General features: G+C 37.9%; 12 protein-coding genes and 1 pseudogene across 26 annotated transcripts; 4 read left to right on the forward strand and 9 right to left on the reverse strand.

Moving 5' to 3' along the window:
• Positions 1–9,446: 9,446 nt before the first annotated feature.
• LOC103421433 (uncharacterized) lies at positions 9,447–20,405 on the reverse strand. 2 transcript variants are annotated; one of them, XM_029107462.2, is made up of 16 exons: positions 19,532–20,405; positions 19,265–19,398; positions 19,116–19,173; positions 18,232–18,447; positions 17,433–17,708; positions 16,309–16,443; positions 16,094–16,219; positions 15,105–15,146; positions 14,897–15,004; positions 14,223–14,365; positions 13,995–14,118; positions 12,942–13,016; positions 11,771–12,124; positions 11,596–11,688; positions 10,656–10,785; positions 9,447–9,943 (listed from the first exon to the last, which is right to left on the reverse strand). In XM_029107462.2, the coding sequence occupies exons 1-16, from the start codon at positions 19,751–19,753 to the stop codon at positions 9,702–9,704; spliced, it is 2,478 nt and encodes an 825-aa protein (XP_028963295.2). In that variant the 5' UTR covers positions 19,754–20,405; the 3' UTR covers positions 9,447–9,701. The 2 variants fall into 2 exon arrangements, with proteins under 2 accessions (XP_028963295.2, XP_028963297.2); XM_029107464.2 differs by having other exon boundaries at positions 10,656–10,760; positions 19,532–19,921.
• On the forward strand, positions 19,823–20,779 carry LOC103442050 (peptide-N4-(N-acetyl-beta-glucosaminyl)asparagine amidase A-like; annotated as a pseudogene).
• Positions 20,780–28,580: 7,801 nt separating this feature from the next.
• Positions 28,581–29,466, reverse strand: LOC103411069 (18.1 kDa class I heat shock protein-like). The gene has a single exon (XM_008349724.4). It carries the CDS (start codon positions 29,333–29,335, stop codon positions 28,718–28,720), a length of 618 nt encoding a protein of 205 aa, XP_008347946.3. The 5' UTR covers positions 29,336–29,466; the 3' UTR covers positions 28,581–28,717.
• Positions 29,467–30,801: 1,335 nt separating this feature from the next.
• Positions 30,802–37,834, reverse strand: LOC103411068 (methionine S-methyltransferase-like). Its single transcript, XM_008349723.4, has 12 exons — positions 37,390–37,834; positions 36,910–37,103; positions 36,591–36,797; positions 36,351–36,446; positions 35,935–36,123; positions 35,669–35,857; positions 35,343–35,579; positions 34,227–34,361; positions 33,475–33,795; positions 33,117–33,296; positions 31,460–32,425; positions 30,802–31,339 (listed from the first exon to the last, which is right to left on the reverse strand). Exons 1-12 carry the CDS (start codon positions 37,634–37,636, stop codon positions 31,073–31,075), a joined length of 3,228 nt encoding a protein of 1,075 aa, XP_008347945.3. The 5' UTR covers positions 37,637–37,834; the 3' UTR covers positions 30,802–31,072.
• A 2,679-nt stretch (positions 37,835–40,513) lies between these two features.
• Positions 40,514–50,608, reverse strand: LOC103442001 (NADH dehydrogenase [ubiquinone] 1 beta subcomplex subunit 3-A). 2 transcript variants are annotated; one of them, XR_011583414.1, is made up of 3 exons: positions 50,239–50,605; positions 49,331–49,433; positions 40,514–40,631 (listed from the first exon to the last, which is right to left on the reverse strand). XR_011583414.1 is itself a non-coding variant. In XM_017334030.3 (2 exons), exon 1 carries the CDS (start codon positions 50,521–50,523, stop codon positions 50,260–50,262), a length of 264 nt encoding a protein of 87 aa, XP_017189519.3. In that variant the 5' UTR covers positions 50,524–50,608; the 3' UTR covers positions 49,615–50,148; positions 50,239–50,259. The 2 variants fall into 2 exon arrangements, 1 of the variants encoding a protein (XP_017189519.3); XM_017334030.3 differs by lacking the exons at positions 40,514–40,631; positions 49,331–49,433 and adding an exon at positions 49,615–50,148 and having other exon boundaries at positions 50,239–50,608.
• A 151-nt stretch (positions 50,609–50,759) lies between these two features.
• LOC103442054 (2-C-methyl-D-erythritol 4-phosphate cytidylyltransferase, chloroplastic) lies at positions 50,760–55,729 on the forward strand. 2 transcript variants are annotated; one of them, XM_070826180.1, is made up of 12 exons: positions 50,760–51,087; positions 51,230–51,305; positions 51,405–51,485; positions 51,687–51,742; positions 52,162–52,241; positions 52,368–52,450; positions 53,162–53,239; positions 53,813–53,881; positions 54,541–54,609; positions 54,686–54,732; positions 55,195–55,285; positions 55,466–55,729. In XM_070826180.1, exons 3-12 carry the CDS (start codon positions 51,480–51,482, stop codon positions 55,538–55,540), a joined length of 654 nt encoding a protein of 217 aa, XP_070682281.1. In that variant the 5' UTR covers positions 50,760–51,087; positions 51,230–51,305; positions 51,405–51,479; the 3' UTR covers positions 55,541–55,729. The 2 variants fall into 2 exon arrangements, with proteins under 2 accessions (XP_070682281.1, XP_028963298.2); XM_029107465.2 differs by having other exon boundaries at positions 50,770–51,087; positions 51,217–51,305.
• A 608-nt stretch (positions 55,730–56,337) lies between these two features.
• LOC103442003 (protein STICHEL) lies at positions 56,338–63,956 on the reverse strand. Its single transcript, XM_008380734.4, has 6 exons — positions 60,949–63,956; positions 60,532–60,748; positions 59,372–59,920; positions 57,734–58,439; positions 57,027–57,111; positions 56,338–56,921 (listed from the first exon to the last, which is right to left on the reverse strand). The coding sequence occupies exons 1-6, from the start codon at positions 63,109–63,111 to the stop codon at positions 56,814–56,816; spliced, it is 3,828 nt and encodes a 1,275-aa protein (XP_008378956.3). The 5' UTR covers positions 63,112–63,956; the 3' UTR covers positions 56,338–56,813.
• Positions 63,957–65,313: 1,357 nt separating this feature from the next.
• LOC103442055 (pentatricopeptide repeat-containing protein At1g14470) lies at positions 65,314–68,703 on the forward strand. 2 transcript variants are annotated; one of them, XM_070826181.1, is made up of 3 exons: positions 65,314–65,418; positions 65,503–67,929; positions 68,363–68,703. In XM_070826181.1, the coding sequence occupies exon 2, from the start codon at positions 65,715–65,717 to the stop codon at positions 67,800–67,802; it is 2,088 nt and encodes a 695-aa protein (XP_070682282.1). In that variant the 5' UTR covers positions 65,314–65,418; positions 65,503–65,714; the 3' UTR covers positions 67,803–67,929; positions 68,363–68,703. The 2 variants fall into 2 exon arrangements, with proteins under 2 accessions (XP_070682282.1, XP_008379015.4); XM_008380793.4 differs by lacking the exon at positions 65,314–65,418 and having other exon boundaries at positions 65,429–67,929.
• On the forward strand, positions 68,363–72,654 carry LOC103442005 (heptahelical transmembrane protein 2-like). The gene is made up of 4 exons (XM_008380736.4): positions 68,363–69,211; positions 69,367–69,453; positions 69,561–69,648; positions 71,756–72,654. The coding sequence occupies exons 1-4, from the start codon at positions 68,985–68,987 to the stop codon at positions 72,443–72,445; spliced, it is 1,092 nt and encodes a 363-aa protein (XP_008378958.3). The 5' UTR covers positions 68,363–68,984; the 3' UTR covers positions 72,446–72,654.
• LOC103442006 (uncharacterized) lies at positions 72,606–75,438 on the reverse strand. Of its 9 annotated transcripts, none has more exons than XM_029107471.2 (8): positions 75,211–75,438; positions 74,987–75,084; positions 74,742–74,800; positions 74,576–74,670; positions 73,688–73,796; positions 73,403–73,416; positions 73,189–73,290; positions 72,606–73,088 (listed from the first exon to the last, which is right to left on the reverse strand). In XM_029107471.2, exons 1-8 carry the CDS (start codon positions 75,295–75,297, stop codon positions 72,948–72,950), a joined length of 705 nt encoding a protein of 234 aa, XP_028963304.2. In that variant the 5' UTR covers positions 75,298–75,438; the 3' UTR covers positions 72,606–72,947. The 9 variants fall into 9 exon arrangements, with proteins under 9 accessions (XP_028963304.2, XP_070682288.1, XP_070682284.1 ...); XM_070826187.1 differs by having other exon boundaries at positions 73,260–73,290; positions 74,987–75,096; positions 75,211–75,373; XM_070826183.1 differs by having other exon boundaries at positions 74,987–75,081; positions 75,211–75,370.
• Positions 75,439–76,397: 959 nt separating this feature from the next.
• LOC103442007 (PHD finger protein ALFIN-LIKE 7) lies at positions 76,398–82,196 on the reverse strand. The gene is made up of 5 exons (XM_008380743.4): positions 81,680–82,196; positions 81,528–81,560; positions 79,421–79,649; positions 77,040–77,163; positions 76,398–76,907 (listed from the first exon to the last, which is right to left on the reverse strand). Exons 1-5 carry the CDS (start codon positions 81,774–81,776, stop codon positions 76,632–76,634), a joined length of 759 nt encoding a protein of 252 aa, XP_008378965.3. The 5' UTR covers positions 81,777–82,196; the 3' UTR covers positions 76,398–76,631.
• Positions 82,197–105,363: 23,167 nt separating this feature from the next.
• Positions 105,364–108,234, reverse strand: LOC103442008 (NAC domain-containing protein 35). Of its 3 annotated transcripts, none has more exons than XM_029107474.2 (4): positions 107,955–108,234; positions 107,589–107,843; positions 107,131–107,399; positions 105,364–106,539 (listed from the first exon to the last, which is right to left on the reverse strand). In XM_029107474.2, exons 1-4 carry the CDS (start codon positions 107,965–107,967, stop codon positions 105,643–105,645), a joined length of 1,434 nt encoding a protein of 477 aa, XP_028963307.2. In that variant the 5' UTR covers positions 107,968–108,234; the 3' UTR covers positions 105,364–105,642. The 3 variants fall into 3 exon arrangements, with proteins under 3 accessions (XP_028963307.2, XP_028963306.2, XP_070682280.1); XM_029107473.2 differs by having other exon boundaries at positions 107,589–107,849; positions 107,955–108,177; XM_070826179.1 differs by lacking the exon at positions 107,955–108,234 and having other exon boundaries at positions 107,589–107,947.
• A 1,546-nt stretch (positions 108,235–109,780) lies between these two features.
• On the reverse strand, positions 109,781–111,514 carry LOC139198178 (uncharacterized). The gene is made up of 2 exons (XM_070826447.1): positions 111,090–111,514; positions 109,781–109,850 (listed from the first exon to the last, which is right to left on the reverse strand). Exons 1-2 carry the CDS (start codon positions 111,512–111,514, stop codon positions 109,781–109,783), a joined length of 495 nt encoding a protein of 164 aa, XP_070682548.1.
• Between the last annotated feature and the right edge of the window lie 30,938 nt (positions 111,515–142,452).

Consider the following 142,452-nt stretch of genomic DNA (forward strand, 5'->3'; position numbering starts at 1 on the left):
GGTTGAGCATTTTTGCAGGTCTGCCTGTCCGTTGAGGATGGAGGTCGACATATATAGGAGTCTCCCTAACAAGGAGTAATACTATTCTTTTACCCTGCTTGGTCATAGCACAGTAGTGGGAGCTGCCAGCTTCACGTGTTTTAACTCTGTCAGAGCACTTTGAAAAAGTGGTCTGTAGTATCTGGAAAGCTGATGTTACGTGTGAAGATTACATACAAGCTTTATCCAATGAGATCTGGCTTTCGAAGTTGAGAAAGCGGTGTGAGGATTACAGACAAGCTTTATCTAAGGGGCTCTCGAAGTTGAGAAAACGGTGCCTCTTCGGTTTTCGAATAAGCAATCATGTCGGGGATCTGTCTCTCGAGATTCGGGGAACGGTGCCTCTTCGATTTTTGAGAAAGCAATCCTGCTAGGAGTCTGGCTCTCGAGATTCGGCGCGGTGTCTCGTCGCTTTTTGAGAAAGTAATCATGTTGGGAGTCTGGCTCTCGAGATTTGGAGGACGGTGCCTCTTCGATCTTAAAGCAAGCAATCTTGTTGGGAATGTTTTCTCGAATGTGAGTAAAGGTTAGGCCTGTTTGCTAGTCTACCTTGCCACGGAGCACAGAGGTTGACCCACATGGACTTTCCAATTATCCAGCAATGGTCCTGTTCCTTTACCCTTGTGAGTAATAATATGGTAGCTAGACCTTCAAATTTATGAGTCTAAACTTTGTTAGTGCTGTTTCTTTGCTATTCTTTTACCCTTCTTGGTCATAGCGATGTAATGGGAGCTACAAGCTTCACGTGTCTAAACTTTGTCAGAGATTTTTGGCAAAGTTATCTGTGGTACCCGTGAGCTGATGTTGAGTGTGGAAAGTGAATGATTGAACAGTAACATTCATGTGCTTTCTACTTCACTAGAAATCTTCGACAGAATGCCCGTAATTTCTGCAAAGTTGAGTGTGCATGTGACAGGTGCTGACAAGGCTGAAAAAGCAGGTGCCTCTTCGATTTCTAAGATCGGCCATCGTGGTCTCTGAGCAGCCCAGCTTTTGAGAAAGCAAGCGCCTCTTCGATTTCTGCGATCGACCTTCGTGGTCTTTGAGCAGCCCAGCTTTTGAGAAAGCAAACGCCTCTTCGATTCCTGAGATCGGCCTTCGTGGTGTTTGAGCAGCCCAGCTTTTAAGAAAGCAAATGCCTTTTCGATTTCTGAGCAGGCGCCTCTTCGATTTCTGAAGCTCCATCGAGTGCGGATTTTTATAGAGGCTGGTATTAAGTTCCAAAGCACACTTGAATCTCCACCAGTAGAAGCTCCCTTCTTGCATTTCTAAGATCTTGATTTGTCCGACCTCTTTTCTCTTCAACACCTTTGAAAATGTCTGGCCCCTCCGACCGTCGTTTTGACTTGAACCTTGTTGAAGAGGCAGCCACGCCTTCTCCAGACAACATATGGCGCCCATCCTTCTTATCCCCTACTGGTCCTCTTACCGTTGGGGATTCCGTGATGAAGAATGATATGACCGCTGCGGTGGTGGCCAGGAACCTTTTCACTCCCAAAGATAACAGACTACTTTCCAAACGGTCTGATGAGTTGGCTGTTAAGGATTCTCTGGCTCTCAGTGTTCAGTGTGCAGGTTCTGTGTCTAATATGGCCCAACGCCTATTTGCTTGAACCCGCCAAGTTGAATCATTGGCGGCTGAAGTGATGAGTCTCAAACAGGAGATTAGAGAGCTCAAGCATGAGAATAAACAGTTGCACCGGCTCACTCATGACTATGCTACAAACATGAAGAGGAAGCTTGACCAGATGAAGGAATCTGATGGTCAGATTTTACATGATCATCAGAGGTTTGTGGGTTTGTTCCAAAGGCATTTATTGCCTTCGTCTTCTGGGGTTGTACCGCGTAATGAAGCTCCAAATGATCAACCTCCGATGCCTCCTCCTTCTAGGGTGCTGTCCAGTACTGAGGCTCCGAATGATCCCCCTCTGGTGCCTTCTCTTTCTGGGGCTCTGCCGACTGCTGAGACTTCTCCTAAGCAACCTTTGTGAAGGCTCCCTCTTGTTTGTTTATTTTGACTCGTGTATATGTACATATTTGTAACTTCTTAGAGATATGAATAAATAAGCTTTGTTTCATTTCAACGTATTGTGTTAAATACACCAAAGCCTTATTCACTAAGTTCTTTGAATTTTTCTTTTGTTAAAGCTTGTATGTTGAAACTTTGTGAGTGGAGCATGTAGGTTGAGGTAGTGTTCCCTTAATTTCCTGAGTGGGGAAAACTTCTCGATTGGAGACTTGAAAAATCCAAGTCACTGAGTCGGGTCGGCTATATGAATCTTAGAACGCCATTGTGCTCGATCCTGTGTCATGTCCTCCGTTAGATCCAAGTACTCTAAGTCTTTTCTTAAAGTCTCTTCCAAAGTTTTCCTAGGTCTTTCTCTACCCCTTCGGCCCTGAACCTCTGTCCCGTAGTCGCATCTTCTAACCGGAGCGTCAGTAGGCCTTCTTTGCACATGTCCAAACCACCGTAACCGATTTTCTCTCAGTTTTCCTTTAATTTCGGCTACTCCTACTTTACCTCGGATATCCTTATTCCTAATCTTATCATTTCTCGTGTGCCCACACATCCAACGAAGCATCCTCATCTCCGCTACACCCATTTTGTGTACGTGTTGGTGCTTCACCGCCCAACATTCTGTGCCATACAGCATCGCCGGCCTTATTGCCGTCCTATAAAATTTTCCCTTAAGCTTCAGTGGCATACAACGATCACACAACACGCCGGATGCACTCTTCCACTTCATCCATCCAGCTTGTATTCTATGGTTGAGATCTCCATCTAATTCTCCGTTCTTTTGCAAGATAGATCCTAGGTAGCGAAAACAGTCGCTCTTTGGTATTTCCTGATCTCCGATCCTCACCACTAACTCATTTTGGCCTCCATTTGCACTGAACTTGCACTCCATATATTCTGTCTTTGATCGGCTTAAGCGAAGACGTTTAGATTCCAACACTTCTCTCCAAAGGTTAAGCTTCGCATTTACCCCTTCCTGAGTTTCATCTATCAACACTATATCGTCTGCGAAAAGCATACACCAAGGAATATCATCTTGAATATGTCATGTTAACTCATCCATTACCAACGCAAAAAGGTAAGGACTTAAGGATGAACCTTGATGTAATCCTACAGTTATGGGGAAGTTTTCGGTTTGTCCTTCATGAGTTCTTACGGCAGTCTTTGCTCCTTCATACATATCCTTTATAGCTTGGATATATGCTACTCGTACTCCTTTCTTCTCTAAAATCCTCCAAAGAATGTCTCTTGGGACCCTATCATACGTTTTTTCCAAATCTATAAAGACCATGTGTAAATCATTTTTCCCATCTCTATATCTTTCCATCAATCTTCGTAAGAGATAGATTGCCTCCATGGTTGAGCGCCCTTACATGAACCCGAATTGGTTGTCCGAAACCCGTGTCTCTTGCCTCAATCTATGCTCAATGACTCTTTCCCAGAGCTTCATTGTATGACTCATTAGCTTAATACCCCTATAGTTCATGCAATTTTGTACGTCGCCCTTATTCTTGTAAATAGGCACCAAGGTGTTCTTTCGCCACTTGTTTGGCATCTTCTTCGTTTTCAAAATCCTATTGAAAAGGTCAGTGAGCCATGCTATACCTGTCTCTCCCAAGGCTTTCCACACTTCAATCGGTATATCGTCTGGGCCCACTGCTTTTCTATGCTTCATCTTCTTCAAAGCTACAACCACTTCTTCCTTCCTGATTCGACGATAAAAGAAGTAGTTTATACACTCTTCTGAGTTACTCAACTCCCCTAAAGGAGTACTCCTTTCATGTCCTTCATTGAAAAGATTATGAAAATAACCTCTCCATCTGTCTTTGACCGCGTTCTCTGTAGCAAGAACATTTCCATCCTCATCCTTGATGCACCTTACTTGGTTTAGGTCCCTTGTCTTCTTTTCCTTTGCTCTAGCTAGTTTATAGATATCCAACTCTCATTCTTTGGTATCTAGTCGCTTATACATATCGTCATAAGCCGCTAACTTAGCTTCTCTCACAGCTTTCTTCGCCTCTTGCTTCGCTCTTCTATACCTTTCACCATTTTCATCGGTCCTATCCTTGTATAAGGCTTTACAACATTCCTTCTTAGCCTTCACCTTTGTTTGTACCTCCTCATTCCACCACCAAGATTCCTTTTGGTGTGGAGCAAAACCCTTGGACTCTCCTAATACCTCTTTTGCTACTTTTCGGATACAGCTAGCCATGAAATCCCACATTTGGCTAGCTTCCCCCTCTCTATCCCACACACACTGGGTGATTACTTGCTCTTTGAAAATTACTTGTTTTTCTCCTTTTAGATTCCACCATCTAGTCTTTGGGCACTTCCAAGTCTTGTTCTTTTTTCTCACTCTTTTGATATGTACATCCATCACCAACAAGCGATGTTGATTAGCCAAGCTCTCCCCCGGTATAACTTTGCAATCCTTACAAGTTATACGATCCCCTTTCCTCATTAGAAGAAAATCTATTTGTGTTTTTTACGACCCACTCTTGTAGGTGATCACATGTTCTTCTCTCTTCTTAAAGAAGGTGTTGGCTAAGAAGAGATCATATGCCATTGCAAAATCCAAGATAGCTTCCCCATCCTCATTTCTCTCCCCAAAACCATGGCCACCATGAAAACCTCCATAGTTGCCTGTCTCCCTACCTACGTGTCCATTTAAATCTCCTCCTATAAATAACTTCTCCGTCTGAGCAATTCCTTGCACCAAGTCTCCAAGGTCTTCCCAAAATTTCTCCTTCGAACTCGTATCCAACCCTACTTGAGGTGCGTATGCACTAATCACATTGATGAGTTCTTGTCCTATTACAATCTTGATTGCCGTGATTCTATCTCTTACCCTCTTGACATCTACAACATCTTGTGTCAAGGTCTTGTCCACAATGATGCCAACACCGTTTCTCGTTCTATTTGTGCCCGAATACCAAAGCTTAAACCCTGAGTTTTCTAGATCCTTTGCCTTAAGACCAACCCACTTAGTTTCTTGTAGGCACATAATATTTATCTTTCTCCTCACCATAACTTCCACTACTTCCATAGATTTTCCCGTTAAGGTTCCTATATTCCACGTTCCTAAACGCATTCTACTCTCTTGAACTCTACCCTTCTGTCCTAGCTTCTTCACCATCCCCCGTCTAATAGGATCAAAGTACTTCTTTTGTGTGTCCTGTGTAAAGTTGATAGGAGCATATGCTCCCAAACAACTTTGAGTGGAGTCGTTCGAAAAGAAGTTTTTATGGCCCCCTTGCTCATTTAACACTGCATCCGGGTGCCGATGGAGATACAGCGACCCTTGCTCACTTATCACTGTGCTCGGGCCACACAGCGCGCCACTTACGGGTGACGTCCTAGCTTTGGCGCGATTTCGTTCTGGATTCATTGTCATAAGGATTCGACGTAACTGTGGAGTGCCGGTTGTCGACTACCTGACGCCCTCCCCCTCCTCCTTTATCCGGGCTTAGGACCGGCAATGTAAGATAAACTTACATAGGCAGAGTTGGCCTATAAGAAGTGACAATTGATAGAAATCAATCTACTCTCAAAAGCATTTTCTGAATGGCAGAGCAGGTAAATTACTGATGAGTCATTACCCCTCAGTTGCTTTCGAGCAAGAACAAAGCTGCAACCAGTCGGGTTGATTTGCCTATAAAAGGATAAAAAGGGCCTAGAGACAAAGACACTTAACCAAACAAACAAACAAATATACAACTTGCCTCTCAATCAAGCAAATACCCAGAAAGTTGCGCTTTGTCCAGATTCTGCGCCCCTTTTAGCCTTAGATTTCCCGTAGAAAGACATCTTTTTTCTATGTAAAAGCTCTGCTACCTTATCCAAATACTGTAGTATCGATTCTCTTGTGTAAACTTGTTTACCATCCATCCTTCCTTAAATCCCCTAATTCTTGTAGTTGCAAAGAAGGGAAACTGCAAGAGGTTCAGCCTTACTCGACAAGGTTAAATCTTATCTGACTCTCTTTGTTTTGTCTTTCAGTTAATAGATCTGGTGTTGTAATGCATTCCTCAATCTGTATTCAAGTCATTTCAGGTCTTTTAATGATCCAAAGTTCCACTTACCTTCAGATCTGGTTTAATTAGGGGTTTCACCATCTTAAAATTGATTAACTTAATAACTTGATCAGATCTGGACCTCCGCCCTTTTACCATACAAGATAAATAAAAGTCCTTGATCTCAAGGCATAGAAAAAAATCTAATGTGGACTTAACCCATCCACGACAATCCTTTGATAATAAGAAGTCAGAATAACTTGGGGCGCAAGTAATCAGATTAAATCTACTTATTCTACATTTGCCATATAGAGATGGCAGTGGCATGCCTCTGCACTTAAGTTAGTTTTAATTACGAGCCTCACGGCCTATACCTAAGGCCCGACAAAGGCACATTTCAGAACTAACTCTATCATCTCCTCTACAAGCCCGACGAACAGGCGAGAGCTCGACAGTCAACCAAAGTGCCAACTCTGCGGGGAGCTGTGTGCTCGAGCCAGGAACGCCTACCAGCGATATTCCTGCCCAAACAATGCGTTTACTAACAATTTTTCTCTGAAAATCATATTTTTTTTTCATTGGAATTGATATGATTATTATAATTAATGGTAAGGGAAATGGGATGGTTTGAATCCCATATTTATTTCGTTGAAGAGAAAATCCTACAACTTGGATTGTAACAACCCGTCCAGATTTTATCGGAACGAAGGGGGTATTTTCGTGAATATGCACATTGGGCTAAATATTTTTCTTTTAAAAATTGTTTTGGGTCTTAATGGGTGTGCCAAGGGGCCCACCCCTGAGTGTTGTCCCCTGATGTCCAAGCCTTTTATCTCTCTCTCTTCCCTGCAACTCTCGCTCTCTCTATTTCCCAAGCACGAACCACCTACATCAACACCCTTTCCCGGTGAAATCTAGATCAACCCCACCAGAGTTGAGTGTAACTTGATCATGGGAGTCGATTTATGGGCTTGCATGGACAGTCAGACAGCAGGAAGAAACTGGACTTGATGAACTGTGAGTTCTAAATCTCTTTGTCGAGCTCCGGCGTGATTAGTGTTCAAATTTTTGTAAATTTGGAAGAAGGTAAGCTTTATTAGATGTTTTTTATGAGTTGGGGTTGAGATTTGGTCTATCTATTCATGCTTGTGCGTGCTCTTCAAATTTCCAGTTTTTCCAACAAAACCTGAGACTTATTGGTTGTTTTTTGGCCGACTCCGGCCACCACTCGTCGTGAAAAAGGTATGGATCTCTTCCCTTCATCCTAAAGTTTATTTTGGTACTTAGATCGTACTCTAGGGTTGTAAATCGAGCTCGAACGGAGCTCAGAGGAACTTTCCAGCCAGAATCTGGCCTTCTCATTCGATTGGGTCAAGCGACCCGCGATTTGAACTCGAGCCGGGCTTTCAAGCCTAAAGCCCTTTCGAACTAGGGCTTTGGGCACTGCCAATCCAGGGCATTCGGCCCGTTGAACCCCCAAAACCCTTAACCCAAATGACTTCAGGCCTGTAGGCCATAGAACCGGCCTAACCCAATGGCCTCGGCCTACTAACCCAATAGCCCTAAACCTTTATAACCCAGGCCCTTCGGGCCTTGACCAGCATCGGGCCTTTGGCACAATAAACCCTCAGCCCAAGCCCACTTTCTTTTTATTTAGTTAAAACCCCAAAACCCTTTACCTTAGGCTGGGCTTTCAAGCCCAAGGCCGGTAGAACCCAAACCCACAGAAAGATAGGCCATTGGGCCATCCAACCTAGGCCTTCAGCCCGGTAGCCTCAAGCCCAAAACCCTTAGCCCTGGCCCAGCCTATTGGACCGGTCCGACCCAAACCCTAAGCCGGTTGACAAACCTGTGACCCGGTTGATCGTTGACTTTCCGGTCAACACTGATCGTTGATCGTTGACTTTCCGGTCAACATTGATCGCTGATCGTTGACTTTTTCGAGTTTCGGTTGTGACCCCTCCTAGGCTAATTTTGATGTCCTGAATCTTTTTTTGACTTCCGTTTTCCCAAATTCAATTGTTTGAATAAAACTGTATTAATTGGACCCTTTATGTGCTTAGGGGCAATTGTTTGTGGTGTTTCCATCTTCGCTAGTTTGCGTGGTTCTTCAGCAGTGAAGTATCTATGAGTGGACCCCTTCTAAAATGCATGTTTTAATAGTATAAATGCATACATGAAAAACATGATTTAATGGTTACGTTTTATGAAACGTTTTGTGAGTAAATTAGATTTACACTTATGACATATCATGCTTTACTGTAAATATTTTGGAATACCATATTTTATCGAACTTATGTTCTTTGTAGTATATATGATGGATGACTATATACTATTTATGAACATGTTTTCCTTACACTTCTTTATAGTATATATGATGAATGACTATATGTTATGAAGATGATTTTGAGATATATGTATTATGTTTGGAAAGAGTATATTCAATGTTTTGTACGTATATAGTGGTCACTGTTCTTCCTACGGGCGATGATACTTATATTGACCAACGGGTTGGGTGTTGTAGGAGCCTGCGGGCGATGATACTTATATTGACCTACGGGTTAGGTGTTGTAGGAGCCTATGAGCGATTGATACTAGTGAAGGAAGTGTTCTGAAGGAAGAGTTCTATATGCCTTCGAGCGATACTGATACCACTAGTTAGCACACTATACGATATATGTTTTATGAAAGTTTTTATGGCATTCTAGGGTTCTGGAAAACCTATCACATATTATACTATTAGTTTTCATAAAATTTTGGGGGTTAGTATGTTAATAACTGTTTCAATATATATATATCAACTTGATCCACTCATGTTTGTTTTGCGCACCCTCATGACTTAGAATCGAGGCGTACGATCCCGATGTCAAGACACTTCCGCTTCGGCATCTTCAAGTCCTGTCGGTATAGGACCTTTCTCTTTATTCATTCAATTTTGTATTATTTCTTTTTAGTATTTAAGATTAGTTGTATGCTCTGAACACGTTCCTCATTTGCATATTCATTATATTTACATTCATAACTTTTATTTGTTTTCATTATTTCTCATGCATCCTAACATGGCTCCGTCACCTTCAGGTGTCGACCAGCACGTACCTATTTTGGTATTTGGGAAAATATCAGGGTCGGGCGTGTCATGGATAATCTTCCATTACACTTGCATCTAAATCATAGCTTGTCCTCAAAATAATGGACTCTTATTAAGGCTTGTACACATAATCCACCATTAAGTGCGATGCTATTTTTCTAGCGGTATTTTGATTTATATTCAGTCAACTCACCATATTTAAAAAAAAAATCCCCAAATTATAATAAGTATCAAGGGAAATGCTACTCATTTACCAGTCGGACATAGACAGCCAAATAAAGACGGGGAATAAAACAAATGGCTGGAATTACCGGCAATCATCTCATGAACAGATGCATTAGGAAAATTAAACCTCAATTACGTTCTGTAACAGGTAACAGATTCAATTTATACCTACTTCAGCAAAAGAGGGCTGTCAACCCAAAGCATGGCCGAGGTTGGCGATTCTGAATACAGGTATTTGATTTGCCATATTTGTGTTGTGTCCAAATAAAGAAAGTTGCTAGTACTTTGCAGTAAAGTTACAGAACCCAGTAAGAAGGCCCTAACCTTTGCGGAACATGTTTCTGAACTCATCATTGGATTTTGGCTTTTCATCATCCTGTTCCTCAGTTTTTGGTTTATTCGTACTATGACCAAGTGCAAGGATATTCCTGGGAGTTGCAAATGTGTTCTTACCCCTCAGCTGTACATTATTGCTTCCTCGGTTATAGGTAGACTGCTGTGCTTGACGTGCCCTAGGCGCATTGGAGGCCTCAGCAGAATTATTAGACTCGGCTCCCCTGGCTGCACCAGTTAGAGTGAAAGTATTCAGCATCAGATAAAAGAAATTTTTTAATTCAGACAAAATTTCAAAGAACATATATGCCCAATACAAAGGGCTTGTGTATATTGAAGTGCAGAAATTTGGAAAACCATTTCTTGAATGCAGAAAGATCCATCTCTAGTAATATAATATCCACGTTCAAAAGGAGGGGATATTGTCTTTAAGTCTTCCTTTTTTCCCTCCATGAGAGCCTTTTTACCTCCGTTAGGTTTTAGACTTCAACTTATTTTTACGCTCTGTTGAATATTTCTTGTCTATGTACTGGTTTTCAGTTTGCACCCGGTTTTGAACAAGTTTCACTTATCCACCGATTCACTCCTTGAGCCAGGTTCTAGACTTCTAGTAGATAAGCAAACAATAAATAAAATCAAAAGCAACACATTTGATATTCTCAGTTTTTCAGCAAGGTTTTAGACTTCAATTCTCCTTCCAACAGAGTATGGTGCAAATTTAGATTTGAGACTTGGTCACAAAATCAGTGGGAGCTGGTACATTCAAACCGTGCCAGATTTGATGATAACTAGAATAATAGTACATAATAAAATTTGAGCACATACCTAATTTTATTATACACCATTGGATCATACATGGTATATTCCATATGGTATCAATTTGATTTAGATTCCGCATGTGAACACAAAATTAATTTAAAACAAACCCAATTTGGCGTACCATGTTCCTTCTTCCCATGCTTTGGATCTGATCGTGCAATGCTCAGCTTCTTCCCAAGGAGCACCTGCTTATTTTTTGCAACAGCTGCAACGAGGTGGCCATCATCTGAGAAATCCACATATGCCAGTCCCTTCACAAGTTAACAGGATGAGAAACAAAGTATAATAAAGTCCGCTACTTGATGTAAAAAAAGGTATAGATACATGTAATTTTTACTTCTGATTTATGCACTATTTCCGATAAATTAACTCTTATACTGACAGAGAAGATCAAATTCATTTCATATACATGTATGATAACTCCAGGATTTATAGATAAAAAATCTGGATGCTTTTCACAATGGTCTCAGTGACAGATAACTTTTACATTCAGCTAATGATGATACATCATTGATTTTTAAACAAGAAACTTCTAAACCTGCCACCAGGCATAAATTATACCAGTATTCCCCCTTATATATTGAGTTGCAACATTCAGATTAGATAAACAGCACAACTGTAGCACAAAAGACATAATTTGGTCTTTTTATTCTAGAGTCAAACTAGTTCCATCATCAATAAAAAAGAACAGAAACTTTCTTCGGATACAGCACATAATTTTGTGCCAGTAGTATTTTATCTCAGTCTTACTTTCTGTACTGAGGAAATTATGACTCTAAAGTGTCCCAAATACCCCTAAATCATCAAAGAGAGTTGCCAGAATTTCCAGCAACATGGCTTCAACTTCAAGATCTATCTTTTATGCCTCTAAACCATTAACATAGTCAAGCTTCAACCTATGTACGAGTACTAAAATCCCACCTAGAACCAAACCATTAACATCTGGACATTAGCCAATCCTAAAAGACAACGTGCAATATCAGACAGATTGTTAAACTAAAAAGGTTTGCACACAATATAAAGAAACACCGGTAAACTGAGAGAGAGAGAGAGAGAGAGACCCTTGACTTTCCAGTGAACTTGTCATGTAGTATTCTTATTGCAACCACTCCCCCAACATCACTGAAGAATTGACGCAAATGTTCATCATTTGCCTGCAAAACACGAACAGTTTATAAGATCACGGCTGTGCATAAAAGAAGAGAATGAGAAGGGATTTAGGGGTTGCGTACTTGCCTTAAGGTTAATATTTGAAACAAAAACAGTGCACTGGTCGGCATATACTTTTCTTTTCTCTGGACCACGCTTTTTGATCTGTTGCTCATTTTCTATATCTGGTTGGTCACCCGTGGCCTTGGTCTTTTCCACTTTAGTTTGTTCAACTGAGTTCATCACCTCAGAATCCTTCCCATGTGCTTTCTTAGGCTTTTGAGCTGCATCTTTTTGCCTCTTTGCTGGATGTTGTTCATTAGGTACGTCAGAAACTTGCTTTCTCTTGTCACGAGCATTCTTCTTCAAAGGATTCTCTTCTGTCAATTTGGATTCTTGTTGTGACTTAAATAATTCTAGCTCTTCCAGACGAGGAGTGACCTAAAAAGCAAGCAGAAGTCAACAAGCGAACTTCAATCTGTTGGAGTGATGAGCACTTTTTTTTTTGCAGGCTATAGAATGAATACACAAGCTGATACAACAAGGTTTAGCAGAAAATCTGTGCAGGTGCCATAGTATTACCAACTTCTTCAGAATATAGATTGACAAAAGAAAAATGACTTAGCCTAGATGATCAAGGCAAAGCATACCTATACTTAAAGTCTTAAACTGAGCAAATTAGGATAACTTTTAACACTTAAAACTGGCTCCCCCGGGTCTATATAAGATATTGTAAAACTAGTACTAGTACACTTGGTTTCCAGATTTTAAAATGATGAGTACTTTGATATTCATTAAGTGATAAAACTTCATTACCGTACCTAAACTGACAACATCACGCCAACCTTATAAGCACAACTATAGGTGGCTTTCGTATTACAGTTTTCTTTTGACAAACTTTCTGACTTTACGTTATTGTAAACTGCAATGTACCTAGAAATAAAGGCCAATACCTTCACATTCACATATTCTAAATGATTTCATATTCAATTCTGTCATTTTCATATGACGAGTAATTTATTATTTGTCAGGTGAATCTTCATTCACATTACCTACGCTGAGAACATTAGACAAATCTTATGAAGCACAATTCTCAGCATGGTGATACACTTTTTATTTTGACTGTTAATTTTTCTGTAACCCAGAAATGAAGGAACATGAAGTAGAAAAGTAGAAACTACCTTCACATTCACATATTCTAATGATTTCAAATTTCATACAACGTTCAATTGGTAAGTGCAAAAGAGAGGAAATGTACCTTCTGTACTGCATGGTCAAAATCATCCAACGAACCAAACTCCCTCTCAAAACGTAACCACGAGTGGCAGATGTCCTGAATTATTCTGTATTTTAGGAAAGGAAGGCACCATCTAATCCCCAATGTATTATGTAGTATGTACAAGCGAATAAACTACTATTAATAAGAAACAAACCAAATTTTCGCAAGAAACTACAAGTACACTATATGGGTCAGTATGAACACAGAATGAAAACGGCTACTATCAAATTTCAAGACACGAGGCCTTTTAGGAAAAAAGGCAAGTTTCCCGCAGTGATATGGTTTATAATTTGTTGAAAAGAAAGCTAGATAATACGCCAAATTACTGAAGAAAGCTTTACTTCAAATAATTTTTACAACTAAGTTTTTAACTTTTTAATTCCTATAAGTAACTTTCAACTTTGTCATTTAATTGTTGCTGTTATATCCTTTTTCAGAAACATAAGTGCTGATCACATCAAAATTGAAACCGTAACATCAAAATTCACCTGGGTTTTAAAACCCCAAGAGGCTTCTGATAATTTCTATAGCACATTGTGGCTAGGAACGATGGGAGAATGTTGATAATTTGATAAACAATAGGCTGAAGAAATCTGTAACCAAATACTCATCTATAGAAATGTTCTCTTGGTCACCAGTGACCAAGAAAAACATGGTCACCCACCATTGTATTTGATATCAAGGGTGGATTAAATGGATGTGCTTAACATCAACTCCAAGGGTGGATGACCATGAATCCTTGGTCAGTGACCAAGGGAACAGGACTACTCATTTAATCTAATCTTGCTACCTGCTATGACAAACAAGATATTATACTTGATTCTTCTGTGCTCAATATGTGAACAGGAATATGGAATAGGACAGAGTGTATCACACAGATCAGAAGCCAAAAACTAGGCAAAACACAAACTACTGAATGAATAAACAAAGTCGTACAAAATTTGAGGGAGAAACAGCCCAGGCATGGGAGAGAGGCCAAGTGGTCAAAAACAAGTTTCATTCAAGAATATAGATGAGGAAAGTACATCCTACCTCTGAACCAGTTCCGAGAAATCTTTTACTGTAACATCTCCTATATAGGGCCCGAGCTTCATTAACATGACCCAATTCAGTTTCCATTGCTATATAACCTTGCCAGGCTTCCAGCATTGAACCACTAACAGAACAATAAAAAATAAGCATTATACAAATGAAAACCGAAATAACAATAAGCATACCAATATAACAACCCAAATTCACAAATTCCAGAAATGACCAGACCAGAGCTTAAGTAAAGTCTCCCAGACTCCACGAGCTGCAAGTTGGTCCTTATGCAGGTTTAGCTCTAAACGGGCCCAATAAGCATGCAAACGTAGCAAGCCATCCGTATTCTTCAGGTATGCTGACAAGTAATCTGATGCATTCTGAAGGTATAAATTGTCAGAAATTTCATGTGTACGAACAATACATTATTTCTCTTAAATGGACAATACATTCTTATGAGATAAATGGACAATGCATTCTTTCCATGAAACGGAAAAAGCCTGCAAAACCTTAGCAGAATCCTAACAGCACGGGTTATTTTCCCTGGACACAACCAATGTGATTGCTAACCCTTGAATGTACAGAGAAAATAGGCTTGCCATTTTCTTTTTCTTGTGAGGAACATACTGATCATTTTAGTAGGACTTCAATTGATCCAAACATGGCTATGCATGTATTTGTACAACTATATAGCACCTAACATTTTCTTTTCAACTTTTGGATATGCAAACAACGACGTACACCTGTAATCCCACCCTACCCACCCTGACCAAACCTCACTTAATTCAGAAGACCAAGAGACGCATACTGTCTAATTGCAATTTAGTAATTGTATAAGTTTAACCTAGTTTTCCTCATAACTTCACCCCAAATGACTTACGTGTTTATATAAGTGAAAGATAATAACAAACCTGAAAGGTTTCCCTGATTAATGAATACTCCAACCCATGTTCTCCTTCAATGGCGCATGAGATTCTTCTTCTTAAGCTATCTACGCGTGTGAGGTACAAATCTAGGTACTAAAGAAAAGAAGTTCAATAAACAAAGATATTCAAAAAACAGTGTCACATATTTAGACGCAAAGACAGAAAGCCAAATTGATTATAAGAATACATGTACCTCATCAAGGGTTAAAGTGCATAGCAGAGACTTCTCAAATACCTGAGAATGAGCAACAATTTAGCTGGTGAACTACACATTTTTCAAGAAATTATAATGGAATTGGGCCACTATATAATTCCCAACACAATTTCTATTGGTTCTTTTTACGATTATTCACTTTTGGTTTGGTAAAGGCATCCACTGGAGTCGTATTGAAAATTGAGTCTTCATTGGAGAATATTCTGGCTGAAACTAGAGGCTAAGTCTAGTGAGAAGCAAAGCCCAATGGTAAGTTACCTGTTTGCTCTACAGTTTGATGTACTATCCTTAACACTTCAAACATGTCAAGGGTATAATTTTTGGCTTTTCTTTAAAATCAAAGCCCAATAGTGTCATTCATCCCTCACTGTAAACCAAAACCCTCGCCCTCCTTTTTCTTACAAGAAACTACACATATATCATATTAAGGGAAATTTTGAACATAAAAGGCACTTACATAAAAGCAACATCAGGAATACCAAATTAAAACTTTATGAACAATAACAAAAACAAACATTGCCAAGATTCATATTTTCTCATTGAAATAGTACTTCCTAGAATCTCAGAAGAAGGGGGAAAATGGATAGTAGAAAACACCATGAAGCCCAAATGAACGGAGAAAAATTACTTAAGACAGAATTGATTCAGGACACAGGTTCACATATTTAGAATTAACGGTCCAGTCAGTAAACCAACTAATATAAAACAAGCATGTTGGCATACTCCAAGTAACTCTTCAATACTAGTTCTTTCTTTCTCTTACAACATATTCTTTAAAATTACTAAATATGTGAAGCGTGTCTTGAAGAGAAAATTGAAGCCTTGCATGTGAAAGATGTATTTCTCTCTGACGCAGCTTAATAACCAAGTCAAAAGCAAGTATTCCAAAAAGAAATTAATCAAACAAATTAGAAATAGAGGTCAATACCAAAAGCTCCTGCCAAACAAAATTGAAATTTAAAACATACAGAGGCAATCTCTTTCTCAGAAGCATGACCACGCTCCAAGGAAAGCATATATCGGACCCAAAGCTCTCCAACAGAGGGGCAATTCATTACAGCCCTGGAATAAACGTTGGTTATAACATTGCCAACCTGAAAAGGTTAAAAAATAATTACTTAAACAACACAGGGTTGCCATTAGAACAGAAAATACGTAATAAGAGATAAAAAGGGATAAAAACCTTCAATGTTGTGTCCAAATAGTGAGTATAATCAAGCCAGAGATAACTGGATATAGGAAAGTCAGTAATAGCACGTTCATACAACATCTGAACCCGGGCTGGGTCTCCGGAAGACTGTTCAAATTTCAAGTAGTTCTGCAGAATAGAATAAATTATTCTTTCCAGAAACTGAAGATTTACACATTAAGTAAATAAACTAACAGGAGGATCATAATGACAAACAATACGAATGAAAGTAGAAAGGAGGTAGAAAAGACAAACCATAAGTTCAAACAAGACAATGGTGCGAGCATATGTAAAGGCAAACCAGTGAATAAAAAGGATAATAGAAGCTTCAGGTTTGTTCACATGCAAATCCTATCGTTCATTACTGAGCAACAATGGGATTGTGCACTATTATCCACCCTACTCTCAGATTTGGAAATCAAAAGCTCCTCCGAAGGTTAAAATACTTGTATGGCTTGTGGCCACTGGGAGTCTCAACACTTGCGACAAAATTCAAAGGAGAAACCCTCTGATGTGTTTATCCCCACATTGGTGTAGTTTATGTAAAGCTAAGGAGGAGAGTGTAAATCACATCTTTCTTCATTGCTCCTACTCGATCCAACTATGGTGGAAACTGTTTCAGGAGGTTAAAGTAAGTTGGGTCATTCCTAAAGGGTGTTTTGAGCTACTAAGCACCAATTTTAAGGCACTTGGAAAAGGGAAAAAATCCAAAGCTTTGTGGGGTTGCCTGGTATCGGCAATTTTTTGGAATATATGGCTGGAACGCAACAGAAGGATTTTTGAAGACTATACTGGAGTGGGGGCAGAAGTACTTTGGGGGAGAGTAAAATATTGGGCATCTTTTTGGGCTTCGGTTACTAAAGAGTTTTAATAATTGCTCTCTATCTCAAATACTGTGGGATTTGTTAGCAGCAGTTAAGTGAGCTAAGTCTAGAATTGGCTACTGTAGCCAAATCCTATTGGGATTTTCCTTTCTAATTTGTTGGTGGACTTCTTATCCACTTCTATGTTTTTCACTATTCTTTAATAAAATTGTTTCTTCTCAAAAAAAAAAATTTCAAATTCAAACATAATTTGTTCTACAGTTCTACTAAGTACTAGTTCCAAATTATACATACCATGAAATTTTGAAGTCTTTCCGAGTCCGACATATCCTGCCGACAAATCTGTTCCTCAAGATGAACGCGAGCATCATACATTTCCAATGCCTTTTTATATGCCGAGGCAACCTGGAATGAAATTCCATCCAGGTCACTGGAGCCAGCATCAAGAATGTTTCCTTGTTCCACTTCCCATGCCTTGTAATCCAAAAGTGTTGACCTCATGTTAACATGGGGGACTGACAACTGACGGTGGAATAAAGAGCGGATACGCTGAATTTGCTTTTCTCTTGCCTGCAGTGTAAGAAGAATTTCTTGAATGTAGATCTAAAAAATAATTTAAATATCTAAAAGCAGCATATAATTATCCCAAAAACAATTATTCTAATATCATATGAATACCTAACGTAAATTGTTGGGCATTCAGATCAACATATAATTTAAAACTCTTACAGGCTTTTAGTTATTCTCTTACAGGTTTTTACAGCAGAGATGGCTTAACTCATAACCAAAATTAGATACCGATCTGCATATTTACAGTTGTATGGCTTACCTTGTAATAACCATTAGTTTAGTCATAGTATTACTATTGACAAGTAAATTTGAATTGAGCTATAAGAAATAGCATAATAAAAGAAAAGGGTTAGACTGAAATGTTGACCAATGAGAAGAGAAAAGTCAAAGATGGAGTTCAACATTTGATTGTCAATCTCATTCTCTTTTATTCTTATAACAGGAAACATAAACTTGTATAGAAAATCAAAGATGTACTACAAGAAAAGACGGCCAAGAGGTCCATCAATATACCACTACAAACCTGATTGTCTTTCTCATCGATAGTATGAAATATAGCAAGCTCAAATGACCGGTAGGCTTCCCATAGTTTATTGCCTTCAGAAACATGCAAACCAGCTGCAGTAAGAGCACGTTCAAATAGATCTCTTGCCTTCGAAATACCAGCAGGTGAACATTCTTTTATTGAGGGATCATTCTCTTTAACAAAATCTAAGTAGTCGTGCCAAAGAGAGATGGACTGCAATTTAAGGTTACAAAGTTAAAAGTCTATTCCCGCAATTCTTTGATCATTAACAACAGAAAAACATGTATAGCGATCAAGAATCTCTATGTTTGGTAAAGTTACAAAGTCTTTGTTATACATTCTATCGTGAATAGGAATACAAAAGAAAAACTCGAAAGGAAAGCTTTAACATTACATCAAATCTTAACGGGACTAGATTCTGCGCTAGCTCACTCAATGAACAATCTCTAGACTAAAGTAACCCAAAGAACAATTTCTAGAACTACAATGGTGATGTTTCATTACAAGTTTCGAGGTAGCTATGTTCTCGCACGACCAGAACATAAACAACCTAAGTTCATCCAACTATAGAGAAGGGTTATAAAACCTAGATCACTTGGAACTGAACACGTCCATTTAGAGAATGAAAACCCTCTTACACAAAAGTTAGAACAAGTTATATGCATATGATACAGCAAAATTGCTGATATGGCATTATGCTGTTATAACTGAAAGTTTGGATGCCATTCAACTCAAAATCATAGTTAAGTTTGTTTATTTTGCTTCTCATTTTCACTTTTTGCCATAAGCTGTCCATAAGTATAACATAAATATGGCATGGCATATAAAAAATAAAAAAAAATTAAATTGCACGTTTTCTGGAACAAAGAAGCATAACCAACCAGATATTCAAAGACTCCTCGCTCGTAAAGCTTTTCAATAGCCAAAAAAGCATCAGACCTGCAAATTGGACAAAATTGATTGTTCTTAAATAATATACGATTAAATAAGCCGCCGAAAAAGGAGAGCGTTGGTAACGAAAAGAGAGTACCCAGTGGAAAGAGAAGCATCGTCCTTAGCCCAATCCTGCCACATAGAAGGGGTTAACGGAAACAGTTGGTTCATAGCTTCCCTTGCTTGCCTTAGCTTTTCAATGTCAGCCATTTGCCTCAGAATCTTTATGTACTGAAGTCACAAAAAGAATTCAAATTTAGGTTTTCCTCGGCAACCACACAGACGGTATTCGAACAACAATGCATAACCCACTAAAAAAATTAAAAAAAAAGGAGAGAGGATATTGGCAAAGGTGAATACTTACTTGGACATGAGTATCGTAGTTGGCAGGATTGGTGGAGAGCTCGGCTTCTAGGGTTTGGAGTTGGAGGTTTTGGTGGGCTTGGTCGTCGCCATCCTCAGAGCCAGAATCGGAGTCGGAATAGGAATCGGAGGAGCCAAGGTCTTGGTCAGGGAGGTCCGGCATGGATTGGTCGTCATTGTTGCCTTGTTCAGAAGTAAGGGGGTTTAGGGTTTCTTCTTCCATCTGTGATCTCTATTCGAACTGGAATTGGAATAGGAATTCTCTCTCTCTTGCACTGAGACTGAAACCAAAATGGAAGCCTTTACTTTTGTGCGCGGGGACGGAAGTTTACCTTTTTCATTTTCTGGTGCGAGGGATGGAATTTTACGAGTAATATTATACTTCCTATCCATGTTTTATAGCACATTTTATGTATCTTCTTATGTCACATTTGATGTAAACAACCACATCTTTCAAATTAATTTAAATTTAATTTAACTAATTATAAAAAATAAAATAAAAACTGGAATTAAATGATGATTGTCATATGAGGTATCTACTCCTTCCTTCCCCGTTCAATCCTTCTTCTTCTCCCATTCCTTCTTCCACGCCGGTTCTTTCACGCTTTTTTTTTTCACCTCAATTTTTTCACGTTAGTGTGGACTACCAATGATGGGATTTTCGGGGTTTGGCTCGGCAGCGTTGAGCTTCTCAGGAGCTGCACGGCTGAGCCAACGCGAAATGGGATTGTTTGGGAATATTAGCATCCATTTTTACCTTGTTGAGAAGAATTTGAAATATAACTATGAGCAAAATTTGGGAAATTTAGATTCTGGGTACAATTATTGGGCAGATTTGATCTTGCCCATTTCGAGAAATTTGTCTTTGAATGATGGGTTGTGGTTTGAAATCCAGAATTCGACCGATACACAGTTGAAGGAATTTAAGATTCCACATAATGCTTATAGGGCTGTGTTGGAGGTATATGTTTCATTTCATGAGAATGATGAGTTTTGGTATTCAAATGCTCCGAATGGGTACATTGCTGCAAACAATCTTAGTGGTACTCCTGGAAAGGGGCCTTTTAGGGAAGTTGTGGTGAGTTTAGATGGTAAGGTTGTTGGTGCAATCCAGCCTTTTACTGTGATTTTCATTGGAGGGTTCAATCCCCTCCTGTGGAGTCCAATTACTGAGATTGGCTCGTACAATCTTCCTTCTTATGATATTGAAATCACGTTCTTTTTAGGGAAGATATTGTTAGTCTTATAAGGATATACAATTAAAACATAAACGAATGAGTGACTGACCTGATTCCAATGGCAATCATGAAAGTCGAACACAAAAGTAGCAGAGTACGGAAACACCATGATCTTTTATAAACTCCTAGCCGAATACAACTACTTCTATGGGAAGCATTATGTTGCGTGTTCTAGGGCTTATAGGGACCGGTGTTATATATATAGGCTAAAAGTTAGGGTTTCCATCCATAAAGGAAACCTAAACTTACTTTATTAGCCTCCAAGTCAAGTATCATAATCATATTCAATTAAGGATTACATAAATCCTATTTCCAATATAAGACACATTATATAGGATTGATATCTTTAAGAGATCAAATCACAATTAACATTATTCTTCAATATTACATTCATATTACATGTAGTAGACCATTAAAGGTTAATTTATATTGGATAAATCCAACATATACTGGATGGGAAGAGCCACAAGTTTGGTTTTAGTTTCACAAATGCCTTAAATGTTTGGTTCGTTGACGCGAATTTGCATATTTGGTTGGACAAGTGGAGCACGAAAACTGAATGAGAGCTTTCGAAGCATAGTAGCTTGCCCCTTATTGTTTCATTGGTTTTGGATTTCAAGGGTTTAAATGGCACATTTTTTACAAGGGTCGGCAGGTCTGTGTCATCGACTGGATGGGTGAAGTCCTCCTATGGGAATATCACAACTGATGCAATTCAAGAGCTCCATTATAGTAATACAATGGTCATGAAGAATGATGGCAATACGCAGATAGTGAATCAGACCATCCATTTCAACGCTACAATTCATATCAGGCCGCCATCCTCCATTATCCACTCAATGTCATCAAACAAAAAATTTCCTCTTTACTTGTACATTGACTTTTTGGAACAAGCAAAAGAAACATATAAGTACATTACAAATGTCGAATTGGGATTTCTGTCATGCACAGTATGTGTCGACCATCTGCCTTGGCTTAGGTGGTAATATGATTAGTGGTGTTGAGGTTGATCTTTGAGTGGAAGTTTATGCACATTATATTTGTATTTAAGGTCCTTGAATTTGAAGCACAATGTAAATGACTCCGCTTTGTGTACAACAAGAATTACAAGAGTAACATGTCTGCATACTGGTTGCTGTTACAAAATATTTGAAATGCATTAAAATCTATGTTTAGAAGAAATATGATCCAAATCCACAAAAACTCAAACTGCATAAAGAAATTGCTTTCATTTTTGCTTCCATTGCTCAGTTGAGCTCCTGATCATTGTTTCCTCTTGAAGTAGAGCTATGCATATTATACATATTATAACCTCCATTCCAGTATGTGTATTGTTGACCCTAAATAAAGAGGGGAAAAAAAACCATAAGAACTACATATATAGCATTATACTATGTGATGTAAATAAATATTTAATTAATAACAACAACAAAATTATATGCAACCTCTCAATGTTTACCTAGACATAATTTCCATGCATAATAGGATAACTTATATTTCCAATCTCAGACTCTTTGTAAAACGAGTTTGGATGGCCACCTTGACTGAGTCCCAATAACAAAGCCATGTTTTCCTACAATAGGTAATATTTGTTCAATAGCTAACACAAAAGCAATTCAAATCTATCAACAAGACAAAATGCACAACTTACATTAGTATGGGGGAAAATAAGATATTGGTTGGCAGGCATGCAAATTTGAACTCCTTGTGTAAGATGAGAATGCTAAATTCCAAAGAATAAAAGTAATTACAATTACAAAGAGTAAGTATAGTAATTATAATGACAATTAATGATTATTAACTAAGAAAAGAGATTAAAAAAAAGATCAATATATTTATCGCATACCTTCACAACGACATTACTCTCTTGTGTTGCAACTATGTTATCACTTCTACAAGGAGGTGGACCATCAATACGGCATATTGCATCACTTTCTATGGATTTCTACAAAAGTTGCAAGTGAAACATGCTATGATTTATCAACTTATTAGTTATATAAAACAAATATGTTTGTTATCTGTGTTCCTTCCTCATCTGTATTGTCCTTACGAGATGTAATATTTTTCTGTCATTTTTGTCTTTTTTGATTACTTGCTTAGTCTTGGATTGTTTCCTTTTAGATGGTGGACGACCTTTACCTCTAGCCGACAATGGCGTAAGTATATGCTGACTTGGGTTAGGAAGAGGATCATAGTTCATAGCAACAGGTGATTGTGGTGTTGGTTATATGCCACAAGCACAACCGATGTCTAGTATTAGGAAAAACAACTTCAATCGTTTTTTTCATAGCTTTGTCATGATCTGTAATTATTCCACTTGGACCATGACCAGACATACAAGCAAGCCAGGTCTTAAACAACCAAATAAAGGAGTCGGTATCTTCCCTTGAAATCAATCCACATCCCAATAAAATTGATTACCCGTGATGATTGTCACATCCCCGCCTGGGGTTCACCACATCCCGGGCCCGCTCCACCACCGTAGCACGATATTGTCCGTTTTGGGCCCCGATTACGCCCTCACAGTTTTGTTTTTGGGAACTTACACGAGAACTTCCCAGTGGATCACCCATCATGGGATTGCTCTCGTGCTACTCACTTAACTTCGGAGTTCCGATGGAACCCGAAGCTAGTGAGCTCCCAGAAGGCCTCGTGCTAGGTAGAGATGAGAATATACATATAAGAATCACTCCCCTAGGCGATATGGGATCTCACAGTGGTGGCCGGAGTTGGATGGAAAATGGCCTGAAAGATGGCCAAACGACCACAGTTTTGAAGTTTCCAAATTTCTGGAAAATGCCCCTTGAGTTGTTTTTTGTGCTAAAACCTTCACCAAAGCCATTTTAATCACAAATCAAGTAATGTATACTACGAGGAAGGAAGATCAAAGGAGTCTCGAAGCTTACCTACGTCGGAAATCCTCGAAAGTCATCGGAGTTCGTCAAGGGAGTGTACACCGTGGCTGTCATCGTGGAAGGCCGTGCTTGGCCTGAGGTTCTTGAGGTCTCAAGACCAGGTGATGGGGGTGATGGTTGCTCTGTGTGTGTGTGTGTGTGTTTTCAGAGAAGAGAGGAAGAGCTGAAGAGAGAGAGGGCACGGCAGTGAGAGGAAAGAGATAGAGTGTTACAAAAAGAAAGAAAAAGAAAGAAAATGAAAACGGAACGGATCTGGCTTCTTTGCCCTCCCACTTCCCATACACTCTCATCCCCTCCTATTTGTGCGGTCATGGTTAAGCCACGTCAACATTTTATATTACTATTATTTTTTTATCTTATTATCTCTATAAAAAAAATCAATATAAAATGTTGACGTGGCTTAACCGTGACCGCACAAAATAGGAGGGGATGAGAGTGTAAGGGAAGTGGGAGGGCAGAAAAGCCGGATCCAAGGGAACTGAGGGACAAATCAAGGGGTGGGCCCCTTAGGCTCACTAATTAAGACCCAAAAACAAATTTTAAAAGAAAAAGATCTAGCTCAAGGTGAAATTTCACAAAAATACCCTCTTTGTTCCGATAAAATTGAGACGGGTTGTTACAATTTCATTAGAAGTTTCTATTGTATAAACCTCATCGCTTTCTGTTTCATTATAAGAACTCACTTCAACTACATCATCTTCTTCAGTAAATTCATTAGAAGAACTCCCTGTTCCTAAAACATAAAACACAATTATACAAGTTTATATATTACACCACACTATCAATGTAAATACACTAGTCATAAGTGCAAGTCTCTTAATTCTAGTATATACACTGCAATGGCTGAAAAAACAAGACTCTCATTACGGGTGGGAATCTTGGGACGCTTACCAGGACTGGCTCTCGAAAGGAGTAGGATTCTTTCCCCTCTTTCCTCCCTTCCCTACCCTCCTATTTGAACGGTCACGATTAAGCCACATCAACGTCTTATATTAATTTTTTATAGCAAGAGAAAGACAAAATAAGAGAATGTGGGGAGGGGATGAAAGGGGATGTGTTTGGTTAAAACTTGATTTTTGGCCCAAGGATGGAGTCGGCCTAAAAGGAGGCCTGGAGGAATAGAAGATCAAAGCCCGGCCGAAACTTGGGAAAGCAGGAAAGGGCCTTTTCTGACTTGATACAATTCACAAAGGCCACTTGCCTACCTACCCAAGGACCAAGTGGTGTAGACTGATCAGACTGCACAGCCCATAAAGTACTTTATGGGGGCATTACATGTAATAAAACTGATGAGTCATCACCCTCATACCGCATTCGGGCAAAGCTGTTGCTACAGGAGCCAAACCAAGCCGTCTATAAAAGAAGAAAGAGAAGACAAAGATAAGGACACTCAATCAAACAAACAAAAGCACAAACTCTGCTCAAAAAGCCAGATTTGCCTTTCAAAACAAAGCTGTAGTCAGCTCAAGCCTTCATCCCCCGCGGGATAGTCTTTTCTTCTAACCTTTGTAATAGCTCTGCTACCTTGTTCAAACTTGTCGTAGTATCGATTCACCTTTTGTATTCTCCCTTCCCCTCTCCCCCTCTAAGCTTTCAGACCCTTGACAGAACTACAAAGATAGGGACCTGCAAGACGATCGGCCTTAATTGATAAGGTTTAATCTTGCCCGACCTGCTTTGTTCTGTCTTTGTCTTCTCTTTCTTTAAAGTCTAGCAATATGTTGTATATTTCTAGTTATATGCAAGTTGTTTCTAGCAAAATCACGATGACAAAGCTTTCTCAGTATTTGGATCCGATTTAAATATATCTTCAGTGTTTAAATCAGATCCAAGTCCTAAGCCCGCATGCATGTAAATCTGATTAGTTTAAAAGTCCTTGGCCTCAAGGCATAAAAAAGAACTTTATGTGGACTTAACCCATCCACGACAATCCTTGATAAACGAGAAGTCCGAAGTTACTTGGGGCGCAAGTAATCGACCTACCTCTTGGTTTTATTTCTATTATATCATGATTATCATAGAACGCTTAAGTATGGAATGGATTCTGATAGGAAGCCTCAAGGCCTACACCTAAGGCCCCACAAAGGCACTTATCTGGATTCATTCTATTCTGCGGTCTAAATGGTTTGAGTATAAGAACGGACTCTAATAGGAAGCCTCAAGGCCTACACCTAGGGCCCCACAAAGGCACCTATTTGGGTTCGCTCTACCTCGCAGACTCGGATAATCAGAAATATAATAGTTATCAGACCCCGACAACCATAAAGACCGAATATAATATGCTCAAGTGTGATTTAGTTTGACAGGAAGCCTCAAGGCCTACACCTAAGGCCTCACAAAGGCGCCTGTTATATTTAACACGGTTCCTCGGGCATATGCATATTCACAACTAAAACTTGACATCCATTTGACATCTGCCATGCTGAAGATGGCAGTGGCACGCCTGAGCACTACAATGTTAACCTTGATTGTGAGCCTTAAGGCCTACACCTAAGGCCCCACAAAGGCACCTCTCAAAGTTAACGTTGTCCTTCTCTTTCAGCCTTGCCCGAAGAGACTTGTCCGACGAGTTCTTGCCCGACGAGACTTGCCCGACAAAGCCCGACAGGAAAGCAGAAGCCCGACAGCAGCCCTCAACCGGCGCCGAACCTCCAGGGGAGCTGTGTGCTCGTTGGCCAGGAAACATCCCCTACGGGAATTCCTACCACGAACAGGATGGAAAGAGGAGGGGAGAGAATCCTAGTCCTTCTCGAAAATTCAGGTGAATGGGAGCTCACTAGGACTGACTTAGAGAACCCACTGCTGGACTCAGCTGATGCTTTGGCGGGTGAACCCACTTTGCTTTGCTTGGGAGCTGAATATTCTGAGCCTTTTGAGGGAGATCCTTTTACTGCATTGATCTCTTTGCTTCGAACTTCCAGTATAACTTCACCTCCATTGGAATAAAGCTTCTTCGACATGCTTACGTCCCCGCCTTTCAAAAGCTTTTCTCTTTCTATGGCCTTCAATGAAACCCTACCACATCAAACATCACAAAAATCTTGCATTAAACCCCAATTAAACAGAACACCAAAATCGGAATGGCATTCAAAAATGTGAATTTTTCATATCCTTTTGGTAGATAAATCCCAAGTTCCCTCTTTTCTTTCAGGATGAATCAAATCTTTATTTTCCTAATTAAATATTGAAAATTTATATCGATGGCTTTCTAACAACACCATAATAAACTAGTTCTGATCAAACTCTGCAACATTAAACATCACAAAAAGCTTTCACTAAACCCCCAAATAAAGAAACCATGGTACACTAGAAACAAAATCACATTTAAAAATTCTGACTTTTCAAACCCTTTAGGCAGATATATCCAATCTCCATCGTTTTAACCAAAGATTGAAACTTTACAACAAGTAATCTACTTCCGCTAACGTAATTGGAAAAGAAGTTACCTTGGCACCAAAAAGATCAAATCAAACAGTATGAAGTGTCTAAAACAGTAAGAAATACTATTCTTATTCACCTAAATATGTAAATAATTAGACTCACCACAGAGCTATTCACAGAGCAGAGACAACACCCCTCCAAGGAAAAAAATGGAAGATCATTCCAGCAAGTTCTTTGATTCAGTAGTGGAAGAAGAAACGGGAGAAGAAGCAGGATTAAACGGGGAAGGAAGGAAAATACTCTTCGTATGCCACAATCACAATTTAATTCTAACTTTTTTTTTAATTATCGGTTTATTAAATGGTTTTTAATTTAAATTAAATTCTGATTAATTTAAATGATGTGGCTGTCTATATGATACCACATAAGGTGGTATATAAATATGGTAAGAATAAGGTCCATGCATGTGGTCTCATTCTATAAGAGATATCATATAAATAAATTACAGATTCCAAACGTTTCACCACCAATCGTGTTTTTGAAGATCTCACTTTTTGTATTGAAAATGTCCTCTGAGGGCTGCTAACACTAATGTTCTTAAAGACACATCTCCCATAACATTCATCTTGTGCTCGAGGATTATAATCAAGATGAGCATGTGCATTCGAATGCCCTTGTGTTGTTGACTGTGAAGGTTCATAGGATGTGTCACGCCCTACATTGTATTGAAATATGGCACGAGGATTTGAGGCGTGAGTCGAAAAAACACAACTCTCCCTTTAAGTAGAAACATACGAGTGTATTAATATTTCCTTGTCAACATAATATGACATATACTTAATATAAAAACTCATGCCTCGCTAATCATATAGCACAATATAAGTATAGAGAATACTTCATCAAGGTCGAGGGTATAATATATATATATATATATATATATATATATATATATATTGAAAATCTACCTTTTTTATAATTCTCTTAACATAGTACAGATTTATGTGTACTGAACATATATTTCTTGTAGATCCATTAAAACATAAAATTCATGCTCAATGATGATAAAAATAAAGCCACTAAGTTGTAACCCAATACCAGTATCAAAGATAGATAGGATAGGATGGCGGATAAGGATGTGCCGCTAGTAAAGATAAGTAGGGATAAACTGGGTTCAAGATTCGAAACCTTCCAATATAAGGAAAGTGTAACTGTTTGATCTCAAATGGAATAATTGATTCTTCATATATTATAGGTCACACTTTTTCTTTCACATGGTAGCGGAAGAGCAAAAGATGGGAGAGATTTTTTTAATGTGACCGGAACACAAAATGATACATTACATGCCATATGTAATATACTATTCATGTTTCGGTCACAATAAAAAATTTCTCCAAAAGATGACGAGCTATCATCACGCAGAAGGTAAGCTAGAACTCATTAACACCAATCCATATCATGCATAAACGTAAAGTGTTAGTTACTAGATCATATATAATCCAGATCATGCATGCATGCATATTACAAAAACTTATATTATTCAATAAATTCCCAAATCATCATTACAACACAACACAACACAACTCGACACATCTCGTCCGTTTTTGCAACCATGCATTTTGTATACTCGTAATGTAATTAGTTTTTGTCTTGAATTCATGCGACCTTTGTAGGGTTGACATCCACCCCATGATCAGCAGACGTGGAAGAAGACGAGGCAATGCTGATGAGCTTGGGCTGCCTCTTCTTCTCCGCCGCAAACTTTGGCACCGTAATCCTGAGCACCCCGTCCTCGAGATGAGCCTTGATCTGATCCAAGTCGGCGTTCCCAGGCAGCCTGAACTGCCTCCAGAACTTGCCATTTGTCCTCTCAGCACGGTGCCACTTGTAGTTGTCGCCCTGATCTCCTTCCTGGTCGTCGGCCTTCCTCTCTCCGCTGATCCTCAGCACCCTGTTCTCCTCCACCTCTATCTTCACGCCCTCCTTCTTCATCCCCGGGACGTCCAATGAGATCACGTGTGCAGTCGCCGTCTCTTTCCAGTCGGCACGTGCCAGAGCTAGCGCCTCTTGAACGGTAGGGTTTGGGACGGTGAAGGGAGTCTGTTCGAGAATTCTGAAAGGGTCATCGATCATGTGGTGGTCCCAGAGGGAGGAGGATATTGGGTTGAACTGAATCAAGGCGTTGGTTTGGGTGGGGGCAGTGAGGCCTAACATCACCATCACAAGTAGTACTGGCTGCAGCACCATCATCGCATTATTCTTCTTCACATGCATGGTGATCGATTAATGGGTGAGAAAGCAGGAAATGATTGCACAACTGAAATGCTCCAAGACAGAGGAGGGAGAGTGAGTTGGTAGCTTTGTAATTCTGATGGAGGAATGTGGATGGGGGAGGGTACGGAGTTATATAGGAAAGCGAAAAGGAGGGAGGGGGGGGGGGGATGACGATTCTTTATCTTTCTGGATTGTTCTTGTGATGTTTGAGGAAAAATACAGAACAATCTAGCCAAGTCTTAAGATTGGGATCCAATTTACGGAATGTCCTAGAACAATCTAGCCGAGTCTCAAGTTGAGATCGAAGATTATGGAATGTTCCAGATAGTAAAAGACAACTCAAGGGACTATTGCTTAATTAGTAGTTAGTAAGTACCAACTATTTTTAGTTAGTAAGGGACTATTGCCTACTACGAATGAGATGAGCTTACTCAAGACGTCTCTAATGTGATGGTATTACAAATTTACTTCCATTCGTAATGCGTCTTAACATTCTCACTTATATCATTTTGGTGTCTTCATTTCATACAAGTTTCTCTCTTTGCTTACACTTACTTGGGACGCTACAGTGACATCTCCGACCAACACATCTAAAAACCTCTGCACGTCCCATCCTATGCCATCAATGATTTTTAATTATGTAGAATAAAAAGGTCGTACCCTACATAATTTTTAATTATGTAGAATAACAAACAAAAAAACAGATCCATATGGGTAATATTAATTAATTGGAGGGAAGTAATTAGGAAAAAAAAAATCACTTGTATCTTGTTTAAATTGAGTGCAGATGCAGAAGAAACTCCGGAAAAACACACGGAGGAGAGGATGTCGGTGCAGAAGACGAAAGTGAGTTCGTTTCTGTTCCTCTAGAACGTGTGGTATATTGACAGTTCCATCTCCGATCTTTGCAACTGCTGCAACTGATGCTCTAGTTTGTGTGGCGACGTGTTGGACAATTTCACTTTTATATGGAGTGTTTGTCATTTATATCGATTTACTTATTATTTTGTTTCTAGTGGAAAGATATAATGTGATGCAATATTTGTGAGAGGATTGATCTAAGGGTCACAATAAATTTCAAGTGTGGATATTTTCATCGGTTGGTTGGCAATTGTCATTGTTGTGAGATGGGCACATATATTATTCGCACTGGAGAATTTTGTTGTATTAAATTATAATTTTAACCCTATATTTATTAAACAGTTATCGATTAGTCTTGTGCATAAAATGAGGATATTTTTGAAATTTCGAATGTTTCACCTATTTGGCCTTCTCACTATAAACAGAAATACATGTGAGGGGCCAGGGACATAGGGAAACCAAACAGCGGAGAGACAAGGAAAGGGAACCAAACAGCGGAGAAAATTAAAAAGCAAGCAATGCAATATGAGATGGAGCTAAAACCATCCGATCCCCGCAAGAAAGAAAAAACTTGTAGTAAAATAAAGGTGTCTAGATGCATAAAGTTCTAAAGAAAATACACAAAATTTATTAGGTATTTGATTGAGATTGTTTCACATAGGATAGCACTTGAGCTCACTCAAATAGGAGGCACGACTCCTTTGGTACATTCATTGTGAATGGAAAGGAGCAAAAACACATGACAGAAACCCGACTTCGACTTCCGAGTGTTGCAAAAACTTATTAGTGGCTTGTGCCACTTGGAACAGCAGCTCCAGCCTCCGGCGATTCAAAGCAAAAATCAGAATCAGAATCTACGAGACATTATAAGAGACTTCAGTTGTTGATTGTGTCCTTAAATTTAACAATGCAATCCAAAGCGCGCTCAAATTCACTTTCTTCATGAGCAATGGTGAATCGACAGTAGCCAGGAATTCCAGTCCAGGCTCCACTGTTGATGCATAACCCTGTAGCCTTGTGAATGACTTCCCTGATGTTCGAGTCATCAACCTTAACACTCTTGTTCAGATAGGACGTCGGCTTGGCCACCATGGAAACACCACCACACGGTTCAACCACATCCCACCCACACTTCTCCAGTGTCTATTACAAACAAACGTAGGATGACATGGCAAGTTAAAACAAGAAAGAAAGTGCAAGGTAAAACATTATTATATATAGAGTCGCATGCAAATATTTGTGTGTGAGAGAGAGAGCGCTCACCTCTTTCAGGCGCTTGGATTGACTCTTCAAAGTTTTTATATGTTCTGCAATAGCATCCCACAGACCTCCTGGTTTCTTCTCTCTTAGACTAAGCAGCTTCTTAACAGCATATTTAACAGTGTTGTGAGGTTTGCTCAATCCTGGAAAGCTATCAAATGTATCCACCAAAACAGGCTGGTTTAATACAAGGAACCCGAATTTGAGCGCCCCACTCAACATCTTTAAAGATAATCCCCCAAGCAGAGAGACACAAAAACATGTGTTGCTAGTATTTAGCTTTGACAATCTGTCCACCAGGCTCCAGCCTCCCCAACCCTCGATGTCATATTCCAAGCCTGAGAAGGAAGTATCAATCACAACTCTAGCCCCAACTTTAGCACATGCAGACAGCAAACTTTCAATCTCTTTGTTACTGTATATCAAACCAGTTGGGTTGATTGTTGGCCCAGAAATGTACACCCATGGCTTATTCACAGTCCCTAGCGCTCCAGAAAGCACCTTGTCTGTCAGTTTAAAGCCATCTGTGGGGTTAGTAGGTATAGTTACAATATTTGCTTTCAAAAATTTGGCAGCAGAAACATAGTTCCCATTTGCACCAGCAGGAAAACACAATGTACCCCCTTCCTGAATGCAGCAAAGAACCATCTTGTTGAACAGAGCTAGCGAGCTGTCAGCATATATAAATTCGGTGCTGCTGTCAACTGGGTAACCGTAAGTACTCTTAATAAACTGCTTGATGCTAGTGGTGACATCTATTTCTGACTCAGCTATATTCTGTCTAGCAAAACTTTCAAAAATAGCAGCCTTGACAGGTGACGGTACACGCAAGAAGCTTTGATCAACATCCATGTGAATGAGGGAAGAGTTCTCTGCCTCGCTAATTGACAACTCTGCATTATTGAGGACTGAGATTGCTGAACTAGCAAACCCGATCATCTCTGCTGATTTAGGCAATGCAGATTCCCTCTGAAGATCATATATGAAAACCAACTGGATTAGCAAACTTGTCTTCATGAATAGAGAAAATGTGGTTTTAGAAAAGACTTCAATAATTTTTTAAAGAACAAGTAACAAAACACACCAGAATTTTTGACGTGTTAGAAAGTGACATCAAATAAATCAGTGGCAGATCTCAACATCCTAAAGGAGGACAAACAGAGAAAAGCTTGTCCATATGATTAAGTGATAGATCTCAACATCATAATTATCAGGTTCACCACAGAATTGTCTTAACTACTATGTTCCCGAATTATAACACACAGTACACAAAACCTTCTTCAGGTTTTCTTATCAGAAATCAAATATTATGTAAAGGGCACTTTTACACTTCAGAGAGATTTACCATGCTAAAGAATTTTTATAGGACAAAAATTTACAGTGCTAAACCATACTAAACATTCCCTTATCCCCTTACTCATATCATAAACAGAAGACAATCTTCAGCAGAAAACAGATGATAGACATATAACCATAGGCAGAACAAAAAATTGCATTTCTAATCCAACCAGAATAACAACTTACAATGTCTTTGAGAAGGTTATCAATAAAAAAGGAAGACTCTATACATAGACAAAAACATAAATGGTATATTTGTTACTTTCTTGGCTGTGAATATCTTAAGTGAAATAAACTTTTTAATGAAAAGCGACTGAAATACCTGTGCAGGAGGATGTCTGTCAGCGAGCTGAAAAGCTAAAAGTTCATGAAAAAGACAACCATAATAAAATTGACTAATTGGTGCCGTATTCCCTTCTAGTAGTTCAACAGTCTTCGACAATGCCTTGAAGATGGCCTCCTCTTCAGAAATTACAAAAGCTACTTCTAGATCCGAATAAACCTGGAAAGATGATTTGGCTACTCTTCATGAGAAGATTTTGCATGATAAAAAGCTAAGGATAAATTGATAAGAGTCATAAGACGACATCTCAACCTTTTTATTCAATTAGATAAATAGAAACCCTGAGATACCAGGTTATGTAGGGGAATTTCTGAATTCATGTTGAAAGAAACAATACCTTATTTTTCACTAAGCCGCATATAATTGCTGCATGTGATGGCAGAGCAGTTCCTCCAATATATTTGAGGACTCCATTGGAACCTGGAAGGCTGGATAGCTCAAAGTGATCAGATATGTCCAAGAACAAACGAGATCCAATTTCTCTTGTGACATCTAAAAGGTGCACAAAAGCTGAACTAGTAACAGCCTCATAATCCGCAATACCAGTAACCACCACCTGTGGCTTCAGCTTCTTTATTAGCTCTATCATTAAGTCAGACTGGCGAGGCGCTTGAATAACTGTAAGTACATCTTCTGAAGGATTATCAGTTCCAGCACACTAGGATTCAGAAAATAAACGTAGTTATGAAGGATGCCCCAAGTACATAAAGATAATAAATGGAACTATGGAATTCATTACCTTTAAACTTTTATTGAAAACTACAATTATAACTTTTGGTCCTTTTAAACTTCTTGTTTCTATATCCTCTCAATAGTTTTTAGCCTCAAAGCTCACAATGCTCTGGAAATGTCAGAATACCATATCAGTCACATCTACAACTACCCACGGTTGATCCAATAATATTTTAGATATTCCACTAAACTGCAATCATCATTATTTTACCCAGCTTGTCACTTTCATTGTCTAAGTACTTCTAAATTTGTATGGTAAGGTTACAAGGGCAGACTTTTGGGTTATATTACAATTAACCACAAAAGAAATAGAGAACAAATTAAAATGAAAGCACAACAACTTTCAAAATACTACACCTCAATTGCTAACGATGTTAACCACTCCCTTGGAAGGTGTCGGGTCAGATGTTCATCAACAATTGCAAGACGAGGCGAGAACAGTCGAAGAGCATTTTCTATCGCCACAGCCCTTGAAGGAAAGACAACCACATTCTTGTACAAGAAAAGATAGAAACAAGTCAGAATGGAGCTTATACTACGCAACAGGAAAAGCACAAACATGAACTTCTGCTGGTTACACTTAAGAATGAAAAATATGTAGGTTTCCTTGATTTTTGGTATAATTTATTTCTTTTATTTTGCTACAAAAATAAGGCTTTGAAAGAAGTAAAAGTCTGTCTATATATAACTCTGGGCTATATTTTTTTGAAAGCACGGAGAGGATCACTATAAAATTTTGAAAAACAAATTACAGATAATCTGTGTATATGTGTCATAATATATTCGAACCTATATAATTACACTAAAAAAGAAAAATCACCAGGCCATCTAAATTAATCGAAACTATCTGATTATTATGACCAATCTTGTGATTATTGATTAATTTACATATTTTATATTCTCTCATTCATCAAAGAGCCATATGAAAGTTGGTTGGCCCCCTAATCAGATTTTTTTTTGAAGCACTTAGGACACTAACCGCAGCCAGTATATTCACAATGGTAATGAGAAATCGTCATGGCCATGATGGATGAAAGGCTAATCGACCTATGTACCAAGATAACTAATATCTTGAAATCCTCACATCATACGCTTTACTAAATCAATATAATACTTGGGGACACAGAACAAGGGGATACATCACTGTGACTTGTGTATTCTCTATTCCCCAAGCAACATTCTAGGATGTAAATTCATGCTAATTATCACATTGAGATCTATTTATCACCTGACAAGTCTAATTCAATGGCATTCTTCATTTCATTTTATTATATTCACTTTTTTGTGATGAAGATAATCATGCAGGTTTGTGAGATCTTGCTACCACTTATTAATGAACATGATTTAGTAGGATAATCACTAACATCGATTGAAGAAAAAGTTGACAAATGTTTCATACTATAGTTAAGAACTGACTTAAAAGTAGAAAAAGGAAAAGTTTGATGCATAAGCATGAAGGCGTTGTCATCTTACATCAGCTTTGAGTGGAATGCGGTGATATGTTCTCATAAACCCGGCAATGAGACTACGAAAATGTTTGCTTCCAGCTGGTGGCTCATAAGTGCCAAAAGAACTCCCTTTCAGAACACTGGATAGATAAGCTAGGAAAGGAATCTTCTCATCAGCCACAGCATCATCTTCAAATGATAAGTCTAAAGAACTGCTTATCTCGTGGAAGCCATTTTCAAGAAACTCAAAAATTGTCTTCACCTGTCAGTTTATTTAATCAGCATCAGTTTAGTTTTCCTGTCTTCAGCTGCAATGAACATCAACTTTGTAATGATATATGAAGTGCACACCTGATTTGGTTGACGAAGTTGACAGCTGTATACTGATAAAGCATGAGAGATTCGCCCACCAGCATTTCCATAAGCCCAGGCTGAACGAGCACAAATAGGCTGATCTCCAGAAAGCCCCATAAAGAACTCAAAACGGTGTGGACTGTTCTTTTCAATTTCAACTAAGGCTGAGATATCTGTGTCTGCAGCCTGTAACAATGCACATTTCAAGAGAAGTGCAGAACTTTGAAGGATAAATTGTTTTCCATAATTAGGGGTATACTTGCCTGGAGAATTTTGGTTTGCCAAAGCTTGTTAACATGGAAACCACGGCGTTCAAACAAGCGCTTACAAACAGCTTGTCCTGGACGACCGCCCATGTTGAAGATCATTATTCCCATAGGTTTAATGACAGCTATTCCTTCCTCCACTGCCCGAGCAATTAGGCCTAGGCCAAACTGATCCTCAAGAAAACCCTGCAAGAAAATTGTACAAAAAATTACTATTATGGTCTCTAATAATGACCGGAAACTGGAAGAACTAGCAATCGGTTGATCAGTTGCCAGAAAGCCATGGTACATATCATTAGTAAACAGTTTCCATGTAACTAGAAAAACTAATTATGATAATATCTATGTAGCACTGGATGCCTCTTAAGATTCAAACTATTCGATGCATCACACTATCAAGGTTCCGTCCTAACCTGAAGTGCACAATAATTGCTCAATGAATGTAGAAATTCCTCACTTGCGTTCTCTGTAATCATTTTAGACATAGCATCTGGATTTGGGTTAAGAATCTGCAAGAACACATACAAGGAAAATGACTGAGGAGTCGAAATAATTGTTCAAGTGAGGAACCTTCAAAATGGACATTTGACAAACTAACTTTATCAAATACAAATCCTAAGTCCAGCACTTTAAAATTGTACTGTTGACAATACCTGAGGTATGCATCCAACAATTCGTTCTAGTTGAATGTCATTATCTCTACAATAAGATAGCAGATCCGATTCATGAAACTCTACCCTGTCCAGCAAAGTTTTCTTCTCCGCATCATAAATGGGTTGACCTCTTTCGTCCAACGCATTTAAGTACAAGTTTATCCATGACATCTTTACTGCTCGAGGATTGATTTCAAGGCCATACACCTGAAAAGTATAGTTTCTTCATCAGTCAGATAAGCCGAAAGGGTTGAAATGTGAACAGAATATAGACGAATACCATGCATGGTAAGGTCAAACAAACAAACAACAAAACTACCTTCAATGGCAACCACTTCTCAGCAATGGCAATGGATATCCAACCATTTCCACAACCAAGCTCAGCAACTGACTTGTCCTTGAAGATAGAATCGGAATGTCTATTTAGTCCTTCAAAAAATGTAAAAGACCAGTCTTCTGGAACAAATATACTGGGGATAACCATCATCGTCAATTTCTTCCTACCCTGGTAACCTGCAGTAGCAGTAGCCCAATAACAGGGTCAGACCGACGAGTAAAAGCAAAAAGAACCCAAATGGCACATTACCAATTTTCCGCCAATACGAAAACGATCACAATTTTAGACACGCACAAAAAGAAAAGGACAGTCAAAAGAAATAAGACAAACAATTGCAGTCAGTCACTGGATAATTCAATTTTCCATATCCTCCATTATCTCAGTAACCAAACAGAATCGATACAGGAAGGAAAAAAACAAAAGGGAGAGAACTGAATGAGAGAGAGAGAGAGAGAAAGAGACCTTCATACTGATCGAAGAAGATATCTTCGATCTGAAAATGGTATGTGCGAAAGCATTGATCGCAGGCCTCCTTGGAGGGGAAGCGATTCTGGAGGTCCGTGAGGAAGATCCGAGCTTGAGTTCTGGTTTTCGGATCCTCGAGACGCTCCAGCACTGATCTTAAGGCAGCGTACGCGGCATCGCCCGACTGCTTACATTGCTTCAAGAAGTCGTCCACCGATCCCAACGGCGCCTCGTTCTTCGCCATTCACTCACTTACTCTGTCACTCACACAATGAGTCACGCAAGCCAAGCGATGAGGGTTCTGTAACTTCTGTTGTTCTGTATAAGATGAGAGAGAGAGAGAGAGAGAGAATGCTGGATGACGGAGAGATAATGCTGGATGGCGGAGAGTGGGATTGGAATTTGGTTGTTTATTGTTATAGCAGGGAGAAGGTTTGTTCGCGGTTTTTTCGTCATGACCTTTTCATTATTTAAAAAAAAAAAAAATTTGTTTTTTTGTTCTTTCCAAAACTTCTTAATTTCTTTCGTTATACCAAGATCCCCCTCATGCCTCATGGCCCCTGTTGTTTTATTGACTAAATTAACTTGGCTCTTTAATGAATGATCAATAAATAAATAAGAGTTTTTTTTTAATTCATTACGAAGCTGATTTACGAGATTTCATATTAATAATTTAATAGGATTAGTGCAGGATGAATGATTTAGATCATAATATGAAGTTTCGTAATTTGAGCGGGAGGAATTTCTTCTCAATCTTAAGGAGCTAAGCTTTTCTCTTTATTAACATCCCTTTTTACGAATGATCTGTCTATTTGTAATAATTGATTGATTAAACGATCTTAGTTTTACTTAATATTTTTTTGGAAATGACCTTTATAGAGTAATTTATAATATAAATGATTTTGATGATAAACACAAAATTCTGTGAATAGATTACGAAGTATTTTGAGAATAAACTCCTCCTAACCTTAAGGAGCCAAGCACTTCTCTTTTTGTTGAATTTACTTCACTTAAATTCAAAATTTTAATTGAATATAAGAGGCATCTTATCACATATTTGATAAATGACAAATTTAATTCGCTCCCTACGCATCCTCGAGATAACATCAGCAGCGCTAGTGACCCAAAAAAATATGTGCATGGGACTTCAAATCTTATATTAAAGATTTTTATTTTTATTTTTATCAAGAAACTAGTTGGTGGTTTTGTTACAACAATCACTATTCTGGAGGTCTGGAAGAATCACAGAGGCCTTTCAACCTCTTCATGGCCACCATTGTACGATTTACCAGTGCTAAAAATCAAACCCAAAACGTGTTGTGTAAAATACAGACCTGAAATTCATCTCCAATCATTGAGACATCGCACGATGGTTTGTATTAAAGATTTTAACCTGTACACACTTCTCACTAAACAACATCTGGTTGCGTCAATTAAACAATCCGTGACCTTTCCTTTTGTATAGAATGACATTTTCTTCGCTTTTATTTTGGTTGTATGCATTTTTCACGTTAAAAATAATATGAATAAAACCAAATTAACCAATACTGAAGATGTGCATGTGTCACCTAAATTATATTACTCTTATCAAGGAAAAAAACCCTTTTGTCTATTTTAAAATCGGGTAATGCTATTTACTTTTTTTTTTACCTGTCACACACATCTCTTAATTTTTTACTGTCAAATCAAATGAATTGAAGATGATTAAAAGAAAGAAATTAACAAGAGTGTATGACAAGCAAAAAAAAAAAAAATTTTTACTGTCAAATCAAATGAATTGAAGATGATTAAAAGAAAGAAATTAACAAGAGTGAATGACAAGCAAAAAAAAAAAAAAGTGCAGATGGCAGACGTACTGTTAGAAGGGTAAAATGCTAAGTTCAAGTAAATATGTCTGTCAGTAAAGTAGATCAAAATGCGCTAAAGGTGAATTAGGTAAGTACGCTTCCCCTGATAAAAAAAAAATAAAAAAAAAAGATAAGTAAGCTTCCCACCAGATTATGAATTCAGTACGAGGTGCATAGATACAAATGAGGTCACTGTCACTCTCTGCGTGCATTGCTCCAGTACAAACGCACACATACCATTCCATACCATAACCATACCACCTGCCATCTGCTGCCAAACCAACCCAACCCAATCCAACCAGCCTTGTTTCTTACGCCGCAGCCGCAGCCGACCCTCCCATCACCGTTTATGATAAATATATGATATCAATAAAAGCCTCCACTACAAAAAGCCTCCAATAATTGACTTACTTATGGACTCAAACCAAAACTATAATGGACTAATATGTATCGCATGAGGAGGTTCAGCTCACCTGTAGAATTTGATATCAATAAAAGGTACGATTATGAGCATCCAGGAAAGTAGGGAATTTTCTATGGTGCTCGATGTTTTTTTAAAGTTAGATTCTGATTACTTTTCAACATCCAACATCTAAAGGTTGAAATACTCCGAAGCACCATAGATTTTCAGGGGATTTGACAATTTACAGTCAGAAACCTTCTCACTCACTGAATGAGTGAATGAAGAGTTTGGATTTTTGTTGTGGCAATGAAAACTATTTCCCTGCTTACAAATTTGCAAACAGACTGTAAAAGTCCCAAACCCTTTCAAGTTATGACTACGAAAAAGTGGGCAAATTCTTAATCCAGTCAATATGATCATCATGAGAAAAAGAAGAACACAGAAGATGTCTTACTAACTTGTATCCAAACATTTTGTGCATAATGCAATGACAAAAAAGGTGAAGTGCTTCTTAGTTTATGTCCCTAATGATCCTTGCTTTACGCCGTGAACAAACAGAACAGACACAAAACCTTCCCGTGTTGTTAAAAAAGGAAACGACCAGTGACACCGTTATAAACGGTAAAGGCTGGTTTTCATTAATTGAACTTAGACATGGCTACTTAGTCAAAAGGCTTGTAATTCATATCTATCTACCATCCAAGAAGGCAAGAACACTCTCAACTCATCAGTCTTCGTAAGCAATTAGACTACCAAAGGTTGCATTAGGAACCGTGGCAATGACCACACACATAACATAACCAAATTTAATCATAAGCCTAAAATGAATTTAGTTTAGAAGTAGAATATGCAATTCAAAGGAACATACGAATAGAAACTAAATATAAACTTTAAGCGATGCAACCTTCAAATGTGGACATTCTGGGAGCAGTGACAACATATTAAAACTCTGCGTGAATAAAATTTACAGCCTTCAAGTTCGTTAAGGCCCTCTGTAAACACGAAATTTTCCTAAAACGAAAGAGACAAGAACAACGTGCACAAAATAATATTTTGTATTTTTGATGATTTGTAGGGTTACAATCTCTTTTAATTTTGATCCTCTGATTCGATCTCCGTAAGGTGTGTATTTGTAGATGTGCGATTGATCCAAAGAGCCGTTGGGCTTGATCTAAGGATGAACGTTCTTCAAGGGCCGTAGGCTTGATCTTGAAGGTGGATTTGAGCGGATCTTCAAGGAGCCGTTGGGGCTTGATCCTGAGGATGAGCGTTTCTTCAAGAGCTGTTGAGGCTTGATCTTGAATAACGGTGATGAACAGATATTCAAGGGCTTTTGAGCTTGATCTTGAAGAACAGTGATGAACGGATCTTCAAGGGATTTTGGGCTTGATCTTGAAGATGGATGATTGTTGATCCAAGGGCGGGCTTGATCTTGGGATGAACAGTTGTGTGGATTTATTGGTGTTGTTGATCCAAAAGGGCCATTGGGGCTTGATCTTAGGATGAACATTTGTGTAGATTTATTGATGTTGTTGATCCAAATGGCCGTTGGGGCTTGATCTTAGGATGAACAGATGATGAACGATGAACACTTTCTTCAAGGGCCGTCGAGGCTTGATCTTGAATTGGTGGAAGTTCTTTAAGAGCCTTTAGAGCTTGATCTTGAAGGAGGATTTGACGAAGAACGAAGAGGGCTTTCTTGATCCTTCGGGATTTGCTTGAGAGCTTTAGAGTTTCAAAGCTTCAAGGATTTTGGATGTGTGGGGAGTATTCTCTTCCATTTTGGGAGTAGAGAAATGTATTTGTGAATTTGTTTTGATGATACCTTGATGTAGAAGCCTATTTATAGGCTTTGAGAATGAATCACCACCACAAAATATTTTTTTTCTTTTCCAAGCACTATTGCCTAATTTCCCACTTAATACAATTTTAAACTTGAAGTGGTAATTTTATGGCCTAATTTTCCACTTAATATCATTTTAAACTTGATATGTGCATGCTTTGTCATTGCCCAAAATGAGAAGAAAACCTTGTTTTGATCTTCAATGGATTGAAATGTGTTTGCCTTGTCATTGCCCAAAATGAGAAGAAAACCTTGTTTTGATCTTCAATGGATTGAAATGTGTTTGCCTTGTCATTGCCCAAAATGAGAAGAAAAACTTGTGTAATCCTCCAAGGGTATTTCTTCTTATTTTGTTGAGTCACACACCATGTGTATAATTTGTATGACACGTCAAAATTTTAATGCGTTGGTGAACATTTATTTCACCGCAATTTCGATGTCTACAAATGCCCCCACTTCAAGGTGCGTCGTATACATTTGCTTGTCACGTGTAGGAGATGCGTTTTGAAGTCCCTTACTGTTGATGTCGATCCAAGGGCCATCGAGACTTGATCTTGAATTGGGCTGAAGATTTCTTCAAGGGCCGTTGAGACTTGATCTTGAATTGGGTTTGAGATTTCTTCAAGAGCCGTTGAGGCTTGATCTTGAAGGTTGAAATTGGATCACAAGGAGCTTCATGTGGTAGATGATCTTTGGCTTTGGTAGTGGATGAATTGGCACATATTTGTTTTTGCGCTTGTTGACTTTCCACAGCTTATTCTTGAACTGGATTTGATTCAAGGGTGGTGGACACTTGATCTTGAATCGGACTTGTGATTTCTTCCAGGGCCGTCGAGGCTTGATTTTGAATTTGGCTGGAAGCTTCTTCAAGGGCCGTTGAGGCTTGATTCTTGAAGGTTGACTCGAACACATGGCAAGTAGGCACGAGGGGAAGGTGATGACTTGTTGCTTTGTTCAATCTTTCTAATTCACACTTAAGCAGTTTGGTCAACGGTATGATCTTCAAGATTGATGGGCTCTTCTTCCAGTTGGTGACTTGATCTTTAAGGATTTGATTCAAGGGTGGTGAATCGGCACGTGCAGCCCACAACGCCTAGTGAGTCGACCCAAGAATTTGAGGGTCAAAACGAGTCTTCCACCCATAGTGATTGCAACCCTGATGATATGAGATACTTTTGATTTTGAAGAAGTAGCGGATGAATCGGCATGTGTTTTGTTGTGCTTGTCTCCACATGCTTCAATGTATCATTTTCCCTTGCCTTATCTATTCTTCTGGCAAAATGTGGCATCTTCTCGAGTTCCTCAGTTCAGACTCCTTCTGCTGAGTTGATTGTGCAGGCTGCATTCTTCTCTGCTTGTTTCTTCAGGCAGATGTGGCAGCTTCTTGAGTTCCTCAACTCGGACTCCTTCTGCTGAGTTGACTGTGCAGACCGCATTCTTCTCTGCTTGTTCCTTCTGCACGTTGTCTCCACATGCTGCAAGGTATCATTTTCACTTGCCTTATCTGTTCTCCAGGCAGATGTGGCAGCTTCTTTGGAAGTACAGCAGCAGTGGAAGACGAGTATTCGAGAGTAATACCATGTAAGCAACCAGGCAAAGGTTCTAGGTAGTCAATTCCTTACCCAAGTTTGAGTGGAGGTTCCAACATATTGCTTTCTTTATCCTTGTTTTTGCAGGTAAGAACAAGGACAAAGGAAATGACAGGGAGAAAACATGATATGAGATACTCTTGCTTTCTACCCTGGTGATATAAGATACTTTTGCTTTAGTGTCATTTATTTGTAGAGGTACCCCAAGGAATAAGGAACACTGAGTGACTCGAGAGGTTCCGTTGGGAAGGCATTCTCGGAGATGAAGAAAGGTTCTGTATGTCTGCCTTGCTATGGAGGGTGAAGGTGGACAGTTATAGGAAGTTCTTTAATATCTGTAGAGGTACTATTCTTTCACTCGTGTCGGCAACAAATGCGTGATTGATCAGTATAGCTTCACGTGCTTTCTTCTTTATCAGAAATCATCGACAAATTGTCTGTAATTTCCGTCAAGCTGAGTGTGCATGTGACAGGTGTTGACGAGGCTGAAAAAGACTAGCGCCTCTTCGATATCTAGGATCGGCGCTTCGATAAATTGCTCGTGATTTCCGCAAAGCTGAGTTTGCGTGTGACGGGTGCTGACGCGTCTGGAAAAGCAAGATGCCTCTCTGATTTTTGAGCTTGGCTCTTCGATTTTTGAATTGGCCTCTTTGAATTCCGAGCTCACCTCTTCGATCTCTGAAATCCCGTTGAGTGCTGATTTGTATAGAGGCACGCAGTTCGTTTCAAAGCACATTTGAATTTTCACTTGTAGAAACTCCCTTCTTGCACTTCTAAGACCTTGATTTGTCCGACCTCTTCTTTCTTCAACACCTTTGAAAATGTCTAGACCCTCCGACCGTCGTTTTGACTTGAACCTTGGTGAAGAGGCAGTCCCGCCTTCTCCAGACAACATATGGCCCCCATCCTTCATGTCCCCTACTGGTCCTCTTACCGTTGGGGATTCGATGATGAAGAATGACATGACCGCTGCGGTGGTGGCCCGGAACCTTGTCACTCCCAAAGATAACAGACTACTTTCCAAACGATCTGATGAGTTGGCTGTTAAGGATTCTCTGGCTCTCAGTGTTCAGTGTGCAGGTTCTGTGTCTAATATGGCCCAACGCCTATTTGCTCGAACCCGTCAAGTTGAATCATTGGCGGCTGAAGTGATGAGTCTCAAACAGGAGATTAGATGGCTCAAGCATGAGAATAAACAGTTGCACAGGCTCGCACATAACTATGCCACAAACATGAAGAGGAAGATTGACCAGATGCAGGAATCTGATGGTTAGATTTTACTTGATCATCAGAGGTTCGTGGGTTTGTTCCAACATCATTTGTCTTCTTCTTCTGAGGCTGTACCGCATAATGAAGCTCCAAATGATCAACCTTCGGTGCCTCCTCCTCCTGGGGTTCCGCCGAGTGATGAGGTGCTAAACAGTCAACCTCCGGTGCCTCTTCTTCCTGGACCTTCACCGAGTGGTGAGGCTTCACACGAGCAACCTTCGTGAAGGCTCCCTCCTGTTTGTTTTTTTTTTTTTTATTGATGTAAAATGTACATTTCTGTAAATTTTCAAAGAAATCAATAAATGAGCCTTATTTCATTCTTTGTGTGTGTGTGTGTATATTTATTTTGTGCCAAAAGCATAAAGATTTTTTTTTTTTTTTTTTTTTTTGCAGATGGTGCCTGATGTAGTTTTAGCTCATGCAGGCAATGAGCTTTGGTGTCGCCTTTTATGCTCGTGCAGACCAGGAGCGTTGGTATCGCCTTTTATGCTCGTGCGGATCAGGAGCGTTGGTGTTGCCTTTTATGCTCGTGCAGACCAGGAGCTTTGGTTGTCACCTTTTAGGCTCGTGTGGACCATGAGTGTTGGTATCGCCTTTTATGCTCATGCGGATCATGAGCGTTGATGTCGCCTTTTATGCTCATGCGGACCAGGAGTGTTGTGCCATGCAGTTTAGGCTCGTGTAGGTGAGGAGCCTCGTGTCCTACAGTTTAGGCTCATGCGGACAAGGAGCTTTGGTTCGTGCAGTTTAGGCTCGTGCGAACAAGGAGCATTTGTGGTTCGTCAAGCGATCCGGGAAAGTTATTCCTCGCAATCTTCATTGCAAGGAGCCTTGATTGAGTAGTTGAAGAAGTCTTCTAAGAAGATGTCACGCATCGTGATGGGGATGGATGATCTTCGTGTCAAAGTTTCATTATCTCCAACACTTTCACATTGTTCTGGAGGTTGACAAGAGCTGCTTTGCCCCCTTTCCCATTGGTGAACTTGTGGAAGAGATGATTGTTGCCTGGAGAGGCGTTCCTCGCAATCTTTATACCAAGGAGCCTTGACCGAGTAGCTGAATAATTTTCTGAGGAAGAAAAGATCGTGCATGGTCGATCTTTGTGTAGAAATTTCCTTATCTTCAACACTTTCACATTGCTTTGGAGGTTGGCGAAAGCTGTTTTGCCCCCTTTCCGATTGGTGCACTTGTGGAGAAGACATATGCTTCTTGTGCAGTTTCTTCGAAGTGACATGAGTCCATCCTTCAACTTCACTCGGCTTGACTGGCATGGTTTTAGAGCATGCCCTCAGCGATTGAGGTGAAGATTTTGAGTTGACAGAGCCGGAAGTGACGTATTCTTCCGAGATTTTGTCTTCTTTGTCTTCTTGGGCCTCCTCTTCAGTGCGGTCCTCTTGGGTTTGTTGCCGTGAAGATTGGCCGATGTAGATGATAGTGCGCCTCCTTACCTTCAATGGTCCTTTTGTGTTGACCTCCAAAGCTGTTTGGCGCTTCATCCTTGAAGGAATCAAGCTTTGAACATCGTCTTTTCCTGCTAGACTGTCGAGCTTTTCTTCCTTTGGCGTTGTCTTCCCGTTTCTAGAAGGTTTCTTAGTTTCTTCAAGTCTGTCCGCAACCGACTGTTGCGGGGGAGATCTAGCTGTGCCGCTTTGTTTATTGGGTTTTGATAACCTTTCAAAGACAGATCTTTGCGGTGTTGGCGTCTTAAGCCTTTTGAAGACGGAAGTTTGTCTCGACCATTGATGCGATCAAGTGCCGAATTTCTAGGTTTTGAATGATTTAGCCTGTCGAAGACTGAAGTTCGAGGGGCGGGTTTAGGCTCCTCTTTTGGCCTTGTGGCTTGTGGTCTTGGCTTCCTCATTTTTTTGTAGGTCGCCGATGTCCACCCTTCCTTATTACCGGTAGATGCATCTTGGTTGCTTGCCCCCGGTGATGGTTGTGTAGGAAGTGCCGTGTGACTTGAACATTGACGGGAATGGTCATGCATGCTTTGGAGAGGCACATGATCGAGTGATCCAAACACGATAGTAGTAGTGTGTGCTACAACCGTGTCTTCGAGGTCAAGCTCGATGTTCCCTTGTTGTGCTAGCTTCAGGATGAGATCTTTCAGTACGAAGCATTTTTCCGTTGAATGACTGATGAAACGGTGGAATTTACAGTACCTTGGACTGTCAGTACGATTCATCTCTTCTGGCCGTCTACACTCAGGCAAACCAATCACCTTATTTTCCAACAAGTCTTCTAACATGGCAGCCACATCAGAGTCGGGGAATGGATAAGTCTTCTCTTCAAGCTCCTTCAAAGTGCGTTTACGCATCTCTTGATCACAAAAAGCTTCGGTTTGAATCACCTTGCCTCGTGTAGAGACTTTGACGGGAGCTGTGTTGACCGTCATTGCTTCCTTGGTGGATTTCCACGCAGCCTTCTCCACCTTTGTTTCAAGAACTTTGTCGTTCTTGTAGTCGATGATCGGTTCATTTTTCCTATGATGGGCGATGCTTAACTCCATGTCATGGGCGCGGGTGGCTAGCTCTTCGAAGGTCCGTGGTTTGATGCCTTGAAGGATGTATTGCAAACCCTATTGCATGCATTGGACGCACATCTCGATTGAAGAGGTCTCCAAGAGCCTGTCTTTATAGTCAAGGCTTAGAGTGCGCCATCTGTTGATGTAGTCAATGACCGGCTCATCTTTCCATTGCTTCGTACTTGTGAGCTCCAGCATGTTTACAGTGCGGCGGGTGCTATAGAAGCAGTTAAGGAATTCTCTTTCCAATTGCTCCCAGTTGTTAATGGACTCATGCTCTAGGTCCGTGTACCACTCAAAGGCGTTTCCTTTCAGCGAGCGCACAAACTGCTTGGCGAGGTAGTCTCCCTCTGTCCCCGCGTTGTTGCAAGTTTCGACGAAATGTGCAACATGCTGCTTTGGGTTTCCTTTTCCATCAAACGGCATGAACTTTGGTGGTTGATATCCCCTCGACATCTTCAGGGCATCAATCTTCTTTGAATAAGGCTTTGAGTATAACCCGGAGGTGTTTGAGCTCCATTCGTACTGTGCCTTGACGATGCTGGCGATCATCTCTTGCAACTGCTGGATAGAAAGAGATCCCATGAGTGTCGTTGCTTGGTCTGGCTCCGGCTTCATATCGATTTTCTCCACCTGAGGCTCATCTTCTTCGCTAGCTTCTCTCTTTAGTGGATCATCCTCTGGGTCGGGGTTCTCGCCGTCCTGTGGCTCCAGTCAGCTGACGAGTGCAGCGATTTGCAATTCTTTTTCTTCAACAATCCGTGTTAGCCTTACGATCGCTTCATTCATTTGAGCTAGCTATTCTTCAATGGAGGTAACGCCGATGGTCATGACTTGTGCAACCATCATACGCGACTCTTCAGGCATCCAGGGTGCTGATGAAGGACCCCGTTGGCCGCTTTGGGATGTCATCTGATATGCCTCAACGACATGCTTCGATGCCCCCAGCGAGGTTAGGTTGATGACGGGCTTGCATCTTTGATGCTCCACTTGCTCCCTCAGCAGCATCAACTTTGAAGCGGCATGTTGATGAGCGGTTGTGGCGCTAATGGATTGTCTGTCTGTGGTAGAAGAGCTCAGGATCCTTCCCTTGGTGAGAACGACTTGTCCTTTGCTTGATGCCATTGATTTTAGAAGTGTGCTTAAATTTCTTGCACGGAGAAAGAGATGAGAGGTAGAGATTGTCCCACTGGGCGTGCCAAATTTGTAAACACGAAATTTTCCTGAAACGAAAGAGACAAGAACAACGTGCACAAAATAATATTTTGTATTTTTGATGATTTGTAGGGTTATGATCTCTTTTAATTTTGATCCTCTGATTCGATCTCTGTAAGGTGTGTATTTATAGATGTGCGATTGATCCAAAGGGTCGTTGGGCTTGATTTAAGGATGAACGTTCTTCAAGGGTCGTGGGCTTGATCTTGAAGGTGGATTTGAGCGGATCTTCAAGGAGCCGTTGGGGCTTGATCCTGAGGATGAGCGTTTCTTCAAGAGCTGTTGAGGCTTGATCTTGAATAACGGTGATGAACAGATATTCAAGGGCTTTTGAGCTTGATCTTGAAGAACAGTGATGAACGGATCTTCAAGGGATTTTGGGCTTGATCTCGAAGATTGATGATTGTTGATCCAAGGGCGGGCTTGATCTTGGGATGAACAGTTGTGTGGATTTATTGATGTTGTTGATCCAAAAAGGCCATTGGCGCTTGATCTTAGGATGAACAGTTGTGTAGATTTATTGATGTTGTTGATCCAAATGGCCGTTGGAGCTTGATCTTAGGATGAACAGATGATGAACGATGAACACTTTCTTTAAGGGTCGTCGAGGCTTGATCTTGAATTGGTGGAAGTTCTTTAAGGGCATTTGGGGCTTGATCTTGATGGAGGATTTGACGAAGAACGAAGAGGGCTTTCTTGATCCTTCGGGATTTGCTTGAGAGCTTTAGAGTTTCAAAGCTTCAAGGATTTTGGATGTGTGGGGAGTATTCTCTTCTATTTTGAGAGTAGAGAAATGTATTTGTGAATTTGTTTGATGATACCTTGATGTAGAAGCCTATTTATAGGCTTTGAGAATGAATCACCACCACAAAATATTTTTTTTCTTTTCCAAGCACCATTGCCTAATTTCCCACTTAATACAATTTTAAACTTGAAGTGGTAATTTTATGGCCTAATTTTCCACTTAATATCATTTTAAACTTGATATGTGCATACTTTGTCATTGCCCAAAATGAGAAGAAAACCTTGTTTTGATCTTCAATGGATTGAAATGTGCTTGCCTTGTCATTGCCCAAAATGAGAAGAAAAACTTGTGTAATCCTCCAAGGGTATTTCTTCTTATTTTGTTGAGTCACACACCATGTGTATAATTTGTATGACACGTGGCATATGACATGTATGCCCTGACACGTCAAAATTTTAATGCGTTGGTGAACATTTATTTCACCGCAATTTCGATGTCTACATCCTCGTGAACTGAAAACATTTTATTCAAACATCAAGCAGAGAGAGGGCAGAGAAATATAAGAAACTCCACAATTTTTTCCTCCTGCTAAGCACGACCATCCATCTGCAAGATCAGCTAACTATCAACTAAAGAACATAAAAGGACTATACATATTTTTGGAATGCAGGAGAGAAAACAGATACATTGCATCTCAACTTTAGCCTGTGACCACTAGCCATATCAGGTCTCAGTTAAAATACCTATACACCATTTTCAGCTTTACGTATAAAGAGCTAGTCCAGACTTATTTCAGTCAAAGAATATGAACTTTCCATATTAAGATTCGACTCTTGAAAACCACAAGTCTCAAGGTTCACAACCATAAAAACTGACAAACCAATGCGGAGAAATCCAAATTAAATTGCAACTAAAAGGAAGCTAAACAAATCGCCCGAGAGATGACAACAACCTTACAGCTGCCCGTTGTTTAGTAGTTTGTTTCATTTCATTTCATGTATGTGTATGCATACACTACATAATCATATGTCTGTACTTGTTCCCATTTCCTTGTTCAATTGAAACTCCCACATTACATATATGACCACTTAAAGACTACATCCAGAAAAACAAACAGGAAAAGATTGACATCAATGACTTGAACAAGATATGTAGGGCAAGAATGAAAATCCAATTGGACCAGGATCCCGCAAATACCTACCTTGTATTCATAATATAAGGACCAATTTGATGAACAAAACAACAATCAAGATGTAGAATTTAATTTTTAGGGTTTATAAATTAGAAATGATTGCCAACAGACAAACATTTTCAGCTGTAACTGCAAACAAACAAAAACCCTAATTGATTAATTGATGTTTGTGCAGAAAATAAATTGAGAAAAGAAAAAGGTTGGATCTTGGAGACTGACCTGACCGCCAGAATTCTTTGTTCAGTGAGTAGCGGAGGTTGAAGAGACAGAATGAGAGTGGGCGTGATGAGAGGAGGAGGAGGAGGAGGAGGAGGAGGGGGAGGGAGCGATGAGGCGGTCGTAGACCTGCTCGCCGACGAGGTAGACGCCGAATGCAACGAGAGCGATGCCGAGGCCGGGAGTGGCGTGGCGGAGCTGATTGGAAAGCATGGGGTGCTTCCTCCACTCGTCCCTCCTCCTGAAGAACTCCCCTGTCGTCCCCAGCGCCTTGTTACTCCCACCCATTTCTTTCTCGATTGATTACTCTTTCTTGTTTCTTCTTCTGTTCTAGGCTCTCGGCTATTGGTTGAATGAGAATTTCCCTCTTGATTTTCTCGTCGTTTTTGTCATAGAGGACAAAGGGTGGGTAGGGGGTGGGCTTAAAATAGTGAAATACTGGGCCTTGGTACACACCCATTAGTGATTATCAGTCTACCAACCCACCTGCCATATATAAATACACAATAATTCTGTTTCTGGCAAAGGAAAAAAGGAAATATTATGCAAGAAGCGATGAGTGGTGTTTTGTCTCCAGGTTCAGGGAATGTACAGACAGAATCCTCCTCATCTGTTTTGTTGAATAAAATAGAGAGTGGGGCTGCAGAGACAGAGGGGCACAAGGAAGGAAGGAAGGAAAGGTGAGGTCAGAGGTCTCTGTGGGTTGAGACATGGACGTCCTCAGTCTCAGTGTGTCTTCCTCAGCAGCTTTTTCAAATGATAACCTCAGAATCCCACCACTTTCAAAGTCTGCAGCAGGAGGAGGAGGCCTTAGACTTAGACTTGCAGCAGCAGCAGGCATTGGAAATGCAGGCAAAGCTCTTGTCTTTTTCATCTTATTAATAAGTTATTCAATTCAAGTTCAAACATTTCTTTTGTATGCTTAATTGCTTGATAATTAATTAATTAGCTATATGCTTGCGTGCTTCTTTTGTCTCTCAGGCAAACAATTCAGTTTCAGGCACAAGGCTAAGGCACCACCTACTCGAATTGCAACATTCACTTGTTTCTCTGCGAGAGTCAATGCAGATGTATAATCATCGTATTTCCCTTCTTTTTTTGTTCAATTATCATTTACAATTATCAGCACTTGTGTAAATGATTTTTTTTTTTTTTTTTTGATGATGCAGAAACCAGAGTCTAGACTAATAGTGAAAGAGAAGAGCGTGTCGGTGATTCTTTTGGCTGGAGGGCAGGGCAAAAGGATGGGGGTTAGTCTTCTTGGATACCATTTTCTCACATCTGTTACATTCCCCATTTTTCATCATCAACCATTCTCCTTCTTCATCTGCATTTGCCTGCATAGTGCATATGAATGGAATAGAATCCCCATCACCTTCATCTATGGATTTTGTCGTGCATTCCCATTCCACCAGTCGATCATGTTTTTTTCCTTGTGTTTGTGCAACTAGGCCAGCATGCCAAAGCAATATCTTCCCCTTTTAGGCCAGCCAATTGCATTATACAGGTAATTGACTGACACTTTCTCAGCCAACCCACTTGGGGAAATTTTCTAATTTTTGTACACGACCTACCAAACCAACTACAATGCGTTACTAATCTGAATTAGCTGAATGTTTATCTGGTTGATTATAATGATGAACATGTACTTTCATGTTGTACCTTTAGAAGGATTTTAAAATGAATGAAGCTTTGTGCTTTAGACTTTGGATGCCAGTTTCAACTTTCTAGACACAGTTACTTTGTTGTGACGGAAACCTGACCTGTTTGTGTCTATACTTCTAGTTGCAATAATTCTTTTCAGACTCCCTCGTGTAGGTTTTTTATTCACGTCTCAGGGAAATATTAATTGACTTTCTACTCTCTTATTTTTCCGGGGGATACAAATCGTATGCTCATCTGATTGTTATTTCTGACTCCATGCAGCTTCTACACTTTCTCCCAAATTATTGAAGTAAAGGAGATAATTGTAGTTTGTGATCCCTCCTATAAGGATGTTTTTGAAGGTTAATCCTCGCTCTCTTGCCCCCCTTGTAAATACATTACCTCTTGGCTTGGATGTGTTTTATACACTGGGTGTAGTGATGCACGAGACATTTGAACTAATTTAGTTGGTCATGTATTGTTCTCAGACGCCAAACCTAAGATCCAGAAGGAACTTAAATTCACACTACCAGGGAAGGAAAGACAAGATTCTGTTTACAGTGGACTCCAGGTACACAGAGATTCTTTCTTTTCCTTTGTAAATCAAGAATAAAAAAAAAAAAAAGTCTCCTTAATCATAAAGAAGTCTCTTTTATTTTGTAAAGCTCTTGGCTCTGCTTTATCTTAAACCTGCTTTATCCCAATGTCTGTTGCATCAGCTTACTTGATATATGAAACTGAGAAGGCTGTCTATTGTTCTTTCCGGGACCATGCTTCTATTGTGAAACTTTGGTTCAATCCTTGAAGTTTGTTGAAGGTTTTCTTCTCATGAGGATTGCAACAATATCCACTTTAATCCCTAAGCCTCAGTGTTAGAAATGTGAGATTAATATGGGTAGCCCCAAGCCTGAATTTAACTTTTTCAGGCTTTGAAATTCTTCTTCAAGACGAACCAAAAAAATTCTTGTATGTAACAAAACTCTCCGGAGTGATAGTGCCATTGGACCAAATCTCTGGAGTGATAGTGCCATTGGACCTATTCTCAATTTTTTAGTTTGAAGTTTGTTCGTCGTTTTTGTGAACAGATATTTGTACTCGTCTTGCACATTGTAGCCGACCGGTAACGAGATAAAAGTCAATGATTTCTTCTTATTGATATTTGAAATCTCATTGATATCTACAGATGATTTGGTTTTTATTTGTTATTCTTAAATGTGATATATAACGATTATTGGGAAGCATAAACTAATCTGCTTATCATAGTATACAACTTTGTGGACAGGCAATTGATTTGACATCTGAGCTTGTTTGTATTCATGATTCTGCTAGACCTCTGGTATCATCAGGAGATGTAGAGAAGGTTTGAGATGCAGATTTCTTTCCCTGCCCACATCTAGTGCATCGGCTTTTATTGTCTCTTACAATATGTACTTAATAGAACACCTCTCATCGTCATTAGGTAGTGTACTATGTTCTTATACGTTCCTTTTGGATTATGGTTTAGGCAGGTATACTATAGACCAGTGCTACCAATTGAGTTCAATATGGAAAAGAACGCATATGAAATATGTCGCACTTGGGAATCCAGAAATGTGTTTCACCAAGAGTATATCGTTTGGTCTAGAGCAGTGCTACTTATTGAAATACATCAGTGTCTGAAACTAAATAGTTCGTCATGGTTGGCTGTTTCCTTACACATTCTGAGTGTTGGTGTCAATATGTCCAGTCATAGTTGGTCTCTCTCTCAAAAATAAATAAAGAAGAACAAAAGAAATGGAAATTTTTTATGTGGGTTCTAGTTGCTAGATTTAGGCATTTATATATAGGGTAAAACATTTAAATTATGCACGGTTGTTTATCTGTTTGTATTCTTAAGTTGGACGCTTCCGGTAGCTATTTAAGAATGATCAGAGTTGGAACTGTATGCTTTTAGGTTCTCAAAGATGGTTGCTTAAATGGTGCAGCTGTACTTGGTGTTCCAGTAAAAGCTACAATCAAAGAGGTACTACCTTCAGTTTAGTAATATTTATGCTAAAGCTGTGTCCGTTTAGTATCTCCTTGGTTTCTTTTCATTGAAACTCATTCAATAGGTATCTTGAAGCTCCTAGTTTTCACACTTTCCTGTAGTTTAGTTGCATCAAAGGATATTATGCTTTGTTTTTCTCAGTAGTTCAATTCCACACTTGACACATGACATAGAACTTACAGAAGATTCTTTCAAATAGGGGTAGTTTTCTGTTCCCATCTTCTCTCACAATGTTACGATGTTCCACTCTTCGGTGGTGGATCACCATTACTTGACTTTGAAATTGTCTTCCTTGACTCTAGGATGGCCATTACTTCATGACCATAGAAATAATATTGTCCAAAATTCAGAAAGCGCACATTAGAAGTGTATGGAATTGCAATCTTAATTCGGGGTAGCAGAACCTTTTGTTTTATTGTTGCTTTCCAGTCTAACCACACGTTGCTAGACCAACTAGCAATTCGCCCTGTCAATGCTCCAGTGTCCAAATAACAAGACTTCCGTCCATGAAACTACTTTTGTCAAAGGATTTTTTTTTGTTTTTTTTTTTGTACTTTTGTCTATGGATTAGTTTGATCCAAAACTTGATAAGCTTATCCGTGTGCTTTATTTTTCTTTTCCATTTTTATATGCAGGCAAACAGTGAATCTTATGTAGTCAAAACCCTTGACAGGAGAACACTTTGGGAAATGCAGACACCCCAGGTTTGCTGCTTAACTTATATCTCTTAGTTGATCAGTTAAAGACATTTTAACTTTGAATGCCGATCAATTCCTGCAGGTCATCAAAACTCAGTTGCTTAAAGAGGGTTTTGAGCTTGTCAATAGGTACTAACTAATTCATGCTGCACAATTTAGTTGTATAATGATTGTTAAAAAATGCATAACTACTGTACGAGTCCATGTTGATGAATGTCGAGGCACTGAGTAGACCAAAGCGTTTCCTTGAGAGGCTGATTCTTGTTATGTATTTTTGTTGAGAGAATCAATCCCACATCAGGAGAAAGAAGGGACCTGCATATTCTTATAAATGATTGAGCCTCAACTTTCATCAATATTGCGAATTGGTTTTATGGTGAAACCTCAACTTTCATCAATTTTCAATTTTCAACTTTCTTCAATTTTCCAGTGAATGGGAAACGTACGAGTGAAACATAATATTTTGTTGGTCATCTATAGGTTTCTCTATCGTTTACTTTTTTCATGTGGGCTCGTAATTGTAATTATATCTGTTGTTTGATCTTAAATATTATTGGTATACAAATTCTGAACATATTGTACTTTCCACAGGGAAGGCCTTGAAGTGACGGACGACGTGTCTATTGTGGAGCACCTTCAGCATCCGGTGTACATCACCGAAGGATCTTATACCAACATTAAGGTAGTGAAACATCCTAACTGAAGCTTGATTCTTTACTGTAAACCAATATTAAGCAGTCCAGTGCCAGTCTCTGACGTAAACGTTTCTCAGTGTATTTGGAAATTCAATCTCTATAACGTAACACATAATATCAAAGGATGTGATTCATTAAATTACAAACAATGTGGTGGTGTTTTGCAGGTGACAACGCCGGATGATTTATTACTCGCGGAAAGAATGTTAAGTATGAGCTCGGGAAAGTCTTCTTCTGAATAGCCGTCTCTCTGTATGCTGATTTTGTGCCAGTGCTTGTATTTTCGTTCTTCTTTCCTTTGTGTAGACGAAACTAAAGCCGAAAAATCATTTAAATCCAAATTTTTTTATTAAAGGGGATGTGATTTTGTGCAAGTGCTTGTAGTTTTGTGGTTGTTCTAATAGAAATTATCATATTTATATGAGTTCAAATTAATTGTGTAGAAATTGTGAGAAGATGCTGTGATTAATGGAGACTAAGGAGCTTGTCATGTTTCACCTGAACATGCTTTTGAGTGTGTGATTCCTGATTAGAAGCTGAATATCATTCGTAATTAAACCAAAACTGAACTTGAAAATAACTGTGTGGTAAGGGACCTCTGCATCAGAGATTGAATCTCTTTTTGTTTGAGATTAATTTAGAGTAAATTATTACTAATATAAAATAAAAATAAAAGTCCTAACCAAACAAAATAAAAATAACTAAATAGTTTTCGGTTACAAAAAATAAAATATTTGACAATTATTTTATCCACCATCAATTATTATTTTGGTCATTTCATGACAAATCTTTGTTAGATAAGGAGAAAATAACAAAAATATCCTCAATTTTTGTCATTTTGATTCTCATTTAATATCGATTTTTCACAAAATGACCAAAATAATTGTTGATGACAAACTCAAAACCAACTCTATCGATTTTAAATATCAAAAACTAAAGTGAAGAGTTAGGCTAATTTGAGAGACCATTTTGACTAAAAAGCTAACCTAATATGTATTCTAACAAGGTTGAATCAATTGAGCAAGATTTCGCAGCCATGTTGTTACATTGAAGGCCAAGTTAATAAAATGAAATTCCAATCACGTATCCAATACATTTTTGAATGAACGGCTGTCGGGATTTACATGTTTAAGATGAAACCATCATATCTCAAGGTTTACTTGCACCATCCCAAGCACAACATTCAGACGCAAAAGCAATGAACCTGAAGAACCTCGGAAAACCTACCTGAGCTCATCAAGGCTGGAAAATCAGTTAACATGAATGATACCAATTCAAGGTTTTACCATTTTTATTTGTATTCAGACCACGTGAAAATTGAATGGAGATGCATAACGCGGCTTTACCGCAAAGCTTTACATCATCTGTTTTACTTCTCTTTCTCACATCCTCAGAAGAATGCCTCGCTCAAGCACTACTGGAGCACAGAAATTACACGAGGAAAAAAAATATGTAACCAGCCAAATGAGCAGCTGCACAGCCACCACTCCCGACGTCCAACTACAGATTTCATTTTCACCTTGTATTATGTTTGCTCTCTGTTTTCCTTGACTTCTTCCCACACTCCCCAAACAATGAATACCGTCTGCCTTTGCATGCCTGAACAGCCGTCCCCCCTTTTATCTGTTTACATAGACACATAAATATGCAGGGAGGTTCTTTTCAGGTCAAACAGGGTTTCCAGAATCAAATCACAAATATCTAAAGAAAATTGTAATAACAGCCTACCTTTCCTCTTTTACGAGGTTTAGTCTTATAACAATGGAAAAATCCACTACAACCTCCTCCTTTACCTGATCCCGATTCATCACCCCTAAACAAATACCAAGAATGAGAATGTGGTATACATTATTTATAAATGCAGACATCAAAATTTGAACAAAAGAAAAGAATACCACTACATGAAATAATGCATTTCAATAGGCAGATTAAAAAGACAATTAAAATATATAGAAGAGCAACAAAAGTGATATCCATTGAAATTGCAGTTCCCCTGTTTACTGAATGAAAATAGAGCATCAAATTGAGATTCTGTTTTCTAATCCAATTTGGTGCCCAAGGAAGAATTTCAGCATTCAGTCAATTCAATGTGTTCAATGCCATTTCTTCCTAGTGGAAATTCCATATAACAATGTAAAAGCCAGCGTCTGCAGTTTAAGCTAATTTAGCGCCCGTATCCTAAATTATTACGACATCAGTAGCTACTGTGTTCCATGATCACTCGAATATGCATTGTTCTATGATCACCAGAATATGTAGTATTTATATCTTAGAATACTTATCAATGCGGATGCAAGCTAAGCTTTCACTAAATTCAAGCAGCATATTTTGTTCACCATATACCTGTAACTATTGGTTTTTTCAGTCAAGTAGGGAGCAGAAAAGAGCTTAATCAAAATACTCCAGTAAAAAGTAAAAAGAAGTAAAATACTCACTGGTTATCTTTGTTGGAATTTCCCACAAAGTTACTATCATGTAGTAAACTTGGGGACATAGGATAACGGTCAACCCTTCTACCTAACGGGTCCTTCGGGATGTCCCTTCCACTATTAACCTTCAAAATTTTGACTTCAGGGTTTAATCCATCTTCCCCATGCTGAGAGGACAACCTCATTGAATTCAATGACTCCATCTGATCTTCGTAATAAGTGCCATCCTGCGGCAGGACCTGATTCTTCTCAGGTTTCAAATGACTCAAAGAACCAGGAGTGCCTTTCTCTGCCACCTGTAGCCATGCAGTCTCTAACCTTTGGTCGCGAATAATGGATTCTATCCTTTGCATTGGAATCTCCTGTCTGCTCTCTCTTGTAACACTTGCTTGGCCATTGCCTTCGGCGATCACGTCTGATGAATCAGAAGTGGACTTGTGGGTCTCATCAAGAAACAAAGAGCAATTTGAGTAACCATCTGTGGCATTTGATCCGACTCTTTTCCTTTCCCTAAGAATTGCCGCCACGGTTCCTGGTAAGTGAACTGGACTTGGACCATTTAGAGAAGCCTCTCCACCTGGCAAGTGAACAATTCTAACCTCTACATTGCGTCTGAGAACCACTTCCATTGAATTAGTGATACTGCTCACAAACCTTTCTACCCTAGATTTGATACTTCCATCTTCAAATGTGACATAAGCAACCAGAACACCTGAACAAAACAAAAAAATCCGTTTAAACAAGGAAAGAAAGGGAAAAGAAAATATACATTTATAGAGAAAGCACACGCAAGGCTTCTTGTTGTGAAGGACTTGTAAACAAGGAAAGAAAGGGAAAAGAACATATACATTTAAAGAGAAACACACGCAAGGCTTCTTGTTGTGAAGGACTTGTTGAGCTTAACTATCAAAACCTAGCCAATTATATAATACTTTTTGTAATGCTCAGACTACTATATTCTTTCTTTTATATTCCCCCAACACCTAGTTATTAACAAAGCTCAGAGTTAATTGTCAACTAGCCCACCATTGTCCTAACATTTCTGCCATTAGTTTAAACCTATATATTAAAATGGGGTATTTCGGGGCAAAACTGGTAGTTTTTCCATCAACCAATCTTAACTGAAACATGCACAATCAGCATACGCTCCATAAGTTCATCATGTGGGGCAGGTCTCAAAAATTGATTATGTTTGGCTCGTAAACTAGGACCTGAAATCAGCTTCACATCAGTATCTTGTATCAAGTGCAAGCATGAGATCCTATGTTTGTTCACTGTGAACTTCAGTGAACAAACTGAATGGGAATTATGGGAAAGTGAAATGGTATGACCACCTGACTTGTATTCTTCTTCCTCCCCCACAACTTCCCCCCATTTCATTTTATGTAAATAAAACAAGTACATCCTGCTCTAGCACGAAGCAATACACCAGTGTCACAGTAAAATTATGTACAAATAACCATCGGTTCCACAAGAATGCTATTTAGACACCACAACCAACATCTTTGCATTATGTATACGCACAGTTTCCCCAATTGACACAAAATCACAGCAGAAACTTCCATAGAAAGGTCCATATCATTTAGTGCATTGTATTTTAAAAAGCAAAGATGAATGAAGTGTATAAAGAGATTAAGAGATTACCTTCAGCTTCAGATATAGACACTAGTTTTCCGTGAGAGTGTAGTAGTTGCCTCAGTGTCTTTGAATGGCATCTCTCAATACACTGTGCCCAGACATCCTCCAACTTCTCAGAGTTAGCACATCTGAGGATTGCATTTCCAGCTGTAACATCATCATGCAAGGGAGTTGAGGCACCACTGTCCGTGAAATGGCCATGCAAGGGCTTGGCATTGTTATTTCGCGACAATGAATCTCCCTGATGGTTGGAATTTCCATTTAGTGCTTTTTGAACAGAAGCATGGGAAATTGATTTATGAAGCATATATTGGGCATTCGACTTCTGTTTGTAGGTGGCAGCTTCTCTTGAAGCACTGGACGAATCATCCTCAGTAGTCTTACTGCTGTGCCTCCTGCTGCATGAGCGAGTAAGGTCTGGAGAAGGCACTGAACCAAGCTGTAATAGAGTCGCTGTAAACCATGTTGAGCGCTCACTTGAAACCCTAAGCTGTTTTTCAGCCTCTGAAAGAATCTTCAAAGCATGTTTTAGTCTCTCCAGTTCTGCTTCGGCCACTGAAGTATGGAAGCCAACCATAATTAGAATAACTAAAATTAAACATAAAATTACAAGAGTTTTACTGTACAAAATATACAGTTTCATATAACGCAACAACAATTCATTCAAAATAATAAACGGTCAGTGGAGATTTTTTATGTGACTCCAGGATTGATAATGTTATTGTTTTCTACAAAGTATACTAGCTAGTATTAGTCTACATAGATAAGAATTTTTCAAAATAAAACTTCAAGAGAACTTAAAGTGTTCCTATAGATGAAACACCATCCGGACATGCACTAACAGCACCATACATCTACGAAAAACTTGGTTATGGTGAGGAGATGGCCATCCAATCAATCCTTAAATATATTTTAAGAAAACAGATAGATCATGGCACCAACCACATATAGGGAAGTTGTGAGTTGCTTGAATCCATTTTTATTTTAGTTTTTATAAAGAAACGATTGTCATGAAGAAGAAAAAACCAGAAAATACAGAAAGGGTGGACAAGCAGACCTAATTTGTGTTATCTAGCTAACTGTGGTACTATCTCCACATCACACTCCAACTGGTTCAATAGTACAAACAACTTTATAGGCATTGAAAACTAAGGGGATGCACTCACAATTGCGGTCACCAAAGAATGAATCATGTTTGATATCATTGATATTGTAGGTTCCAGCAATGATGTCCATGATTAGGCTGGCCAACTGAGACATCAAAACCATGGGATCTACCCCGGAGTCCATCAACTCTCTGGCCCTTTTCACTGTTTCTGCAGTGTCTGATGACATCGCTAATTCCAAAAGTTCCAGTAGCTTTTCATCAGAAACAACTCCCACCTGTAGAACACAAAGCACTAGATTAATGAATTTTAGAAAAGTTGAATTTAAGTTTGTAAACAGTAAATTCAGCTATTTGGATATTCCCAGTAGCTATCCATCTTTTATCTTCTTTTAATAAGCGGGATAAATCGCTAGTAACATGGTGAACGTAAATTGAAGTAGACCATGTCAAGAAGCCATTTGTTGAGCAAACTCACAAGTTCATTCACGAGGGATGTTGAAATTCTTTTCCCCAGCAAACTCAACTGATCCAGCATAGTTTCAGCATCGCGAAGTGAACCATCCGCATTCAAAGCAATTAATTCTAGTGCATCTGATTCAACATCCAGGTTTTCTTCAACAGATATTTTCCTTAACCTGGCCACAATGTCACTCTCTTTAATTTTGTTAAAGAGGTATTTCTGACACCGAGATTGTATTGTACGGGGAACATTGTCCAAATCAGTTGTTATAAATATGAAGACAACTCTCTGTGGCGGTTCTTCCAGATATTTGAGAAATGCCAGCCACGTCTTAGAAGGTAACAAGTGACACTCATCAATCACAAAAACCTTGTACCTCGAGGATGCTGATGGGGGTGCTGCTGATAGAGTTTTCAATAGGTATCTAACTTTGTCAATTCCTTTCTTATTGGTGCCATCAACTTCCATTAGATCCTTGTTCTTACCGGACATAAAATCAGAGCACTCCCTGCAAAAGCCACATGGCTTATTTTCATCAGGAGATAGGCAATTCAAAGAAGCAGTGAAAATCCTGGCTGCTGATGTTTTTCCAGTTCCACGGGGCCCCTGGAAAAGATAAACAGGGGCAATCCGACCCCTTGCAATAGCATTTATGAGTGATTGCACCACAATATTTTGCCCAATCAACTCACCAAAGAACATTGGCTTGTACTTCTGGCTAAAACTCCTAATATTTTCTGGTGAGCCTTCCTCTTCTCCATCTCCATTCACAGCTACAATCTCCAACCCTTCTTGACTTCGGCAGCTTGACGACCACCTCCTTCCATCTAATCGACTCAGAGCCTCCAAATCAAGTTCCCCAAAGTTTGTGGAAAGCTCGTCATCACTTCTCCCAGTTCCTATGGATGATCCTCCCCTACCATCACCACTATTGGTAAGCAATGGGAGGACGCCCTGAGCACTTCTAGAAGCAATTCTCTGCTTATTGGAACCTGATGATGATCGACGTTGTCTAGGGTAAATATTTTGACTTCCACAAAATATGATACTTCCTTTCCTCCTCAAAGTATCAGAAAGCGATGGGGAGCAGCAGCTTCCATACATGCCCTTGTGTTTGGGTGTCCTTTTCGACCAATAACAAGGAATCCCACATCCCTGGCGGCCGGGAAATTCCAAGTGGTCATCAACCTCATCATCCCCATCATTCATGGAAGTTGTAGTGCCATCCCAAGATCCAACAGTGCTAGGATTGCGAACACCGGCGTACCTGTTATAAGAACTAGTTGACAATGCAGGGGTGCTATAAGAATAGGAAGAGTCCTCTCTTGGAATACTATTATCTCTCCTAAACTTAGAGGAGGAGTGAGGCCAATTCTTGTGCTTAAGTTTGGATAGCAATAATGGGGAAGCCCCTGAAATTGGCCTAAGATCCTCCGAGTTGCAGTAGTCTTCGGTGTCATCAGATTGGTCGACCAAGTCACGGCGGGCGGATGATCTTGGGTGACCGTCCACGACTAGTTTTCTGTTCCTACCAAGAAATAACTCTTTCTTCTGATATTTGGATAAAAGGTCGGAGTGGGCATCGGTTTTCTTACTTGTTTTGTTCGTGTTTTTGCGAGGAGGCAAAAGGTGTGCATATCTACGCCGGAGCATGGTGGATGAGGAGCGGCTGTGAGTCTGAGTGTCACTCCTTGAATCTCCTCCAGCTCCTCCTCCTCCTCTTCCGGTACGCGCATCACTCAAGCTATCGTCAACACTCAACTCTGCAACTGAAGAAGAAGCATCAATGCCATCTTCAATAACGTCAATGCCATCATCATCATTGTAATCTTCATCGTCGTTGTAGTCATCGTTTCTGGAGGAGGATTTGGAGTTCTTCCAGTTGTGCAAGAAGACCCTCCTGTCGCTGCCATTTCTATTACTCCCAATGCTGTTGTTGTTGTTCCAAGTGGAAGTGGTAGTTGTTTTAGTAGTAGTGATTGCTGCTTGGGCAGCTGCCGCCACCGCCGCAGATCTAGAGGAGGAGGAGGCGAGCGGAGAGCGCCAGGAGGAAGTGGTGCCGGGATCACGAAGAACGCGGGCGGCTTTTCGAATCTGAGTGAGCTCCCTTTTCAAGTGAAGTTGGCTTGGATCAGAGACCCCGACTGCTGCTGCTGCTGCTGATGACGACATTTTCATATATAGATATAGATATAGATATACATATATGTTATATATGAATGAATCGAATTCAAATTGAAGTAAAAGGCTTTGATTTTAAGTTGAAAATGAAAAGAAAAACATTTGAGATGATCATCAGAAGCAAGAAGAAGAAACCCACATCCCAATCTTACAGAGCACAAAGAAGCTTCATTTACTCCGCGGAGGCCGGGAAAAACGGCTATGAAGATCCTCCGAAAGTCCAGAAGGGTGGTAGTGGAAAGGTGAATGGGGTTTTGGGAAATTGCAGAACGTTGGGGCGGCGGTGGTAGACAGGTGAAGAAAATGGGGATTTGCAGAAGGGTGGAGGAACTGGAGATGCAGATCTGTTTAAGAGAAGAAGCAAGAATGAATGACCGGTTCAGATCTGACAGATTTATTTCATTCAACACTCAAATCTTCAAGGAACGCAATTTTGTAAATAATACAGTAAATAGCTCTCCTCTCCTCTCCTCTCCTCTCCTCTCCTCTCCTGCCTCTCTCTCTCTCTCTGCATCAAACAGTTTCTTTCTTTCTTTCTGTGTTTTTGTTTGTGTTTTATTAGGGTTTACTTGGCGCGTCAAAATGAAATAATTGAAATCTTGAATCTCTAAACCAGAAAATTAAAAAAATTAAAAAATGAAAAATCATGTGTGGCGCAACACAAGTGACAGTCTCTGTGTGAAGTTGTGAAGCGTGGGGTGAGGAGGCTCTTTTACTTATGTCTTTGTCTGTCAACTCTCCTATCAAATTATTAATTAATAATATCTAAACGGACAAATAAAATGAAAATTACAAAACTCCCTCCAAACACGGATGCACGGATGCTCTTCTCCCTACCTCTCCGTTATGTTGTATTGTATTGTATTGCACAAAAACATTTAAGTAGGTGTTGTCTTGTCCACAGATTACGCGGTCGGTTGTTTTTTCTTTCTTTAATTTCAAACATCTTACACAGTTCTACTACACCATATCCATATCAAGAAACTTCTTTGCACAAATCTTGCATTTTCCATTACTCGCATTAGATCTATGTATTTATTACTTTAACACGTCATCTTAATAAAGAAATATGAGCGACGATACTTAAGTTATAAATTTTTTTAATGTTCATTTTCTATTTACATGCATATATTTTATCACCGTTGATAAATCCATATTTTTTAAATTTAAAAAAAAAGTTACATAGTCAGTTCTTTCTTTTTTAAGTTCAAAGATCTTTCACAATTCACTACTATATCCATATTAAGAAACTTCTTTGCACAAATCTTGCACTTTCATGTTACTCAAATTATGAATTTTGTAGCCACTCAATACTACGGTTTGGTGGTATTTCTCTTCACTTAGAAATGAAAGATCTTATATTTGAATTTCGTGAATGACGAATTTGATACTAAATTACTAGGATTTTCATTGTGTGACTTAACCGAAATTCATTAGGTTGTAAAAAAAGGGGGGGGGGGGGTAGAAACCTAATCGTCAATTCAATAAGTGGGTTGGCTTGAAGTAATATTAATTTGATTTGAAGCCGACCCATCCAAATATCAACAATCATTAAACATAAATATATGTTACATAGACATATCATCATATACATAAAATCTTAAGGATATTAATAAAAGGATTTGGTGTGTTAACTCATTAATTATTGTCGTTTAGTAGTACAATTTAATGATATTTTTCTTCTCTTATAAGTGATAAGTCTTAAATTCAGTTCTCGTTAAAAACAAATTTAAATCAAATTATTATAGTTACACACGAGCATATCCATTAAGGGGGGTGTATTCAATTAGGATTTTGAGGGATTTTAATTCTTTTAATGAATCTAGGGGTATTCAATCAGGAATTTAAGTGATTCTCTGAAATTCAATGTGTATTCAATCAGAATTTTAAGATAGTTTATGAAAATCCTTAGAAATCCGGATGTATTCAATTAGAATTTTAAAGAAGTTTATAAAATTCCAGGTGTATTCAATTAGAATTTGATTTTAAAGAATTTGATAAAGTTGAGGAATTAGAGGGAATTGGAGAGATTTCGTAGTGTATTTTGAGCATCCACAAATCTCACCTCCCCCAAGAGCTTTTGAGGGAATTGAATCAAAATTTTACATGAAATCTCTACAAATCAATTAAACTCTATAAAAATCCATGGATTTATAAATCCATTAGAATCTCTCAAATTCTCAATTGAATACAACCTCCTAAATTAGGCACCATAATATATTGATGGTCAGTGGTCTAGTCGGTGCAGTGCAGAGGTGGTGCAAAACTCCCAAGTGAGTGATTCCTGCAGCTCCTGCTCCTCTAGTGAGTCCAACTTAACTTATATTTGAATTATATGTTTGGAAATTGGATTGGGCGTGTATGCCAGTAACAGTATGTCATTGGCAGAGTTAGAGAGCTTAGCATACAAACTCTGCAATTTGAGCCAGCTCAGGCAGCTTCATGCCCGCCTCCTCATCAACCTTTCCCTCCACCGTCACACCCAGTGCCAGTGGGTCTCACTCCTCATCTCCCAATGCACGCGCCTCCGCGCCCCGCCCTCCTATACCCGCCTCATCTTCCACTCCACGCCTCGCCCCAACGTCCACGTCTTCACCTCCATGTTCAAGTACTACTCCAATTCCAATTTCAACTTAGGAGGCGTTGATCAAGTTGCTTCTCTCTATCGACAAATGCAGCAGCGCTCTGACTTAACCATCGGCACCTTCGTCTACCCGGTTTTGATCAAGTCAGCCGCCAGTGCCGGCATTCAGTTCCATGCCCATGTTCTCAAGTTAGGTCTTGCTTCTGATCACTACGTCCGCAATGCCATCATGGCCTTCTATTCTAAATACGGCCCGGTTGAGCACGCCCGATACCTGTTTGCTGAAATGCATGACTCAACTCTTGCGGACTGGAATAATATGATTTTTGGCTACTGGAAGTGGGGGAATAAAGATGATGCCTGCAAACTCTTCGATATGATGCCCGAAAGGAATGTTGTTACTTGGACTTCCATGGTTACTGGATATGCTAGGATCAAGGATTTGAAGAACGCAAGGAGGTATTTTGATCAAATTCCGCAGAAAAATGTTGTATCCTGGAATGCAATGCTCTCGGCTTATGCTCAGAATGGATGTCCTGAAGACGCTTTAAGATTGTTTGATGACATGATGAACTCCGGAGATCAACCAAATGAAACTACTTGGGCAATTGTCATTTCATCATGTTCGTCATGCGGTGATTGCTCCCTTGCTGATTCGCTCGTTCAAAAGCTCAACCAAAAGCAGATCCATTTAAGCTATTTTTCCAAGACAGCGTTGCTTGATATGTATGCAAAGCGTGGGAGCCTCCATACTGCTAGACAAATTTTTGATGAATTGGGGGCGTATAGGAACACCATTACCTGGAATGCCATGATATCAGCATATACAAGGGTCGGGGATTTGGCTTCTGCTAGAGAGCTGTTTGATAGGATGCCACAAAAGGATGTTGTCTCGTGGAACTCAATGGTTTCTGGTTATGCTCAAAATGGGCAGTCAGCTCTTGCACTTGATCTCTTTAAAGATATGATTAATGCTGCTGATGGTCTCAAACCAGATGAGGTAACTATGGTGAGTGTCATCTCAGCATGTGGACATCTTGGGGCCTTAGACATCGGTAATTGGGTCATCAGTATTGTCAGGAAACACCATATCAGGCTAAGTGTATCAGGATATAATTCCTTGATATTCTTGTACTCTAAATGTGGAAGCATGGAAGATGCCAAGATGACATTTCAAGAAATGAAAACAAGAGACGTAGTTTCCTACAACACTTTGATTGCAGGGTTTGCAGCTCATGGTCATGGGATGGAAGCCGTCAAACTACTGTTGAAGATGAAAGGAGAGTTTATTGAACCGGACCGTGTAACATATATTGGTATTCTTTCAGCATGTAGCCATGCAGGGTTGTTAGAAGAAGGATGGAAGGTTTTTGAGTCAATCAAAGCACCTGATGTAGATCATTATGCATGTGTGGTTGATTTGTTAGGTCGAGCGGGTAAACTAGATGAAGCAAAAGAAATAATTGATAGCATGCTGAAGGAACCACATGCTGGAGTTTATGGGTCTCTTTTAAATGCTAGCCGAATCCACAAAAGAATTGATCTTGGGGAGTTTGCTGCAAGCAAGCTGTTTGAGCTTGAACCACATAATTCAGGGAATTACATTTTACTTTCAAACATATACTCCTCAGCAGGCAGGTGGGATGATGTTGTGAGAGTTAGAGAATCAATGAGAAAAATAGGTGTGAAGAAAGCAACGGGGTGGAGTTGGGTTGAATACAAAGGCAAGATGCACAAGTTCATTGTGGGAGACAGATCACATGAGCAGTCGGAAGACATTTATAGGCTATTGGCAGAATTAGGGAGGAAAATGAGAAATGCTGGGTACATGGCTGATAAGACCTGTGTGCTAAGAGATGTTGAGGAGGAAGAGAAAGAAGAGATGGTGGGTACCCATAGTGAAAAATTGGCAGTTTGTTTCGCTCTTCTTGTTACCGATGCAGAGGCAGTGATTAGGGTAGTGAAGAATCTGAGGGTGTGCTGGGATTGCCACACAGCTATCAAGATGATATCTAAGTTGGAAGGAAGGAAAATTATTTTGAGGGATAATAACAGGTTCCACTGTTTCAGTGATGGGGTGTGTTCTTGCGGAGACTATTGGTAATGGGTTTCGATAAATTTGCCATTTTCATGCTAATGAGGACATACCAAATGGCTAATGCTCAAAGCAAATGTGCCAACATGGCAAAGCAATATCTTCGGCTTTTAGGCCAGCCTGTTGCATTGTACAGGTAGATTACTGCATTCTCACTCTCAGCAATGTAGTTTGAGAATTTTTCTGATTCAGGAGAGAACCTTTTATACCCAGTAAGTTGTCCAACTAGTGGTGAACACCATTGATTCGATTGCCTCTGCAATCCCTAGGGAATTGAGATTGATGGGTACTGTTTTAAATGGATGAATGTTAAAACAAGATTATAAAGTGAATGAGACTTTATGCTTTAGACATGTTTTGTTCTCTTGCCCTGCCCTGCCCTCCTTGTAAATGCATTGCCTCTTGGCTTGGACAAGGCTTGTAAGTCCTTGGTAATATTCCAATACAGAATGTGTGGCACCTTGCTCCTTAATGTATAATCTCGCAGGTGTGGTGCTGTGGCTATCAGACCCTCCCGCGTTGGTAAACACAAACACCTTCTTGATCATCCTTCAAATTCTGATTTGCAGGCACTTGAAGAATCAAATCAAACACGTTCCGACTATGAATACCAATGCTGGAGTCCCTGGATGCCTTGGAAAACTGGCACTTGTAGTTAAGATCATCGCCTTGGATGGAATGCAGCTGAGGGGAATGGCCGAAGAAACAGACGGCATTTGGGTGCATATGCAAACAGGAGCACACTCTTTTATTGTATTTGTACGCACGCAACCAAGAAAGAAGGATGGCTTCAATACCATATACTATATATCTCATGATCACCCAAATTACGTTTCACCTTCCACCAAATTTGCGTAAACTCTGGTTCGAATGGAATAATAATAATAATAATAGACAGATTTCCAGGTAATTTCCACGTTTTTTTCACAGCTACGTACAGACTAGAGCTTAAAGCTAGCTCAACTCCTTTGACTTTGATGATGTAGTTTGAATTCAAAGTCTAACCAGGCAAGTGGCACGCAAGAAAGCAGCCCACCCACTTACTTACTTATGCCCTTTCCCTTTCATTAAAGAAATGTATATCAAAGAGGAGAAAGAGAGAGAGGGACCAGCCAGAAATCGGAAGAAGAAAAGGAAACAAAGAAAAGAAGAGAGTGGGGAGAGAGAGAGAGAGAGAGAGAGAGAGAGATCATGTGCAATCACAGGAAGCGAATGGAGTGGTGGGGTACTAGTACCGGTAATACTAGTAGTAGGAAGAAGAAGACGACCAAGACGACGGCGTTGAGGAAGTTCGAGGAGCTTCCGCCCTACATGAAGGACAACGAGTACATATTGGATTACTACAGATGCGAGTGGCCCTTGAAGGATCTCTTGTTCAGCGTCTTTGCCTGCCACAACGAAACCCTCAACATCTGGACGTACGATACGCTCATTCCCTGCCTCGATTCATTTCCCTCTTTATTTAATTAACTCAATTACTTGCTTAATTCTGCCTAACTACCTCTACCTGCAAATTAGTTATCATATTAAATTGATTAAGAAATTGGCCTACTTATAATTACTTGTGCTGCAGCCACTTGGTGGGGTTTTTGATATTTCTGGGACTGACGGTCATGACCTTGACCAACAACTCACCATTGGAGCTGCGCATTTTCTCCAGGTAACCATTGCTCACAACACGGCTATTTTTGTAATTACAACAACAACTCGCTCACTGTTGCTGCTTTCTGTTTGGTGGGTAAATATGCCGGCCGGCGACGTTAGCAGGGCTATTGCGGTTCCTGGACCGTTGATCAATGTCTCCTCCTCCTCTTCCTCCTCTCACAATGTGGATGCATTTCTTCCTCGTTCGCCGGTCAGTCTCTTTTTTATTTTTTATTTTTTTTTACGAGTTGGGAATAATTCTAGTCCATCCACCTCCACGCGGTCACGGAATTAGAATCAGTCAATTGATAAAGAACCCGCGTGGGTCTCACAACGTCTGTCCCGTTTGCTTGGCTTGTGTTGCCTGCCAACTTCATGAGCACCAAACTTTTATTCTCGTAGCATGTGATGTATTGGGTTTTTTTTTTTTTTTTTTTTTTTTTTTTTTTTTTTTTGCATTTACAATTTTATTCTTATAACACATAAAAGATGATTCCTCTCTCTTTCTCTCTCTTTTCCTTCCATTCTTCTTTCCTTTCATTTCTCTTGCGTAACTTATTTTTCTCTATCCTCCTTCGTACGTTTTGTGTGTATAGTTAAACTAATTCCACGTATATAATTAAACTGATTATATAAATAGTTAAACTTTTTTTTTCTAGATATTCTTTGAAAGTGTAAAAGCTAATTCTATTAAGGGAAATTTTATTTAAACCCATTAATCTTCTTTCGTCATCCAACTTATAAATTTTGTCCCACAAACTTACTATTTTACCCTCAAATACAAAATTTACATACTTCAAAAAAATTGCACAATCATGTAAACCCACCCAACCACCTACCCTGACAACAACCATGAAATTTTGTCATTCCAGAAACTGTCGCCACCGATCTGCTCTTTATCTCGTCGTTTTTCAATTCTTCGTGCCCAATTCCATGGGGCTGGATTTTGGTTTGACTATTATCTCTTTAAACCTTAATGAACTAATTATAAAAACCCAGCAAATTGTAGCTCAAAAGACTGGTGCAGTCTTGCAAATCCTGAAATTAAATAACGATGAAGTTCCATATGTGGACAAGTTATAAAGCTATATATGCTTTCAAGGATGACAAAGCTCGTAGTCATTTGAAATTGGGTGAAGAAAGAATTGAGGAGAAACCAAAATTTGAGAGAGAGAGAGAGAGAGAGAGAGAGAGAGAGAGAGAGAGAGAGCAGTCGGTTTCAACATCACGGCCCCAAAGCTCGTAGTCATTTGAAATTGGGTGAAGAGAGAATTGATGAGAAACCAAAATTTGAGAGAGAGAGAGAGAGAGAGAGAGAGAGAGAGAGAGAGAGAGAGAAGTCGGTTTCAACATCACGGCCCCTATATTTCTTCGATGAACCCAACCTAGCTCTGGCGACACATTCTCCTGATGTCGTTAAAGACCACAACCGCCCTCCACTATATTTTTGTTGTTCTTCTCCACCCTTCGACAATCCCTTTTCCGATTTCCAGCAACCCACAATTGTGGCTCTCAGGGCCATTTCGACCCACCCATTCCCCAGTTGATAATATCTTTCTACACCCATCTTTTCTTTAGGGCATAATTGCAATATAAAATTTAACAAAAATTTAATGGGTGTAGAAATAGGATTATTGGGTCCAAATAAAATTTCCCTTCTATTAATACAGTATACAAAATTGATTTTGCAGATAGTTAGAAGTAATAAATGATACAACCTGATTCTACTAATAAAGTATATAAAACTAATTCTACGTATAGCTAAAATAACAAAATGATACAAAATCATTCTAGTAAAATGTAAGCAAATTGGTTATACAAAATCATTATGTGCATATAAATACTCTATTTTTCTTTAATAACGATATTCTATATCAAAAGTGGAAATTTGGAGTAAGTGAAGGTAGACATAATAATTAGGAATAAAATTCGTTATTTATGTGATTCAAATTTCAAATCTCTTACTTATTTATGGAGAGAAGTACTACATATTGGAGTGCATATAAATACAATGGTATTAGCGAAGTAAAGTGGTAAATGCCGAAATAACCTGAAGTTGACTGGTTTAGAATTATTGTGTTGTTATTTTTTAAATTCATTATTATTGTTTTTCTAATTAATCATATTTTGTAAAAAAAAAATAAAAATAAAGATAGACCCCATAGATTGCCCTTTGGGTAACTAGAATATCAGACAAAAAGAAGTTAAATTGACAAGGTTAAATTCATTATTAGTGCTTTCTTAAAGCACTTTTAAGTTATTTAAAAAGATTTTCAACATGTCCTTAATTATATGTATGGTTTTATTGTTGGAGGCAGGACTTAAAGGGACATGCATCATCAATCATTCATGCGAAAGCGAATGCAAACCAAGAAGTTGGTTACGATGGTATTAATCCGCTTACAATGTGGCCGTGGTTTGTGTTCCTAGGTGGAGCTATGGGATGCTTGGTCTGCAGCTCCCTTTCCCACCTCGTTGCTTGTCACTCTAAACGCTTCAATTTTTATTTCTGGCGCCTAGACTACGCCGGCATCTCTCTTATGATCGTCTCTTCTTTTTTTGCTCCCATTTACTATGCCTTCTCCTGCAACCCTTGCTCTCGCTTTTTCTACCTTTCTTCCATATCTCTGCTCGGGATCCTCGTCATTGTTACCCTTCTTTCGCCTAGTCTCTCCGCACCCCGTTTCCGCCCATTTAGGGCTACCCTTTTCCTCTCTATGGGCTTCTCTGGAGTCATTCCTGCGCTTCATGCCCTAGTTATCCATTGGGGCAATCAACATATAATTGTTGCTTTGGCTTATGAACTTGTTATGGCCATCTTATATGCTTTGGGAGCAGCATTCTATGTCGCTAGAATACCAGAACGGTGGAAGCCCGGTAAGTTTGATATTGTAGGGCACAGCCATCAGATCTTCCACATCTTTGTTGTGCTAGGCGCACTTGCACATAGCGCTGCTACTCTGGTTGTTATGGATTTTCGCCGAGGATCACCAACCTGTTCATATTAGGTGGCATTTGCGGTGTTGACTGGTGAGGGGTACAATCATTCTGGCACCAGTTTTTGTATTAGTTTCCTTAGCTTTGCATATTAGTAAGAAAATGGCTGCACGCAACGCATGTTTACTCGAAAATGTTGTACTTTTACATCCATAATTGATGGATTATACATGTTAAGAACAGATGATATCATTTCATATCAACCACCAGCAGTTTTTCAGTTTTCCTGGTCCGAATACAATTTCAATTCCGACACTGTTTAGTTGTGTATTGTTCTTCATGTTACAGTTTAAAATAATATCGCTCCAACAGATTCCAAGAAAAAGAGCTCAAGTAAACATGTCAGCATCCAAATATTTCTATTTGTGAGGGGACGAGGACGAGGAGGCATTCCTTTCCTCTTCTTTCGTGGATTATCACTAGAGGATGCTATAATTTACAAAATTTCGTGGATTAACACTTTGAAATAATTAGAAAGTAGCAAGTTTAATCAATAACCATCCCTCACGAGATTCAGCTTGGCGTCTCCAATTCTGAAGTTTCGAGCTCGAGTGTAGCATTGAATCCAAATTCATTTCCTGGAGTGAACAACAGTTTGAGCTCCTCAGCTGTTTGAGTGGTGCGGACTTTGTTTTCCTTCACAGTCAAGTTTTCCTGAAACCAAACAGAGATTTGACAATGTTGGGTGGGGTGGCTGGCGACAGAGAATTATACGATACGAAAGAGACGCACGCAGTGAAAGTGGGTGACTTGCCTTGTTTACATAATCAGCCATAGTAGAGTTTATTATTTCTTGTATGACAAACTTCGTGACACGCTCCTTACCAAGTATATCCAACAGAAAGCTTTTTGGGACCTGCTCGGAAAAGTTTCCAAGTTAGCCATCAAAGAACAATTAGCTTAATTGCAAGTGAAACCAACTGATGAAATTCAATATTAAGCTGTTATCAGGAATAAAGCCAACCAACCTTGGATGTTTTTCCTGCACTAGTCCCAAAGCACATGAAAAGGATAATTTATGGTTAAAACTTATGGACTCAAAATTTCAAAAGTTGCTAAGCATGTATATGAAAGAAGAAGACATCATCCAAATAGAAGAGCCATTTCTGGAGCTTCTTTCCACAATGATCCAAAATATAAGATAGACTTTCTCTTGTCTATCTCCTGCAGCAGTATCAGTATGCACCAGAGCCATTAGGTAAGTAGGTTACTATTAATCCAACGGTGGCAGGGGAACATTAATGGACTATTACCTCCCTTTTGTCTGCGAAATCCAGGAACTGGTGGTGCTGTGCGTGCCAAATTTGTCAAAACCCTATCAAAAACTTTTTGTGTGTCGTCTCCAGTCAAGTCTACTCTAACCTGGCAATGGAACATCACAGCAACTTGCAATATAAGGTCCCGACTCCTGAGGCCTTTGAAACATAAAGTGCAAAAAACGTAGCCGCAATCAGGCAATTATATTGCTATGAACTTTTCCACGAAAATGGGAACAATTTATCTGCAGCCTCCAACTCCAAGAGAATTCAAACATTGGGGGGTCCTAGTGTTAAAGGTCTAAGTTTTTTAATAGAAACAGAGGGCGAAGCGTGAAAAAAAAAATTCAGTTATCACTAAGGCATTCCCTCGAACACTTGGTGAGCTTGTTGTCGTCAGCCGAATGTTGCACACATGTCAATAAATAGCAACATATGTTGAAACAATCTGATGAGTATTATAGAGAGAATTCTTCGAGCGCACTCGACGCAACTTGCCGAGTGTTGCCGAGGCATGCCTAGCATGCATTATATCAAACACTAGGTGGGCACAAAAAATACTCATACCTAACATTTGAAGAGTCCTTGGAAGACCTTCACATGTACATTTCCCAGACTCCGGATGACCTTGGGACCACCTCAGTTCCAATGCGCATCCGACTTAAAAGATTTTCTACAGATTGTTTTAGAATCAAATTTCCCGGTTACCTTGAATGTTACTTGTGTTTTCGTACACCAACATAAACCTACCTCATTGTATCCTTCCTTCGCATGCATGCATAAAGTATTACAATTAATCAGAAGAAAAAAAATATCAATTATTACAGTGACAAAATGCATGCATGTTGTAATTCTGTATCAATTGGATGTTGCCGGCAAACTCACCTGTATCTTATTGTCGTCTTGGGACTCTACAACAATCTTTGCTGTTTTCAAGGTTATCAGATTGCCTTGTGCATCTCCAATTGATGCCTCTAAACCTGCAAAACGAAAACAATGAATAACTCTCTCAAATTAATTACAAACACAAGAAAACATGAAGAAACAGAACCTGAACCAGCAGCTGCATATATCGGGCTGGATAAACGAGCATGGCCAGAGTTATTAGGACTGCAACACGATAATCAACTCAAAAAGATTGAAATATTATTCGAAAAAGGGTTTAACAAAAGACAATTTCGATTAGCATGTAAATTGTAATAAGCTATACGATGTAGATATGTAAGAGGTGAAGGAAAAAAAAAAGAGAAAAAGTATGCAGTTTGCAGTTTGCAGAGATGAGCATAAGCAGTATACCTCTTAACCGTAAGATTGTGATTCTGTGAAGCGTATTGACATGATGGAAGAAGGGCACCGCAGTATCTTCTGCCAGGATTAGAAACAGAAAAATGCTGCTGCTGCTGCTGCTGCAGAAAACCAATAAACCATTAAAATTGGCGCACACAACCTTGACCATGATATGTCTCACTCACTTGAACCGTTGAACATTGCCGAGCGAAGTTAAATTGAAAGTTTCTTACTTTGGGAAGCCGAAAGAGCTGGAATCCAGATACTTTTGATGTCGTCATCGTCGTGGTGGTGTTCATCGTCAAAGACATTGACGCCATCGCTATGCTGCTTTGGTGTTGCAAAGTGCAGGTTGCAACTAGTCCCTCTGTTTGTCTAGACACAGGGACGGTCAATCTTTTTCTTATCGCTTTTTCCCGACCTTTACCAAGCCTTTAGATCCTGGCCGTTGACCTCAGATCCTGCTGTCAGGAATCAACTTTTTCATCATTTAATCGTGACCGCTGACGGGTAAATCGTGAGGCGCACATTATGTAAAATAAAAGCCACAAATAATTCTTTAATTAAAAGAAATGATTTTCACACAAAATTTGAGTGTGTAAAATCTTTCTAACTTTTGAATTGAATAAGTCAAGCATAATAAAACATAGTCAAGATCCAAGATTTATAAGTGTGTAAGAAGTTAAAATGATACGTGTTTATCATTTTCTTTATTCACACGTCTAATTTTTTACAAGGGGTGTGCTGCTATTCACACACCCTGGTTAATTTATGTCGTTTGATATTCTTTAATTAAGTCAAAAATTTTACATTCTGCTTTCTTTCTCTGCACCCGGTTAAGTTCGCAAAGGCAATCGCGTAACGTAGACACGGAATGATTGATTGCCATACAAGGTAATACGTGATCAGGTAATGATGTGTACACGAAATCATGGATGCGTGCGACCTGTTTGATTCAATTTGCAATTTTCATTGCATTCTTGAGAGAGAGTCGGAGTTTATCGATTGTGAATTGTGAAAAGACAGAGAAGTTTAATCCTAATAAACATGATACAAATGTAATCAAAGAGCTGTACTCGGAGATGGTACTCCTCATCCCAAGTCCCCTCCCTAACGTTGGAGCAGAGCAATTCCAAGTAAACATGATCCACTTTTTCCCCCAACTTTGGTGCCTCAGTAACCAAGCCAAATCCTCCAGCACAAGCACAACTAGATCTCTTGGAGAAACTTACCAGAGAGGCAGCATGCACAGTTACTCCACGACTGCACAAAGAACTCGCTCAACATCTGTGCCTTCTTATAAAACACGTTATTGTACTAATACTAGTAAAATGTAACGCTAGCCGCCAAGAAGATTAGAAAGCAGCATGGACAACAAAGCATATGGACGTCAAATAAATGCATCAAAACTCAAACCGGGTGACCGCACGAACATATTTATAGCTGACTATTCATATTAGAAACAAATTCCTGAGAAAATTAGACAGAACAATAGCAAAGAGTAGCAAAACTTAGAAGAATCCCATTTGCAATCATTCAAATTCATCAACTAAGATAGACAACTGACTCTGTTTTACTCCAAATTGTAATGATAGTTGTAAACCCTCATCTGCTTTCTTTGATTGGTTTTCTTCTCCACGTTCAGAACCTAGATTTAAACTCTAGCCCTCTTGCTACTGCAACTTGGGCACTTGTACTGCTTGATATGCTCAGCCTTTGCGGGTGTAATCTTTACACATTTTCCATGGAACCATCTCTCGCACACATCACAGCAAATCCAGAACTCATCAGCCCCATAGTTGTCTCCGCACGCCCCGCAAGTCGCGCCTTGTTCATCATCTTCTTCTTCTTCTTCCCCGCTTTCATCCTCTTCTTTAGGCAGCGGAGACATTTTTACTCCTTTGCTCTGGGGGTGCTCAGACTGCCGAGACTGTTTAAAGGCAGCACCAACAAGGAAAGAGCTAGGATTAATTATAAAGGGAAAACAATGGCTATAGAAGGAAGACATATAAACAAAACAAAACAAAACAAATCATATCACGAAAACTAGTCCACATCTTACCCCCTTTCCACTGGATTTGTTCTTGCTACTGTTGTGAGTAGATTGGTCTTTTGGTTGTTTAGCATTTCCTGTCACAACTTCAAATATGGTGGGGAGATCATTTATCATCTGAAAAAGCCTCTTCCTGCAAGTTTCAAAGCCAAATAAAATTAGAACCACCTTCATATGATATTATCCAACTAAAGTTTCAGACAAAGTTAGCTCCTATCACTTGGCTTCTGCAGAACGGGTATATTTCCCTATCCTACAACATGAACGGCTCTACTCTGACATTCTTAATCCCATCAATATCAATGAAATCCACTGGTCCAACACCATAGGGATTGCATATAACTGGTACTGAATAGAAACTATCTTGATTAATCATGAAATAATTAACTTGAAGTTAAAATTTTGCATGTCAACTTTAAACCCAATAATGAATTCATCTGCAATCAGTTCCCCACACCACTGACCCCAGAAAAAAAGAAGTTTGCAAACCACTTCTTTATGACATTCTCAAACCTCTAGGATATCTTCAGAATACCCATTATTACCAAGCAAACATGATTGTAGACAATAGCCAAACATCACAGATGTATGATGAGTTAAATAATTTAGAACAATGCAGACATCAGACTATGTGTCTTCAGACAAGATTTAAGGCTATGCCAGTAAGGTATCCACAAGAATATTCAATGACAGACAGTCAAAACGAGGAAAATAGATTGGAAGTGGACGGAGGAAGATCATCTGAAATCAATCATCAATAAAGTTATGCAAATGATCTAAACCCCCAAGTTCCCTGCCCATACAGGAATGCATACCCACATACACATATACACAGAGTCTCACACACACACACACACACACACACGCTTGTATATAGCGAGATATTACAGTAAAACAATTGGATTTAAAGGCTTTTCAGGTACCCAAGCAATGAAATTCTCAAATGCTGGTTCAAGCCAAATTGAATCCCAGCCACCAAATTTCTATATTATAAGAAATTAAATTTCTTCTCAGCAGAAGAAAAAACCACAAATATCATCAGGTAAGATAAAAATACCATAACAATCTCTGCTCAATTTGTCTATCATTCTCGCATGTCAGCACTCTTGTCTAATGCAGGTAGCTCATAGCATGAAGACAGGAAAACCTCGAAATTACTAAAAGAAAAAAGATAGAAGCCCTTGTAGTCGTAATGAAAGGACACTAGGACTTATTCTAAGCAGTTTGGTTGCAGAACTACAGAAGGTTTGTTTAATAATTCAAATTATCCACTGTTAAAACCCTTTTAGCATCCTGAATCAAAGAGGGAGGGGGGGGGGGGCAAAAGAGGCAGGCGACTGATCCAAGAACATAATTTTTCACCTACTACAATCAGGAAGACACTGACAACCTTTCTAGATAATGCAATAAAAAAATTCCATAGTTTCCAATGCAGCCTAAAAGAGCTTTGCAGTGGAGCGAGTGAAAAAGGCACCCCAAAAGTATATGCAGATATCTTATATTAAACGACGTTTCTGTGTAACAAAGAGCAGAACATATTAGGAAGCAGCAAGGGACCTCCACTTTCATCCACTTGAACACAGTCCATGCAAGAAGTCTATCAGTATTGCTACATACCTAGCATTAGTTGATTCAACATAATCAAATGCTAGTATTTAATGGATAGGCTATATAAACCATGAGGATAGCAAACAAAAGCATTTTCCTTGGAATAGCCTAGAAATAAAAAGTAGGAGGTAGAAAACTAGGTTATTATAAGTAGATGCGTTGAATTTATAAATTAAATTTAAAGAAAGTTCTAAATCTTCTTTAGTTTAACCAGCCACATAATGTCATATGTGGTTAAAGTAACAACTCATTCAAACATGCATACAAAATATGTAAACAGCTTAGCAGTCGTATGCAAGGTAACTATCAATAATAAGATACCACAACCCGCACAAACTGATGTACTAAAAAGACATAGTATTCAGCTGATAGATATGTCAACAGAAAAAGCTGACTCGAAGTTTCATATGGCAGGTAACTCTTTTCTCTACTGCTTTTGAAAACAGTCATTAGAGGTTGTAATATGGAGATTTAAAAAATAATAATTAAATTGGGGTTCTAGCAACTGTTGTTAAAGTAGAAAAAGTTCTGTAACAAATAAAATTCAATACACCAGACAACAGCGTGATCTCTATACTGCAGAAGAATAACTCAGGCTGAATAAATATATTCAATACTTGGTGCTACATAGAAATATCACATACGATAACAAAAGATTATAACTCATCAACGCAGCTTGTGCATTTCCCAATTGATAATAGAATATGTTTAAGAGGTGAGTTGTTTTAACTAAAATTTTCTAATATAAGTTGTGCAAATACAGAGAAAAACCAAGTTCATACCTTTCATTCTTACCAAACCCAAAACGTGCACCAAAATAGAATGCAACCGCAAGCAACCATGAATCACTGTGAACTGCAACCAGTGACAACCAGTCCTTCTCCTGCATCCCATCCCTAGCAAAGTTTATACCTAATGCTGGCTCGGGAAGTTCAGGAGGAACCTCCTCAACAGGCAGGTTAACTTCCCATGTCTCATTTGGTAGTCCATACAGGCACAAGTTCTCCTTCTCTGCAAGCACAACATTTGTGTTAAAAAGAAACAAACAAAAGGGAAGATAGTCTATCTTAACCGCGTTGTAACTGACTCAACATCCATCAAATACTATTTTGGTTATGTGTACAACTATAAATTAAAAGAGGAATGTAGAAAGCATTTTCATACATATAGAAGAAAAGAGACGAACTTGATAATTATCAAAACTAATTTATTAATTTTGTCAACACTTAATAACTTATGGAGAGAAGTGTTGGAATCTAAAGACCTTCGCCTAAGCCAATCAAAGACAAAATATATGGAGTGCAAGTTCAGTGCAAATGGGGGCCAAAATGAGTTAGGGGTGAGGATCGGACATCAGGAAGTACCAAAGAGCGACCGCTTTCGCTACCTAGGATCTATCTTGCAAAAGAACGGAGAATTAGATAGAGACCTCAACCATAGAATACAAGCTGGATGGATGAAGTGGAAGAGTGCATCCGGCGTTTTGTGTGACCGCCGTATGCCATTGAAGCTCAAGGGAAAATTTTATAGGACGGCAATAAGGCCGGCGATGTTGTATGGCACGGAATGTTGGGCGGTGAAGCATCAACATGTACATAAAATGGGTGTAGCGGAGATGAGGATGCTTCGTTGGATGTGTGGGCACACGAGAAAGGATAAGATTAAGAATAAGGATATCCGAGGTAAAGTAGGAGTAGCCGAAATTGAAGGAAATATGAGAGAAAATCGGTTACGGTGATTTAGACATGTGCAAAGAAGGCCTACTGACACTCCGGTTAGAAGATGCGACTACGAGACGGAGGTCCAGGGCCGAAGGGGTAAAGGAAGACCTAGGAAAACTTTGGAAGAGACTCTAAGAAAAGACTTAAGAGTGCTTGGATCTAACGGAGGACATGACACAGAACCGAACGCAATGGCGTTCTAGGATTCATATAGCCGACTCCACTTAGTGGGAAAAGGCTTTGTTGTTGTTGTTGTTGTTGTTGTCAACACTTAATAACTCCAAAGTCCAAATACATAAGGTAAGAGGTACCGAACAACATAGAATTGCATGTAATATAAAATTCTCAAATCCCAGTGGCTAGAAATTCTAATAGTTTGAGGCAAAGAGCATAAATTGCTCCAAAGAAAAGGAAAATTTTTGGTTCTGCTCAACATCCAATAAGAAAGCATGACGCAGAAAGATCCAGTGAAAAATTAAATGTCTACACTACTGTAACCAAATGAAAAAAAGAGAAAAACACGACAAAGGTGGAAAATTCTCCTCCAATGATCTAATTGATAGCCTATGAACTTAGTTCCCTGATTGACTTGAAAAGTAGGTATTCCATCTATACAGAAACTCATCCCAAAAAGCAAGATAAATCTGAAAAATACCTACTTTTAGAATTAAGTTTATAGAACATTTGCAATACCATAGCCAGAAGTCAAACAAGCAAAAGCAACCAGGAAACTATGTCATTTTCCTTTGGCACCATTGCTCCGCAACAGTAGGCATGTGTAGTGGGTTTCGGAGGCCATAAAATTCAATGCCCCTTCGAAGAGGTTAATTTTGGTAAGTAAACTTCTTATCACTAAGAATGGTGTCTTTGCTTCTATGTATCAAGATGGGGTATCTAGTAATGGAAAACGGGCATATGAGGGTTCGTGTTCGAAGTGCTGCACAATAGCAGTTACTTTTTTATTTTGTTATACAGTACAAAATACAGCTAAAACGATTAAGTATTTTTTTTATTCATGATCATGGTGCAGCAGATTCACTTTATAAATCAAGCTTCAACAGTTAGAAATTAAAACAAACAAACACATGAATGGAAAGGACCACAAAAATGGGCCTTTTACTCCAAAAAACAGAGAAGATATACGTAAGAAAAAGAAAAGAGAACCCACCAGGATCGCACAGTTGATAAAACTTCTGAACGTCTGCAAAAATGAACCAAAAATTTAAGTTAAACCATGAAAGGAAATTCACATACGCAAGTAGAGAGATATGTAAAAGAATTAAGAGGTTAAAAAGCATAAAAAATGAGAAGCAGGCGAACCATTGGTGAGGGCCTTAATCAAGCCGGCGCGTCTGCCTCTGAAGTCGCTGAAGACTTCCTCCACTGTTCGAGGTATTGGGTGCGGTATGCCCTCCATTGTGCTCTCTCTGCCTCAATTTCAATTTCTTCAACTCAATCTCAACTGCTACCTATTGGAGAGAAATGGGTCGCCAGGGGAAAATCAGAGGGATATGATGGTGGAATTGAATTGGATTTTCTACTTCTGATTAGGAAATTAGGGTTTGCTGGTTTGGAGAATTGGGGATTCTAATTATTTGTTGCTGTTGATAAATAAAATTTAATTTTGTTTTAGACAGCCAGAAAGGTGTTGCAACCAAACGGAGACTGAATCGAAGAGAAATATAAATACGAGTCGGATAGGATGATGGGAGGATTTAAAGGAAGGGTTGATATTTCATATTCGGGTGGGTTTTATTTTACTCGCCGATTTGCAATGCTAGCAGTAAGGGCCCGTTTGGTTATGTTTCCTAGAACAGCTTTTCATTTTATCAAACACATATGCTCCGTAATGTTTTTGTTCATTTTTTTCAATCATCTAATACAAAGGGTCCATAACGTTTTAGAAATTCGTCATTTTTCTCTCTAACTTTCCAAATTGATTAAAAGTGTAGTTCTTCCAGTTTGCCCCTGACAACTACTCGGATAAATTCTTAAGGGATATTTTGATATGGATCCAAAGTAACTAAAAATTGAACCTATTTCAAAAGTCAAAAGTCATTAAAAATTGGATCTATTTCAAAAATATGCCTATAAAATTGGACCTATTTCAAATTTTTAATGGATGTTTGTTATTTTACTCAAATATAACTTTTCAACTTAAAACACAAACTCAAATTTTTTGTTTGGTTAACTTATTTTAAAAAATGAAAACTAATAAAAAGAGCTTGAAAACTTTGAGTTCTAACGACAATGACAAAATAAAGGGTAAAGTTAATAGTACCATAATTAATTTTTTAGTGTAAAAATATGATTTTTCATTACAATGAACAGTACCGCAGGCTTTTCGTTAAAATTCTCTTCTAAAAACTCACACTTGTACCCAAAAAAAAAAACCCACACTTAAGAAAAACTCAAAAACAACCTATTTCTCGAGAAGACAAAAAATGTGTTTACGCAAAATTTTTCTTTCAGTTGTAGAGTTGTCCTTTAGTCCAATCAAAATCTTGGCACACTACATAATTTGACTACGTTTGATTTACCTCTTATTGGAACCAAATTTTCACACCTCCATAGATTTAACGACCATCATCAAAAACCTGCAAAAGAAAGTAGAGATTGTAATGCACTGGTAGGGTACTAGTCAAGAACTCTCCGACGATCAAGTTAGTAAAATTATTTTAAGAACCTAGGTAGCAGGTAGTACATGATACATTTTATTTGAACCCTGGGGTGTATATTTATACTGGTTAGAGAAGACGCCTTACAAGAATAGTAATCCTTAATCAACCAGGTGAATCCTAGAGAAAATCTCTTCCTCTTAGGCTGATGATTGCTTGAGATGCACGTCAATCTCATTAAAATAGGGATCCTAAATACTCGCGAGACTTCCCTAATCAAGGTTTGATTAGGTTTTCCTTTCTTGGAGGATCAAGTAGATCTTTCTTGGTAAAATGAATCCTGCCGACCAATTTGGAGCGTATCATAGTAATTTGGTCCGATAATCTGGTTCCGCGAACTTAATCCGATATCAATCACCCACACCTAAATTTACTACCCACTATGGCTACTCCGAATCAATGGTGGAGTAAGGATTTCTTGTGCGGGGAGGCTTTCACATACATAGGTAATTTGAACCCATAACATGAGAGATTGTAGTTATCTGCATAAAAATTAAAAGATCTTAAATTCATTAGATAAAACTAAAAATAGTGCACAAACCTAGAAACCCGAATATGAAGTAAAATGTATGAAATAATTTTTTTTAAAACACAAGTTAAAGCCAAGGAAAAGTTGAAAGAATAAAGAAGGGAAGTGAAGATTACACAACAATATGAAGGATGGAGAGAAAAATGAGTCCTGACTTGGAATGAAAAAGAGTTTGGATTTAGGATACACTTGAATTTTAAGAGTATTATATTGATATGTAGCAACAACATCTGTTATAGTAGCAAGAAGAAAAAAAGGCAGGATGGGTTAGGGATCATTCTGGTCCCTTAATGGCTTCACAACTACTCCGAATGTTGCATTTCGAGATTCCAAAAACCAATCTTACCCCTCTCTCTTCATTGTTGTGCCCTTACGAGTCAATGCGAAAAGATCATGAGATCTAGTGATTTGGCGTATATCTCATCTATTAATGGTGGATTAAGGCTTAGGGGGAATGAGGTTGTGAGTCAGTGTCCATGGATCTTGGTGGTACGAAGAAAAAGAGAGGTCGGGGAAAATGGAGTTCAAGAGAAATGGCTTAATATGGGAGGTTTTTTTTTTGTTGACCAAACTATTTTATGTACACTAGGGGGTGGGCTTAGCCTCGCAATGGGCTAGCAATAATGTGGTTCAAATTCGCCTTTGACGAAAGTCGAACCTAAGACTTCTCACTTACAAGTGAAGAGGAATACCACTCGATCGTAGTACTAAGTGACAATATGGGAGGTTGAGAGAAGAGGAAAGGTACAAAGGGAGTTCTTTGTGGGTGTAGATTTATTTTTTAGGGTTAATCTCAATTTACTACCCTAAAGTTTCTTGATTTTCAACATTTGATACATCAAGTTTTTTTCATCCCAGAATGGTACCTAAAGTCATAATTTTGGGACAACTTCATACCTCCGTTAAGGTTGCTGTTAAATTAGCCGTTAACTTGTGATGTGACGCCCACGTGAACAATAATTGGACACCACGTGTCAATATGGGTCCACGTGGATATTAAAATAATTTAAAACTTCAAAAATTCAAAAAAACAAAATTCAAATTTTTTTTTCACTTCCCCTTCTCTTCGACTCCACTCTCCTCCATACCTAACACACCTCTCCCTCATTTCCCCAACCCCTTCCTCTTATAGACCTCCCTCACGAACAGGTCCTCTGAACAGGTCCTCTATGTAAAAGCCAGCCTTTTCTTCCTACACCACCGTGGCGCAATACCATTTTCTCCAACTGCAACCACTGTTGTCGCCCGCACCTCTGATCAGCTCCTTATCATCTTTGGCCACACATTCTTTGAAACCCAAACCTTCTAGGGCCTCATCGCCTCTCTGTTTTCGTTGTGAGCCATATCTTAGCTAATAAATTCTACAACCAAGATATGGTGAAAAATAAAATAAAATTATAACATTTACATCATACATCAACAAAATCTTACATACAAATTTTTAAAATACACAGCGGAATAACTATAGTGCACAAATTCATTAACAACAAAACTACTAACAAAATAATAATTAAATTATAACAATTCTTTCAAGGGGTGTGATATCCACACACCCCATTTTACTTCTCACACACCCTTCTAATTTTCGGCCGTCGGATCGGATGAATTGAAGAAGATCAACGGATAGAAATTAATAAGGGTGTGTGAAAAGTAATTTGGGGTGTGTGGTTAGCACACCCCTTCTTTCAAATGCATGAAATATATGCATATGAGATGGATGAATGTACTCACTTCCTTCTAATCATGTCAACACATACCTAAGGCACCCAAGCTTGCACGTCCCATACCATAGTTAACTCATGTTCATCCCTTAACCCAATTTTTGTAATTAGACTCTCAGTTTCCACTTTATTAAATAGGCACTTCCCCTTACACCCAATTGTATATTCAAGCCTTTACCCTGGCGCCTGACATATATAAGATTTCATGATTTTATAACCAACCGGTTGTATACTCAAGACCTACACCCGACGCTTGACAAATACAAGGTTCATTATTTTTATATTCAATGCAAACTTCAGCCCTTGAATATTCTCACAAGTTAAACACTTTACACAAGTGAGCACTTGACACAACACAACTCTTTTTCTTGCTTTTCAATGCATATGTAACAAGGATATCAATAATCACATGCTCTATAACATCTGCAACACTAATCAAACTATTAGTAGCCAAAATTGTATTATATCTGCAACACTAATCAAATTGTTGGTAGCCAAAATTGTATTAAATCTGCAACACTAATTTAATTGTTAGTAGCCAAAATTATATGATCTTATCAATAATATATAGTATGGATAACACACAACAATCTAATTGAGAAATATTACTTTACCATTTTACTCCATCTCTCTCTAGGTGATATTGATGCATAAACCCATTTGAGTTCCACAAGGCAATTATATTGGGTAAGCTCTCATGCATTTTCTGGGATTTGTCTCTCTTATTTTACAACATTCTCAAGGGAAGTAAATGGATATTTTCGATGGTTTAGTGGAGTGCTTCTTATGGAAATGATCTCAAAATGTAAATGCATAAACAACACAAGATTTAAGTGGTTCGCCAAATCGACTACATCCACTGGGATTTGCTTTCATTGTCTTTCACTATATATGAGGGACTTACAAATACAATGAAAGATGGCTTAAAGCCCTTACATAATGTAAAGTAAATGGGCAAAATGAGAAAAGTGATATGGGAAAGAGATGAGGTTTTTTATTCTTGTTTCCCCATGTGTTGTTGGTAGTGGTGTGTTTGTTTCCCTTAGCTCTTCTCTTTTATTTATAGAGAATGAATCATATCAAGGTTGCTACTTCTGGATGTCAAAGATCTTCAAACATGTATGCGCTTGCATTTCAAATCCACTAGTTCTCAGCTTATTGGAAGATTTGGAACAACATTGAATAGAAAATATTGTAACCAAATGATTAAGATTCCTCTTTGCCTTGTGAATCAACACTCTAAAACCACATAATATTGCCAACTCATGCACTTAAACACATGTACCTAGTCTATGGCCCTAAATAGACTCACACCTCTCCAATGTTTAGGGGTGAATAATCACACTACATTAACTCAACTTGCCACCTTACCATTTGTTAAAAAATATCACACCAATGCCTTGTTTAACACGCTGTATAAGACCATCGGATAGTATTAATAGTACGAAACGGGTGTTTGGTGAGCTTCATATTAAATAAGCACCGGATTATTTAATATGGGCCCACTTATTTTATACACCTCCCGCCCGCTTGTTTATCCCAACCAAAACCTTTGGATAATTAGTCGGGTAGAATGGCTCTCCTCGCTTACTCCGTCCCTCTATATCGCTTGTTCGTCCCTTTCCTTCTCTCACAACACTCTCTTTCCACTCTTTCACATCGCTTGCACTCTCTTGTATGGATCCCAAGTTCATCTTCGCCTTCTTCTTCTTTTCTCTCTATGTTTCTCCCTCCTCCTTACACACACACAAACACTTCCCACCTCCTTCGTTAGCCTTCGATCTCTGACAAGTGACAACAAAACCTTCCATGGGTTGAAGGAGGAAGACGATGATTCGAATTCTTCCGATCTGGGTTCTGATGAGGAAGGGAGCTGGGCTCCGATAAGGACGGGGATAGCAATTCGGATATGGGCTCCGACGAGAAAAATATTCAATCTGGGATTTTAATTTTGGTTGGTGAATCGATGAGTGGGTTTGTATGGAGGGTGGGATTTGATAAGTTATAGTAAATATTTCTATAAGTCTGTAAATATTTCTGATTTTATTTTGCGTATTTTACCATTTGGAAGAGAATTGCTCTGGTGTGGGACACAAGTTTACTGTCAAATATTGTTCTTATGTTCAATGCATCTGGTTCTTTAGCATGTATTTTCCGAGCTTGTTTCTTCCTGCCAAATAACAAATGGCATGAAATTTATTATGAATGCTTTGTGAATGAGTTGCCTTGCTGAGCATTTTCACATGATTGCCTCTTATTATGCAGGTTGTGTTGGCAGCTAATGACTTGCCTTCTATCAATGATGTAACTTACACTGAATTGATTGAGATTATATCAATGATGTAACTTCCATTTTCTTATCCGGTTCAGTACCAAAACACAGTATAAAAAATACGGTAATTAGTCCGATACTGCACCAAACGCCCGATTAATTTAGTCAGTATTATCCGGTGATCCGACTGAAATAGTTAGTACAGTCCGAATTGCCAAACGAGGCCTAATTGTAGTTAGATAATCCCTACTTCAAGCTCTCAGCTTTTTGTTCCTAATTATGCTTCGAATTAAAGATCAATGAAGCTAGCAATGGTGATTTTCCATCAACAAGTAAAAAGAATAAGTTTAAGGGCTAACAAAATAATATTATACGTATATACATAACCTTTTTTTTAAATACGGGGTATTATATCTGTCCTCATCTCTGCTCTTGTCGTTGGTGCTGTAGTTATCTTTGTGCACATCGCCTTTAAGGTTCCCTAGGACCTCTTCCTCGACGAGCAAGAGCTTTCCGCCTCCATTGGCTTCCTTTCCTTCCTCAACAGTGTCGCACCCCATGTTATTTTCGGCACATCCCCAGCCGTCGTTACCGCTCGCGGTTAAACTTCTCTACCTCCCCCACATCGTAATTAGATCGCGCACAAGGCGAAGATGGTATAATAAATTTGAAGTTTTTGTCATATAAATATATGTAGGGTGGATTTTCTTGGCGAATTTGTATGGATTTGGTGTACCTTCTTCGTTCTGATTTAGATAGAAAAATTCATGGTTCTTGGTAGATGTATAAATCAAATTGCTATCCCTTTATTTCTTCATTAAGTCATGTAGCATATTGGGGTCGAGCCCCGGGGTACGTCGTTGAAGGAATATAGGGTTGGGGTACATGGCGGTGCGGTGGCGACCATAGTTGCGGTTGGCAAAATGGTATTGGCGTAACTATGGTTTAGGAGGAAAGGGCTGAGGAAGTGAGGTGGGTCTGGAATGGAGGAGAGTGGAGTTGAAGAGGGAGGGAAGTGAAAAAAAAATTTAAAATTTTAATATCCACGTGGACCCATATTGACAAGTGGTGTCCAGTTATTGTTTACGTGAACGCCACGTCACAAGTTAACGGCTAACTTAACAACAACTTTAATGGAGGTATGAAGTTGTCCCAAAATTATGACTTTAGGTACCTCTCTAGGATGAAGAAAACTCGATGTGTGCCAACTCGTCCCTAATTTTACAATTTTATATGTTTTAAAAGCATGATTTTATGAAAATGCCCTTAGAGGCGAGGGTGTTGACTTTCATTGATCAATGTATAGTGAGACGTATGAAATATCCCTTTAGTGTATTCTTGAAGTACTCGTCGATACGGACGAGTAGGCACAAACAGAAGTGAATTTGGAGTTACGGTTAGCGTTTTATTGACTTACGAATCCGAGAGTATTTTGACTAAAACACTATTTTATATCTATTGATTCAAATCTTATTATTTAAAAATAAAAATAAATAAAAAAAAAAGGAAAAAGGGAAAAATGGCTGCCTGATGACAGCGAATAGGAAGAGAGGAATAGAGCATGAGAAACCAGAAGAAAAAAGGAAGACCAATCGGAGAGGAAGAAAAGGAGGAAGAAATGAAGGTTTGGGACTGGCCAATCAGAAACATAAGAAAGGAAGGGAAGGAGAAGCGTGGGATCCCTTTAACCTGCTTTGCTTCTCCCGACCCAACTGGGACCTGACGGAAACAAAGGTTTCCGATGCCCTTGCTGGCTAAATTACAACAAATTACACCGATAAACCACCTCAGAGGTACTTCACAATGTTCCCTCTTCCATCTCCATCAAAATTTTATGGGGTTTGAGCTTGAATTCGGGTAGAACGGAACCCGTGGGTTCCGAGGGTGCCACGGCGAAATTCGATGATTGTGAAAGTAATGTCGACCACCACTACCATCAAATCACTTATCCTGAGGTTAGGAACAAAGCCCAAACAGTGTTAAGGGCGGTGGTGTTGCGAATTGGTCGAATTGAAGAACACCCAAATTCTAAGGTTCCGTACGGTTTTAGCAAAATTGGAGCCTTTCCAGGCCAAATTGGACTTGGCCACATGTATAGAGTTTACTCTACCCTTTGAGATCTTCATTTCTGTAATTTTTGGTAATTTTTAAAAATAGTTGAATTTTCCGGCGAGTCGGGGCGGCCGACCGCCACCTGCGGCGGTGCGTGGCCAGGGGACCATCGATGTCATTCTTAGGCTAATTGGATGCCTTGAGTTTAGTTTTGGTAATTGTATGACGTAGGTTGACTGTTAGAATCTAAATTCTCTACGTTACGTTAATAAGTCATTATATGAATCGACGATCCGACCGTTAGATCGTCACCAAATTTTAATATGTTATAGTACGTAATATTTGAGGATCATAGAAACTTACAGATAGGGAATCCAATATACGGATCTTCTCGAATTGGATTTGTAAGTTCATAAAATAAAAGGTTAATCGCCACTTGGTTTTGGCAATTGGCGGAGATCTGACCGTTGGATCGTAATGAAACCTTATGGTGTTGTTCTAGAAGTATAATGTGGATCTTTGGAAGTAACGAATCGGAAATCCGTGATGCAGATTTTCCAAATTGAATTTCGTAAGGATACGTTTTATGTAAATTATGTATTTTATCGGTCAGAACTCTGAGATGTGATTTGATAATTGGTTACAGGCGATGATGATTCGTAATGTCTCTATATGCGTGCTAGGGAGTCATAGCGTGGACCTCAGGTGAGTGGGTCTTTTCCTTTCTATTGTATATTATATATATATATATATATATATATATATATATATATATATATATATATATATATATATATATATATATGATTGACAATTCCATAAACATTTATAAATTGAATTATTGCATATAATTATTGTGAATGCCGTGAAGTACTAATGTGAACTACGAATGGCTTGATCCCTGTTTAGGGTACGTAGGCAGTCTAACTAGACGTTAGATGTAGCCATACAATAAATAAGACTAAATAATTGAGACACTAGCCTTGTTTAGGGGATTGAGTAATGTGAGGGACATTGGTAGAAAATGTGAGATTTAACCTTATGATTTAGTGGTTGGATGTTGGTCATAAATCATTGTGTGAAGGATTGAGAATTTGAAGTAAGGAAACGTAAGTAATGATAGTTAATTAAACTAGTGTCTAGTTTGGCTTATCACCGATAATTATTCTAAAAAATAAATAGTTCGGGAGTAGGGCGTTACAGCTTACGCCTTTTTATGCCATAATATATATATGTATATGTATATATATATATGCATATGTATATAATTGAAAATGCTATGACATGGTTGAGTATTAAATTGCGTCATGGTTTATCTATATGTATATTACCTGCACATAATTATTGTGATCGCTTGAAGTGCAAAGGTGGACGCAGGACACCTAGGTAAGTTCAGGTAAGTTTATGGTATTAGTTGAAATGATGGAGTTATGGTATGACTATATAATGTTTTAAGCAACTCCGACACTGTCGTACGGGTTGCCCATGAATCGTACATATTATTTTGAGATGCATTGAGAGCTTATAAACCTGCACCCCGGTGTTAGTGCTCCCGCCCATGGCCAGGGCGCAGTCATTCACGTGATGTTCACCTCCCGCACCTTACGCTCACCTTGGATCCAAAGTAGGTGCACAGTCCTGTCGTACATACCACTTTAGGTGGTTCCGACTCGTAGGTGACCTGCGATTATTCGCACAGTCTTCACGTGATCGTAGCACTTGAGCGTATTTATTTATGCTCAGTCCTGTCGTACAGACCACTTTAGATGATTCCGACTTGTGTGCAGGTATACTTATTGAGTTATGGATAAGTTGTACAGGTCACAAAATGTGACTCCGACTTATGAGCTAGCATATATGACGAGATATATGATGAGCTAGCATATGTGATGAGATATATGATGAGCTAACATATGTGATGAGATATATGATGAGCTAGCATATGTGATGAAATATGTGATGAGCTAGCATATGTGATGAGATATGGATAAGTCGTATAGGTCACAAGAGGTGACTCCGACTTATATACTAGCGTTGATTGATGAGATGTGGGTGCAGTCGTACAGGTCACCATAGGTGACTCCGACTTGCGTGCTAGTGTGGGTTATTAATCACATGATTATTGATTTTGCTGATGAGATGCTGTGTTGTAGCATAATTATAGCTTTACAGTTGATATACTCTTGATTTCATATTGATACGTGGTATGATTTTTCTAGAAACTATACAGGTGTTGTAGTGAGGGGTTTTAATATTTTATATGGTTTTTATTAAAATTTTATCTCTAGGGCCATTCACCCTTATTTTGTTTTTACCATCCAAGTTTTATTAGCTGTGCTTTCTTATCGTCGAAGATTCGTGGCGATTCTTAGTATTGGAGATTCTTTCGAGGGTACGATTCTTAATTCTCTACTGTACTTACTTATGCTCTAACGTCACGTGTGAAGTGGGTTCCTTCCTGCTCACCAGCGCACTCTGGTAATTAGGCACTCTTAGATTTAAACTTATTCACATTTTTCCACATCATCACACTTTATGGCTTCGTCACCTTCCAGGTGTCGGCCAGCGCAGCTCGATTCAGAGTCCTAGTGGACACTTCTGGTCGGGGTGTGTCACGATGTATCAAATGTTGAAAACCAAGAAATTTTAAGGTAGTAAATTGAGATTAACCCTATTTTTTATTTTTTGTTGAAATTCTTAAGATTGAAAAATGATTTTGAATTTCATACCAAATAATTTTTAGATTTTAAATTTACTAATTGAAAACATATCTTTTTATAAAGAATAATAGTTTTCAAGTTAGAGTTTTTGAGTATACCAAACGGGCCATAATATTCTCGAGCTAAAGAGTGAATTAGATCTCAATTCTAGTTAGCAACTTTGAATTAAAATCAAGATTTGAAGAAACTAAGATTTAGACATGATGAGTATCTATTAATATTTTATCCAAACAAAACTACACATCGTCCAAAAAAAAGTTCATTCAGTTTTACGTACCCTGTGAAACACATAAGTATAAATACACAATACATGTTGTTTGTACCATAGGAGGCCAATCACAACACGACACATGTCAACATTAGAATAAAGCTTCTAGAGTCCCACATCTACCGCGCACGAAATCCGAAGATTGTCCTCAACTATAAAAGATCATTCTCCCTCAATTAATAACTAATATCATTATTGTACTTAAACTAGTCATTAGAACCCACTAATGATGATTATGCTTGAACCTATGTATTTGTGTAAATCCTTCACTATTAATGAGAACTCCTCTACTCCGTGGACGTAACCAAACTTAGGGTGAACCACGTACATTTTGTGTTTGCTTCCCTATTTCTATCTCTTTACATATTATTATCACTAGGTGACAGGAGGAACTGAGCGAATGTCACAAACTTGACACTTTACATTGTTCCAAAGTCTCGCTGATTTTATGTATCGACACAAGTAATTAAGTCTTATATTCTAAAAAAAATCGGCCATTATACTCTACGTTGAGTAAAAATTGCAAAATATTTCTTGAATGAGCCTTCACCCAATATAATTCTAGTCTTGTTTGTTATAGTGTTATAGACTCAAGTTTTTAATAATTTTAGGCACGACTTATTCAAGATACTGTGTTTCTCAATTACAATTACTTGTTAAAATGGAACACGCTTTGATTCTATTTTTTCCTGGTTGGAAACACCCTTTCATTCCAAGTATGAATAAAATGTAACTAGGGGTTTGTGTGCTTATTTAATTTTGTGGCTGAACTTAGGTCAAATCTTTGATTGTTTACGTATCTCTTCTAAGTCTGAGGGATCAAACCACTCGTACTTCTTGGATGATTTAATTTGAGATTTTCAGTGAATGAGTGGTCCGCCACTAAGAAGAAATTTGTGGAGAATTTATTTAGATGGGCATTTGAATGAATTTGGTTAAATAAACCAAGAATTCAATTTGTTTTTGTGAGTGCATCTAGATTGAGTCTTTAGGTTGCTTACATGCCCTTTGCTGGGTCGAACCTTCGTTAACTTGAAATTTGTTTGGGAATTATTTGAAAGGGTTTTTTAATTTTTAATTTTTAATTTATTTTTAATTTTTTTTATATAAATTTAGGCCCTATCAAAGTTATGATATTGTTGACCCTAAACAAAACGAAGTCTACGTGGCGCGTAGGCCGAGTAACTAATGAGCTAACTACGTCATTCGGTTGATGCGGGGCATGCCAACTCGTCTGTCGAGCTCGGCCGAGGAGTAAAATGTGTTGATGTTGCGTTGAGCGCGCGACTGACTTCTAGATCTTGCGACTGCGGCTTAGGAAGGAACACTTTTGGCCTTCGGGTTCCAGAGCCTGAAGACAAGGTTGCTAGTTCTACGGAGTTCACAAATCGTCGGTGCCGGATTCGGTCACAATGATTATATTTGTAAGGGTATAAGCACGCCGGATCGATACTAGAGTATAAGGGCATAAATACTCAAAACAGATAAATGTCTTGATGGTAAATGTGGTTCGGCCGTTAGAATGCCGAACTCTAAATCTTACCTATGAGTATCCAATCATAAAACAACTCGACATTTAATGTGCCGAGCCCTAGTAGACTGTAACACCTCACTTTGCCGAAAAGGCTAATGAGATGACCTTTGCCAATAAAGACCCGAAAGTCTTTCTTAACCGAGACTTGGATAAATAACCAGTCGACCTCGACGTAGTGCTGTTTATCCAAATTGAAGGTGTTCCGCGGTTGGCTAGTTCTACGGCGATAGTGTTGTTTATCCAAACTGAAGGTATCACCAGTTGCCTTCACAGTGCCGTTTATCCAAACTGAAGATGTATTGGTGGAAAAAGAAAATAAAAATCTCAAGGGTATTGAGAGAGTTTGCGCAGGGTAATTTTGTGTGTTGAATTGGAGGGGGCTTGAATGATGTACCCCTCCCTCTATTTATAGTAGCAAACCTGCTTCTGATCGAATCAAACCTATACTTGGATTAAGACTCCTTACCCCGATCCAATCTTATCTCGGTCAGTCCTACTCCTATTAGGACTTTAAACTTAACCCCTTATCAGGCCGCATTCATTCCCAAATTTCAACATCCTCATCCTGTGGAGACTCATTGTTATATCAGAATTCAACTACCCCATCCTGATAGGACACAGCTGGCCCCTGAGTAACGCATCCGGGCCGACAACAATTCTAAACTCAGCCCAAACCAATATTTTAGGCCTAAATAGATATCAATTTTATTAGCCACCCATATCATAGGTGTGATATCAATTTGCTATTTTCTAAACAAGATGTGTGTGATGGAGGAGGATTCTCTACCCTCCTAATCTTTCTACCCTTCCATGCCCTACTATTTGAACGGTCACAGTTAAGCCACGTCAACATCTTAGATTGATTTTTTTATAGAGATAATAAGACAAAAAACAATTTGTGAAAGGAGGGGATAGAATGGGATGGGAATAGGAGGGTAGAGAATTCTCCTCCGTGTGTGATACATCATCAACTGTTAGTATTAAAGAAACATATTACAAAAGAATATCATTTTGCTTTTTTTCTTTTTCTCGAGCAAGACCTGGATTTTAGGTATTTGATTATATATAAAAATTAAATGTCAGGAATGCTTTACTTGATGTTGAGACCCACACCGCAAAAGAGATCTAAGTTGGAAACGTTGGAGTATAGCAATTAATGTGGCAACACATACATGGTTATTCGTGGCAATCAAATATCGAGTCATTTACGACAAGGGCAAGTGAGAACATCCATCAATTCAGCACGTGACCTAATAGCGGATTAAGAAGGTTCATTATTGATTAGGGTGAGTCCAGGGAATACCTTCAATTGTAGGGATGGGATTGGACAAAAGTTTCAATCCTAAGATACGTACCTGATGAATCTTAAGTCCTAAATTATGTTCCTAGCTATATGATGATCAAACGGCAAACCGAACATCCACAAAGGCCGGTTTATACCGTATTTAGTAGTATGCGTCAGACTAAGCATGTAGCTAGTGACATAGAATCAGTGTTTGAAATATCCTGGATACACTTGATATTTCCATGGAAATATCCAAAAATTCAGGGAATGATATGGAAAGAGGGGGTGAAGTCTAAACTTAAGGACATATCCATGAGCCTATGCATTCTTTATTTTTTTTAGTTTCTTTCTTTATGGTATTAGTTTACTTCAATAAAACTTGTGTTGCTTTCGTGACGAAAATTTAATTAAGTTATGTATAATTTATTCTTTCTAGTGAAATGCTTTATTTTATTACTTGGCATTAAAGGGAAGTTTTTCTTCTCACATATCACATACTTATTGTTTACACAGTATCTAATAATTAATTCTTGATTCATACGTATGTTGTGGCTTCATATGACATTCCCTAAAAAATAATTTTAAATTTCCATGTTTTTGAGCAAATTTTCATCATTTCCATTGAAGGCAATTGATATTGATATCAATATTCGACATATCCATTGATATTTCCACAAATTTGCCTATAGATATTTCCACCGATATCGATATTTTAAACACTACATAAAATAGATATAAAGGTGCTTATCTATGGGATCGAGTTCACTGAACGTGGACCAACCATAGAAGTGTTAGAATAGAAGATTACCTACTTGTCAATCGTACCACACTTCAAAGTTATGAATGTAACTAGTTCTTTGGCATAAGGCAGAATTGGCTATCTCATATTAATGAATATGATCTTTGGCCTCATTGCAAAGCCCTCAAACGATAGTAGAGCCTCATAATGTGAGGTTCAGTATCATGTACATTAATATGGAGATACGTGAATGCACAATAAGGAATCTGTCACCTTCTAAGTAATCATCAAGGTAGATATTCATGTAGCCCCTTGACAATTTCAAAAGTCCTTGACCAAAGCAACGTACAAGAAATACACCAGGGTGATCATATCTATATGTAGAATTTGACAAATGTACAATGCTCTAAAGTATGTGATTGGAATATAGTAGACAGAAGAACTGAATTGCATTGTAACCATAACTAAGGTTCAAATATGTGTGCATGAATTTAAACATATTTTAACTAATTTGGATAGTCAAAAGCCATTGCTAGATGTTACTATTCGGTTTGTGAATATTCTTCTAAGGTTAAATTAGAATGGTTTCTAATTAAGTAAAAATTAGATTAAGCATGCATGCAAGGATTTACTTCAACATGCAATGCCAGTCTTGTAGAAAGACCCAAAGAGCGAAGAAGATCTCATTAGATCAGAATAAGAAAAATGCTACTATGAGGAGGGTAAACAACCGCTCAAACATTGTGGAAAACCAAAGAAGGTTCAGACGCCTCATATCCCCTACCATGGCCCAAAGCACGAACAATAAAAAAAATCTACCAAGATTGTTAGCATCTCCTCCTCCTTCCATGGTAGAGCTTCCATACCAAGCCCAAGATCCACCGAAATGAACTAAGCCGACATAGAACTCCACACCATAAATCAATACCGGAATTAATTAGAAGAGGCTAGATGATGGAATCATCATAGATCCGAGAAAAAACGCCACATCGAGACCCTAAACAACTATGGAACGAAAAGCAAAACCTTGCAAATGCAAGGAAAATGTAGAACTAGCCCAAAAGACTAGGGGAAAAGCTCTCCACAGAATTTCAACTCAAATTCAGTCTCCAAATAAATTGACTGCATCCTAATTATCTGTTACGACTTAAATGTGTTTTGATGTTGCAGTTCTAATGGCGCAAAATTGGGTGTTTCTGTTGTCGTGACTTTTTAGCAATGTACAAAGAACTAGAGAGGCCAACAACTAATTAGGTCACTTGAAGAACTAGAGAAGCATTGTATTTATATTTGTGTTGTGCATTGCTCACAGTAAGTGTAGTGTGCAATACCAGTACCAAGCTAGCTAGCGTGGCTCTACCATCATATGCATGGATCTGTCTAAACTAGTCTCTCTAACAACAAGAGAAGAACTTGTATGGAGAGTGATGGGTATTGCACACAGTTACAGTGGCTTTTCTGTTCCAATTATGCAATGATATGTGGAGAAAATTAACAAATTATTGTATTATTAGTAGAAGAAGCCATCATGAGTCTATGACGGTGTAGCCGGATCATAAGTCTTTTTCCTCTAACAAATCCACGAAAGCCTAGCTCAGCATGATGCACATTCACCCGTAAAGTTACACACACCTGCTAATTCACAGTTACACTGTAATATTCAGCTCTAGTAGTACTAGCTATAGTAGTCCAGCACATCACTGCGCCTAGACCAGATCCCAATGAGAATGCTGGCTACTGATGCCTATACCGGCCTTACCCTCTTCTCACATGCTTCAGATGTAGTGTAGTACGTTGTTAAGTAACAGAAAGAGAACAGAGAGATCACAGAGGAGGAAGAAGATAACAGGAGAGGTTTAGTTAGAGAAAGAGAGAGAGAGAGAGAGAGATAGAGAGAGAGAAATCACAATTGTATTTTCTTGATTAGTTGAATGTTTACAAGGGGCAGTTGCTATATAGATGAGTCCTAAGCTAACTGCCTTAACCAACTCAATCCCTTACCAACAATCCTAACTAATTATTCTAACATTCACACTCCTCACTACCTTATGTATTTGGTTAATCACATGTGTCACGATCCACACCCTCCATATCCTATATACTCTAACATCCCCCCGCAAGCTCATGGTGGCCCAAGCATGAGATTGTTGCAGTGAGTCTTGAACAATGGCGAACTTAGACATTTGGTAAGAATATCAGCAAACTGCTTGGAAGAAGAGACAAACTGAACCAAGCGCTTCTTACTTGCAACCTGTTCTCTCACAAAGTGAACATCAACTTCAATATGTTTGGTGCGCTGATGTTGAACTGGATTAAAGGATAATGCGATTGCCGAAAGATTGTCACAAAAAGAACTGGTGGGTGAGGAATATAAACTTGTAGAACCTAAAACAATTGTTACAGCCAATCCAATTCAGCAGCAGTGGATGAAAAGGCTCGATATTTAGCTTCAGTGGATGATCTTGATACGGTTTGTTGTTTCTTTGAAGCCCAAGAGATAGGATTGTTACCAAGAAACACAACCAAACCTATTGTAGACCGCCTATCATTAGGGTCTTCAGCCCAATCAGCATCACTAAATGATCTAAGTATTAAACTGCCTTTTGTATATCGAATTCCATGTGTCATAGTCCCTTTGAGATACCTCAAGATTCTCTTCACAGCCAAATAATGAGAAGCCATGTGAGACTGCATAAATTGACAAACTTGGTGAACTGAAAAGGCTATGTCAGGTCGTGTAAAAACCAAGTATTGTAAGGCACCAACAATACTTCTATAGAGGGTTGGATTATTAAAGGGTTCCCCATCATTCTTCAATAATCTGTTATAAGGTAAACAGGGAGTTGCACATGGTTTAGAATTAAACATTTCAGTTTTCTTCAACAAATCTTTCACATACTTCTCTTGAGATAAGAATAACCCTTCATCTGTTCTTGTAATTTGTATCCCAAGAAAATAATGGAGAGACCCCAAATCTTTGAGATCAAATTCCTTTGTTAAATTTGTAATAACATGTGCAATCCTCTTAGTGTCATTTCCAGTGATGATGATGTCATCTACGTAGAGCAACAATATCACAAGTGAAGAACCAAAACACTTGACAAAGAGTGATGAATCAACATATGTATTATGTAACCCCAACATAGGCAAAAAGCTTGTGAACCTGTCATTCCAAGCCCTTGGGGCTTGCTTGAGTCCATAGAGGGACTTGTGTAATCTACAAACTTTAAAAGGATGATGATGATCTTCAAAGCCAAGAGGTTGGGACATATAAACTTCTTCTTGAAGAATACCATGAAGAAAGGCATCTTTGACATCTAATTGATGTAGGGGCCAATCATGATGAGCTGCCAAAGCTAATACTGACCTGACAGTTGTTGGTTTAACAACCGGACTGAAGGTTTCTCCACAATCAAGTCCATGCTCCTGATTAAATCCTTTTGCAACAAGTCTCACTTTGTACCTTGCAATTGTCCCATCAAAATTCCTCTTGATTTTAAATAGCCACTTGTAGCCAACAAGGTTTTTGTTATAAGGAAGATCTACTATACTCCAGGTTCCTTGAGAATGTAAGGCTTCAATCTTTTTAGTCATAGCTTTATGCCACACTGGTTCTTTCAAAGCTGACTTATATGTTGCAGGCTCGGTTGTAGTCAAATCAACCCCTCAGAATCACAAACTGATGCATATAAGGCTTTATGCTTCACAATGCCACTTTTGGATCGAGTCTGCATTAGATAGAGATTCATAGGTGGAATCTCAAGAACAACTTGAAGTGTCTCATGACAGAAGTCAAGTGCCACAGGAGATGGTGTAGAGGAAGATGGAGCAGCAATAACGGACTATAGTGTGTTTGGTGTATTAGTCTTATATGGGCTAGAAGAGTGGGACAAATATGTGGACTCAATAGATATTTGAATTGACCCTGTATGCAAGAGAGGTGATTGACAATAAGATGATGGTGACTGTGCATGCCCTTGAGGTGATGAAGATGGAGTATCTCTAAATGAAGATGAAGTTTGCACTCTAGAAGTTGAAACTGGTGAAACAAGAACATTTTGAAGGTTTAGAGTTGGTAATGGGGCAGTGTCAAGTGATGGAGTGGGAGCAATGACTTTAGATTTTGGGTAAATTGGTAGTGATGGGAATGGAAACTCAAGTTCATTAAACATGACATGCCTAGAAATGTAGGTTATTTTGGTTTGTAAATGATAACAAATATAACCTTTATAATGAAGAGCATATCCCAAAAATAAGCATCGGGAGGTTTTAGGTTGTAGTTTAGAGATATTATATGATTTAAGGAGAGGATAGCACGAATAACCGAACACTCTTAAGTGAGAAAGGTCAGGGACAACTTTATATAGTAGTTCAAATGGTGATTTGTTTTGAAGGATAGTGGTTGGAATTCTATTGATCAAATAGGTTGAAGTATAACAGGCATAGGTCCAAAATAATGGGGGTAAATGAGTAGTTTGCAACAAAGTAAGGGTAGTTTCTACGATATGTCTATGTTTTTGTTCAGCCAGCCCATTTTGTTCAGATGTATAGGGACATGAAATCTAATGAAATACACCTTGTGCAGTGAGAAAAGCTTGAAACTTGTTGATGTACAAAATTAGCGAGGACTTTGGTACAATAGAAAATGTTAAGTTTGTGACCTTCGTTAGATTGCTCAGATCCCTAGTGTGGATAAGTATGCAAATGGATAGAGACAGGGAAGCAAGCACAAGATGTACGTGGTTCACCCAGATTGGCTACATCCACGGAGTAGAAGAGTTCTCATTAATTGTGATGGGTTTACACAAGTACATAGGTTTAAGTTTTCATTTAGTGAGTACTTGTGAATGATTTTGTACAAATGACATTAGACAATATTGTGAGAGAATGATCTTTATTTATAGAAGAGAGTTTCTAGTTTCATTTTGACATTGACACGTGTCGTGTTGTGATTGGCTTCTGATGTTGACACATGTCGCGCTATAATTGGCTTCTGATGTCGACACGTGTCGCGCTGTGATTGGCCTTCTGGTTGGAGGGAAACTCTTATGGGTCCTTGACCGTATAATGTTAACCGGTGCTCAATAGTTTCGGGATTGGTCAAGTATGGTACAACTAAATCTTAATTTTGGTTGTAAATTGAGTGCAAACATAATGATAGAAATAGACAAATGTAGGGAAAAAATCGGATTTATTTATTAAGGAAAAGATCTAACTAAATCGAGTACATTCATCTGTGAACAAAACATAGTATTTATAACCATCTATAGATTGACAAGGTGCTGGACCCCACAAATCACTATGTATCACCTCAAAAGGAACCACATATTTTGATTGAACAGACTGAAAGGGTAACTTGCTAAATTTCCCTTCTAAACAATTTTGACACAATGCGGAAGATGTATCATGGACAGTGACTATGTTCGACTTTTTAAGCATTGTAAAAGAAACTGAGTTGGAAGGATGACCTAGTCAATTGTGCCAAAGAGTTGAATTGACTAATTTCCCTAAGCAAGCCATGAGTTTTGAATTTGATGCATATTGGTTTGGTAGAAGGGATGGAATATGATAGAGTTCATTATTGCATACTCCCTGGAATATAACTCTCCCTGTGGCCTTGTCCTGGATCCAAAAAGAGAATGCATCGAATATTAACCAATAATTATTGTCTAAACATAATCGATGCACAGATAAAAGATTATGAGACAGTTTGGGCACATAAAGAACTGAGTTCAATTTCAAAGGATAAGGAGAAGTCCTTAAGAGTGATGTGCCAACGTGAGACACTTGCAAACCTTCCCCATTTGCAGTCTGAACAGTTTCAGTGACTGGATATGGTGATGCCAAGCTTAGAGTCCTCATATCAGCAGTCATATGATTTATGGCCCCAGAATCCGTGAGCCAAACTTTAGGTGAATATTGTTGTTGGAGTGGACCCTCGACCCGAGAGTTGGACATTGTAGGAGACATCATGTGAGTAGATGGCACTGAGTTTGAGTATGTGATATTCATTGCAGCCAAGTGTGGGACTTGATTGAGAGATTTATTCCTGAAGAAACAAGTTCTGGCAGTATGGTTTTTCTTGTCACAGATTTGACAAGGCTCAACAGGTTCAGCATTTCTATAGTTACAAGTTGCAGCAGAATGACCATGTTTAAAGCAAATCTGACAGATAACATTTGAAGAAGAAGCACCATTATGATAGGAAGATGAAGTCCCAAGAATTCCAGGAGCAAAATCATGTACCACATGCTTATAATATCTTTGTCCTTGATTGTTGTTAAACTTCCCTTTCCCTTTATACTTTGATCGATTTCCACCATTGAAGAAATTGGATTGACCAGATTGACCATTAAATCCAAAATTACCACCATTGTTGATTGTCGGAGAATGACTATGAAGACCATTTGTAGAAGAATTCCCAACAGCATAACTTTGTGATCCTTGACTATTGTTCTTGGCCATCATTGCAGACATAAAAGGCATCGAGGCATTGTTCTCAACAATGGCTTCCTCTGTAAGTAATTGAGAACGAAACTCCTTGAGAGATATAACATTTTCCCTTCCATGAATAACACATCTGAACGTGTTATATTTTGCAGGAAGACCATTGAGAGCCAAGATCACAATATCTTCATCGGCAAAGATGACTCATGCAGCTGCAAGAAAATCCCGTGCTGCTTTAATGCGTTGAAGATACATGGATACAAAATCAGAGCCCTTTTTGATGTTCTGAAGGTCAACTTTCATCTAAAAGATGAATGTACGACTAATAGTAGAGAATTGTTCTTGAAGCCGAATCCAAAAATCCCTTGAGCTAGTACTGCCTATGGCACAAGAAATGGCTAAGGGTGACAAAGTTGCAGTAAGAACTTGCATGAGAGCCCTATCATGCATCTTCCAAATTTTATACTTATCAGTTTCAGTTTGTGGAGTTGAAGACGCATAGGTTAGGTCCGAATCAGAAGACCCAGATGAAGAAAACTGAGGAGGACACACATTGGTGCCATCAACGAACCCTATGATTCCATATCCTTCAAGTATTAATTGCAATTGAAACTGCCATTGAAGATAATTGGAATCATCCAACTTCACAGTAACCAAATTAGAGACTGATGAAATCAAGTTGGTAATCGGTGATTGCAAGATTTGCAAATGATTCGCAGTGATCATCTTGAGAGAATCTGAGTGAGACAAAAAATCAAACACCTGGTGCGCAAGAATTCACCAAGAACAAATCAGAGAATTGGGGCAAGAGAGGAGCCCAAAATTCCTAGAACAAGAGAAGGAGAATCAGTATGTAGAGATAGTAGCGGAAGCAAACCAAGAATCGAGAAAGCACGAATGGCTTTCAAGACGATGATACCATGTTAAGTAACAGAAAGAGAATAGAGAGATCGCAGAGGAGGAAGAAGATAACATGAGAGGTTTAGTTAGAGAGAGAGAGAGAGAGAGAGATCACAATTGTATTTTCTTGATTAGTTGAATGGTTACAAGGGGCAGTTGCTATATAGATGAGTCCTAAGCTAACTGCCTTAACCAACTCAATCCCTTATCAACAATCCTAACTAATTATTCTCACATTCACTATATAGATGAGTCCTAAGCTAACTGCCTTAACCAACTCAATCCCTTATCAACAATCCTAACTAATTATTCTCACATTCACACTCCTCACTGCCTTATGTATTTGGTTAATCACATGTGTCACGATCCACACCCTCCATATCCTATATACTCTAACATACGTGAGAGACAGCCTGAATCCAGCTTCCTCTGTATATCACATGAAGAACAATACATCAATGAACACCCTAATTAATTATAATGTGACGAATATAGGAAGCTTGGAGTTGCACTCGAATGCAGGCCTCATCCATGCAAATCCGACCCATCAAATAATGTTTGATTTACATCTTCCCCTTACAAGTTATATTCACACACACGCCCACGCGCATGTATTATCACAGCACCAAGAATAAATCAAACTTCTTATGTACAGTCACGGCTGCTGGATTTTTATAGCAACTCAAGTATCATGGCAGTGGCGGAGGCCATACGTGCTGGGTTGATGGCCTGTGTGGGGTGGGGTTTCGATATGGTGGAGGAAGAGACATGCGCAAAGGCGGTGATAGTTATGTTAACGTCAGCGGGACTACGGAGATGTGGGTGGAAAGGATTGTCCATGACATTCGAGGTCCGTTGCACTTAGGTTCTATCCTCAGAAGTGTATAAAGTCGCCTCTAAGGTGGTTGCTTATGTTTTTAAAGAGAGTGGTGTGTTTCACTGGGATAATTGGAAGCCAATTTGGCTCTTTAATATCCTAGTTGTTGATGTTAAGATTCGTATTTAACCATTAATAAATCAGTTTATCGTTTGGAAAAAATAATATCTCTGTAATATATAAGTATTATAGTGTAATATAAACATTATCAACCCTGATATTAATCAATGTAATTTAAGATTGTCATCGCTCCTCCATTTTCTGTTCGGCACTCAATAGCCAGAATACAAAGTATAGGTGTATCTCACATGTTCATATATATATATATATATATATACACACACATACACACACACACACACCTATAATTTTCTTGTTTTTTTATTTATTTATCGTCATTGGAAATAAAGATTTACACTTTGAATTGTACACAATGTAACTTTTGATAAAACATAAAAGTGATGTTGAGGAACTTAGAGAATAACACATGGATCGGGATCCCTAATTCATCACTTGATCTCCAATTAACTTGTTCTTCATTTTTAGGAACTCTGAACTACTTGAAATCATAAAGAGAATAAAAGACGACGTTCACAAAAGGAAAAAGAAGATTCACCCATACGATTTACTTTGAAACCCTAATTAGTAATTAATTAAGCACCTTCACCAATGCATGCAGTAGTGTAGTACTCATATATTAATCCAAACACAGTTCTAAGGCTAGCGATATCACATATTATAGAGTAATGCTAGGAAGACCGACTATTTAGATTAAATTTGTAAACTATATAACGTGGTTAGTGATGATTAATTGGATTATTACTCAATTGTTGATTAACATGCTTATTTTCTATTGGTGATATATTATTGGTTTGCAAATTTAATCTAAAAAGTTGGTCTACTTAACATTACTCGTATATATATAAATAGTGACATAAACAAAAGGCAGTTGTGAATAATTTAATACTTTAACCAAAAACCCTGAAGAGAAACAATGAAACATATTATATATATAAGTCATAACATTAAAAGAAAAAATCAAGTATATATAAGCTTAATGTGCTAGAACATTAAGCAATTAGATTACTAGACCTAGAACTTATTAAGGGGTAAGCTAGCTGGCTAGCTAGATAAATCATTCATTAAAGTAGCTAGCTAATAGCATAACTAATTAAGAAGTTTATCGATGGAACTATTATGGATCTATATGTAAGAAAATCCATGGTAATCAGTACTATAAATATGTACTGATATAATTGGATTACTTGAACAGATTGTTGTAGTCCGGCCGGGTTGGCTCTGATATTGGATTCCAGTCCCATAGGCGGTCAGAGAAAGCAGTCGGAAGTGCGTTAGAGGGGAGCTGCTGCTGCTGCTGTGGCTGTATAGTTGATAGTGCTGCCGCCGCTGAAGGGAAATTTGTTGAGAAAAGGTTGCTGGGTTGGGGATGATGATGATGATGATCATAGTATTGCACTAGATGATGATGTACATATTGTTGATGTTGGTGATGATTGGAAGCAGCCTGCTGCTGTACGTGTACAGGTTGGTAATTCAAAAGTCTATGAAGATCATCAATCGCATTCATATTGGAAGACAAAACAGAAGAAGAACCACTCGTGAAGAGTGCTGCACATGAATTGCCAGTACTCGAGATCACCGAAGAGCAATTAGCACCAGATTGCTTTGAGTTTGCTGAGTGGTGCGAGAAAGCAGCCATCCCTTCTTCCTGATCCACAGGATGAGTTGGAGCACCCGGTTGTCCAGGTGCGGCAGCGGTACTACTCTCAATGTTGTGGTGCTGGTGGTGGCCCTGAGGGTACGCTTTATGCTTGGAAAGCCGCAAAACTGTTGTCACATCAGAATTTCTGCTGCTACCTTCAGTTTCGATGTTCATCTTTTGATCCATCCGATGTTCATGATCATGATGAATCTGCTGCGATTGGCCTTCATTAAAAGCTTGGAGTTTTTCAATCACACTATCAACTGTGTTGATATTATTGGTATGCTGCTTTTTATTGTCTGACCTGGTCGTCGATTGAGCCACTAGTACTGATGATCTAGATGTGGATGCCCTGGATGCCGGGAGACAACGAGGGAGTGATGGGTGGTCTTCAACTCCGGCTCTCTTGTATACTCGGCATAGTGATATTTCTCCCTGAAATTTAAATTAATGCAAATTAGACGTCGATCCACCCAAAGTAGAATAGAAGGATCAATCCATATATTGAATAATTAGGAAGAGATATTGATTTATTTGGAGAAAATACATGATGTAAATCAAACTAGATCGTGCATGCTAAAATAATTAATTTATATAACAAATAAGGGAAGTAATGATCAATTTTGAGCTGTGTTCTTAGAAATTTTCTTATCTTGTTTCTTTGCTAATAAGTTGTACCTCTTATGCCAAATTATCTGTGGTGTATATAAAAAAGAATTGGAATAAACTCAAGATCTATAATTTGGAGACTGAAAACTAGCTAATTATATTAATTAAGCTAGGCATATATATATATAGTGAGTAAACTGATCAAAGTTTAGGCTTAGTGAAGACAATATCCTTATGTAGGTATATATGTTGAAGATTGTGAGTTGAGGTATAACAAGGAGCAATCCTACTCGCTCACCATCAGTACTCGAGAAGTCCCAAAGAGTCTGTAGGTAAATCGAGAAAGAAGTCCCAAAGAGTCTAATCATTTCCAGATGAGTTTGAAAATTTAGTTTTAATCTATATGTATATGTGTACCTTTTGATATCGTTCAGTTTCATGATGCGGCAAGCGATATTCGTTCATGATCCAACTAGTTCGAATGCCTTTGGGAGCTTTCCCGGAGTAAAAGACTAGGGTTTTCTTGAGGCCGATTGAGCGGAAGTTTTCGCTTCGGATCATGCGGTCGGCTCCAGTTGCCTTCCAATACCCAGAAGTAGTTACCCGGTTTGGCCTATCGCCGTTGCGGTACTTGCGGTCTCTTGGCACATAAAAGAACCATTCCTTCTCCCCAATTGCTGCCATAGCTGTACACAATCATTCATACAAGTTAAATTACTGCAATAGCTGCACACAATCATTCATACAAGTTAAGATAAAATAAAATTATCTTAAAGAAGGTCAAGGTGTTGAATTTCACATATATGTACTGCTTTGTATATGGTGAATCCAAATGAATATTTGGATCGATCTGTGTGTGGTGTGTGTACATATACCTGGAAGTTCCCAAGGGTCATAGCGATAAAGATCGAGAAAAGTAATGAGTTCAACATTGAAGCGCTTGCCCTCAACCTTACGGCGAAGGTAGAACTCTACAAGTTCCTCCTCAGTTGGGTGGAAGCGAAAGCCCGGCATCACCATGTCGTGCTCATGCTCATCAACATACTCATCATGCTCATGCTCATGATCATGGTCGGCCTTGTTGGAGTCGTCGTGGCTCATTGTTGATGATGATGAGGTTGTTGTTGTTTCTGCAACTGCCATAAACTGATTAGAAACTAACTAATTAAAGCTAGCTAGTTCGTAACTAATTAAAGCAAGCTAGTTCGTCAAGCACTCAGTACTAGTAATTCCTCCTATACCTAGATTGGGCATCCCGCTGCCCTCTTTATACCAAAAACTTTTGTACGAGTTATTAACTGGTATATGCAACTGCGCGCAAGTGGTAGGCGAGATAAGAGAGGTTAATATGTCATTCCATGCCCTTAATTAAAAGCTTTCTTTTTTCTCTCTCTTTCGTTCTCTCTCTGTCTCTGTCTCTCTCCCGTTTAACAGGGTGAGGAAAGTAACAAGGAGGGAAATAAAGTTAATAAACTAGAGAGAGAAGCAGAAGAAGAAGGAAAAAAAGCGGAGTTAATAGAAATATCTACAAAGCTTTGAGGCCCTACATAGAAGAGGTATGCGCTAAGGTGTTTAAGGTGAGAAAGTGACATTTCAAAAACAAGACAGGGTGGCCACAGTCCCTTAGCGGTGCCCCTGGACTTTTCCTTCATCGTCATTAGAAAAATGATTTTATATTTATAATTCCTTTCTTTTCTTATTATAATCTTCAACAAGCAGAGAGATTTGAGAGATTTTTTAATACGTACAATACAGTACACCATATGTTATTATACAAATGAAGAAATTTTTTATTTTTTAGGTATTTCTCTATATATGACGTACTGTCCCATGTTCGTTACACATCGAACAATCTCTCTAAACCTAAGCCTATTTTTCACTCTGCACTTGAACATGCTGAAAGAGTAATGATGCGATGCTAGGGCGGTTTTAGACCATGTCCAACTCTTGGGTTAAAACCTAATATTTTTAACCCAGAAATAGTTTTTCTGCTCTAGCTGTTTTGAGTTAAATTTTTAGCCTGAAATTATTAAAGAATGAATTTAAGATAATTTTTTTTTTCTTAAAGTAACTTTTTTATTAAAAAACTTTATGTAGAATATCCTAATTTAATTTTATGAACATTTTAACTTAAAAATATTTAGATTTGGATAAATATTGAAAAATCACTAAATCGACACCATGCAAGTCATGGAAAACTATTAAAAAAATATGAAACACATGAAAGAATATTTTTTTTTAAATTATTTTAGCCGTTGAGTTTAAATTTGGACCATTAGATTCTTTCTTTCTTTTTTTACCGTTGGATTCAATGAATTTATAAATATAAAACTAAAAAAATACACATATATGGTGGGCCAGCCCACTAACCAATAGGGGAATCCTGGTCAAAATTTACCCAATAAATGAGTTTTGGGTTAAAACTCATATTTGCCCCAAGGGTTGGAGTAAGTTGGGGTGAGTTTAGAACCTAAAATTTGAGTTTTACTCCAAGGGTTGGAGTAGGTTCTAGAAATGTTACTTGCTTGTATGAAAATTTCATGACACCAGGCGGCTAGCCACCATTTCGATTAATCAGTAATTGTTAAAAAAAAAATCAAAAAATTTGTTAGCCGGTGCGTAAATGGGCGATTGACGGGCTAATCAGGCATGTCTTTGTCTCATCTATTTTATTATATAAAAAGTGAGTTAATGAATCAATTTTTCTTGGGAGTTTTAACAAAACACTACCGTTACTGTTCACTTTTAACGAAAAACCATATTTATACCTTTCCTTGATGTTATTCATTATACCTTTAAAAATGATTTTTCATTAAAAAAGAAGTTTTTTTTGGACTTTTCGTTAGTTTTCCTATTTTTCTTTGGGTTTCTTTTTCTCTTCTTCCCACACTTTCTTTCTCTCCTCACTCTTTTTTTCTCACATTCACAACCTATCTCTCTTAGTAATCAGTTTTTTTTTTAATTTTCTAATTAATATACAAATTCGTTATATATCCTTCTATTTTGTATTTTTTTTGTTTCCCAATACAACTATAATTTTTTGTTTGAAATTATACGTAAACATTTATTAAAGGATGATTTTGTATAAAATCCATAGATGCAAATTTCCGCCTTCTTCCTCTCGAACGAAAATGCACCTGCAAAACAATTAACACCTTAGGTCAAAGCCAAGAGCCTCACGCACCCATGATTATTTTTTTTGGGGGGGGGGGGGAGAGAGAGGGGGACTTTGACCGAAGAACCTCTAATGCCAAAGTTAGAATTTGAGGGAAAAGCGTTTAGAGAATTTGGAGAATTTTGCAACAGAGTTGGAATTAGGTTTTTAGGAGAAATTGGAGCTATTTATGGGAGTGTGGCCGGTCCCTATTTAGAGAAAAGGGGTCCAACCACTTATGGTGGTTTTTGGGTGTAATTGCAAGATATTATGTCAAAATAATATCTTGCAATCAATTAGGAAATTAATCAATTAATTTAGGTAATTAATCTTATTTTGAATGAATAATTGAATGTTACCTTGTGCGGAGGATTTGATGAGGATTGATGAAATAGGTTTTGAATAAATACATATTTTGATCACTTATGACCTTGATTGAGTTGTTATTGTTTACTGCTTGCGCGTAGGAGTTCCGGTGTGTCTTGAGGGTAATTTTGTCATTTTCACCCATTAATCCACATGTCGCCTCCATATTTTTCTCGATTATTTTTTACTCCAAAAAATCAATTAAAAGTTACAATATTACAATATCTCAACAATATTTATATTAATTATAAATAGGTCAATCATGTATTGTGATACCTAAATGCCTTTAACATAAACAAAATTTACAAAATCTACCACTACAAATGGCACCTACCTCAACTAACACTCGTTTCTCATAGTTTTTATATTTTGGAACAAGTCAATACGAATCAGACACTGCAATGATTCTGTTTTCTACATTTAGATTCAAACACTGTGTTGCATTGTCCATTTTATGATTTCATTTTTCATCACTCACACGCCTCCTACATGTTCTTTTTTACATTTGGATTCAGACACTACAAGGTTGTGTCTGTTTCCTGGTTCAATCTTTTACTTTTGGATTCAAATGTTGTGTTGCAGTGGCCGTTTCCTAGTTTTTTTTTCCCATCACTTACACACCTCCTACGCTTCATACCTCGCACAACTCTTAATTTTTACATTTGGATTCAGACATTGTAATGCAGTGTCAATTCCTAGCTCTATTTTTTACATTTTGATTTAGACACAGTAATGCAGTGTCATTTCCTGTTTTTTTTTTTTCTTTGGTCTGAAAGATGGAATTTATTAGATTCTAATTGAAATGTTTACATCTTCCGCTATAATATTGAAAATAAAATTTGGCCCATTACAATACCATAAATGGACACTTCCATCCTTAGAGACATAAGAGGCAACAGCACGAGCAGCGTGGTTGCACTCCCGATGGGCATACGTCAACGTTGCATTTTGGAATGTTTGAGCGAGATTCCAGATGTCATGAATGATATCCTCCAAAGATGCTTCTGTTCCAGTTTCCTTATTGATCATCTGCATGATTGTCTTTGCATCAGTTTCAATCTCAATAGAATCGATGTCTTTCTTTGCACACTCCTGCAGCGCTGCCCTCAACGCAGTAGCTTCAACAATTTCAACGGAACGGTACAGGTTTTCCCGTCCTCCTGCAGAGTGCAGCAGGCCGGCAAAGTTCCTTATAACCCATCCCACACCACCTTTATGTGATTGTGGATTCCAAGCTGCATCACAATTCACCTTAAGTGTCCCAACTGTGGTATTTTCCATCTCACCTTTCTTCCTGCAAATTCCAGTTTATTGGTTCCTTCAATTGCATTTATGGTTGTTGTGCTTCCCCGTTGTGCTTCCTTACACTTAGACATTTGGATTCAGTTTTTCACATTTGGGTTGAGTAGGCTCTTCCATGTAAACGAAGGGCACGAGAGAGAGAGAGGAATGGTAGAATATTCATGTTCTAACTAATTATAATAGTTTAAAGCCTACATTACATTCATATAGAGAGAAAGAGAGACAAAAAGATATAAGAGTCAATCACTAACCATTTGCAAGTGGCTCCTTACCACAATGGTAGAAATGTGTTGAGCCTTGCACAACGGCATGGGTTCAAATATATCAGTAGCTAATCTAACATTTCATTTAACAAGATGTATCGTTTGACAGAAGAAAAAAAATCTAATAATGTATAATGACTTAAAACCCATGTGACATTATCACTGTTCTATGCCTAATTAATAAAAATATATCATGAATTAAGGAGGGTGTATTCAATTGGGAATTGCAGAGATTTTAAATGGATTTATAAATCCATGGATTTTTATGAAGTTTAATTGATTTGTAGAGATTCTATGTAAAATTTTGATTCAATTCCCTTGAAATCTCATGGGAAGAGATGAGATTTGTGGATGCTTAAAATACATTATAAAATCTCTCCAATTCTCTCTAATTCCTCAACTTTTTGAAATTCTTTAAAATCAAATTCTAATTGAATACACCTGTAATGATATAAACTTATTTAAAATTCTAATTGAATATACCAAGATTTCTAAGGATTTTAATAAACTATCTTAAAATCATGATTAAATAGACATTGAATTTCAGATAATCACTTAAAATCTTGATTGAATACCCTAGATTCATTAAAAGAATTAAAATTCCTCGAAATCTCAATTGAATACACCCCCTAAGTAATTACGTACAAAACAAAAATATACCATCAATATATGACTTAATTACATGTTATTTATATGTTATATATCATGTTAGCCGCCCACCTACTGCTTAGCGATATTAAAAACATTGTATTAGTGTCATGCATGCTATATAACTTAATTTTGTTTTTACTTTTCTGATTGTAAATTGCCATGATGCTGATATGAGTTCGACACATATATTGTTCTTTATTTAATGCAATAATGTGGTATTTTCTTTAAAAATACATATCACGTGCCAGGTAAGTAGGGAACAAATATAGAACAATATACTTGCCTTCACAAAAATTGTGAAGGGAATTTCTCTTTAAAACACTTTCGTAGGTAATTCATGGAATTTTGTGATTGTGATTATAACCGTTCATATTTTAAATCATTATTTAAATATTATTTTTGTAAAAAAAATTTGATAAATATGACGAATTGTATAAAGTAGATGACCAGAATTAGTAAAAACATTCATAATCATTTAATTACATGCTACAGTTTATTAAATAAATATATAACCTTAGTTAAATTAATTTTTTGTAGAGATAATATTTACAAAATCTTTTATTATGTGAACAGACAATTTTGTTCCTAGGTATAGAGTTTTGTAAATCCATCATGAAGTGTTTTGAAGGAGAATGCATTTACAATTTTTTTTAGTCCAGCATTTAAAAAAAAAATGCTTTTGACTCACATGCGCAACTTAAACCATGAGTCACTCGTTAAAAAGTAGGATTTCCACTCCTATTTTATTTTTTTTGTGCACTTTTGCTTTTAACTTTATATTTTGACTCACCTTTCATTCATTGATTTTCAAAGTTAAGAAAAATAAGGCTAAACAGTGCACGGAAAGAAATAGAAACAGAGTACAAAAGTCACATCACAATGCGAAAACACATACAATGTTCCACATCTATAAATTGAATAACTCCTCAAGCTTAGTTATTATCATTAATTTTCTTTTACCATTTTGTTTATGGAACATTGTCGTATCTTTTTATCTTCATCAACAAGGGTGGGGCATTAGAACTTGGCATGGGAATATAAATTGCCAAATCAAGAATTAATTGATTACAAATGTTGTAACTGAAACTGCTTCCAATTTCAATGAGAGAAATATGATTGTAAGTTAATTATTGACTATGTGAATTATACAATGTAATAAACTTACAAAACATTATTATTCTATTTAATGGGTAACATAAGATTTAAATTTGACATCTCTTACAAATTGAGAAGAAAAACCAACATAATTAAGAACAAGTTAGTAAGTTACTAAGCATTTATGCATATTTACTAAATGGCTATACTCACACGTGTACAGTGTACTCGTGAACCCGTGAGAATAAGGGGCTATACTCACACATGTACTCATGAAGTAGGAAGATGCATATATGCATTTTAAGAATAATCAAGGAATCTATCTCGTTTCTTGCATCCAAACTTGTATGAAAGTAATTGGCTGGGAGGTGGTGATGTGGCTGGAGAGGAGTAACGCATGCATAAGCATTATGCATAGGTTGGGGATGGGACATGTACATATAAGGAGGTTCATAATGTGGGATAACTTTCATATATTCTGGGCCTCAAAATATTTGGCGTTGTGGGTAATAAGTTAATAACATATCTCAATTTTATTACGGGAAAATTAGGTTCACATCCTTCTTTTTGTTACTCCATTGATTAAAATCCTATTCATTTTCAATTTTTGATCAAAGTCCTTAGGTATTAATAACATCATTAATTATTTGAATAATAAAATATTTTTATTTTTAAATATATTCATTTAATGTTAAAAATGTTACAATTAGTATATTTATATTTATGGCTAAATTTTTTTATCATATAATTTCATTTTTAGTTTGTACCTATTTTTAATTTGCAAATATTTTTTAATTTGTACCGATTTTCTTTTCATTTTTAATTTGTACTCATATATTAGTTTATTTTTTGTGCCCATATTTTTTTAAGTTTTATTTGTGTTTGTACCCATGTGTATACCGTCACGTGACTTTGTATATTTAATCAATAATAGAAAAATTACATATGGTATATTTATGTTTTATGCGTAAACTTTGTATCATATATTTATATTTTTAGTTTGTACCCACTTTTAATTTGCAACATTTTTTTTTTAATTTTTTGTATTTTCTTTTTAGTTTTATTTTGTACCCATGTACTAATTTCTTTTAGCGCCTATATTTTTAAAAATTAATTTGTATACATAAATTTTAATCTTTTATTTGTACCCTAATTTATTTCTAATGTACCCATTCTTCTTTATTAATGTACCACTTTGTTATATGTGAAATGTACCAATTTTTTTGTAAAATGTACTAATTTTTTTAACACTAAGGATACATTCTTTTGCCATTTATTATTTCTTATTTTTACATATTTTTTTATCCATTTATTCAATCAAAATGTTTGAATTTTTTTATTGTAACCGTTTCTAATAGTATTATAATGAGGGATTTTAAATTTATAGGATTATAAATCTCATAAAATATCAAATAATTAATGTCAAAACTATAAAAATATAAATATTAATAATATAATGAGGTGTACAAAGTCAAGGGACCTTGATCAAACTTTGAATAATATTAAGGTTTTAATCAAAGAATGTTAAGGATTAGGGACCGCATCTAAAATATCCCATTTTATTACTGTATATGAAAGAAAGTTGAGGTTTTATTAATTAGAAATATAAAGAGTAGTTTAACTGTTTATAAGCATATGTAAGGTTTTGTTTTATTTTTTTGATATGAGAGTTATAGTCTCAACATATACCCTCACGTATGTTGAATTTTCAAGCTTAATATATAGACTACACTAATTGGGTGACGTGAAACATGTGCAGCTGTTAAGCTTACACATGAGACAATTTACTTTGATACCGTAAAAAATGTTGAGGTTCTACCATTAAACTAATTGGTTATACATAGTTAGAGACTTGGAGTGGGTCATATGTGGTTATATATCTGTTTTTATTATACGTAATTGTGATGATATGCTGAGTGCATATATGTGAGTCAAGCGAAACGCGTGACCGTTCTCTTTTTCCTTATGTCTGATAATAACATACTGTATTCAGATATCGAAATTACAGTATATTATCTAATGGTAATAATTTCTCAAATAAAAAATCTAATAATAATTGAGTCATAACCACAACAGTATTAACCTCTGTGCTCGAGTTATATATAAAGTTCAAATTCCTCTCCTTTAATATCGTTTGTAGGCTGCTTAGTATTACAGTTTAGTGGTATTCTATTTCACTTGTAAGTGAGAGGTATTAGATTCGATTCTCGCCAAAAACGAATTTGAACCACATTATTATGACTCATCCAATGTGAGGCTTAGCCCACTCTCCCACTCCTTAGTGTAGATAATATTGTTTGTTCAAAAAAAAAAAAATCGTTTGTAGAGGCTGCTTACTACTACGGGTCTAGTGATATTTATTTTCCTTTGTAAGTGAGAAGTCTTAGGTTCGATTCTCGCTAAAGGCGAATTTGAACCACATTATTACCAGCCCATTGTGAGGCTTAGCTCACTTCCCCATCTCCTTAGTGTAGATAATATTGCTTGTTAAAGAAAAATATTGTTTGTAAAGATATTTATAATAAAGTTATAGAGTCATATTTTCCGATCCCACAATTACTTTGAGAGTTCTCATATCTCATATGATCTTGCAACACTAAATTACTGATTTCTATGGATCGTCCGCCTCTTTCATTTTCTTGCTATATCTGATATGGGTAATGTTAAGAAGACTAAAGTTGAAGATAAAATTTGCAAACTAAATGATGTGTCACCAATAGGAATGAGCACGTTTACCAATGCTTAAGTAATAAACTAATTATCAACTTCTATATCCTTTAGTTTTCAAAATTTAAGTTACAAATTTAGTTTTCCTAGAATTACTCCTGATAATATTATCGTGTAGTTTCACATCTTTATTTGCAGGTTCCTATTGGGTCATGTTCTTCATTTTGTGCCATTTTCATGAATGAAATAGAAAGGCCAGAGTCATCTAATTATTCTCATTAAAATTATATTTATGAAAGACATGATGTCTTTATATGGGGTTATATTAGCAATGTTGTAAAAAATATTAGACGGTAATCGGACGGCGAGTAGAAACCTAGCATCTAGGGCCCAAACTTTTTTTTATAAAAAATGGCCTAAATAACCGCTTAGGTGCTAGGAGGTGGCCAACTGCCGCAATTAAGCCTAATCAGACCAAACGCCTAAGCGGTAGTCAAGCAGCGAATAAATAAAAGTATATAACTCGGGAGAGTACGTAAGTTTGTTGCGAAGGCTTAGCGAGGGACAAATCCCTCTTCAGACTTAGCAAGGTCTGATATAAGGGGATTAGCTTAATAAGGCTAGATAAAGAATCATCCCACAAGATCAGTAATGAGATAACGATCTATCTGATCTCCACCATTGGAACTCTTATTGGCATCATTCATCACGTCTTTTCTAATCAAACAGCTAATTGACTTGATGGGCGAGATATAACTGATCTTAAACTATTCAATCATAGTATGCGACGCATGACCAAATGAATCATCTTCAAGCTCAATCATATCAACATATATATAGGGAAATTAGGTTTACATCATTCTTTTTACTATTTCATTGATTAAAATCCTATTTATTTTCAATTTTTGATCAAGGTCCTTGGGTATTAATAACATCATTAATTATTTGAATAATAAAATATTTTTATTTTTAAATATATTCTTTTAGTGTTAAAAATGTTAAAATTAGTATATTTATATTTATGGCTAATTTATTTTATCATATATTTTTATTTTTAGTTCGTAGCAATTTTCTTTTCATTTTTAATTTGTTCCCATATATTAGTTTCTTTTTGTGCCCATATTTTTTAAAGTTTTATTTGTGTTTGTACCCATGTGTATACCGTCACGTGACATTGTATATTTAATCAATGATAGAAAAATTACATATTGTATATTTATGTTTTATGCCTAAACTTTGTATCATATATTTATATTTTGAGTTTGTACCCACTTTTAATTTGCAACATTTTTTTTTTTAAATTTGTAGTATTTTCTTTTTAGTTTTATTTTGTACCCATGCATTAATTTCTTTTAGTGCCTATATTTTTTAAAAATTCATTTGTACTCATAATGTTTTAATCTTTTATCTGTACCATAATTTATTTATAATGTACCCATTCTTCTTTATTAATGTACCATTTTGCTATATGTGTAATGTACAATTTTGCTATATGTGAAATGTACCAATTTTTTTGTAAAATGTACCAATTTTTTTAACACTATGGATACATTGTTTTGCCATTTATTATTTCTTATTTTTACATAGTTTTTATCCGTTTATTCAATCAAAATGTTTGAATTTTTTTATTGTAACCGTTTCTAATAGTATTATAATGAGGAATTTTAAATTTATAGGATTATAAATCTCATAAAATATCAAACAATTAATGTCAAAACTATAAAAATATAAATATTAATTGTAATATAATCAGGTGTACAAAGTCAAGGCACTTTGATCAAACTTTGAATACCATTAAGATTTTAGTAAAAAAATATTAAGGATTAGAGACCGCATCCAAAGTATCCCTTACATGTAATTACATGGCCTCCGACCATGAGAGGTAACTGTTACTCTACTAAGATACTCAAGCTCTTGAATTCTGATTCATTCTCTAAGTCTAACTTAAACATCAAAGAACCCTTGAATCAAGTGACAACAATGTGACAAGGTCTATAAGTCTACTGCTTTCTTAGCTGTAGAGATATTCAAGTAATTCAACGCTTATGTGAAATTCATGCCCCGGCCACAATATATACTTATCGAGTTTTTATATTGATAAACGAGATCTAAAATTGGAAACCACACAACATGTGATGGGAAATTCAACAAATAACTGTAGGAAAAAAAATCGATGAATAAGATTTTGACAGACAAATAGGGAATGTAGTAGTGGTCACATACTTTAATACCGACCATTTGTTCGCCTAAGTCCAAAAATTTGCTAAATTAATATTGGATTAAGGGCATGTTTACTTAACCATAATCAAAATTAAAAAGAAGTTAAATTTCGATTACGAAGTATTCTTGTGTTTACTAAATAATAGGAAATAAAAAAGGTGGTGGAATTCATATGAATTTTGAATTGAATTCCTCAATTAGGAGTAATTGATCTCCCTAAATATAGGTGGTAACCCTATTCCGGCGGATGTGGAGATACGGAATGGAAGCCCTTTACGTACACTCACTCGACTTTTAAACTCCAAAATGCCACTTAGTACTATGGTCTAGTGGTATTCCTCTTCACTTCTAAATGAAAGATCTTAGGTTCAATTCTCGCCAAAGGCGAATTTGAACCATATTATTACTAGCCCATTGTAAGGCTAAACTCATCATACCGCCGCAGCCCGGCGCCACCCCTGCCTTTCCCTGACCACCGCAGCCACCCTAGTCACTTCCGCTCCTACACATGCCCAACACCGCAGCCACCTATTCATGGTTGACAAACTTGTAATTGTATGTTCTCATTCAAGGTGATGGCTTTGATTACTTTATCTTATTTGTTTGTTTATTTACTAATTTATTTAAATTTTTTGTAAAAAAAAATTAGGTCTACGTACATGTTATTTTGGAAATTTAAATGTATTAACTAACACAAAAATGAACTTATTTAGAACATGGGCAGTTTAGTAATTAAATTAGTTTTAATTCCAATTCAAGGTGTTTGATAAACAGCTTATATGGAAGCAACATCATTTTTAATTCAATTTCAAACAATTTAGTAAACAACTTCAATTATAAGTTAATTTTAATGCATCATCAATTTAACTACTCCTCAATTCAATTGCTTCTCATTTTGATGACGGGTTTGTAAACGTGCCGCCCTAAAGCTAACCTTAATTTGTTGACAAGTTATGAATTCACTGCAATGACCACTTGCATGATGATGAGTCCTCGTCCTCATCCAATCCTGTCATCATCAACATCACCATCTCTCTTTCTTTCTCCAGTGGATGCATCCAGTCATTTACAATTAAGTTTGGTAAACAAAACTTTTTGGGTTTTTGTTTTTAGCCTTTCTATGTAAAAGCCAAACCGTGTCGTATTAGAGGACTAAATACATCATAAAATGGGTCCGGAGGAATCCAAGAAAAAAGAAGAAAGGGCAAATTATAAGCTAAGGCTACTCTGGATATCATAGTAGTGATCGATTTTCGCATAGCTAGCTAACTAGCTAGCTACAAAGTAGACACCCAACAATTTTCATATTTGAACGCGTAAAGAAGAAGTGAAGAATTCTTGGAATTAGAGGGGTGGTTATGAGTTATCTCATCTGCAACAATGGAACAAGCGAAATGAATTTTGTCCTTTTCTTTCCAAGTCGCAAATGGGTTGAAAGAAAATAACGATGCCTGCCTTCCAGAAAGATCGCTTGACTCTTTCACCGTGGGATCCTAGGAGGCTGCAATGTACATGCATGTACGGTACCTTAGAAAGAAAAAATATATATACCAGCACCCTTTAATTTGACCGATGACAATCACATCTACATACAATAAAATCTCTATGCAATCATATTGGGACTAAATCAACTTTCTTATCATTCGGAGGTTATCACTTAATTTTAGTTCTTTACTTAATTATTCTTATGAAAATTTTATGGATCCAAAGCTCTGCATCAATAATTAATGAAGCACACCAATTTTTGAAATGTAACTTTGAAAAAATAGAGACACCTAATCTTTAAAGGCATACCAAAGAATTTGTGAACATACTTGAACCGTTGGAAACATTTTAACTTCAACAAAAAGATATTCATGTTGACAAGGTATTATGTACCTGCAAGCTCAAGGACGTGAGATCAACTCTTAAACAATAAAGCATTATCCCAACAAAATTTAGAAAAAATATTTTGGTTATCTAAAACTTTTATTTGTGACGTTACATACTTTTGGACTTATTGACAATCATTACTGTGGAGGCAAGTTTCCTTAAGATGTGATGTAGAAAAATTATAACTTATTATGATGTGGAGTTTATTACTATATATAACTTGCCCAAGTTGGGACTAGAATTTTTTATGACTATTAGGAGGTTATTCATTTAGAGTATCACTATAGAGATGTTTTACTGTATCATATCTCACTTTGTTGGTCCCTTTACAATGTAAACACCAACTTTGTTATAATAATACCTATGTAATTTTTTTATTAACTATAACCGTATTATTATTATGTTGCCTTGGACTGTGAACTTTGTATGTGATAGTGTAACGTTACACGTTGTATTTAGTGTGAAGTTAGGAAGCCCAAAAGTGAATAAAGATGATCAATGATTCTATGACATCCACTAACAATAATAATTTACGTATGCATTGTCACAAGATGAAGATATCCCTGGCATAACGATCAACAACATTGGCAGTGTAATACATTTTGTCGCCTAACCATTATTATCTAATACGTGAGACAATAAACTTTGACAATTATAAGATAATCTTATGTTTGACAATACATTTTGCCAACTCCTCATTTAATTAAAGAAGCAAAGCTTAATATGCAAGGTTTGTGGCATTCTTTTCTTGTTCATCTGAGGTTTGTGGCATTTGGCTATGTACTTTCTTATTTATTAGAAAATATGCAATATAAGGTTTTTTTTTTTAATAAATGATGGATCAGGCGAGTCGGGCTCCACAAAAGGCTGGGGCATCTGTTTATTATTGCCAAGCCCCAATTTTGGGACATGACTAAAAACAAACCATTAGTTCAACAATGTAATAACATTTTATTTTATTTTATTTCATTATATGGCTGCACCTAACCTTAGGTTTAGATTGCCTATGTACTTTGTGAATATATCAAGCCAATCGTAGTTCTCTATTTTGTTAAGCATAAAAAAAAATCAATCTTGTATTTGAAATGACTTCCAAATTTCTCATGATATTAACTAGCAGGAAAACATAGAGTTCTAGAATCACTCAATGGAACTTAACAAGCATGATTCATTAGACTCCAGACTACTCAACGAAACCATCTAACAACTAGGCTTCCAAACCAGCTCAATGGAATCCCAAGAATATAGAGTTCAAAACCAACTCAACGAAACCATGCACATAATAGGATCTAGACAAACTCAATGGAATCCAAAGAATAGAGGGTTTCAGACCAACTCAACCGACCCATGCACGAAGTAGGATCCCATACCAATTCAGAAATCCAAAGAATATGATGTTCCTGGCCAACTCAATGAAACCTTGCAGGAAGTAGGATTCCAATTTCTAGACCAACTTAATGGAATCCAAAGAATACAGAGTTCCAGACCAACTCAATGAAACCATGCATGAAGTAGGATTATAGACCAACTCAACGGACTCCAAAGAATATAGGGTTTTGGAATAATGTAACTGAACCATGCACGAATTAGGATTCCAAACCAACTTAATTGAATCCAAAGAATATAGAGTTCTAAACCAACTCAAAGAAACTATGCACGAAGTAGTATTCCAGACCAACTTAAATGAATCCAAGGAATATAAAGTTCTAGACCAACTCGACGAAATTATGCATGAAGTAGGATTTTAGACCAACTCAATGGAATCCAAAGAATATAGGGTTCTAAACCAACTCAACTAAACCATATAGGAAGCAAGATTCCAAATCAACTCAATGGAATCTAAAGAATATAGGATTCTAGATGAACTTAAGGAAACCACTCCTAGAATGCTTATAGCCCCCTAATGTGGATTAACTGAACATGACCATAGACATACGTACAATAGTGTGGTCCTCTAATGCATATTAACCAAGCATGACCATCCATGTACCACACTGCTACATGCAGTCTTATTATCACACGTCATACATTAAACATCAACCCACAAGGTTTGCATGGTAAACACTTACCCTATCGTTCACATGACAAACAAATATATGGTCACGAAGACGTACAAGTTATATGGAATAATTCTATTATGATCCCTTTTCATCTCATCATACTAGCAATTGTGCAATATCATTACTCTCATTTAGAAGCCCAATAAACATGTAAATCCCGATAAAGTACCAATTGTATGCAAACTAAGGTGCACGTCCCTTGGATGGCACGCTGACTAGGCTTTATCAGGTATCTAAAAATGTTAACCTCATCATTTTTAGAATGATTATGAACATGTTGACAAAAAATCAATCCTCGATTAAAGTGATTTCAGCTAAGGTCAACCCTTCTAATTATTCTCATTCGTAAGATCCGCACATCGGACTTCCCAACCACAAGTTCCTAAGAGCAACACATTGGTTACACAACAACATACTCAAATTCATAACAATCTAACGATTGGATCTCCGCCTACCATAGAGGTCAAATAGTAGTCCTTTAGGAAACTAGGCCCAAATAATGGAATCACATCAAATGGATTCAAGGCATCAATATTAGCTTAGAAACACAAGGTTGAGTCATTGGCCACACAACGCCGCCACATGTCACCACATGTTGTGGCTGGTGGCCGAGCTTCGATGCAATTTCCGACCAACTCCAAAATGGCTCGAGTTTCACCAGAAGATTGATTACAATGAGTGGAGTAACTTTCATACGTTCGCTAGAGCTTTGTTATGGATGAAAGACAGTGAAAACCATTGTGAAAGTCACGGATCGTCAGAACTTCGTGGCCTTACCTCACCGTCGTTGCTGCACCGATAAGTGATCAGGACCCAATGATCTCTTATTGGGTTACTAGGTTGTCGACTGATGGTGGTTGTTGACGTCAGGGTGGACAGAGATTGGGAGTTTTCCTTCAAGGAGATCGGACACCCTTCGAGCTTGACTCGTCGGAAAATGTCTAAACGAGGGCAAGGTTGGGTGGAAAAGAAAGCTAGAATGATGCTAAGTCGATCTAGGGTGGTGGATAGGTTCATCATCATTGAAAATCACTGAAATCAGCGTCGAACAAACTCTAGGAACGAGTCACATTCGCGGGTCAAGTATAGGTATCGAGGTAGCTTTTCAAAAAATAGAAAGGTTGCTCTAGCTTTGCAGTTTTGTTGGGGCCTTCTATTTATGGCGGACCAATGATGAAACTGCATATGCCTTTCCTTGCTTATTTCTCTTTTATTATAACTTCGTTTCGCGAATAGTTTTCGCGTACGCGCACTTGGGATTGAGCTCTATTGGAAAATACTAGGATTGACCTTGAAAGGTTTACAGATTTTTAATGGATAACCAAGAAAAATCGAATTCAACTAACTAATGAAAAACACCAAAAATTATTGAAAAATAATAATAATTCCCTGAAAATATGAAATAGGAAAAATTGAATAGTAAAATCTGAGGACTAAATTTCACAACCATAGTAGCCTTATTCTCCCAATCCACACAAGAGAGAAAGAACCAAGACCTCAAGGTTTAGCTATCAACTATAAAATAGACTACTTCCTTCCTGCTTAGAGAAATTAGAAATGGCTGAGTCTCCAATAGAACGGCCCTCCTATCTGTAAACAGAGAGGAAGAAAGAGATAGAGAGAAAGAAAATGTATGTATTATTTTCAATTCAATTCAACCACATTAACACTGATTACATTGTGTATATATCTAGCAACATTGCTTTGATACTAAGCTAACACAAGACTCTTAAGATGTTGACACTTGTCACAACCTTACACCATAGACTCTTAACCAACTTAACTACCTCACATACATCCTAACCATCTCACACACATGCACATATTATAGTTATCATTCTCCCTCAATCTCAGAGTGGAGCTTGCCAAGGCTGAGATTGTAGCAGTGTGTTTGATATAGAGGAGCAGACAACCCCTTTGTAAGGATATCAGCAAACTGCTCATTGGAGGAAACAAAGTGCACCTGCAGAAGCTTCTTTGCCACCATTTCTCGGACAAAATGAACATCAACCTCAATATGTTTGGTCCGCTGATGCATGACAGGATTATATGCAAGGGCAATAGCAGAAAGATTATCACAGTACAGGGTCGTGGGCAAGGCACATCAATTTTCATAAAGTGAAGAATCTGTTTGATCCAATCAATTTCTGCAGAAGTACTTGAGAGGGCGCGGTATTCAGCTTCTGTAGATGAACGAGAAACTGTATGTTGTTTCTTGGATGACCAAGAAATGGGATTTGGCTCGAGAAACACAACTAAACCAGTAGTAGACCGTCTATCATTAGGGTCTCCAGCCCAATCAGCATCACTGAATGCATGAAGATTCAAGTCTCCTTTGCAAAACTGAATGCCAAGGTCCATAGTACCTTTTAAATAGCAAAGAATCCTCTTCACAGCAGCATAATGAGAGTCCATTGGACAGTGCATGAATTGACAAACCTGATGAACCGAGAAGGAGATATCGGGCCTTGTGAAAGTGAGATATTAAAGAGCACCCACAATGCTTCTATAGAGAGAAGGATTATTGAAAGGATGGCCATCATCTTTCAATAACCTATTATAAGGTAAGCAAGGTGTGGAGCACGGCTTAGAATGAACCATGTCAGCTTTAACCAACAAATCAGACACATATTTAGACTGAGAGAGGAACAGTCCACTTGCATTCTGTGTGATTTGGATCCCAAGAAAATAATGAAGAGGACCTAAATCTTTAATATCAAATTCCTCAGTCAAAGCCGTAATCACTGCAGCAATAGGGACAGAATGACTCCCTGTGATGATAATATCATCCACATAAAGGAGGAGAAGGACCACAGAATGTCCATCATGCTTGAAAAATAAAGACGGATCAGAATATGTTGAAAGGAACCCCAGAGAAGGAAGAAAAGATGTGAACCTCTCATTCCATGCTCTCGGGGCTTGTTTTAAGCCATACAAAGACTTATGCAATCTGCAAACATGTGTAGGGTTATGTGGATCACTAAACCCTGGTGGCTGGGACATATACACTTCCTCATTAAGAATGCCATGAAGAAATGCATTCTTCATATCGAGTTGACGCAAAGACCACCCAAAATGTGCTGCCAAGGCTATGACCAACCTCACAGTTGTAGGTTTGACAACCGGACTAAAAGTCTCTCCATAGTCAATACCCTCTTCTTGATTGAAACCTTTGGCAACAAGCCTTGCTTTGTACCTGGAAATAGTCCCATCAACATGTCTCTTAAGCTTGAAAACCCACTTGCAGCCTACCAAATTCTTATTATGAGGTAATGGGACCAAAGACCAAGTATGTTGTGTTTTAAGAGTAGCCAACTCTTCTTCCATAGCAGAAAACCATAATGGAGACTTTAGAGCCGACTTATAGGTGGCAGGTTCCATTTGAGAAAGATCAACTGAATCAGCATCTTGAACCACAGAAAGAAAAGCTTTCTTCTTCGAAATACCATTTTTTGCTCGGGTTTGCATAGAATGAGTGTTCATAGGAGGAATAGGAAGAAGAACCTGCAATCTGTCAGGTTGAAACTCATGTTGTATGGCAACACCAGGAGCACTCGAAGGCAGAGTAGGAGACTCATGAAAGATCTCAGAACATGACACATTTGGAATCGCAGGAGCCACAGAGAATGAAGAAGAGGATTGGTGGCCTGTTGATGCAGTAATGGACTGTAATGGAGTAGAAGTACCACTGTGTTGATCAGAACATGGATGTGACATAGGCTCTGGCATGCTAGGTGTCCTAGAATGTGGGAGGGACACAATATGATTGGTACCAGTGACTAAAATGAATGGAGATGGGGAAGAGGGTACAAATGTAGAGGTGGAGTGATTAGAGACAGAACATGTAGCAGACAAGGTAAGATATGGAAATTCTGACTCATCAAACATTACATGTCTGGAAATATAAAACCGGGTATGAACAATGTCATAGCAAATGAAACCTTTGTAACTGGAAGCATAGCCTAGAAAAATGCATTTGATTGTCTTGGGTTGTAACTTGGTATTGTTATATGGTTTTAGTAACGGAAATACTGAGCAACCAAATATTCTAAGATGATGAACATCGGGAATATCATTAAACAATAGTTCAAAAGGAGATTTATTATAAAGTGTAGGTGAGGGCATTCGATTGATAAGGTAAACAGTAGTTTGGACAGCAAAAGACCAGAAAATAGGGGGTAAGGAAGCTGTTTGTAACAGGGTTATAGAAGTTTCAATGATATGCCTATGCTTCCGTTTGGCTAACCCATTTTGCTCAGGTGTATAAGGACATGATAGGTGATGTTTGATGCCTTTGTCCAACAAAAACTTTTGAAAAGATTTACTAAGATATTCTCCTCCACCATCACTTTGTAATGTTTTAATGGAAGTGGAAAAATGATTAGAGACAAAATTAGAAAAACCAACAAAGGTAGAGAAAACATCACTTTTATTAAGAATGGGAAACAACCAACAATGTCTAGTGCATTCATCAATGAATGTCACATAGTACCGAAAACCATTTATCGAAGTACAAGGAGAAGGACCCCATACATCACTATGAATGATTTCAAATGGGTGGAGAGACTTAGACACAGATTTAACAAAGGGCAATTTACAAAACAGATTACACTTTACAGGCAAGGAATCAGGTGAGACAGACAGATTACACTTTTTTAACATGACAGAGACCACAGAATTAGATGGGTGACCTAACCTACTATGCCAAAGACTAGAAGATACTTGACGGCCAAGATAGGCAGCTTGAGGCTGAGAAGAGATAGCTCGAACTCTTGCTGGAAGTGGTATGGGATACAATCCATTACTGCATTTGCCTTGAAAGAGAATCATCCTTGTGGCTTTGTCCTGGATCCAAAAACAAAAGGCATCATAGATCAACCAACAATGATTATCTAAGCACAATTGATGCACAGATAACAGGTTTTGAGATAATCCAGGAACACAAAGAACTGAATTTAATTGCAATGGTTTTAAATGAGTATGAAGAGTGGAGGAACCAATATGAGATATTGATAAACCTGCACCACTCGCAGTCTGAATGGTTTCATCAGCAGGATATGGAGAGGCCAGGGACATATTACTCAGGTCAGCTGTCATATGGGAAGATGCTCCAGAATCAGTAAGCCAAAATTGTTGAGGATGAGCACTTGGCTGATGATGTTGTGATGAAGAAACATGCAAAGCAGTTGAAGCTTGAGTAGAAGGGTTAGAGTTTCTGAAATGGCAATATTTAGCACTATGATTCTTCTTCCCACAGATTTGACAACCCTAAGAAATGGTACTATCAGAATTCCGCAATCGGCAAGTTGGAGCAAAATGGCCAAACTTGCCACAAATTTGACAAGAGTTACTAGAAACACCCTGTTGCTTTGGTGAAGAAGAACCAAGAATGCCAGGAGTCGAATTATAATTGCCATAAGTGGACTTGGAATTTCCAAACCGAGACTGAGAATTGTACTGAAATTTCCCTTTGTATTTGTTCTTGCTTTGGTTTGGCCTGATCCCAGAAGGACCAGATGAATAAAATGTAGACGGAGAAGAACCACCATAAGAAGTATCAGTGGAATGACCCTCAGGTTTAGAGACACTGCCATTATTTCGAGCAACCATAGCAGACAAGAAAGGTGTAATGGGAATGTTTTCAACCGTTGCTTCCTCAGCAAGTAACTGAGATCGGAGATCTTTCATGGAGATGACATTTTCACGGCCTCGAATAATAGATCTCAGAGTATTATATTCAGATGAGAGACCATTCAAGGTCAAAATCACAATATCGTCATCATCGAACTGAACTCCAGCAGCAAACAGATAATCACGAGCTTCTTTAATGCGTTGCAAATATATCGAAATCGAATCCGTACCTTTCTTGATGTTCTATAATTCAGATTTCATCTGAAAGATCGTTGCTCTAGTGACAATCGAAAATTGTTCTTTGAGACGCTGCCACAGATCATGAGCGCTGGAACTACCAATTGCACAAGAAACTGCTGAAGGAGATAAAGTAGCTGTGAGTAATTGCATAAATGCCCGATCGTGCATTTTCCAAACCTTGAAGTCATCACTTTCAGTCGAAGATGAAACATCACTCGAAGGGACAGAGGAACCTTCAGAAATAGGGACATTGAATCGAGCAGGACATGGATGAGACCCATCGACAAAACCCATAAGACCATGGCCTTCAAGTAGCAACTCGATCTGGAAATTCCAAGTTAGATAATTGGAATCATCGAGTTTGACAGTCACAGAAGAAGAAATTGTGGATATGAGAGACGTGATGGGAGATTGAAGAATCTGCAGTTGAGCAGAAGTCACCATTGCAACCGAAGAAGGAAGAAATCTAAATGAAGAATTTCTTAGAGGAATTATAACAAACACTTGGTGTGCAAAGAGAAGGTTGCACCCAGTCGAAGACACAGAGAAAAATCAAGGCTCGGAGAAAATGAAGACAGACCGTTGATGCAGAATATAGAGCGGAAGCAGAAGAACAAGATCGAGAAACCTTCAAGCCGAAGCTTTTCAGGCTCTGATACCATGTAAACAGAGAGGAAGAAAGAGATAGAGAGAAAGAAAATGTATGTATTATTTTCAATTCAATTCAACCACAGTAACACTGATTACATTGTGTATATATCTAGCAACATTGCTTAGATACTAAGCTAACACAAGACTCTTAAGATGTTGACACTTGTCACAACCTTACACCATAGACTCTTAACCAACTTAACTACCTCACATACATCTTAACCATCTCACACACATGCACATATTATAGTTATCACTATCCTCTATCTACGTAATTTTTTATTAAATAACAAAAAGCAACAATAAACAAATAGAAGCCGGCCATACCGAATAGCATTTATATGAAGAGCAAGACTGACCAATTTTATTGAACTGCCCTCGAAAAAATCAAGTTCACTCTTATATCACAAATATTGTATCTTTACTAATTTAATAAAAATTGAATGTTTTCCACCAAAACTCAAAGAAGTAGAGCCTTGCAGCGTACATAATTAGTAAGAAGATGAAACTATAAATATTGATTATTATTATTATGGAGTAATTAGGTTTTCATCCTTATTTTTACTACTCTATCGATTAAAACCTTATTACTTTTCAATTTTTGATCAAGGTCCTTTGTATTAATAATATCATTAATTATTTCAATAATAAAATATTTTTTATTTCTAAATATATTCATTTAATATTAAAAATGTTACAATTAGTATATTTATATTTATAGCTAAATTTTTTATCATATATTTTTATTTTTAGTTTGTACCCATTTTTAATTTGCAACCCTTTTTTAATTTGTACCAATTTTCCTTTCAATTTTAATTTGTACCCATATATTAATTTCTTTTTGTGCCCATATTTTTTAAAGTTTTATTTGTATTGTACCCATAATTTTTTATTTATTTGTACCCATTTTTATTTTTGCTAAATGTACCCATTTTGAAGAATGTACCCATGTTTTGATACAATAATTTTTTGGTTATTTTTTATGAATGTACCCATGTTTACACACACACACACACACACAATAGTATATTTATATTTTAATATTTTTAATCCCAAAAATTATGTTTTTTATTTAAAATCTCATTACTATAAACAACTATAAATTTTAATTTTTAATTTAAAAAATATAGTAACGTACATAGAAATAAATTATCAATTAATTTTAGGGACTTGGATCAAAAATTGAAAACCAACAAAGTTTCAGTCAAAGATTATTCATAACTAGGGACCGCATCCAAAGTCTCCCTATTATTATTGTATACTGTACTGGAAGAAGGTGAAACCTAGCTAACGAATCAGCAAGAAATCAGTGGTAAGAAGCCTACTTATTTTTCTAACTAGAATCTATAGGTATAGAGATTTGGTTACCAATTTGGTGATATAATTGGCTATCAAATTGCAGGTAGGTGATGAGCTTAATTTAACAAAAATGAAGAAAATTAGGCTTATAATTTTCACCCACTTCCAAGGTCATATGCATCACCAAGCCGATCAACATTGACTTTATCTTAATGCCACGAATTATTATATATACTTAACCTAATACCTAGTCTATATATATAAATAATATATACATACATAATATACATATATAATATATACATATATAATATATACATACATAATATGTATATATATGTGTATATATATATACATATATGTATATATATATGTGTGTATATATATGTATGTATATATATATATATATATATATATATATATATGTGTGTGTGTGTGTGTGTGTGTATATATATATGCGCTCGAGTCATTTTCAGGGTGGATGGCCCCCCTACTCAGATACAGATAAATCTTACATTCTGTTATATGTATGAAATCTTGTCCTGTCTAGTCCTCACTGGAAAGTTGTAGCGCTAGCTGCCCACTTGTTTAATTTCTTCCAGATCCAGGCCATTGACCTCACATTTTCTCACCATTTTGTTTATATATGTTTAACTTTATTTTGATGATTCTCTCTTTTCCTTTTAACGTTTTAGATATTTCACATACACATGCATATAGGATACTGACTTCATCTACATGCATGATGGATGGAAACACCAAGTCAGAAGGTTTATCATCATGATTTAACATTAATTTGGGATTTAACATTATTTTCAATTTGTCATTTTATGAATTTACACCTTCTTGATTAATATGCATATGCATATATAAATACAATTCAAAATATGTTTGGTGAATTCTTCTAGTACTTGGTATAGAGTTGAATTGCATGTGGCCTTTAATTTAAATTTAGATAGGTAATTGCAAGTCTTGAGCTCGTTATGTAAAAGTATAAATAATATTGTAAAACTAAATGAGATACTACAATTTTGTACTAAATTTATATACGACATGATGTGGTTAGCAAATGATACACATTACTAACCACATCATGTCACAAACAAATTTAGTACAAAAATGTATCATTTTCCGTATGAAAAAAAATAAGACTTAAAAGTAAAAGAGGGATCGAGGATGACATATAGATTACAAATAAGTAAGTAGCCAGATTTCTCTCATCTTCCAGACATATGATATACATGCTCCTAGCTTAATGAGGTTTAGGTTTAGCCAGGGATGAGTCTGCGCGCTCTTGCAACTAGCTGATGCTTATTTATGTGGCCGCCCTTATAGCAAGATATATATACGGAATATGGACCCATTTGGGTTAATTCTTGGGACTTACTATTGACGACTGAGGATACATTATTAATAATTTTCAACACCACAGGCATCTCGTGGCTTGGACCAGTTTGGCGGTTGTCAACCCGCTTCTTTGGATGGGCATGTCACCAATGTGACTGAGACTGACCGAGATTCTAAGAGCCATGCATATTTCATATATGTACAAACTATACAAACCACAACTTGATCTTGATGTATATATCTCTATATATGTACATATAACTAATTCTAATAAGGTCATAAAAATAAATGAATGATGAAAGTTAAACGCATCAATCACCGACCATATATCTATGAGAATGAAAACGCATGCATGGGGCTGCATGTCTTTTCTAGGGTTTTGGCTTTAAACCGTCTGCCCAATCTGCTTTTGTAAAGGACGCTCATGATCCTGCCAGCCACACGATAAAACAAACAAAAGCAAAACCACTATAGTACTGTTTTCCTCTTTCTCTTCAAATCAAGATCATAGGAGTTTAACTGTCAATCTACCCTTTTTTTTCAAACTAGATAACTTTCGTTAATTAAAAAAGTTGGTACACGAGATAGAAAGTTCAAAGGCAAGCCAAATACAAGTATGACCTAAAAGAAAATACAACAAAAAGCCCAAAGAGGCAAGCCCGACAATAAAAGCCCTAAAATTGGAAGACAACTGCCACCACCACAGCAGATGTGTCGCCATCACAGATGTGCCACCACCATCAAGAGGAGGGACCCACGAACAAACTGGATGAACGAAAAATAGGGGTTAAAAAGCCATCCGCGCAAACAATGCTCATAGTCCTACCAAATAGTGAATAGCACTTTAATAACCAAGGATTAAAATATCGGCCGTGCAGATAATATCGGGCCTCCAATTTACTGATATTTCGGGGGATATATCGTTATTGTTTTAGGTATCGGGCAAAAATCAACAAAAATGACAGATATAGGCATTGAAACACATAATTTTGGTCTAAAACTTTCATAGATGTTATGTACATTATCAATGAATGTATTGAACAAATAAAACTCAAAATTTACTAATAATAAGATATATATATGATGAAATATAAGTGGTATGTAATGCGCGTTAATGAAAAGTTTTCTAATAAAATGTTTATTAGAATGAATAAACCATGCATAAATCCATAGTTCGTTTAAACATTAGATTACAATTTAGATAAGTGTCCAACTACATAAATGAAGAGCTCCTATGAGGTTCAAACAATTAGGAACAACCATCTAGATTCATACAATAGTCATACCAAGTCATGTAACCCGAGCAGTTTGTAAGCCATGTTTAAACATGGTGCACATATGTCTCTCTTGAGCTCCCTACTGTCCTCCCATACATGGGATAGTTAGGATTAACCCAACTAGTAGGTCCATAGTCTGTTTCATCATCTTGAGTTCCATAACTAGTTCCACTATAATCAGACATGACATACCCATAGCCATCATAAGATTCATTTGAGTTAGTACTAGGTCTAGTTCCTATGCTCATAAATCCAAAACTGATCGCCATGTCATCTTCAAATGGATTGATTGGTTGGCTTCTTTTCCCTGAGTATTGCTTCCCAATTGCGCCAATGCCTGGTCCAGCTTCTCTGCATCCATGATCCTTATCTTGGGTGGCATGAGTAAAATCAGCCTCGATAGTAAATGGGCTATATTGTCTTCCTTCTTCATTACCTCCTGATTCAGCATTACTTCCTCCATCATTATCTGACGAATTGGATGAACTTTCCTTTCTACTAGTACTGGCATCGTCTCTCAAGGGATGTCTTTGACCTTGCCGAGTGCTAAGCATATCCCTTTCAAATGATGAAGTATCTCTACTCCTAATATCTTCGGATATGACTCTATCAACATCAACTCCTTCTTGGGCAGCATGTTGTGCTATAACGACATCAGGGTTGCCTTGTTCATCATCCAAGTGAGTTGTCATAATCCATTGTTGAATTGGATTATTATCATCATCAGATGGTTGCCCCTGCAATGTCAAGAAGGTCTATGTAGTCATTTTCTGCAACCTTGTTCATTTTGGCCTCTTCATCACGTGGCTTAAGTTTCATATTATAATAGCAAAAGACAATCTTTTCTAGCCTAGTATATGTGAGACGGTTCCTTTGTTTCATGTGAATAAGAGCAAATGTACTCCAATTTCACTCACATAACGATGATGATGCTATCTGTGACAATATACGCATAGCAATTTTTTGCAAGTTCGGGGTAGAATCACCATGAAGATTCCACCATTCTACTTGGGGGATCAATTTTCTTGATTTGACGGCCATCTCAGTGCGAAATGTCTTTCTACAGTCTCTAAAATTTATCACCTGGATTCACAATGTTTTGTGTTCAGTATGCATAAAACTAAACTTAATGAGGAAGACATTGTTTTGTGTTCACTTACCTTGGCCCCAAATGCTTGCAAACCTTTATCCCTAGTTGGATTCAACCTTTCAAATACGCGTTGGAGTCCTGAAAGTAAATCTTTATTGTGGCCAACCCCTGTTTCATATTGATATCTAGGGTTCAAGTAGTGGGCTACAAATATGAAGATTAGTTAATGCCCGTTGTATAAATTTAAAAATTGATGCACGTTGTTACTAAGAGATTAAAACATACCAGCTTGATGTAATGGACGAGATAATGTGACATCCCATCTGTAATTGATGATTTTGAGAATCCATTTTTTCCCTTTCAACTTAGAAATCTTCTCTTTCATTATGTGAAACATATCATATAAGATAGGCATTGTAGGAACTACCTCTGTGTCAACAATTCGCAGGATGCTATACAAAGGCTCATAGATGGATTGCACTTCTTCCATGGCATCCCAGAATCTATGATCAAAGACTCGACTTTCAATTCTCTTCCATTCTTCTGATTCACTGAATCAACTATTATACCATTCCTTACTTGTAAAAAGTTGCATCAGCCCAGCTTTCTTATTTAAGATGCTATTGATAGTGATGTAGTTTTTCGCAAACCAAGTTGCACCAGGTCGGACCAAATCTCCTTGACAGAAGATCCTCATCTGAGCCAATAGCCAACCATGATTGTAAATGTAATTGGTTAATTTCCTAGCTTTATTTATGACATTAGGCACCGACTCTTGCTTCCCAATATCTTCAAATATTATACCAATGCAATGTGCAGCACAAGGAGTCCAATAAATAGGATACCGCTTCATCATTATCTTTTCAGCCTTAACAAAGGATGAACCATTGTCGATGACAATATGAACAACATTCGACGACCTAACCTCTTTTATGACATCCTTCAACAATTTGGCGATGTACTTTACATCTTTGGTTTTATTTGAATCATCCACTGATTTCAAAAAAATTGTTTTCCCGTTTGAGTAGACTATGAAATTTATTATGGACAACCTCGTCGGGCCAGTCCATCCATCACTTATGATGGTGCATCCAGACACGCCCCAATCTTCCTTTACCTTTTCCACATAGGCTTGCATGTCTGTGTGTTCCATATCTAAGTACTTATGCTTTATTTCATACGGCAATGGTGTGACTATGCCTTGACCTAATATAATCGAACTCATATTAGCAATTGGTGTGTTTAGAATATTTAAGTTCAAGAAAGGAAAGTCATAAGGAATAAAGCAAAACCTGCTTGTTGGGCTGCAGTAATCATGTTCTTGAAATGAGGGGAACTTGCTTTTTGAGGAACCACATTCTCAAGTATGAAGAATTTGCTGCAGTATCTTCCAAGTACCTCTGCTGAGTTTCTAATCATGCATTTGATTGTTCTCTGTTTTGCTTTAGTGTTCTTGTGTGGTATTGGTACCAGAGGAGATCGGAGTGGGTCTCGAAGGCTTTAAGTGCGACGGTATTGCGGTTGACTACTACCACTTGCTTCCCTTGCAAATCGTTTGCTTCCCATTCTGTAAACTCCTCATTGTCTAAACCATTCTTCTTCCTTTGACGCTCTAATGGCAACAAGGTAATCTTCTTTCTCCGCATGGTGCATGTTTGGAGAATATGCATATCCATCCTCATCATCAACAGGATTGCTACTTTTATTGCCCATATATCCCCCTCTTGCTGTAGATCTTATGTTTTCTTCAACAGATTTCTTATGTTGTTTGCTAGACTCTTTATCCTTTATCCATGCAATTACCTCCTTCTTAATATCTGGTGGTACTTTTTTGCACTTCTTTACACTCTTATGTGGATCAAATCCAGCCAAATGATACTTTAACCGTGTAATTCCACCACTTTGAAATGTGGATTCACAAAATGTGCATATTGTGCCATGGTTATTGCCTTTTATTGGATGAGCATATTTCCATGCCACATCAAGACCACCCGGCACACTAGCTCCACTCGGTCTACTACTACTTGCCATTTTTAATCTATCACACTTATTAAATTAACTTACAATATCAAATCTATCACAAAAATAATACAGACCATGAGGGAGAGCCACATACCTGAAACAGTAGTACAAAAGAACTTGAAAACAAGGAAAGAAGTTTGTTGATGCACAAAATCAGTGAGAACTTTGGTACAACAGAAAATGTTAAGTTTGTGACCTTCGCTAGATTACTCCGGTCATTAGTGTGGATAAGTATGCAAATGGATAGAGACAGGGAAGCAAACACAAGATGTACGTGGTTCACCCAGATTGGCTACGTCCACGGAGTAGAGGAGTTCTCATTAATTGTGAAGGGTTTACATAAGTACATAGGTTCAAACTCTCCTTTAGTGAGTACTAGTGAATGATTTAGTACAAGAAATATTGTGAGAGAATGATCTCTATTTATAGAAGAGTGTTTCTAGTTTCATTCTGACATTGACATGTGTCGTGTTATGATTGGCTTTTGATGTTGACACGTGTCGCGCTATAATTGGCTTCTGATGTCGACACGTGTCACGTTGTGATTGGCCTCCTGGTTAGAGGGAAACTCTTCTAGATCCTTGATGGTATAACGTTGACCGGTGCTCAGTAGTTTCAGGATTGGTCAAGTATGGTACAAACAAAGCTCACAGACTAAATAAAAATTGAAAAGCTTGTAGAGAAAGAAGATAAGTGAAGATTTGGTGCCCCCAAAAAAGTAAAACAACCTCTGATTTAAAGAGGGCTTCTCTCGTGATAACAATGGGAAGTTTTGGGGGTTGGGGGACAATGGTATATGGGCTTTGCAAACTTTATTTTATGGATTCCATTTGGATGATTCTCTGGCTTTAATGGAAATAAAGGTAGTCAGATTTTTTTGGAGGTATATGGGCAGTGCATTGCATATTTCCAATTGCCTGACTTCAAAAAGTGAAAAAGAAACAACCAAAAAACAAAACAAATATTAAATGATAAAGAGTTCCACAAGAAGCTCAAACACATGTGCATCATTTTATTGCAGGTATTAAAGATATATTTGACCAAAAATTTAATATTTGGATTTGTGTATTTCTTTCTCTTTAGATAAGACACGTATGTCCCCTCAATTCATTGTGCATAGATTCTTTATAGTAATAATTAATGGATACTCCAAAAAATCTTTTGAATTGGATATTGCCAAAAGCCTTCACACATATCTAATCACTGCCCATATACCTCCAAAAAAATTTTTGGGTTTCAATTTGCTTCAAAACTTTTGAATTTTTTTTGGTTTTGTTATAGGTATCGGGAAATATCAAGAATATTGGCAAAATATCGGAGATATCGCACTTCTCGGGGATATATCATCGATATAGGGGAAGATATGGCCTTACCCTCCAGTATCGTTATCGACAGTTGAAAATATCGATATATCGGTGTATTGGCCAATATTTCAATCCTTGTTAATAACCACCCATCACCAAAGAGCGCCACCGAAAGGAGACACACAATGAGCCAAGTAGTAGAAGTCGGTGGCGAAGGACTAACGATGCGAAGACACATCTGAGGAAGAAGGGGGCATGAAAGCCAAAATTTGAGACAAGTTCAGGAAGTTGAGACAAAGTTTCAAATAACACTAGAAATTAAGGGTCAAAAGGAATAGAAATGTAGAAGGCAAGGGAGAAGAAGAAGAGCCGAAAAGGTAGCTGGGATTGTCATTAAAAATGGGGGGCTACCACCGACCCCCACCCAAAAGCAGGAGTTGGTGGCGAGAGGGGAGCTTAGGGTTTTTTTGCTATCATGGAGAGAGTTTTCTGACTTCAGTTAATTGTGGTTAAGTGGGAATCTACCTTAAGTTATATATATCTACCACTGCGTTTAAAGTTTAACAACTACATGATAATGCATGTCAAAAAGCTCCCAACGAGAGGACTAAGACGCGCGTTTGACAACATGATAATATATGCATGTCATGCACCTTTTAGGGTTTAGGGTTACAACATGAGTTAATACTAAGCTTCACCATGAGAGACCTCCACAATTTTAGGTAAAATATACGCATAAAGTAGTGATTAAGTGCTACAATTTTGGCTCCCTTCACGATACTGTAAAGATATAGACAGTTAAGATCAATCCATCAACAATCAGGAAGGTGACACTTGGCGGTAGATTAGTTGATAAGTGGTGTTAGGGTTGTTGAGAATCAGTTAGGATTATTAAAGATTGTTAAGTGTTGGTTGCTTAGTGTGTAAGTAATGTAATTACTATAAATAAGGGTCCATGCATTTCATTGTGAGAGTGAAGAAATAATATCAGAAAAGTATTCCTTTCTCTCTCTAGCTCTTCAATCTCTTTCTTCTCTAAATTCTGTATTGTAAATCTCTATCTCTAAACCACCATTGTTGAACTTCAAGCTCCAGTACAAGTATTTCAACATGGTATCTTCACTGGGACTGATTTCCTTTCTCTGATCCTGATCATCCTTGCTTCCGTGTTCGATTTTTTTGCTCGCGTGGTATGTGATTTGCTCTCTCTGTTGCTAAGAACACGTATTGTATGAAGATTTCGGTCGATCTCGACTTCTCCATCAATGCATATTAAATGTTTGTTGAAATGTATGTGCTGCTTCTTCTGTGATATTTCTCGGTAAAGTTCTGTTCATTCTTTTCTTCAAGGACAAGAATTAAAGAAATTTCTTCAATAGAAACCCTAATTTCTAGAGAAATTGTATCTGTTTTTCTTTTCTGCCTACAAGATTTGAGTCAATATGGTGACTGCTGCACAGCTACAAATTGTGCAATCTTCAATTACAAGTTTAATTCCTAATGTGTCTACGCCTGTGACTATCAAATTAAATGATACGAATTACTTAGTTTGGCATTATAAAATGCAATGGCTTCTTGAAAGCCATGGAATTCTTGGTTTTGTGGATGGTTCTCGCAAATGTCCAACTCGTTTTATTGATGATTGCAATATTAAGGGGATAGAAACTGATGCATATCAAGTTTGGAAAATGCATGATCATGCTGTTATGCAACTTATCATTGCAACTCTATCTATTACCGGTATGTCATGCATCATTGGATGTACTGCACATGATATGTGGGTAAATCTTAAAGATCGTTTCTCAACTGTTACAAAAGCCAGTATCTTTCAATTGAAAATTGAGCTTCAGAATATTAAAAAGGGATCTGAGTCAGTATCTCAGTATTTACAACGAGTTAAGGATGCTCGTGATCATTTGGCTACTGCTGGAGTGCCTTTTAATGATGATGATATTGTCATTATTGCTTTTAAGGGATTGTCATCCGAGTATAATACTTTCAGAATAGTTATTCGAGGGAGAGATAATGTCATTTCTTTGAAAGATTTTCGAGCCCAATTACTTGCAGAAGAAGCTACCCTTGAAAATTCACAGTTGACTGGATCTTTTATACCTGTTATGCTAGCTCAAGGTGATAGTTCCAAAGGCAATGGTCTCTTGCTTGCAGAGAGTTCGTCCTATTTGCCTGATTCCTCTTCTCCATCATCTCAGTATCAAATTGGCAGTTCCTCACATTCCAATGGTACTTCTGCTAGTTATCATAATAGGGGTCATAGTTACAACTCTGGAGGATATAAGGGTTCTAAGTTTTGAGGAAGAAATAGGGGCAGTAACAACTATGGCAATACAAGGCTTTCTGGCACCAATATTAATACCAGTCCTGGTATTCTTGGACCTGCAAGGCCTCATATCTCCACATGTTATAAGCATAGTAATGATGTCCTAACATGTCAAATCTGCAATAAGCGAGGACATATTGCTTCTGACTGTTTTCAGCGGCACTCATCCAATACAGTGTCTTCCTCTCCCATGCAATGCCAAATCTGTTGGAAATTTGGGCATTCAGCTATACAATGTTATCACAGGGCCAATTTCTCATACCAAGGCAAGTCTCCTCCATCAACTCCCTCTATTATGCATGTTAATTATCAACCTTCTGCTCCACAAGAACAAGTTTGGGTTGTCGATACTGGTGCAACCTCCCATATGACCTCGGACTTGGTTAATCTCAATTTGGCATCACCTTTTACAGGCGGTGACACTATAACCACAGCTAGTGGTTCAAGTTTGCCAATTTCTCGTACTAGTGCTTCGCCTTTAAAAGTGCCTAGTTGTGTTTTAGAACTGAAAGAAATATTGTATGTGCCCAAGCTGTCTCAACACTAGTTATCAGTATATCAGTTGTGTAAAGACAATCACTGTAGGTTTATATGTGATGAGTTTTGTTTCTGGATTCAGGACAAAATCACGGGGATAATTCTACATCAAGGGCTGTGTAGAGCTGGATTGTATCTCATCCCATTTCATACACCTTCATTTATTGTCAAAGAAGCATACAAAGCACCTCACTTACTTGCACAACATGACTGCCTTCTTGGTCATCAAGTAAATTCATCTCTGTGGCACAACAGATTAGGACACCCCTCTAATGTTGTCACTGCAAGAATGTTTAACCAATCTTAGGTTTCTTTCTCAGTAGATCAATCTAGGCAAGTATGTGTCCCCTGTTTAGAAGGAAAGATTACAAAACTACCATTTCCTTTTCCTGCAAATAAGACTATAAAACCCCTAGAAGTCATTCATAGTGATGTATGGGGACCTTCTCTCACATTATCTGTTGAAGGATACAAGTTCTTTGTTACTTTTATAGATGAATGTACTAGGTTTACCTGTATCTTTCCCTTAATAAATAAAAGTGAGGTGTTTCAAACATTTATGCATTTTCATGCTTTTTTACTTACTCAGTTTTCTACTGCAATTAAAATTTTTCACAGTGATGTTGGTGGTGAGTATTGTAGCAATAAATTCATCCAATTTCTATTAGACAAAGGTATCGTACACCATAAATCTTGTCCTTATACACCTGAACAAAATGGCCTTACTGAAAGAAAGCATAGGCACATTGTTGAAACTGCTCTCACCCTTCTCCACACTTCCAAACTTCCTTCGAAATTCTGGTTTCATGCATGTGCAACCTCAGTTTACCTAATAAATAGAATGTCGTGTCATACCTTATCCATGAAATCTCCATATACTTGTTTGTTTGGCACAAATCTTACCTTAACACACTTGAAAACATTTGGGTGTAGCTGTTATCCTTCATTAAAACCATACAATACGAATAAACTTCAACCAAAAACTGCACAATGTATATTCTTGGGATATACAGGTCAATATAAAGGCTATATTTGTTTTCAACCAAACACAGGGAGGTTTTATGTGTCTCGACATGTTCTCTTTGATGAACATACATTCACCTTAGTCGCCAAACCTGCATTATCACAATTTATATCACATTATAACTCCACCCTACTTGTTCCTTTAGTCACAAATATCAAAACTGTGATCTCACAACCACCTCATCCAATATTACCACCATCACAAACACTTGACACATCACCATCACAAACACTTATCTCATCATCAACTGCATCACTCAACCCATTAACCCTTCGAGCTCCAGAATCTATCAATGAACCCCTTCGAGCTTCAAAGTTTTTGAATAATCACACTTCAGCTCCAGAGTTGTTCAATACCATGTCACACCCTATCACCTCCTCTAGTGCTTATGAGTCTTTGTTTTCATCTCCAGTATCTATAACAGCTACACAATCCAATATCCCCGTGGATCCTAATTTTCAACCAGAAAATCTCACAATTGTACTTCCAATACCTTCAGTTGGTCTTCATCCAATGCAGACTAGATCTAAGAGTGGGATTATTAAGAGAAGAGCTTTTTCAGCTAGTGTTATTCCACCTGCGAGTTCTATTGATGAACCAACTACTTACAAAGCTGCTAGTAAGATACCAGAATGACAAGAAGCAATGCAAGATGAAATCAGTGCTCTCCATACTCAACAGACTTAGGATCTTGTTCATCTTCCAAGTGGTAAGAATCTTGTTGGGTGTAATTGGGTGTATAAAGTGAAGAAAATTTTCAATGGATCTATTTCCAGATACAAGGCCCGATTAGTTGCCAAGGGATATAGTCAAGAAAAAGGAATTGACTATAATGAAACCTTTAGTCTCGTGGTCAGGCCAACCACAGTGAGGTTAATTCTTGCCCTTGCAGCTCAGTTTAAGTGGAGTTTAAGACAGTTAGATGTCAAGAATGCATTTCTGCATGGGGAATTGCATGAAGAGGTATATATGGCTCAGCCTCCAGGTTTTCTTAGTCCCATTCATCCTTCTCATTTTGTTTGCAAGTTAAAGAAATCTTTATATGGTTTAAAACAGGCTCCACGAGCCTGGAATGAGAAGTTTACTGGTTTCTTACCAGGCTTGGGGTTCACACAGTCCCTAGCAGATCCCTCTCTCTTTGTTAAACACACTGATCTTGGCATTGTGGTGTTGTTATTATATGTTGATGATATCATATTAACTGGGAGTAGTGCAAGTGATATATCTGATGTAATCACAGCTTTAACTCAACAATTTTGATATGAAGGACTTAGTTCATTATTTCCTGGGGTTACAGATTCAATATCAATCTTCTGGATTATTTGTTTC

The sequence above is a fragment of the Malus domestica genome, chromosome 08 (assembly GCF_042453785.1).
Source record: "Malus domestica chromosome 08, GDT2T_hap1".
Lineage (NCBI taxonomy): Eukaryota > Viridiplantae > Streptophyta > Magnoliopsida > Rosales > Rosaceae > Malus > Malus domestica.

Excerpts from the sequence above, each read along its gene's own strand:
- LOC139198178 (XM_070826447.1), bottom strand. The coding sequence starts at position 111,514 with ATGGAAAATACCACAGTTGGGACACTTAAGGTGAATTGTGATGCAGCT. Across the intron at positions 109,851-111,089 it reads GATGGAAGTGTCCATTTATG|GTGCATTTTCGTTCGAGAGG; the intron begins GTATTGTAATGG and ends ATTGTTTTGCAG.
- LOC103442006 (XM_008380738.4), bottom strand. The coding sequence starts at position 75,297 with ATGGCGTCAATGTCTTTGACGATGAACACCACCACGACGATGACGACA. Across the intron at positions 74,671-74,741 it reads ATATGCAGCTGCTGGTTCAG|GTTTAGAGGCATCAATTGGA; the intron begins GTTCTGTTTCTT and ends TTCGTTTTGCAG. Across the intron at positions 73,797-74,575 it reads AAGACGACAATAAGATACAG|GTTAGAGTAGACTTGACTGG; the intron begins GTGAGTTTGCCG and ends TTCCATTGCCAG.
- LOC103442008 (XM_029107473.2), bottom strand. Across the intron at positions 107,400-107,588 it reads TGACCCTTGGGAACTTCCAG|CTATGGCAGCAATTGGGGAG; the intron begins GTATATGTACAC and ends GATTGTGTACAG. Across the intron at positions 106,540-107,130 it reads AAACTGAACGATATCAAAAG|GGAGAAATATCACTATGCCG; the intron begins GTACACATATAC and ends TTTAAATTTCAG.
- LOC103442054 (XM_029107465.2), top strand. The coding sequence starts at position 50,946 with ATGGACGTCCTCAGTCTCAGTGTGTCTTCCTCAGCAGCTTTTTCAAAT. Across the intron at positions 51,088-51,216 it reads AGCAGGCATTGGAAATGCAG|GCAAACAATTCAGTTTCAGG; the intron begins GCAAAGCTCTTG and ends TTTGTCTCTCAG. Across the intron at positions 51,743-52,161 it reads CAGCCAATTGCATTATACAG|CTTCTACACTTTCTCCCAAA; the intron begins GTAATTGACTGA and ends GACTCCATGCAG.
- LOC103411069 (XM_008349724.4), bottom strand. The coding sequence starts at position 29,335 with ATGCATGTGAAGAAGAATAATGCGATGATGGTGCTGCAGCCAGTACTA.
- LOC103442005 (XM_008380736.4), top strand. The coding sequence starts at position 68,985 with ATGTGCAATCACAGGAAGCGAATGGAGTGGTGGGGTACTAGTACCGGT. Across the intron at positions 69,454-69,560 it reads GAGCTGCGCATTTTCTCCAG|GGCTATTGCGGTTCCTGGAC; the intron begins GTAACCATTGCT and ends CGACGTTAGCAG. Across the intron at positions 69,649-71,755 it reads CATTTCTTCCTCGTTCGCCG|GACTTAAAGGGACATGCATC; the intron begins GTCAGTCTCTTT and ends TGTTGGAGGCAG.
- LOC103411068 (XM_008349723.4), bottom strand. The coding sequence starts at position 37,636 with ATGGCGAAGAACGAGGCGCCGTTGGGATCGGTGGACGACTTCTTGAAG. Across the intron at positions 35,858-35,934 it reads GGCAAACCAAAATTCTCCAG|GCTGCAGACACAGATATCTC; the intron begins GCAAGTATACCC and ends GCATTGTTACAG. Across the intron at positions 33,297-33,474 it reads GCGGCTTAGTGAAAAATAAG|GTTTATTCGGATCTAGAAGT; the intron begins GTATTGTTTCTT and ends TCATCTTTCCAG.
- LOC103421433 (XM_029107462.2), bottom strand. The coding sequence starts at position 19,753 with ATGGAAGAAGAAACCCTAAACCCCCTTACTTCTGAACAAGGCAACAAT. Across the intron at positions 15,005-15,104 it reads GCACTTTAACCCTTGATGAG|TACCTAGATTTGTACCTCAC; the intron begins GTACATGTATTC and ends TCTTTTCTTTAG. Across the intron at positions 10,786-11,595 it reads AGTTCACTGGAAAGTCAAGG|GGACTGGCATATGTGGATTT; the intron begins GTCTCTCTCTCT and ends TAACTTGTGAAG.
- LOC103442007 (XM_008380743.4), bottom strand. The coding sequence starts at position 81,776 with ATGGAGGGCATACCGCACCCAATACCTCGAACAGTGGAGGAAGTCTTC. Across the intron at positions 81,561-81,679 it reads GATTAAGGCCCTCACCAATG|ACGTTCAGAAGTTTTATCAA; the intron begins GTTCGCCTGCTT and ends TCATTTTTGCAG. Across the intron at positions 76,908-77,039 it reads ACAAATCCAGTGGAAAGGGG|TCTCGGCAGTCTGAGCACCC; the intron begins GTAAGATGTGGA and ends GCCTTTAAACAG.
- LOC103442003 (XM_008380734.4), bottom strand. The coding sequence starts at position 63,111 with ATGAAAATGTCGTCATCAGCAGCAGCAGCAGCAGTCGGGGTCTCTGAT. Across the intron at positions 59,921-60,531 it reads ATTCTTTGGTGACCGCAATT|TGGCCGAAGCAGAACTGGAG; the intron begins GTGAGTGCATCC and ends TCCATACTTCAG. Across the intron at positions 56,922-57,026 it reads AACCTCGTAAAAGAGGAAAG|ATAAAAGGGGGGACGGCTGT; the intron begins GTAGGCTGTTAT and ends CTATGTAAACAG.
- LOC103442001 (XM_017334030.3), bottom strand. The coding sequence starts at position 50,523 with ATGGGTGGGAGTAACAAGGCGCTGGGGACGACAGGGGAGTTCTTCAGG.
- LOC103442055 (XM_008380793.4), top strand. The coding sequence starts at position 65,490 with ATGTCATTGGCAGAGTTAGAGAGCTTAGCATACAAACTCTGCAATTTG.